The following is a 144,179-nucleotide window of genomic DNA, read 5'->3' on the forward strand; positions in this document are numbered from 1 at the left end:
AAAAAACAAAAAAAAAACAAACAAAAAAAAAACAAACAGGAAGAGAAAGAAAGTGCTCGCTTAATCAGAGCAAGAAACACATTTGCTTATGCTTTTATTTGATTCCAGGAAGCTGGACCAGATGTTAGTGAAGAATTTTAAACTATGTGGTGTTTTGCAAAGTACATAATCTATTTCAGCAAGTTCTTCGAGTCCCATAATCAAATCACTAACTTTAGGGTACATGGTGATTTATATCTCATTGAAAAATCTTGTGATGAAGGAAGCTCAGAAAACAGTTTTTGTCATCTTTGGAAGCATCACCTACCTTTGATAGGTTTCCTAAGTAAGATATGCAAGGCTCATGCTATTTTTACAGTCATCATTAATTAGATAGAGAAGAAAGGTCTCACAGTTTAGGCTGCAAGTGATAATTCCAAAAAAAAAAAAAAAAACAACCCCTCACCATTAATTTATAGCCTTCCAATATTACCTATTACACTTGCTAATGATTCAGTAGCTAGGGAAGTTGCATGATTCAGACCACTACTGTTTGTAAACATGTGTAGTAGAAGTCTTAATATAGGAAATCTGTGTGTAGATTTATTTTAGCCCATTTTCACAGCTAGAATGACTCAAGGTAGAAAAATACGTCTATCAGTTTCTCTCATGAGCTTTTTGCTGTGGTTACTAGATCACATCATCACTCATGGCTATTATTTTTTCTCCATACAATTAAGAGAAGAAACCTGTGTTTTAGACTAAACATGTTGGAAGGAACTTCAAGTGGCATATGCCTGTTAGGTTCCACTAGCCGAGTTTCTCTCTGTAAGGGTGTATCTACACAAGCGTTATTTCAGAATAACTGATGTTATTCTGAAATAACAAAGAGTGTGTCTACACAGCAAGCCATTATTTTGAAATAATGGCAAGCTGCAGGACTTCTTACTCCAACTCCTATAACCCTCCTTTCAGAAGGAGGAAGTGAAGTCAAAGGAAGAGTGTTCTTCCTTCAACTTCCTGCTGTGTAGACAGCACCAAAATCCAAATTAAGCTATTTTGACTTTTGCTATGCAATTGACATAACTGAACTTGCATAGCTTAAGTTATGACTTTTCCCCTACTGTGTAGATGCTCGCTAAGTAAAAAGACAAAAACCCAGGCCAAAGGCATTGGCACAATGTAATAACAATTTTCACAAAGTGCTGTGTGGCTGATTTTTTTATGAGTTCTTTGCAATGTTATATTAACAGAATGGGGCTCACAAACAAATGCAGCTACTGTATATGTTTTTTTTTTTTTTCTTGTCAGCATGTTGGTCTTCTGACTTTTGGACTCTTAGAAAACTTGTACGCTGATTTTTTTTATCTTCTTCTAGACACAGGCAGATACCATGACAGTTACTCAGTCTATAAACCTACCTTCTTCTTGAAATGTTTTATATACTAAGCTGCTCTGCCTTATGGCCTTCCATTATGATGCAGCATTTGTGAAGGTTGCACTGAGATTGCCATTTATCTCTTACCTAAAAATATGTGGTTCCTGTAATCTAGGTGGATTTTAAGCATCCTCTCTTGGTCTCTAATGCTTTTAAATCAGCAGCTAAAACTTGTGCAACATACTGCAAATTATGAAGAGCAGTCTTCAGAAAGAGGGATGTGCAAGGGAGGAGGAAAAGTCTAAAAAAATCTAGGGTCTGATACATGGAAGTATTGTGCATCACCTGACAGGTGCAAAATACCCTGAAGTCCCACTATCCACAACAGGATTTGAAGGCACTCCGTACATTGCAGAATTAAAGTCCTAATGTACCCCAAGATGACTACACGTTCTTAGAATCATAGAATATTAGAATAGGAAGGGACTTTGAGAGAACATCAAGTCCAGTCCCCTGCCCTCATGGCAGGACCAAACTCGGTCTACATCTCCCTGATAGATGTCAGTCTAACCTGCTCTTAACTATCTCCAGTGATGGAGATTCCACAACATCCCTAGGAAATTTATTCCAGGGTATGTCTACACTACCGTCCTAGTTCGAACTAGGAGGGTAATGTAGGCATACCGCACTTGCAAATGAAGCCCGGGATTTGAATTTCCCGGGCTTCATTTGCATAAGCGGGGCTCCGCCATTTTTAAATCCCCGCTCATTCGAACCCTGTGCCGCGCGGCTACACGTGGCACGAACTAGGTAGTTCGAACTAGGCTTCCTAGTTCGAACTACCGTTACTCCTCATTCCATGTTAATGCATCCCAGAATCAAGTTTGGTTTTTTTTGCAACGGTCTCACACTATTGACTCATATTTTGCTTGTGGTCCACTATGACCTCTAAATTCCTTAATTACTTGCTCCACTCTCTTTCCTGGCACAGAGTTAAACTGACCGGTCTGTAGTTTCTTGGGTTGTTCTTATTTCCCTTTGTAGATGGGCATTATATTTGCCTTTTTCCAGTCTTCTGGAATCTCTCCTGACTTCCATGATTTTTCAAAGATGATAGCTAAAGGCTCAGATGCCGCCTCTATCATCTTGTTGATATTGGAATAGGTGGACATAAATTCTCCTGTCTGACTCTCCAATTGTTGTTGTTACATAAATTAGACTAGAAGATTTACCCAGTGTAGTTCAGGCCCTTAAATCCAATAGTTTTTGTTTTTCTTCACTTAAATCATTGCCTGGGGATGGGGAATTCAGTATGCAGCTTGCCCTGGGGAGAGAGGACAATCCCAGCCCTTTTAGTGCAGAAGCTTGGGGCCAGCTGAGAAATACCTGTCTATGGCTGCAGCAGGCACAGTCAGGGAGACAGTCATGTCCCCTGGCAGGGAGACAGACACACAGAGAAACAGATACACAAACAAATTCTCTGAAATATATAGTAGATAAGTGTCCCTTTCTCCACCCCTGCCGCCCCAATGGGGTTATAGCTGTCCCGGTCCCCATCTCTGCCCCCTTGCTGCCCCCCTGTGGTCATTATACAGTATAGCTGTCTCCACTAGCAGAACCTTCCCTTTCCATTTTATGTGAAACAATCACATTTCAGGATCCCATGGTTTTGGTACAACCAACTCCTTTCCTCACTTTAAGTTATGATAAGCGGAAGCTGCATAAAAAATTTGGTGGTTCTCTGCTGTTTAGGAGGAGTTCTTAAAGAAACAGACACACACTCATTCACTCACAAACTCTCTGAAATATATAGTAGTTTAGAAACATTCTCTAACAACATTGCTTACCATTCTTAGACCACAAAGAAAATTTAAGCAATCATTTGTGCATATATGTTGACTATTTACAAAATGTAAAAAGCTGCCATGTATTTTTAAAATTACAGTAGCAGTCTACTATGTACAGTGAATGCATCAGTTTGAGAGAGATTACCGGCTCTATCTTTGCCATTTAAATTATAGGGAAGATACAAGAAACTGGCAGAATCTTTTCAAAAGAGAATAAACTTTAGTAGCAACCATGGTAGCCTGAAGCTAAATATACTCGATCAACTATCCTCTTTGTATTCAGGACCATTTTACAAAGCTTCCATGAAGCTTTTCAAAGAATAAACAAAGCAGGGTATATACATTTGGGTCCATTTTTATATGTGTGAGTGCCACGACATTTTGTTCTGGTACTTATCTGAGCCTTTAGAACTTTGTGAATGTTATCTGTTTCTTTGGAGGAAGGACAGTGTTTCCTATGTATTGAACTGTGCTAAGCATTCTGTGAGTACTCAGTGAATAATAGCAGCATAATTGCAGAAAATATCAATAAAAGCACTTTTAGTTGGAAGTATAATTACGGTACGTATAATTATATTTTGTACTTTGATAGCATCATTCACCTACTGAAGCACCTTAAAGAGATTTACACATGCTAATTAAGCTCACAACGCTTTGTGAGGCAGGAAAAATCATCCCTGCAATTCGGCAAACAGAGTCACAGAGATTATAAGTGATTTACCCTAGGTTACTGAATAAGCTTCTGATCCTGCTGTCAAATTAGCGTGCATGGACCCCTAAACCCCATCCAAGTCAAACAGAGCTCCATATAGGCCACAAAGTCTGGCCACACAAATTCAGTTGCAAAAGAAGGATCCAAATTGGTGGAAATTTGGAAGAGAACCCAAGTGTTCTGACATACCAACCCATTGCAATGGCTGGTCTATGTTCCCCCTGTATTAATATGAAGCCCTTGAAAAATAATTAGATATTTGCTTTTATAATATGAACCACTGACATTCACTCTTTCATGCCAGAGTTTAACATGCGTGCGGTAAGCCTATGAGGAACATGTCTGATTTGAATGGAAAATACCCTGGTTTATGCCCACAAATCCAGTGGCTAACTGTCCAAGTGCTAAGAGCTGCTGCCATCATTCATTTGCCAGCAGTAAAATCCAGTGAGGCTGGGTCTCAACCACCATGAAACTTTGCCCTTTAAAATTGTGACAGAAATGACATGTCTATAATCTTTGACTCTAGGAGGCTCGTTCAGTGGCAGGGAAAAAAATCACAGTCAAGTACAAATCATCAAGATTTGGCACATTTAAATGTCACTAGCAAGATTTAGACATTGATTTCCAGTTGAGCAGAAATTAGATGCAGAGGATACAGATTCAGAAATATCATTTTCCATTGTAACTGCCCTGAACTGTAATATTATAAATGATTTGTATTGTTGCATTTTTTAAGTCTGTTGACTGCTCCAACTGCTGTACCTTATGATAACAGTGCTTTGTACTTCCATAGTATCCTTCATCCCAAAATCTCATAGCACTTTATCAATAATGAAGTAGGCCTTTCATGAAGTGTAGTCAAAATATGTATATTTACTTGCTAGGTAAACTGGAGCAGATAGCGGTTAAGTGAGGTGCCTAAAGAGACCCAATGAAGCAGAGAACAGAACCCAGGAATTCTAATTCTCAATCTCCTCCGTTATTATAGATCACCAAGTTGTAGTTTTGCAGAATGATTGACTATTGCTAAGGGAAAGTTGCCATTGCTGCACAACTGGAATTCAAGCTTGCAGTTTCTCTGAAGACCCCATACTTTTAAGCAAATAAAATCCAGGCCCAGATCTGCATGAACCTGAGACTAACAACTACGTTTGGTGAAAATAGAACTTCCAGCCTCAAACAGATGAGATAGTTGAACATGGGGCCACCAGAGTGCATTCAAGTGGTGGAGGGGAAGGCATGTACAGTGAAACAATCACCACTCAAGGTAGGTGGACCATAAACAACATAAAGTGAGGGAAGAAGTGCAGTTTCTCAGTACCTGAGCCATTGAGGAGAGGTGTACAGGACAGGTCTCTAGTAGCAGATGGTTAACAAGTGGCTGAGAGTCGAGTGCACATTCAAGAATTAGGGAGAAAAGTGCAAATTTGCAGAGATTTGGGGGTCTGAGTCTTTAAAAATCAAAATGTTCTTGCAGTGGGTTTTCCACATTTCCCCAGCATTATACTTCTGTTGCCAAAGTGATGCTCTTCAAAGTTTCCATATGTGGTTATCCAGGAGCAGCATGAGGACGAGGTATGGCTTAATATCCCAAGGAACCGGAGTTGGTCAGCAAGGCCATCTCATTTGGATAGTTAAGACTCACTACTGCTAATCTGGGGCACAGAATGCATTCATCACTGCATATCATAGCACTAGCCCGTCCTGTGAAACTACAGCCTTGACGATTGGGACATACTGGGTCAGACCAAAGGTCCATCTAGCCCAGTATCCTATCTTCCGATAGGGTGTGTCTAGACTGCAAGCTTCTTTCAAAAGAAACTTTTTCAGAAGATCTCTTCCAAAAACATCTTCTATCGAAAGAGAGTCTCCACACTTCAAAAGTGGATCGAAAAAGCAATCTGCTTTTTTGAAAGAGAGTGTCCACACTCATTGGACACGGTCGCACATAAAAGGCCACCCGGAAACACTTCAGCCAGGGCATTAGGTCTGCAGTTACTTCCAGGTGCTGTTGCTAAGGCTAGCTGAGACGCATGCTTAAAGGGACCAGGGCCGGCTTTAGGAAGTGCGGGGCCCAATTCAAACAATTTTGACAGGGCCCCACAGTAAATTTGGTTGAGCAAAAAGAAAAAAAAACACAGCACACAAAAAAATCCCCAGCTACCTCCCCCGCCAAGCCCCAGAGGTAGCTAACATCCTCCCCCTCCCGGGGCACAGGGAAACCCTGCGCTCAAATCACACCTCCTGCGGTGCAAGCAGCCGACGCACTCCCCCTCCAGGGATGTTGCCCCCCCCCCCGCAGCGCGCCCAGCACACTTCTGGGTTCAGGGCACGGGGCCCCTTTAGGCATGGGACCCGATTCAGAGGAATTGTGCGAATCGGCCTAAGGTCGGTCCTGAAAGGGACCCCCTGGGACAGCCATTTCTCAGGTTCTGTTGTGGGCTTGCCTACCTCTCTGAGGGACAGCAAAGATTTTGCAGTGTGTGCTCTGGTTGCTCAGCTTGGTTGGACGCCACAGCATTTTTTTCCTTTTGGCTATCGAGCTGGGGCTGCCACTGGGCATGCAATAGTCCCACACTGCCATGCTGCAAGTTTTGCAACAGACTATATTGACAGTCCTGCCCCAGCTCGACTCCCAGCTCAACTATGAGTCTTTCTGCCTGGATGCAGGAGCAATGCCCTTGCCCCCATGCCCCACGGTTGAGAGGTGAATTTGGAGGCTGGACACCAGTTCTGACTGGTGGGACCACCTAGTGATGGAGTGGTGGGACGACCAGCAGTGGTGCAACAACTTCTGCATGCAGAAGGCCACATTCTTGGAGCTGTGTGTCTGGCTTGCCCCTGCCCTCCAGAGACGCGACACCTACCTGTAGCCCGCCATCTGGTTGCAATTGCCATATGGAAGCTCACTACCCCTGACAGCTACCAGTTGGGGGGGCACCAATTCAGTGTAGGGAAGTCCCCCACTGGGGTCCTCTTTATGGAGGTAAGGCACTCTCGGGGGTGCACCCCCTGAGAGGGGGGGTGGATCCTGGAAAAGGGTAATCCACCTCAGAGACTTGAACCCGATCATGGCCGGATTTGCTGCCCTTGGCTTCCCGATCTGTGGAGGAGCAATCGATGGGACCTACATCGTGATCTGCACACCACAGCATCGAGCCACCCACTATGTAAACAGAAAGGGCTACTTCTCTATGGTGCTGCAGGCCCTGGTCAACCACCAGAGACAGTTTTCAGACATTTTTGTAGAGTGGTCGGGCCAGGCATATTTAGGAACTCTAGCCTGTACTGCAAGCTGCCACACTGTATCATTGGTGATGTGGCCTACCCACTCATGCCATGCCTCATGAAGCCCTACACTGGCCACCTGGACCCCAGCAGGAAATAATTCAACATGCACCTGAACTGGGCCCGCATGCAGGTAGAATGTGCTTTAGGGCACCTCAAAGCCAGCTTCATGTGCCTTCTGACAGGCCTCAACATGGAGGAGTGCAACATCCCCAAGGTGGTCTCTGCATGTCTCTTGCTTTGTTCAACTCAGGTGTGCAGCTATGAACTATATGTTTCAGATAAGGACAATATGGGGATAAATACTATACAGTTATGTAGCCAGCTTTAGCTTAAATTAATACCGGAAAAAAAGAGATTTTGACATAAAAGTCTTTGGAATGACTTCTGGTTATTGTCTTAGAAATATTATGTTATTAAAAGCACTTTTTAAGAGTCACTGAAGGTAATTTATTTGGGTTATTTCCTAATTCAAAGTTCAGTTTATAACGACTTGCTGCACACCTTAATAATCATATTTCTTACCACAAGATACTTTTCAGTTATAGAAATGCATTGCCCTCTTTGAAGCAATGTTAGTGTGCCCATATTCAGCCTTGCTATCATCAGTAACAAAGCCTATGGACATCAACGGGAAATCACACCCAATTTCTTCAAGGCTGAATTTTAAGTGCAGCATTGCCATCTGTTAAAAAATCAGATTCAAAACTCCAAATATTCATTTCCAATGTATATATCAGCCCTGTCACAAGCAGATTTCAGAAGTTCTCTTATTGCACCACTCAGAATCAAGAATAATTTACCTTTCTTTCTGCTCTGAAACAATTAACTAGTGAAATGTGACTGTACATTCTGATTCACTCCTACTACAGAAAAGACCAAATGAACATTTTTCATCACTTCCCAAACTCTATGCATTAAGCCTGACATTTATTGGCAATTCCCTACCTTGTTTCAAAACAAATGAAAGAAGTTATAAATAAAGGACAGTGAAATTTGTCCATTTCCATCGAGAGAGGAGGGAGGATGGATTTTCAACTACTGGATGATGATTTTTAAGTAAATACCAATGATGTGTTTGCTTCAATCTGTAGGAGGGGAAAACATCCCTAATGGGCTATATTGTGCGTCCCTTACTTATCCTGGCAAACTTTCAAATGAGTCAGAGTGTTTATCAAGGTAAGAGTGACACAATCAGATGCAAAAAATGAATACCTCTCATTATATTGTAGCAACTATTGATGAGCTGAATGAATCACAAAGACTAGCTCTGGATCTGAATTTCCCCAGAGTATGGACTGTTGACTCTGGCTTTGCATGTCAGCTAGTTAGTGAGATTGGAGCTGGCCAGGAAGTTTGAGTAGATTTGGATTCAGATTCCAGTTGTTTTATCTGTATGGGTTTGGGAAAATCTCTATCAAAAAGCAAACTGGGAGCTAAGGCAACAGCAAGGTTCTCCTTAAAAATCTTTATTTAGATAATGCAGTCTGAATTCTCAGGTAGGGCAAAAATTGGCAATGTTCATTTGGCTTTATTCATTCAGTCTGGAACAGAGAAGACTGAGAGGGAACATGATAACAATTTCCAAGTACCTAAAGGATTGTTTCAAGGAGGGAGAAAAATTATTTTCTTAAATCTCTGATGACAGGACAAGCAACAATAGGCTTAAATGGCTGCAAGGAAGGTTTAGGCTGGAGATTACAAAAACTTCCAGTCAGGGTAGTTAAACACTGGAATAAATTGCTTAGGGAGATTGTGGAATGTCTATCACTGGAGATTTTAAAGAGCTGGTTAGACAAACATCTGTCAGGGATGGTCTTGATGGTGCTTGGTCCTGCCATGCGGGCAGGGCACTGGACTTGATGACCTCTGGAAATCCCTTCCAATTCTGGTATTCTATGATTCCATGCTAAAGTACACTCTCTGATAATTTGGCCTTATAAATAAATAAAAAATATTTAAGTGAATGTCACTGCCTAGTGAAAGGTGCCAAAAATAATCTTTTGAGACTGCATTCTTCTTTTCATACAGAATGTGAACCTATCTGGCACAGACAGTATAAACATCCCTCCACCTCCCTGCCAATATGCTTCCATGTTGACCTAAGAGACCTGCTATATGCATGAAAGCACAGTTCATTATTTCTGTTCGTTGAGTCCTTAGCCTCTCCGCTGAGAATGGCAACATGTGGCATTTTGTGATGCAGACACATGTCTACTAGGAATGGGATGGAGACCAGCAACCCAATCTGCTACAGGCCACCAGGTATTTTTGTGGCAGACCAATAGGAAGAAAAAGGATTTTATTCAATCTGATTCGGTTCACCCCAACCCACTTTCAAATAATTCAGTAAACAATTTTCACTATAGGAACTCAAGATGAATACATATCTCCATATTGTATTCCATATTCTTGGCCTGCATTACATGAAGTATTATTAGCTATATCCATGTGGTAAGCAGAATGAAAGATGTCATTGTATTTTGAGGAACTATCCATTTGAATTAGCCCTTGGACTATCAGTTGGTGCAGGCGCATTTATGAAATCAACTTGAAATCTAGCCATGACTTGCTTTCCACTGATTCTCTGATAATCTTGGAGATTTTTGGCAGCCTCACCTTGTTACATCAGTAAATCTGAATGAATAGCTGCTTGATTTCTTATTGATTTCCCTGAGGATATATTTGAAGCAGCAATTTTAGTGACAGATCTTCAGAGTGGAAATTCAGAGCAAAGAAAAGCTTTGCCTATGAAGGTGGACTTAAGTGGGCACAATCTAATTGCACTGGAAGATTCACTGTCAGTAATAAAGTTGAACTTAGGTTTCTTTTTCAACAGACTGAGGCAAAAGGGGTAGGAAGGGAAATCAACCCTAGCATAACGTCTGCAGTTTAGGGGAAAAAATTGGAAATATGTTCCGTTATGTTTTTTGCTTTACTGGATATTTGAACTCATTCAAACCTCTGACACACGGCTGTTATCAGGCATGATAACTGGTATTTGATCCTACACTCAGTGTTTTTGTGACAACCATCATCTTGCCTGACACTCTGTGGATTGCATTGGGGACCTCCAAAGCTAAAAGTGTGAGCTTTTACAGTTGGAGCTAATGCTCTCTACAAGGGACTCACATCCTATGTGGATCGGGTTCCTGAGGGACCTCTTGACCAGTCTTGACACACTCTCCAGTGAGGTACACAGTGGCTCCGAGTTTCAGATATTTCCATATTACAGTGGTGTAAAACTTCTGATTCTTGTGGAACATGAAAATTAGGCAGCACGTATAGAATGGCAAAAATTGGTAAGTTAGGGTACGTCTAAACTACATGCCTCTGTCGGCAGAGGCATGTAGATTTGTTTGTTCAGCAAAGGTAAATGAAGCCGCAATTTAAATGATCGCGGCTTCAGTTACATTTACATGGCTGCCGCGCTGAGCCGACAAACAGCTGATCAGCTGTTTGTCGGCTCACCGCTAGTCTGGACGTTCCCCCTGTCGACATCAAAGCCCTTTGTTGGCAGCCCCAGTAAACCTCATTCCACGAAGAATAACGGGGCTGCCGACAAAGGGCTTTGATGTCGACAGGGGGAATGTCCAGACTAGCGGTGAGCCGACAAACAGCTGATCAGCTGTTTGTCGGCTCTGCGCGGCAGCCATGTAAATGTAACTGAAGCCGCGATCATTTAAATCGCGGCTTCATTTTCCTTTGCTGATCTGTCTAATCTACATGCCTCTGCCAACAGAGGCATGTAGTCTAGACACAGCCTTAGTGGGATAGGCACTTATGTGAGGATTTCAGGACTGAGCTCTTGATCTTGTGATCTGGTTGTGACCATTAATGGAGGGTAAATAAATTCCAGGAAACCTCATTTTCAGGGCAAACAAATGGTTATGATTGCAAATATGGCAGGGCAAGGGAAAGAGAATGCTATAAGAGCTGGTATTGGATCACCGTTTCTGAATCATACATCAATGAAGTTTTCTTTTTACATACGACTCACCTGCAGAGGTTTGATTAATTCTGATTTTCATACATCAGAAGTTCTGTCATCTTAGCTCTGTCTTAAGGGTATTGCTATCCCTTTTCATATGAATGAACAATGGCACAGTTCTTAAAATGGGTTCCTCATTTTTGCTGATATTAGTCTTGATAGAATTTGATTGTGGTACGATTTTGATGGATAATATCAGTTTTCTTTTAAGTAAATTTCTATTTTTATTAATTTAAATTTCCACAGTTGGCAGGGGGAGGGGAAGGAACAGTAATTCTAAAGTTTAATGACAGCAGATGCTGAGATTCAAAGAATTCGTTTTGTAATAATTAACACCACACTTGTCAACATTAAATGTCAAAATAAGCAAGTAAATATCCTGAAATCAAACTCCAATAAGTTCTCAAACTACATTTTTCTTTCTTTGTATTTCTGTTATTATCAATAGAAATATTCTTTTGCTAGCTTAGAAATGCTGGATCTGTAAACAAATTCGATGACTCTAGAAATATGGGAGACCTGTGTCTAGAAATCATTTTTTCTCCAATTACTAAAAATTGATGTTTACCTTTTGAGTGTCCAGTTCCCACATCTCAGTGAATCCTGAGAAATGTACTTCATAGGTACTTAAAGGAATGTGTCAGGATTAAAAATGTAAACACCCAGCCAAGCAATTTTAATGGATGATGGCTAATCCATTAGAATCATTTTCAATACAAGGACTGTATCAGCTGAAGAAATGGATAAACAAAACAAATCCTTCCTGATATACCATGCTCCAATATTTACCACACAATCAGCAACTCAGTCTTCTTCTTATACCAAGTTCAAACATCCTGACTTTTTCTTTTATATTTTGCATCATGAAAGATCCATGGGGTTTGCAGACTATACTTTTTCTTAAATTAATTCAAACATCTGATTTGCCATGGTTTCAGATGTCATTGTTTCCAAGTTGTATGAATAAGAAAGAAATAGGATTCAAAACCCAGTGGCATTCTCTCTCTTCAAAGGCTAACAAGAATATAACCTAAACCAAGCTAACACAGAGCTTATTTCTTGCCATTTCTACAGAAACAATGTTTTCCTTCAAAAATTCACCATTTGGGCAGTCTGATAAAAAAACAAATGAACCCTTCTCCCAAACAGCTGTATCAGCTATGTTTTCCCAAATGGTGAAATATTTCTTCTTCCTTTTTTACTGAGTAATAAGCGAGTACATCTTCCCATTTTGCAACAACATATACATATTTTTAACTACCAAAGCAGCAACCGATGGAAATATGTGCTGATATTGATTTGTCTCCAATTATCAAACTTACATGAGTAGAAAAAAGCCTGTTTCACTGGCTGAAGGATTGCAAGATTTTCCATAGACAAACAACAAACATTTATGACTGTGTCTACTCACGGAATTTTTTCCTTTCAAAATCAGACAACTGTCAGCCTCATTCAAAGTTCAATTAGGTTAATGAAAAGATTCCCATTGACTTCAGTGGCCTTTGCATCAGATCATGTTTGCTCAGAGATGCATTTGACCTACACAGCCTTTTTCCATGCACACATATAGGGACATCTGGATGCAAACATTTTAAACTCCTCTTCACTTTGAAATTTGGTCCTTCAGCTGGCAAATCAGAAGAGTGGTCTTTCGCTTCTGACATACAATTTGTCTTCAGAGAAAGACAAAACATATCTGAATTCACAAATCCCACTATGGTCAACTTCACAACACACACCATTTTTGGTTGGTGCTGGGTAACATGGTTCTGTGTGTTGATGAAATAATGTAGAACATATATCTTTATTATAAATGCAAGGGGGATTGCCACTTTCAAAGCTAGATGTTCAGTAATATTCATGATGAAATTTATAATGCAGGGCATTTTAATTCGATGTGAAATTCTGTTTTGCTCCATCATAACCACTTTAATAGTGTCCTACTGGCTAGACATTTTATCAATCTGCCTACTTTCTCTGATGTTCACATTGAAACCTATTTCGAAGTACAAAGAATATTACAGCACAGCTATTATAGAACAACTCGGTGAATAATTTCAGCTTCAGACACTTTAAGGAAATGCTTTAAGATTTCTGTAAAATTGAGTTAAAGTTGGTCTGAAATTGAGAGGTGAGGTTTTTTTCTCTTTTCTACCAAGAGCGTATTTTGACTGGTGAAAATCCATTCATTTGAATGGAGTTACTCTTGCTTTGCAACTGTGAAATCAGAATCAGTTCTCCAAAAAAAAGTTCAGGGACATGCAATGGCTAATGGCTTGTTTTCTCTCTCAGCAAGATGAGCTTTTCATACAATTCATTGAAAGCAGTTTTCCTCTTCAAGGAAAACCCAAGTTATAAGAATCTACTACTTGGAGAACAACAAATTAGCTCTAAATTTCAGATGAAGAATCACATTTTGGTTTGTGATGTCATGTTGCACCTCTCAAGTTTCATTATTATAATAATTCACCAGGGGTGATACTATGGGAAGTAACAATATATCTGCTAAAGGCATTGAGGCAAATTACTTTGATACTACTGTAGTTAAGACAAATGCATTTTAAAGAACAATAATTCACTGCCTGTAAAAAAAAAGTGTACAGTTAAAGTGTCTGCAAACCATACTCAGATATGGCAGAGACTGCTGGGGATTTCATTGCTGCACTCTGTAGCCTAACCAAACGCATAGTGTTGGGTACAAAACTTAGGCAGAGTAAATATATCTATACTCTACTAACCTACCACCTGCCTTTACACACATAAAAGTCAATAACAGTTTATTTCATAGAAATGTTGGATTGGAAGGGACTACAAAATAGGGGAACATTTTAACCTGCCTGGACACTCAGTCATGGATTTAAAAGTAACCATTCTTCTACAAAGGAATTTCACTGACCAGTTCCGGAAAGAGTTTGCACAACTGGAATGTAACTACAGATGTAACATGGTTACTCCAGGCTTGAACAAAGACGTTATCTGGTTGGCATATTACAAAGCCAGTCTCTTCTGCCTTTAACATCTGCATTTCCACATCAAAAGCTATATCCAGCCCACTTAATTAACCTTATTAACATAGTTCCTATAATTGATGGGTACTTCTTCTGTTTTATATATATATATATATAATGTGTGTTTTATCTATGAAAACTCATGATTCTATATATTTTGCCTAATCTCTAAGGTGCCACAGGACTATTCATCCTTTCTAGAGGTAGAAACTTTTTCCAGATTTCTCTCTTGCTGGGCTACGTCTAGACTACATTCCTCTTTCAACAGGAATTGCAAAGGAAGCACTGATTTGCAAATTTGAATAATGGATTCCGATAGCTTTGTCGAAAAAGGATTTTTCGGAAGAAAAAATGCAGTCTAGACGTGGTTTTTGAAAAAAAAAACATTTTCGAAAGAACTCGCCTGAAAAAATGAGGTTTATTAGTTCTTTTGAAAAAGGGTTTGTTTTTTTTAAAGAACCACATCAAGACTGAAGTTTTTTTTTAAAAAAAAAATCATTTTTTGAAAAAGCTATCGGAATCCATTATGCAAATGAAGCATGAAATTTGCAAATCAGTGCTTCATTTGCAATTTCTAAGTCCTTCATTTACATTCCTCTGTCGAAAGAGGAATGTAGTCTAGACATAGCCCTGCAGATTAAGTATTTTCAGGGGATGCAAAGAACATTTTATTATTGTCCTCTTTTTAACTACCTTCAACATACTTGACAGCTATTATGGGATCCCCCTTAGTTTTCTTTTCTCAAGATTAAACATGCCCAGGTCTTTTTTAAACTTTCCTCATAAATCATGTTTTTTAAACTTTATCATTTTTGTTTCTCTCCTCTGACTGTCCCCATCTTTTCTAAAGTGTGGCATCAGGAACTAGACACAAAATTCCAGGTGAAGCTTCACCAGTGCTGAGTAGAGATGGACAATTATCTCCCTCTCTTACAAATGACAGGCCTGTTAATACACTCCAGAATTATATTTGTCTTTCACACAACTGCTTCACACTGTTGACTCATATTCAGTTTGTGATTCACTGCAACACCCCAATTATTTTAGCAGTATTACAACCTAGTTCCTTATTTTGTTACTGCTCATTTGATTGTTTTCTTCCTAAACACACTGAATTCCAGTTTATTGCTGCAAATTCTCCAACATGCTAAGGTTGATTTAAATTCTAATCCTGTTCAATGAAGCTCTTCTAACCCTCCCAGGTTAGCATGCAGTTTTTTTAGGCATACTCTCCATGCCATTATCCAAGACATTTCCATTAGGAAGGATCAAACCTAACAGTTACTTCATTTCTACTCCAACTTGGAACCTACCTCAAACTACACAAAAAGAAATAAGATCCTGCAGGATTTAAAGTCAATTGAAGATCATTTCTCTCAGAGGGCAGATTCAGATGAAACGTCATCTTCAATACATTCTCCCAATGCAGGTTCAAAGTGCACTAGAGATGTTAAATATTGGTTAATTGAATAGTCCAGTAACTTCATAAATTCTTATTGGTTATTCAACTAATCTATAGTCTCTGGGGGTGGGAGCGGTAGCCAGTGTGCTCCAGCCTGGAGCCCCCACCACCATATCAGAGGCAGCAGTGCAGGGTGCTAGGTGGTCCGTGAGGGGAGCCAGTTTAAAAACCAGCTCCTCTTGTGGACCAACTGCCTGTCACCCTGCACTGCTGCCTCTGATAAAGGTACAGCAGCTCAGGGTGGCAACAGCCCCTGTCCAGGTGGGATTTGAGCTCCCGGACCTGGGGCGAGCCAGAACTGAGGTGAGCTGCCTGCCCACCTGGCTCCTAATACACCTTAAATGCAGAGGTAGGTCCCAGACCCAGAACAAGCCAGGACTGAGCCAGGCTGCTGGCCACTCTGCTAAAAAATTAACTGGCAGAGGGAAGGAGGGAATGTGTATAGTCTATAGCATTTACCTATAAGCTTTTGTTTTTCAGTTAACTAACTTTACTATTACATTCCTAATGTGCACCAATGTCTTTTCAGGGGTACCTGGAAATCCCAAGCACAGACGTAGCTTTTTCTAGCTCCCCTTGGAGCACCAGGATTCTCCCTGACTCCAGTTTTTAAAACAGGAAGTTTACATTCGTATTTTCATCACTTTCTGCTACTGAATCCTACTGTTACAAATTCAGTGAACAGCACTCGGACACAGGAGTATGTTTCACAACTGAATATCAATTCATGCATGGACAACTAGTTTAAGAATTGCATTATATGATAGCTGAAAATTTTCTCCCTCACTAAAAGATTCAGTGTCAAATTTCCTTTCATGCCCTCCAGCCGTCTCCCCCACAATCCACTCACACAGCTTCTCGAATACTAAGTATCAACTGTTGCGAAATTCAACGTGTGTTCATCGGCATGAGTTGTCATTCTGTTGCAAGCAGATGTAATGGGCATTAGGTCAATGTTGAGCTGAATTGTGTTTGACACTTCCCAGAGACTTTCTTGCACATCTGAATTGCAGAATGTGCTCTTGGCAGAGCTAATTCAATTGGTAATGGATGCTTAATGTGGATCATTGCAGATTCTACATGTACAATCATTTAAGCAATAGTGGGCTTTTCATTATATAGCTTAATGCAATTCTAATACCAGCTTTTTGGAAACACAGCTCATATAATATACCAAGAAAATGGTTTAAGGATAATATGTGAAGAACTTGTACCACCTGAAACCAGAGGTTCACATCCGGTCATTTATACTGTTCATCATTCTTTGAATACAAATTAAATTCAGAGTATTTTAGCAAGTAGGTCCTTCCTCAGAGCTCTTAAAACCATGTGCTGTATGAATGCTGAAGACCGTGTGAGACATTTTCTGTGAAAAAGTGGCATTTGCCCTGATGTACTTGGCTATCTGTGGTAGTTGGACACGTAGGAAGCTGTAATATTTTCTGTAAGCTAATTGGATTCAGGATAGTAAATGTCCTCACAGAGTATAGTATTTCTGGATACTAATTATAAACATGTGAGATGCCCTAGTCAGAATCTACACATGTATAATCACCCAATCTATACTTTAAAAAAAAAAGTGGGGGGAAAATTAGTTACTAGTTACATACCCTTCAGCAAAGAAACCTTTGAACTTACTGTTAATTCTTATAAAGAAATGTATATCTTTTAAACCACTACCCTCAACTTCTCTCCCACCTATAAATCAAAAAACTGGGAAATGTAGCAATATTTTATGCTGCACACAGTAAAAATTTAAAATCCGATTAGAAAACATGGTTGCCATGGCACCTGAGGACTATACTTTCATGCAAAGCAATGTAACAGATGTGAAAGAATTGAAGCTTGCAGCAGGCACAGTATAATTCTTAGATGAAATTATAAAACACTGCGAGAAAAATTGCTTATAGAGGTCAGTGTGGAATGGCCCCTGGGCTGGTTCCATGTTTCAGGGGGCTACCCCTCTCTTACCTAATGTTTGTAACAGGACCAGTCTGGCCCTGAAGGATGACATATTCCTGGAACGAGTTCCCTCTCCTGGGCTGCAATATTAGCCACATTAAAATCAATGGGAGCTTTCCCATTAACTTCAGTGAAGCCAGATTTTCCTCCCTGGCTCTATGACAGTAGATTACAAGAAGCAGCATTTAGGGAGATGAGCGCTCTTCGAAGAGAGAAGTCAGAACTGTAGTCTGATATGCCATCTAGGCTCTTAAGGACAGATCAAATAGATTCACCTGTTACAAATGCCATTACTGTGAGTTTCCTGCATTAAAATTAAAAGGAAAAAGCCGTATCTGTACATGCATGGGGCTATGTATGCTTTGTGTTTCCAGTGTGTGTGTTCTGCATACATTCCTTTCCTTTCCATTGAGTGGGAATATTGAACATCATTTGGAAGAGGAAAAAAAGTAACAGTTGGAATAGTAAGAATGCCGAATGGACAAATGGGAACCTGGGATAATTGGGAATAGCAAATGAGACAGTAGTTGTTTGTGGTATTGTTTGCAAATCTCCTAATTCTGCTTTGGGCTGCCTATATAGGCACATCACATTAGGAAGCAATGAGTTGGTGATCTGTGTGTGACACTGATGGACTTTCACCTACAGATATATCATGATGGTTTAGGAAAAATCCTCCTCTTTGCCAACCAAGGACAACCCAGATTCTGAGCTAAATAAACTAGTGACCTGTATTTAAAGATTCTGGGTTGGATTTCTAAAATTGGTCGATACCCAGCAGCTCCCATTTAGGCTGCTGAATAAGTGGCCAGTAGAGCTGGTTGGAAAATGCCCCTGTTTTTTAACCACAGAGCTTTTCAAAAAGAGGTAAATGCCCATTTACATCAATGGCAGCAGCTGGGCGAGGAGCTCTTGAAAATCTGACCATTTCATGTACGTAACTTAATGGTGGGAAGTTTTTCGAAATCTGTAGGTGATGGGCAGTTTTGAAAACTTCTCCCTATGTGTATATGCTAACAGAGTAGTAGTGCCAGATGCTAAATAACTAAACATGAAATATGCTCTGTTACCTTGAAACATCATTAATGGCACATAAACAATGAATTTTTCCAATGGCCCATACCATTCAATTTTTTCTGTGCCTGAGACATCACTCCAGAAAGATACCCCATGGTTAATTCACAGCTAGGAAAAAGATAAAAATGAGACAAATATATTTAGTGGCTGGGCAACCAAATTTCATCCCTCTTTAGAGACTGCACCTCGATGGAGAAAGGCTTCTTTATTCCAACAACCCTAAAAAGTTATGAAAATCTATGCTAGCAAGAGCTCCTGGTAGAGCTGTCCAAGCCATAAGGTCAATGGACAGGGACCAGCTGGACTTTCAAGTCCTCGAGATCGGGGGTTGACTGATAGACCAATAATCTATCCTTTCAGAAAAATTCTAGAAACAACAAGGTAACCATTCAAGCAAACATGATAGACAGAACCTTATCCATGTCCTAAGCTAGGAATGGGGAAACTTTTTTCTGTCAGAGACCACTGACCCACAGAAAAAAATCAGTCATGGGCTACATACAGCTGCATGGAGTGGGGTGTGGAGGCTTGGGGATTTTCCTAGGACAGTGGCTCTCAAAGTGCGGTCCATGGACCAGCAGTGGTCCATGACAGTCTTGCAGGTGGGCCATGGGCTTGGGACTCATGCCCTCTCTCAGGGAGGAGACTGGGCTGGTGCTCTAGCCCTGCTCCCCCACCCCCATGAGATTGAAGTGCTAGTTTCAGCCTCCCACTAAAGGAGTGGTGGGGAGCCTCGTAGGCCCTGTCTATCAGGGAAAGGAAACACCTCCATGCACTGCTGCTCACCCTCCCTCTGGCTGGAGAATGGCAGCATAGGAAACTGTTCACCTGCAGGCTATTCCCCTTCTACTCCCATTGGCTGGAATTCCGGGCAATGGGAGTGGTGGAGGTGTATGCCTAGAAGCAGCAGGTGGCATGGAGCCAAGTAAATGCCCTCCATCCCTCTCATGCCCATACTCTGTACCCCCATCATGTACCTCCTCCTGCAGAGACCCCACATTCCCACCCTGCTCCTGCACCCTCCCTTTCAGTCAGGCCCTCCTTACCCTCAGTCCATTCCTGCACCCTACTTCCCAGCCAGACTGCCCACCTTCAGCTCATTCCTGCACCCAACCTCTTACCCAGACCCCCCACCCAACCTCCTGGCTAGACTCTCCACGCTCAGCCCACTCCTGCACCCTATCTCCCAGCTAGGCCCTGCATACCCATGTCCTCCTGCACCCATCTGGTCATCATGTGTAGTTGGCTGGTGGTCTGTGGAAAGGTTTGCACTTAGTGGAGTGGGCCACAGGCCAAAAAGTTTGAGAACCACTGCCCTAGGATCTGGGGTGGATACAAAAATGATGAGTTCAGGGTGCAAAAAGGGTCACTGGACTGGGGCTGAGGAAACTGGAGTTCAGGAGTGGGCATAGGGGCTGGGTACAGGCTCTGGGAGGGAGGTGGTATGCAGGAGAGGGTTCTGACCTGGAGCGGGGGTTTAGCTCTGGGTTGGAGTTTGGCTGCAGGAGCAGGCTTAGGGCTCAGGCAGGGGGTTGGGATGCAGGAGGGAGTTGATGGCTGGGACAAAGGGTACAGGCAGTGTAGGGGTGTGGGAGGGATGGAGTGGTGTAGCCTCTGGACAGGTGCCACTTACCTCAGGTGGCTCCTTCTTAATAGCAGGGCTACACCAGGCTCCCCCCTGCCCTGATTCCACATGCCTTCCAGAAGCTACCACAATGTTGCAAGGCAGCTCTGCACAATGTACACTACCCATACCTGCAGGCACCATCCCTGCAGCTCCCATTGGTCTTGGTTCCTGGCCAATGGGAGCTGCAGGGCAGGTGCACCAAGATTCACAGCTTCCCTGATCATCTATCCCTGGGCTTGAGGGCTGCGGGGTCAGCTAACCAGCCTGGCATCCTAGCATCCCCCAGCAATAGAGTGAACTGTCATTTGCAGTTCCAGCCCCCTGGGGGGTGCTGAGGCTCAGAGCTTCTGGCTCATGGCATAGAGACTTGCTGCAAGCCTGATCAAATTGAACAGGGGACTGGATCTGGCCTGTCAGCTAGAGGTTTCCCTATTCCTGCCCTAAGCAACATATGATGGCTTGGATTCAGATTCAGAATCAGATTTGATAGCCAGCCTATCTATGTGAAAGTTTGTTCGTTCCTAGGTGCACTTCTACTTATATTAGTACCATAGTGGGATTCACAAATGGAAGGAACTCAAAGAAAAGGAACAAAAAGTATGATTCTTGTATGGACTGGGATGTGCAGAAGATATGATTCCCATGACTCTGATTATAACAGGGATTTCTGGACACAGGGAAAGTTGATGGAACAGTGTGAAGATACTTCTAGGGGCAGGACACAGATGTCTGTGGAAGCTTTCCATGACAGCTAACTCTGGGGTATTTTCTCTTTAAGTTACTTGGCAATCATTTTGGTTTAGAGGTAAGACTCTCATCTAGCTTTAATTGCCATTGAAAATAGCTTTGTAACACACAATGGAGAAAAAACAGATTTATGAGGCAGTCCCTCTCTCTCCATAAATTAAATGTTTAATTTTGCAGTGAAAAGTTAGACACTGTATTGGGATGGCAGGATAATATGTTGTATCAAGTCTGTCAATACATGAGCTCCTGGAACAATAACTTGATATAAAACTTGATGAATTGCATTGTCCTTCCCTGCCTATAAAACTGAAACACCTTGTCGCAAGTTATGCTGCCAGCAAGAGCGTAATTCCCACAGAACCACTTTCTGCTCAAAGTTTGACGCTCCCTGAAAGAAGGAGCATCTCGAGGAAAACAGAAAACAATTAGTAACAGACAGCAAATGGAATATGTTCCAGGACAGGAGAACATATGGGAAATCACCATGGAAGTACTTTTAACAAAACACTATTTTGTATGCCTAAATCATTTATTCTTCAAGGAAAATGAAAAATGTTAAAGAAAACACTGATAAATTACTTTAATGCCACATCTGCTATGGCAGTAACAGCTCACATATTCTCCTAACTAAATCAGGAGATACTTTCCCCCCTTATTTTAAATGTTTTACACTGGGTTTTTTTAAGTGTACAATGGAAAGTGTAGTTCTAGCTACAAGAGAAATGTTGCTCTCTGATCCGATATGGAGAATTATTAAATGGCCCTGATCCACCAAAGCTCTTGAGCACACTCTTAGTTTTAGGCTTTGTCTGCACTGGCACATTTTGTTGCCAAAAATAGCCTTTTTGGCCAAAAAACAGTAAGAGTATTTACACTGAGATGCAACTTTTATTGAGAAAAACACCCAGTTTTGGCAAGAAAAATCTTGCACTCCTGGGAGAGATTTTTATCTTTTCCCCTCCCTTTATTGTCACCAAAGAGCTAGTGTGGACTCTGCTATTTATTTTTTCAAGAAAACTGAAGACAGTACCCCACAATACCTGCCTTGATACCTGTGCTCATTGTTTTGTGACCTCTGCTGTCCTGAGCTTCAGGAAGTATCTGGCAGCTGAGTGAGCTGCTCTGTTTGGGGAACAAAGAACAAATTATTAAAATGCTCCTGTACTGCCCTGCTAGGAACACAGAGGCAGGCAGGCTGCTGCTATAGAGAGAGGGCCAGAGAGACTGCTCTGCTGCGTTGACATCCCTCAGCACGGAGAACTCACAGAGCTACGAGGAATCCCCAAAAGCACAGGGGTCAGCTCTACCTTTTCACAATACTGCACTGTGAGAAACAAACCCACGTTACTTTGCTCTGTTGACAGGGTGCTAGCAATGTGGCCATGAAATGTCAACAATGGAAGGCAGAAAAATCAGTTTGACGTGGTTTTCATTTTTGGTGATGGTACTTTCTTTGCCAAACATTCCCAGTATAGACATTGCTTTAGTTACATAAGTGGTCAGACTGAAGTCATATGATTGAGTATCTCCCATATGTTCTCTTTCCCAAAGGCCCTGATCTACTAAAGACTTCAGGCAAGGGGTGGACATTAAAAAAATGGCAGTCCACAAGGTTACTAGTAGGTCTCAGTGGGCTACTATCACCATATTTATTTGCACCTCCACAGGCATCAGAGGATCCCAGCTCTAGTTGGCCTGAAATCACTGTTCATGGCCATTGCAAGCCTTGGGAAGTGTCATGGACTGGGACGCTTCTTCCCAATGCTTGCATTGGCCTCAAATGGCAATTTGTGGCCAACAAGAGCTGTGATCCTCCAAAACCTGCAGAGGCGCAGGTAAACATGGAGGTGGGGGACCACCAGGTACTAACCCTGTGGATCAGATCTGGCCTGTAGGCCAGAATTTGCCCACCCCGACTTAGGCATAAGCTTAACTTTAAATATGCAAGTAAATCCCATTGAACTGAAGGGAAAGGTTCCTATGGTTTCATATGAAATACCAACGTAAGTGCTATGGTAGCTCAGGGCAATTGGTTTCAGGCTCATTTTCACCATCTTCATGGTGGGACAGTTAAGAGCTCATTTCTGAGATGTAGAGAACTCTTCTGAAATGATCTGGCATAAATACTGAATAGTGAAAAAATGTCAATGGGTTTTGCCTACAGGAAAGAAAATAGTGTCCTTTAAAACCACTGTGTTAGTATGCCACGTAAATACTAATAAACAGTTTGCAATACGGAAAACCACCACCATTGAACTCACTTTGTCTAATTTTGAACCTAATAGAAAATCACATATATCTGGGTTCAGCTATAACTCAGAAGTCATTCGGTTATTATTCAGACCACAAGAGACTGAGAAAAAGACTAGGAGAAGTAGGGAGAAAAACAGCACCTGGTGTAAATCAATGCAACTCCATTAAAGTCAATGGAGCGATGCCAGTTTACGCTAGCTGAAGATCTGGACCTATATATTGAAAACAAGCTACTCCGTTGTGCCAGCTTAATTCTCGGGAGTTCTGTCCTTCTAGCAGTGTGAGGTCTCATTTCTTTTTAACACAATAAACATTCAGTTAAGATAGAAACAAGTTTGATATTAAAAACAAAATCCAAATTACAGGAAACTAGAAGTTTGCGATCTTGAACTTGTTTTACATATGTAAGTTTCCCTCAAATTCCCCCCTCCACCTTCCCCCATGGTTTACATTCTCTTTACAGAAAGTTTCAAATTAAAGGCAAAGGGTTAAAATGTGAATGGTATTTAGGCACCTAAAGACTCAAATAAAACACCTGGTGGGATTTTCAAAAGTCCAATGAGAGTTAGGTTTTGAAAATCCTATGAGGTGCAAACCTTCATTTTTAAGTTCCTAAATGCCTTAAAATCCCAAAGAACTTCATAAATAATCTTGGCAGAATTCAATTTGGATTTCTGTATAATTTTGATAGATATTGATGTTTATTTTTAAGAACCATCTTTGATTATTATGAATTTCTGTTTTCATAGTTTTACAAAATTATGGGCTTTAAGCATTTCTTTAGATTTTTATCCATTTAAATTTTCATAATTCGTGGAAACTGAGTGGGGGCATCAGACTACGGAGGGAGTCAGACAATAATTATTCAGGGATAGCAGACAGTCAAATCTTAATCATTATCAAAGATGCAGTCTACATGACATGTCAATATACACTAACTAAATACCGTTAAATTGACCTCTAAAAAGATCTCAAGCCGCCTTTCTTACTTAGCTTTACTATTCATTTCAATTATCATTAGAGATATTTTTTATTAGTGTAATGGATAGAAGGAGTGATGACCAGTACCCCCGACTAAAGTGTTAAACACAGGTAGCTAGCAAAGGGGTTGGCAGGGAATCAGAGAACCAATGAGTATACAGTGTTGAAATGTGAATTGTATATGATTCCTTGCCTGCTTTCTTTGTGTGGGAGAGAAAAAACAGGAGGTGAGAGAGACAGAATTATTTAAACCAGGGCAGGACCACCATGTCTCCAAGGAATTCGGGGCATGGAAGTGGACTGAAAAAAGAGAAGATTGGAAGTAAATAGAGGGAAAAGTGAATCTAGTAATGTTCAGGGTATTTTTTATTTTGTGGTTTAGTTTGAACTGCTCTCTGTGAATCTATGCCTCCCCTCCCCATTTACTATCTAAGCATTGTGCCCAGGGACTTTTCTCTGTGTTTTAATTTGTTTTCCTTAGATGCTCGGCAACATTGAGCAACCAAGTATACTTTATCAAGTTTATCTTTTGTTTTCTAATAAAAATAACTTTTTTAAAGTGATGATTTTATTCTTGTGTCCTGGAAGGTCTGTCTGTCTGCCTGTATTTGCATGCCTCAGACACAGAGTTCAGCTACTAGAGACTACAGCTTGTTTTCCTCTTTTCTTTTTTCAAGCTCTTTTAGGGTAAAAGAGCTTGAGGTACCCCGGAGAGTGAGTCCAAGTATTCACCCCTGGGTTTTAGAGATAAAAATCACTTGATGTTGGCAGCAATTCTCCAAAATCTGTGTATTATGATTCTGGGGGGGGGGGGGGGGGGCGGAGGAGGGGGGAAGTTTTTTTTAACCAGTGACTGTAGAGGCAAGGGTTTTTTTTTTTCTTTTTGAGCTTTGCAGGTCTCCATCTTCTGCACTCGGAGTGTTAGAGTAGAGAACAGCCCTGACAATCAGTTTGTTTATGTACAGTGAAATAAGCATTAACTGACATTTACCAATAAAAGAAAAATCACATCTTTCTAAGCCTATTTATAAATGATGAGCCAAAAAACCAATTGATCAATTGGTCCTCTGTGATGTAGACATTAATTTGGAATGAATAAAAATAAGCCATTACAAATGATAAAGTAAATTACTTTTAAAAACAATTTTCTATAACGTATATTATAGAAAGAATTGTTTGGGAGAAGAGCAGGTTACAATATTGGAGAGAGAATTTTGTACAATAGCCTATGATAATGCTGAGTTGTGACAGGATATATTTTCTATTTATAGTAAGAAGGCACAGTAAAGGTTTGAGTAATGAATAGCTTTCATTAAGTGAGACTGAAATCCATAAATGCTTTGTACTAAAGCCTCTGTATTTCATCCTGATCGCTCCTATTTTTACGGATGAAGGTACGTCTGAGCCCTGTGAAACTGACCTGGATCAATAAGGTTTCATGCGGTGAAACTCTCAGTTTTAGGGGGATGCAAGAATCATTTCAATATGTTTTGCATCCTTTCTTGTGCACAGAAAAATTTGATGGCTGTGATCCCATTCCTGTTCAGTGTGTCACCCTGTCCCCCTCTCATGGCATCTAGTCCAGCCAGCAATTGATGAGTCTGCAAGATCGTCATTTAGAAACACCACATGTTTTAGCTCATGCAGTAGAGGCTTATGCCTTAAGCTCCAGAGGTCCTAGGTTTGATCCTGCTAACCAGGGTCTTTCGACATTACACAAGGTTCTGGTAATTTAATTCTATTTCTAAGATTGCATTCAACATCACTTAAAGAGTCATACCGTTAGCTGATCATTTTATCCAATGCATTTCTTATTAACAACAATCTATCATGCTGCACGACGATTATTAAAATCTGAGCAATAAGAGCTTTAGAAGAAATGAACTGGCATACTTGACTAACCTTGAAACCTGCTTTATAAATTGAAAATGCTTTCCCACCATGAACACTTGAGTCACTTCACTATCCTTAAGTTCTTCAAATCTGAATTGTACTTCTTTTTATTTTTTTTAACTCATGTGGAACAGGTTTTTTAAATAAACCATTATGTGAAACTGAAAACATCACTTTTCCCCATTAATTTAGTCATCAAAACTGGGTCTTTACTTGCCCCAACATCCAAATCAAGATGACAGTAAAGATACATTTATTGTGTCTCTGAAACATGAATGTTGTTTAAAGCTGAGATCTTGGATTTTCCCCTACTTCACTCCCACATAATAATATTTCACAAATTGTGTAAAATGAATAAAATCACAAATAAAAATAACATCTTGGAAGGGATAGAGGCCAATAATGTCAATGATTATTCCACCAGAAGTGTGCAATGAGAGAACAGAATGAAAAACAAGGGAAAAGCAGCACAACTGGTAAGAGAGGATAGTTGCGTGGTTAAGGCACTAGACAAAGATGCAAGAATCTGGTGCTCAGCTCCACTGGACATTTCCTGAGTGACCTTGGGCAAGTCTCCAGGCCTTTGCTGCTCATGTTGCATACTTTTATCTAGCTTGTTCAGAGCATAAAGTATTCTGCAAGGACTGTCTCTTACTCTCTGTATGTAAAACGCCTGCCCAACAGGGTATGTTCTACACAGCTCATGGAAGCAACTCTTCTAGCATGGGTTGACCAACTTGGGTTAGCACTAAACTATATCCACCAGTCAGTGCTTTAAAGCAACTACTCAAAATGGAGCTTGAATTCTGACGAGTAAGGGTGAGCTTTAGAGCCGAAGCTCCAGCCCACACTGCAACTTCAAAGTGCTGTCTATACAACTGTTTTTAGTGCTCTAGAGTGAACCTTACTACCCCGAGTCTGTTGGGCCAGGAGTTTGGCTACCAATAGCTGTGTGGACATATCTACAAAGACTTAATGTAGGTTGCAGCCTTCAAGTGCTACCGTCATGTAAATAGAGCTTCTGGTTTTTCAGCCACTGTTAATTTTATCTTATAGGGTTCATATTTAGCAGTTTGAGTTTTATGCAGATGCCCAAAAACTAAGGGGTTCTAAGCTCTCTTTGTACATATGGTAGTGAGTAATGTATGCTATAATCATTATTAATTACAGTAATATACACTGTAATGATTAATCTCTTTGTAGTTTTTCCCACTGTGCTTTAATTCAACTTTAACTCAGTATTGTTTCCGGCAATACCATGTTAAAGTGCACTACAGAATGTGCAGTAAACACCAGAAGAGTCTATGAGGACCAATTAATGCTCAACATGTTAATGCCCTTTAGACATCACAATCCTATAGTCTGGTCTGGTGCTTCATGTAGATAAGCCCTCAGTTACAACTAACCATTTTTGGTGCTTTTCTGGTGTTTCTTGGAGAAACACTGATTTCATTTTTATTGTTATTGTACTCCGGAGGGCGGGGATGAGTTATCAGCTTTTCTTGCTTGAAACTGAAAATCAGTCTTGAATATAAATAAGAAGGTTCACAGAGCACCCTCAGAAATATAGAAAATTCCCCTAAACACACGCATTTTGAAAAGTTTCACTCAGGGTATGTCTACACTACCCTCCTAATTCGAAGTAGGAGGGTAATGTAGGCATACCGCACTTGCAAATGAAGCCCGGGATTTGAATTTCCCAGGCTTCATTTGCATGAAGCCGGCCGGCGCCATTCTTAAATGCCGGCAGTTCGAACCCCGTGCCGCGCGGCTACACGCGGCACGGAGTAGCTAGCTCGGATTAGGCTTCCTAATCTGAACTAGCTGTACTCCTCGTGGAATGAGGAGTACAGCTAGTTCGGATTAGGAAGCCTAATCCGAACTAGCTACTCTGTGCCGCGTGTAGCCGCGCGGCACGGGGTTCGAACTGCCGGCATTTAAAAATGGCGCCGGCCAGATTCATGCAAATGAAGCCTGGGAAATTCAAATCCCAGGCTTCATTTGCAAGTGCGGTATGCCTACATTACCCTCCTAGTTCGAATTAGGAGGGTAGTGTAGACATACCCTCAGTTATTTAGATGACAAATTTTAAGATTCTCTCTAAGGAAAGTTTACAATTCAGAGCATTAAACCCCTAATTCTAATGCACACCAGCTCTATTACTAAAAGCAATTTGATGTACATATAGGATATCTTATAAGGCCTGGTCTAGGTTAGTTGAGTTGACTACCCCCCCCTCCCCTCCCCACACACACACTTGCTGCCTCTGCTCACGCTGGGTCTGGGACTAAATCCCACTACGGCTCTGTGATTAAAAGGCAGTAGGAGCCAGGAAGCCTGCCCCCTGGCTCCTACTGCATTTTAAATTGCTGAGCCTCAGTGGGGTTTGGTCCTGGACCTGGCACGAACTGGGCCTGAACCAGGTTGCCTTCCCCTATCAACTAATTGAGTAGTCAATAAAAATTCTATCAACTACTCAGTTAGTAAACTAACAGCATTTTAACATTCCTAGTCTACACTATGCCACTCTCCCTTTCCCCCCGCAAGTTGATCTACGATACACAACTTCAGCTGAAGTTGATACACTTAGACTTACTTAGTATGGTGTCTTCCTTGCGGTAAGGTCAGTGACTGCTGCTCTCCCATCGACTCCACCTACTCTTCTCGTCCTGGTGGAGTATGGAATCAATGGGAGAGTGCTTGGAGGTTGATTTATCGCATCTAAGCAGATACGATAAATGGATTGCCAGTGTATAAATCACTGCAGTGTTTATCCATTGTGCAGTGGAAACAAGCCCTAAATAGCTACAATGTAGAATGACTTGCAATAACAGTGAGTTTGTTCAATACACTATTTTTTCTTTCTAAAAAGTATTGCTATAAAGAATAAACAAGAGTTAATAGTAAAATATATTCCAAAGTGAACATTTTCATGCTAATAAAGTGAACACTTTCCACCAGGCATAGGACAAATTGGAATATCAGGATTTAATTATTGAAATCAATGTCACTGTTGAAATCAATGTCAGTGTGTGCAATTATTACAATTGCATCTATCATTCTGAAAACTGATAGTCCAAATGGCTAATTAGGCACAAGTGTGCATGTAGCTCACCAATTAGACTGCTGATGCCTCACATTTTTGAAAGTCTCATCCTTAATTGTGTGTATATTTCTGAATTTCTAATTCTGTGAAGGAGAAAAAAACTGAACTGACAAATGTTCTAAAATGAGATTAATTAAAGGAAAAAAATCCCAAGGACAAGAACATCATGAAAAGAACCAGAAACTAGCTGTCAAAAGTCAGCGAACAAGTTGTTGTGAAAGAGCCATAATGTACAATCGGGCATAGGTGAGAGACAGGAAGACGAAAGTAACATGAAGAGGATATAATAATAAACAGAGTGATGGCATCAGAAATAAAACTGGAAGAAGAAAAGAAAAAAGTGAAAATACATTCAGGCTGTGTACTTCATACACACAACAAGTGGAATATAACCAACCAAAATGACACAAAAATCAGAATAAACGTAGGGGCAATTGAAACTGGATGACAAGCAAGATCAAAGTTAAGTCATTTCAAACCACAAATCTAAATGGAGAAGAATGAAACAAAACCAATGAGTACTCCAAAGAACTCAAAACAAAAGAGACATGCAGATAACCAGATGTCTGCATGGTAACATTTCTGATCAATTTCTTTGCAGATTTGTTCATTTCTCTCATTACTAAAGCAAACAATTTTATTAGGGCTGGACAAAAAGGCTTTGGCATTGTGAATGAGGAACAAAGCTATGGGATTTAGTGTCCAATATACAGATTTAAGTAGCCAGAAAAGAGAGCACTTTAGTGACATAGAGGCTCCTTGAGATTCACCCCCACCATAGGCCATAAAATACCCTGGTGGCAGTAGCTGTATTCTGGAGGAGAGGGATGCTGTAAATCTTTCTGTCCAAGGGGTGAAAAGGCCTGTGGATCCAGATAACAATACATCCTTTGCTCCTTTTCTGCTTTTGTTCCCACCCCATCTTGGTACCCACTCCACCTATCAATATGTGAGCAGAAGCACAGAGTTTACAAAAAACATCCATGCAGGGCATACCTGGTGTTCTTGTTCTACACATTTTCCCACCCTCTTTCTTCATGCAGCAGAAGTGCACCAGTTCCACTAGACAGACACAGAGGGAGGAGGAAATGTATTGAAAGCAAAGAACCAAAGTTGGTTTGCTTAATTCATAAATAAAATGCTGTAGAGTCTCTCTGGCCACAGGCCTGGCCTTTGGACAAGACAAGCGAGGCAATTGCCCTGGGCCCTGCACATTCAGGGCCCCATGCTACCCAGCTCCCAGCCCCACCCAGCCGGCTGGGAGCCACGCGGCAATGTGGCTCAGTGTGCTGCCTTGGGCTCCTCGCACTCTTTGGCCGAGCCTGTCTGGTCAGAAATATTCTCCCATGTTTGGAAGCCCACATTCCATTCTAGAACAAAATTTCCCTTGTTTTACTCTAAGCCATAGCTTATTTGCAAGTCTGCTTCAACATTTGATCTCTGGCATTGTCTGGCTAAACAATGTCTAATTGTTACTGTCTTCCTAAATAGTCACTAAGTACCAATAGAAGGGAAACCAAGCCAGCAATCAGGTCTCATTTAGTTTAAGTCAGTTAAACAGCTGCCTTTTTCTTTCTTATACTCTTATGAAGAGCTTTGCGTTGTTCCTGAGCATGCAGCAAGTAGAGTTTCAATGAGCTGGATAGTTCTTCTTCAGATGATGTTTTAGTAGATTGTCTCTATTCTTCTCCTCCTTCCATTTTGCTGTGTGTGTGTCCACTATAGTCACATAGGGTATGTCTACACTACAAAGTTAATTCGAACTAACGGACGTTAGTTCGAATTAACTTTGATAGGTGCTACACTAGCGCTCCGCTAGTTCGAACTAGGTAAACCTCATTGTATGAGGACTAAGCCTAATTCAAACTTACTAGTTCGAATTAAGGGCTGTGTAGCCCCTTAATTCGAACTAGTGGGAGGCTAGCCCTCCCCAGCTTTCCCTGGTGGCCACTCTGGCCAACACCAGGGAAACTCTATTGCCCCCCTCCCGGCCCCGGACCCCTTAAAGGGGCACGGGCTGGCTATGATGCCTGTGCCAGGTGCAAGCCTGCCAGCACCCAGCTAGCAGACCCTGCACCTTGCACAACTCAAGCCAGCCACCCGATGCCCCCCAGCCCTCCCCCTCTCCCCGGGACCAGGCTGGCGGCTCCGGGGATCCTGCCCGGTACCGCAAGAGAAGGGCCCCTGCCTGGTCTAGTGCAGACATCGTGGACCTCGTCCACGACCTCTGCACTAGGCACAGGAAAGTGGCCGTCTAGGGCAGGAGAGCTTCCAGCCTGGCCACCCAGGAGCAGGTGTGCATGAAAATCAAGGTGGTCCACTGAGCCCCCCGACCCTGAGCCCTGAGCTTACAATGGCCGTACTGGGTCAGACCAAAGGTCCATCTAGCCCAGTAGCCTGTCTGCCGACAGTGGCCAACCCTAGGGACCCTGGAGGGGATGGACTGAAGACAGTGACCAAGCCATTTGTCTCGTGCCATCCCTCTCCAGCCTTCCACAAACTTTGGGCAGGGACACCACTCCTACCCCCTGGCTAATACCACTCCATGGACCCAACCTCCATCACTTTATCTCACTTCTCTTTAAACTCTGTTCTAGTTCTAGCCTTCACAGTTCCACAGGTTGACTCTTTGCTTTGTGAAGAACAACTTTCTGTTACTAGTTTGAAGCCTGCTACCCATTCCTTTCCTTTGGTGTCCTCTAGTCCTTCTATTATGGGAACTAATGAAAAACTTTTCTTGATGCACCCTCTCCACCCCACTCATGCTTTTATAGACCTCTATCCTATCCCCCCTCAGTCTCCTCTTTTCTAAGCTGAAAAATCCCAGTCTCTTTAGCCTCTCTTCATATGGGACCTGTTCCAAACCTCTGATCATTTTAGTTGCCCTCCCCTCTCCCACCCTCTCTCTTCCCCTCTCCCATCTCCTTTTCCCAGTCTCCCCCAGTTTTGTTCAATAAAGAGAGATTCTATTTTTGACCACACGTTTTCTTTATTTTGTATATCAGGAAGGGGTGCTAGTAAAGGGTAAGTGGAAGGAGGTGAGGGAGGAATGGGGTACGAGCTCCCAATGGGGAGGACTGGGCTTGCTCTGCGGGCTTCTGGGGATGGAAGCTCTCCTGCAGCCACCCAATTGCCCCCTCTCCCCAGATGGCAGCCTGCGGCAAGTGCAGCAGGTCTGATGGATGAGTGCTGTGATGTGCCCAGTGTGGGCACTCCGGGCACTCCAAGCCAGGACTGCTTTGCAAGCGGGGCACCTCTGAGAACTGTCTGTCCGGGGTGGGGGTCGGGTCCCTTTAAGCACAGCCCTCGGCTAGCCTGAGGCAGCAACTCCATGCTCTAAGTCCTCATCTGATGCCCTGCGGGCACCGCTTCTGGCCATCCTTAACCCTGGTTCAGGGTCCATTTAATGTGGACATGCTAGTTCAAATTAGCAAAACGCTAATTCAAACTAGTTTTTTAGTCTGGATGCATTAGTTCGAATTAGCTTAGTTCGAATTAACTAATTCGAACTAAGTTAGTTCGAATTAGCGCTGTAGTGTAGACATACCCATACTAAACTTTAAACTAGGAGAAAGTGGTTGATTTCTATGTTCCCATCAGCCTAGATCAGTGGTCTCCAACCTTTTTACACCCAAGATCACTTTTTAAATCTCAGAACAGGAGAAAATCTACCGCCCGCCCCTTCCCTTAATCTCTGCTCTTTCCTTGAAGCCCCACCCTTTCTTGAAGCCCCACCCTCTCTATTCTCCTCCTGTCCATCACTTGCTATCCCCAACCCTTACTTACACACTCTGGTAAACAATTTATTTTTAAATTATGTGATACAATTAAAATCACATGTTTATAGTTATGAAATAAATGGTCTGTTTTTTATTCATGCGATTTAAATCTAAAATGAAGTGTTTATAATTATACATTTTGTGGGGACAGAGTACTGTGGCTGGGGGCAGGGTGCTGGGAGGGCAGAGGACAAAGTGCCAGTGGGGACAGAGTTCGGGGAGTGGGGACAGGAATGGAGACAGAGTTCGGGGAGTGGGAATGGGGACAGAGTTCTGTAGCTGGGGACAGGAGAGTGGGCACAGAGTTCGGGGAGAGGGGACAGGAGTGGGGACTGAATTCTGTAGCTGGGGTCAGGGGCGTGGGGACAGCGTTCTGTGACTCGGGAGCGGGGGCTGGGGAGTGAGGTGCCAGTGGAGGCATAGAGTCCCCTGCATCTCCCTCCTCCCAGCATTCTTCCCCCCCCCCAGGGAAACCAGCGCACGCCTGCCCCCTCTTTACCCCCCCATGCAGGGAAGCCCCGCGCGCACGCGCCTGCCCAAAGGCCGCCTCCCCCCCTCCCCTGAAGGGAAGCCCCACACGCACGCGCTGCCCAAGGAGCCGACAATTCCACCCGCCCAGGGAAACCAGCGCACAACTGCCCCGGGGCCAGCACCCCCCCATGCAGGGAAGCCCCGCGCGCGCGTGCCTGCCCAGGGAGCCGACCCCCCCCCCCGCAAAGGGAAGCCCTACGCACGCTTGTCCCCGCACTAACCCCCCCCGTGCCGGGAAGCCCCGCGCGAACACCTGCCCCGGGGCCAACCCCCCGCGCCCACTGGAAACCCTCTGCGCGCCTCCCGCAGGGCTGACTCACCCCTCCTGTGTGGTGCAGGGGGCCGGCAGAGCAGCTAGCACACTTCTGGCATTGCTCAACACTTCCTCAACACTTCATCCCCCTACCAGACAAATATCCTTTTAGAGTAGCCTCGTACCTTCCTTTACAAAGATTTTGTGATTTTCTTATCTTACCACATATTTTAGAAACATTGTGCATTTCTCTATCTGACTGTCCTGTGAGGCCGTTTGTTCAAAAACTCCACCTAAACAGTAACAGCATCTTCCTCTTATCATAACTTAAAGCAAGGTCAGGGTTTGGTTGTGCCTGGACAATAGGATGTGATTGGAATTTGACTGATTCTTATTAAATGAAAAGGGAGGGGCGTGATAGAAGGGACAGTTATACTCATGAATGACCACAGGGGGACAGCAAAGCACACGGGACAGGTCTTATGATGATTGGCCATGCCCTAAGCAGCAGGCACTGACTATGCCGTTCGGCCTATTCCACTCCTGGCTGGCCCCAGGGAGAAGCTGGCAGGTGCCTTGCCCTCCTTTCCCCTTGCCCTCGGCCAGGGAGAATGCCAGCCATTATGCACTTCACTAAAATGTCTGTCTGCAAGCTGGTTTTGATTAGTAATTTTCAGTGTATGAGTTCTTTACAGGCTGGTTGTGTCAAATATCTGTCCATTATGTATTAGTCATGGTGTGTGATTGGGGAAACCAAGACAAGTGGATGAATAAGGCACTTATAGCTATAAACTTTTGGGGAAATAACCTGATCAAAATTTTATGAAACTTTTGGGATTCACAAAAGTTTTTTTTTACACGTATCCAGTGATTATCCAAATAATTGTGAATAGTAACCAGGATGCACCCAACTCGGCACAAAAACATTTATAGATCAGTGTTTTTACCATTTGACTAGTTGTATATACTACAACATTTAGCTTGCATCTGGTTTTAGGACTGAATACAAAGCTCCTTGGGCTGGATTTGTACTGTCCTGCATGCTTGCATGAGAACTACATTTTGATCATGACCAGGGATTAAAGCAGGGACCTCCACAGTTAAAGCACAAGATTCTATAGTTTGAGGCAAAGAATAAAATCAGAAACAAAGTAGCCATAATGGACTTATATGCTCTATAAACTGAACACAGAAAGCAGACACAAAACACACTGACCAATGGGTTATATCTGCATGGTATCAGGCAGGCTGTCAATGCCCAATAAATATTTATTTACACAAAATGTTTCCGAGTAGGAGCCTGACTCCAGATGAACTTAGCTGGATCTCAATATGAGCATAACCTAGTAAAGTGTTTTGATTTTTAAATTATACACTGCGTTCAGGATTTTAGACTACATCAAAAATTCCCTTTGTTAACTTGGATTAATATTTTAAAGCAGAAAAAATGACATGGAGACAAAGGGAGTATTGCAACAGATTAAACTAAAAACACCCCTGCCACATTAGAATAGCTTTAGAAACAAAAGGACAGCTGTTCACAGGATGAAAAGGAATCGGAATAAATGAAACAACTACATGATATACTTATAGTCTTACACGCACTCTTTTAATGCAACACATCTCTCTTTGTGCAGTATTTATATTTGTTTCTCAGTAAGCTTAACTAAGTCTCTATTATTCAGCTGCGTTTATGAGTCAGTTACAAAAACCAGCTAAAAGAAATCCTTAACAAAAATCATCTTTCTGAGTTTAGCCTCCAAGCATGATACATGAAGAAAAACAACACCTGTGCCCTGCCAAAGAACACAATGTTCTTTTAGAAAACACACTAATGAGAGGTCAGGTCAAATTCTTTAGTGAATACTATATGAGTACTGGGCATGTTCTCTAATTCTTTTGCTACAACAGAAAGAGAGTTGTGGCTAGTGTTGACTGAAAAATAAGAATTTAGTATCACAAAAACCTGAGATTTCAAAATTCATTTTTATTCCACATCAGAATAAAAATCAAACCTTTCCAAATGTGTGAGAAAAAAACCCAACAGCCACCATTCTAATAGTTCTAGCATTCACATGGGAAATAGAAGACCTATATCAGGAAGACCAAGGATTTGAGGCTGGGTCTTCTATATACTGGGGAAGGGAGGGTCCGTTAACATCTGAGCTATTCTGAACTGTCTCTGTGTCTCACATGGACATTGTAACTAATCTTTCTGCCAAAAGTTTAGTTGAAACTAAATCATTTCGGTTTCATGTGTACAATTATGGATTGAGAAATTGATATTTTCCAACGAAAACTGTCAAATGTTTCTGACCTTCCTCTAGTTGTGGTGATTTTCTGAGAGTCAAGTGAAAAAAACAGGAAATACCATAATTAGCAATTGGGCTTGAATGACTAGGGGACCCTCACAGAGGCACTTCATAAGGTATTGACAGTTTGTGTCATGACAACTGCAACTTTATTAAAACACACAACCAACAAGAATGAAAATAAATGCAATAGAGAAAAGAAAGTGGGCTCTGCAACATGGCACTTGCCTCGAGCATGACCCATCATTTGTTCTGATTGGCTGGACAGCCATTTTGACTTAAGGGTCTGCCAGAGATATTCGATTCAATTGCTTCTGCTCCAGAAAGATCCCATCCCTGGGATAGATGCCAGAAGTGGGCTTGCCAGTTGTTTGGTTTTTAACTGGAAAGTCAGTCAATAGGGAAGCTGTCCAATGCCTGGGCAGATGACACTGCTCTGCCAAACCACCTTGTAACCCCCCATGCTTAATGAAACTTGGCTTATGAACATGAATATGTACAACTCAAAGATGCGTGGTGCAAAATACATCATGTGACCTGTCATTTTAAAAGTTGTAATCCACTGAATTTTGGTTTGGGCTCTGTTCTTGGGTACGGTCAGAGGCCTTAGAGCTGAGCCCTCCCCGAGCTGAGATGGTTCAATGTTTGTGTTGCACTGCTGCAGGATGGTCCAGATTATTGGATATGCCGGAGTACTAGGAGGTACTATAAGGGGGCATACTCCCAACCCAATCCCCCTTCCCGCCCCCACACCTTATGCTCGGGTCCCGGAACTGCCGGTACAGCCGCATGTCTCACTCCAGGCACTGGGGCACATGCACTGAGCGGCCAGCTTTTCAATGAGCTGGCCAGGATGCCGTGTGTGACCCAATCTCCCTTCCCTCCCCTCCCCTTTCAGCAGAGCCAAACACCTCCCCTCCCTTCTGTAACCCAGTCTCCCTTTTCCCCCAATCTTATGTCCGGGTCCTGAAGCAGCTGCCTGTGCTCAGTGGCCGGCTGCTAGCACGTGCAGGCTGGACACCGTGTGTGCTGGAGACTACAAGCAGGATGGCGCCAGCCGTGAGCGTGCATGAGGCTCACAGGTCCTGGCCATGAGAGTGGCTGACCTGAGCAGTTCCAGGTTCCAGTTGATGCCGGACTATCAGGAGTGCCGGACAACTGGATGCCGGACTATTGGAGTTTTACTGTTGTACAGCTTAAACACTGAACTTGATTAGATTAAAAATAAAACAAGTTTATCTCACTACAAAGAGATAGATAAAGTAAATACATATGTGAGGCATTAAAGTCAGAAATAATTACAAGAGAAATAAACATAAAGTGCTTTCCAATAACTAAAATTTAACAAACCAGGACTTGAATCAAAGTAAAATCCTTACCACATGTCCCAGAAACCAGGATGACCAATCTCTCATAAATCAGGTGCCTTCATCTCTTTAGGTGAAAGAGAGAACAAGTGAGAAGTTGTGAAAAAGAGTAAGGGTACGTCTAGACTGAAAAAGCTCTGCCACATCCAAGGAACTCATCCGCTTTTTCAAAAAAAATGTCGTAAAAGTGGACACTTTTTTTTTGGCATCCCAAAACTTCATTTTATGTAAACCTCGTTTTACGAGGAAGAAGGGATGTTCCGAAAAAGGGGATTTTTCCAAAATTTGGCTCCGTGTAGATGGACCAAATTTTGAAAATGCCTTTTTTGGAAGTAAAACGAAAAAAGATAGGCAGTTTGCATACTGAAAATTGCACTTCTTTTTCCGATATATCTTTGTAGTGTAGACATAGCCAAAGAGAGAGAAAAAGAAAGATCCGACATAATATTGTCCCATACTGTTATAGTCATGCCCCTCCCTCTGAAATACATTTTCCTGAGGGTTACTCCTAGTTCCTTCCTACTGTGAGATGGAGCCATGAAAGTGCATGTTGTTTTTTACTAAAAGCAGTTTGATCTATTTTTGCCCCCCCACTCCATTGCTGAAGAATGACCACTTTACCAGAGTTCACCAATCAAAACTGTTGTTAACAGGCTACAGGCATAAGCTGGTCCTTTGTCTTTGAGACATAGGTTTGCCTTTCAGTCATAATTTCAGTGTATGTTCATAACTTTATATATAATGTTGCTACACACATTTCACCATGCAAGTTACTAGTTTTCATATGATACCTCACAAAACATATTGTGTACAAAGATTATTAGAGTGGTGTGTGAGGTGTGAATATGAGAGACAGTCACACACACAGACATATGCAAACCATACATTGATTGTTCTCCAACCCCCCTTCTAGGGATGTATATCTCCACACTGCTTTCTATACAGGGCTATTCACAATATAGTTCAGACAAATGCTCCAGGAAGGAAAAGTGTTGAAATTGCAAGAATAATTTTAACTTTTGAGTACAGTTCTGGGCCTCAGTTCCATGTCTTTATCTGTACAATAAGAAGCGGCTGTATGTCAAATGCTTCAGGCCTTTATCTATTCGTACCGATCTATATTTCATTAAAGTAGTACAGTATTTTGGGCCATATCCTTTAATTCACAGTAAATGGAATTCCTTTCTGTGTATATCTCTAACTAGCATTTCATCGGTTCATCCTTCAGAAACCTACCATTTTGTTTGCTTACAAAATTGCTACTTAGAATATTGATCTACCCAGGCAGTGTTTTACTTTGCACTCACTTATTAGAAAGGATAAAAGAGTAGCACATAAAGGTGGATAGTAGCATGCTAGAAATTAAACACCAACAAAGTGAGTCAGAGGGCAGAATGGATCGATGGTAAAATTCAGATGAAGGCACTTGCAGCCAACAATGATCCAGGGATGCCCATTCTCACTGCAGGGCAAGTGATGGGTTATAAGGAAAATAAAACAAAAATGAATTTATCCTACAATTCTTCACTTGAGGCACAGTGTGAATACTTGATAAGAAAAATGTGCAAGGTTGATTAATATATAGCAATTCTGCCTCTCTTTTTGTCCTCCTGCTCACTGTGAAGCAATGCACTAGAAATTATTAGCTCTATATCAAAGAAGAAAAGTTTTAACTCTCTAGAGAGGACTTGGAGTCAGTAAGTTGGAAAAATATACTCAACTGATTTTCTGCTTTATATCTTGCTGGCCCCTGTCTGTTTATATCTAGTATCAGACACTGGTTGGCTGGGGATGTGGCCCATTATTGCTTTCATTAGTGGGAATTATCATTAGATGTTAAGAGATTATGTCTATGGTCCTACCAATTTCATGTATATAGGACTTGAAAAATCAGTAAATTTCATGTTTCTCGGCTGTTTATATCTGAAATTTCACAGTATTGTAACAGTGGGGTCCTGACCCAAAAGGAGAGGTTAGGGGGAAAGTCCTGAGACTCCCACCCTCACTTCTGTGCTGCCTTCAGGGCTGGTCTCTGAACATAGCAACCACAAAGCTTCTAGTAACCGAAGGAGGTTCTAGGAGGTAGAAGTGGACCTGATCTCCCGGAAGCTTCTGGGAGCACCCCAGCTAGGGCCTCTTCGTGGCTAGTTCTGAGCGGCCTGGTAGGGCACCTCCTGCCCCATAGTCAGCTGCTGGAACCTCAGGCTGCTGCACAGTGTCCTGTAGCACAGGGAGGCACCCAGCGGTGGATTTGTTTGGTCTCTCTTCACCCCCAGCAGCTATGCCGGAAATGGACAAGTCCTGTCCCTCCACTGCCCAGTTAGAAATAAGAAGCCCCCTTTGATGGGGTGCTCCCAGCAGCACAGGGAAGATAAGATCCAACTCCTCAAGTCTCTTTTAGCTGCAGGAACTTCAGGTGCTGCCCAGTCTCAGAGAGTGCCCTGTAGCAGGGGGAGGCACATGGAGGTGGGTCTGGTCTGGTTCCCAATCCCACCACCAGCACAGTTTGCAGGGAAGGGACAATCCCATTCTTCTCCTGCCTTTGATGGGGGTGCTCCTAGGAACCAGGAGACATCAGATTTCACATAAGGTTCATTTCATGGTCTATAATGCATTTTTCACATAGGTATGGCTCTAATTATGTCCACTGTTACCTGGAGCTCCTTAAATCATGCCAGTGAGACTGTATAGTGAGATATTTAAATTACGAGCCTTAGGAATGTGAATGTATATGATTGACATTCACTACGAGTAAATGCTCAGAATTCCAATCCCAGCATGTGCTGGGCTGAAAGGAAATCCTAGAGGCTCCTCTTCCTAGATAGTTCCAAATTCTGGTGAGGAATCTGGAGGGGCATCTCCGGGACATTGCAAACACTGCAGCAGGAAAAGCACTTTTCTTGGGAGTGGGGCATTTTGTATTGTAATAATTATGTTGAAATACATTCAGCCACAGCACTGGGAGCCTGAAAATCAGAAAATTCTCATCTTGGTTCCCCCTTCTCCAGGTGATAGGCCATCTTGGGCTCTATTCTGAACCCCACTATCTCCCATTTGCACCACCAAAACTGAGGAGTCTCCTATCATGGAGGATGTTTCTGGGTAATGTGGAACCAGTAAAGCCCGTTCTATGCCAATCTCTCACATGACCTCACTTTGGTCATGGAAGCTGTCACCATTTAAAGTATCTCTAACTTGCACCAGGGGCTGAGCCTGCATTGGCCAAGTCACCAGGGCTATCGAGAGTCACTGTTTCTCACCCCACTTCTGAAACAGCCTTTTCTTTTGTTAAAAGCAGTAAGCAAATCTCATTATCCTCATTTACAGATAGTGAAACTGAAGCTCAGATAAGTGTCTTGCCCAAGGTCTTTCTGAGACCATGCCAAAAAAAGAGATTATTAAACAACAGACTAATTAGGGTGATTTGCACGCAGAATCACTCCATTGGTTCTCACTGCTTTTCTTTTTTTCCTGAAAACATAACAATAGTTTTAAAGGACTGTGTGATTTTTAGGGCAGAACGACATGTGCATAAGGGTTGAGGTATAAATAAGATTTTACTGTATTTTCCCCAGAGATGTTCACTTGTAACATTCAACACCTGTTGCAACAATCATAGGCACTAACACACCACAGAGGGTTATCATTTGTCTTCACAATGCTCACTTGGCTAAATGGGACTCTAGTGGGGACATGTATGACACCACTTCACCCTCCTGATTTGGGAGCAAGACTAGAAGAGGAGGGAAACGTAGCCTCCTTTGGTCCCCTTTCCTCCTGACGACCTGCAATCTTGGGGGAAGGGGTGAAAGAGTGAGAGACACTGCTTTCATCTTATCTCATCTCATTCTCATCTCTCCTCCCACTTTTCCCCAGCTGAGAAGGGCGGGCAGCCTAGCTCCAACAGCTCACAGCACTGGGGCCTCGTCTACACTACCAGAAGTATCGATGCTGCAGCGATTGATCCATTGGCCGCTGATTTATTGTGTCTGCTTATAGATAACAAATCAATGTCCAAGTGCTCTCCTATCAAGGCCAGTACTCCAGCAAGACAAGAAGAGTAGCTGGTCGCTGGAAGAGCAGCCCCCACTGACCTTACCACATGCAAGACACCACGGTGAGTATATTGACTTCAGCTACGCTATTTGTGTAAGTGTTGACAAGTCCTGGATCTGTCTTGTCCATTCCAGCTGCCATGGGATAGCTCAGCCATGACAGGCAAGCTACTTGGCTCTTGCCTGTTGGGGGAATCTAGGAGAAGTTGGGTCAGCTTGCTGCTGGCTTGTAGCCATTTTTGCTTCACTTGCTAAATTTTATTTGGGGTCTTGAAAGTTTTTTTCACATCTGGAAAAACTAGCAAATATCTATGTGGATTATTTCACCCTCCCTCCAACATATAACTCAAGTTGCCATGGGAGAGGTTGGATATTAGGGAAAACTATTTTACTAGGAGGGTGGGGAAGCACTGGAATGGGTTACCTAGGGAGGTGGTGGAATCCGCATCTCTAGAGATTATTAATTCACATCTTGACAAAGCCCTGGCTGGGATGATTTAGTTGGGGTTGGTCTTGCTTTGGGGAGGAGCTGGACTCCATGACCTCCTGAGGTCTCTTCCAGCCCTATGAGTCTATGCTGGAAGTCCAGACAGGCAGCTTCTATTACGTTTGTCTCAATTTTGGTGGGGTCTGTAGTATGGTTGATAGGTTAAAAAGGGTTCAATGTGAGGTCCTGGTAACCCATTAGGATTAGAACATAACATTGGATTCTGAAGGGGTATTCCTCCATGTTGCCGGCTTCATGGGGCTTCCTCTCAGCTCATCACTCCTACTTCTGGGAAATGAATTGGGAGAGCTTCGGGCCAAGGTTTCTAGGCAGGCCTGATGTATAGAGGGAGCATCGTCCCTCGTATCCATGCTCAGGTTTGTAGAACCCAGCACCATTGGTGCCCAGGTGAATTCTGCATTGGACCAGCCCTGCCATGTAGTCTGAAGAGGGGTTCCTTAATGGTTGATAGATTAACAAAGTGGCAGCCTCTGCATTTACCTGTAATCTGGTGTGTGTTTTTTATTGTGTTCATGTCAGCAACATTAAGGAACGTTATGAACAGCACACCTTTTCAGATCTATTTTCTCAGTAGGATTGACAGTGGTTCTTTTCTATTTTCAGATTAAGTTCTTTTGCTTCAGATATGCTAGAGATGAATAGCAGACACCAAAAATGAATCCCAGACTGTTCCGACTGTATGAAGTTTTCCCTTCTGTCTAATAACAGTGCATTGTTTCTTCAGCCAATCATCCTAGCTTGATAGTTTCCAGTAATTTCCCTCAGATCACTTTTGGCATGTGTCAGAAAATTGTATGATCAGTCAAGCTCAATGGAACTTTCAAAACAAAATTTAAAAACAAGATGAACTATCACTAAGCTTCTTTGGCACAAACCTGACCAAAGCAGAAATCATACCAAACACTGTGGTTTGAAGAAATTATGTGTAATTATTCCATGAGTGCACAAATCAGGTACAATTGCATAGCCAAGCACAAGTGTACATAGAAACAATTTACAAACAAAAGGTACAAATATAAAATGCCAACTTACAGTAATAGATTTAAGACCGAAGGAAACTGTTTGAATAATTTAATCTTTTCTTCTCAGTAACACAGGCAATATAATTTCATCAAGTGAGTCCTGTAGCAAGGCCATATTTTCTGACTGACCTACCATGTACCTTTTTCAAAGACGCCCAAGTCCTAGTTCAAGGAATCCACATGATGGAGAAAGAAAAACATCTCTAGGTAAATTGTTTCAAATGTTAATTACCCTCACTATTAAAAATGTGCACCTTATTTCTAATCTGAGTTTGACTACTTTAAGCTTCCAGTCACTGGACAATGATATGTTCATGTTTGTTGAATTAAAGCTATCTACAATCAGAAATTATCCCTGTGTGGAGTTTGCCTATTTTTAATCCTGTATTTCTTAAATGGGTCAATCACAAATATTTTAACATATTAATTTGCACTATTGAATGGCCAAAAAAATCATTTCACAGTTGTCATGTCAAAAATAGTGTCAATCTTACTTTGAATCAAATCCTGTTATACAAATATGGCCAAACTCTGGCAGTGGGTGGGAAGCATGGGAAAAAATGTTGATCTAAGGAGTCAATAGAAGAGCCTGGAGGAATCACATAAATACATTGTTTATTATTGTTTTTCTCGTTTCCCCCCTTTCAGCATGATATCTTAATCATTATTGTTGAGTGAGAGAGATTTGTGAAAGACACAGGATAAGAAACTAAATGAATGGATGTGGTCAATAAGTACCACATATTTTACAGAAATATTCCGAATAAAACAGAAAAGAAGCCATAATGAAGTCACTACATGGTATTTGAGATCTGGTAATTTTCTGCATGGCTGGATTGTCCTGGAATGTTATCGCACTGATTGTGTTTCATTTTTGGGTGTTTATCCATGGAGTGGCATGAAAAAAAGTCCACAGAAGCCAAAAAGTTTTCAACAACTCAGGGGTTTGTCCACATTACAATTCTTAAGCCTCTGTATGTGTCTGAAAGCCAAAAATAATTCACCAAATATATTTTAAAATTATCTAATTCTCATGGGCATCAAGCTGCAAACACACTTGTTCTACATTATAAATATTAACATTCAAACAATATCAGGTCTTTGAAAAATCTTGGAAAAAGTTTCTTTCAGAACTGTGAGATCACATGGTGGGTTGCAGCTTAAAAGCTTTCATAAGTGTGTTCATGCTAAGTTTTCATGGCATCAATATTGTTTTAGATTTTTTTTTAATTTCTCTTTCAGCAGAGAGGGTTTTTTTTAAAATATAGTCCAATTGTGTGAATTTGAAACACAGACAATACGATTATTACATGAAAACTTGGAAATTTAGAGATGTTGCTGGCTATGGATAAAGCTGTTTTGATATTTTTGCTACTATTCATCCAAGATCAGGAAAACTTCCTCAATGATGCCAGAATATCATTTGCCAGAGGTATTACTTGTGTATTACATGATCACAGAACCTTCTGCCTTCTAGAACACGGGAATCAGATCATAGTCTTAAAAAGGTAATTTTATTAACAAAACATAGAAGACATACTTGATAAAGCATACTTGATTGCTAGGTGTTCTAGAGCAACTTGAAAAAAAGGCAGATTAAAAGCACAGATAATTGCTTCCCTGGGATTCAGTTTAAAAGTTACAGTGTATGAGGGGGTGTGTCTAGACTACAGGGTTTTTTCAAAAAAAGTAGCCTTTTTTCGAAACAATTTCCCCTGTGTCTAGACTGCTGCCGCGTTCTTTCGAAAGTAAATCTAAAGAACACGGCAGTTTTTTTGACGGTGGAAAACTTTGTTTTACGAGGAAGATTGCCTTTTTTTGAAAGTGCTCTTTCGAAAAAAGGTGCTATGTAATGCAAATTGTGCTTTTTCGAAAGAGAGCATCCAGACTGCCTGGGTGCTCTCTGTCGAAAAAGCGGCTTGCTAGATGCTCTTTTTTGAAAGAGGCTTGCAGTCTAGACATAGTCACGGAGAGATACATGGACTCACCACAGGGAAGTTCAACAACCCCCAAAATAAAGAAAATAGCCTGTTCACATCTGACTAAACATTCCCTGTTCTATTTACATAACTGTTGTTTCAAGGTCTGGTTCTTCCCTAGACATGGCTGTTGCTGGAAATTCCATGCCTTGTTCCTGGCTCAGTCCATCTCCCCCAACTGTCCTCTGTTCACTCAAAGACTTCAGCAGGAGGGCCCAGCTTCAATTTAAAAACTTAGGGTGCATCTACACTGCAGTGTTTTCCAGAAAAACAGCTGTTTTCCCAGAAAAACATACTACCATTGAGTTCTTTTGACAGAAAGTCAAAAGAATGGAGGGGGCTTTCTGATGGTAGTAACCCCATTCTGCGAGGAAGACGCCTATTTCTGAAAAAGCTTTTTTAGAAAAAGGCATGTGCGGATGCAGAAGAGGCCTCCAGGAAATAACACAGGTGCCCTGGTGCCACTCCATCCAGACTAATCACAACTTAAATGAGAGAAAGTGTCTAATCAACGTGGATGCTATCTTTTGAAAAAGCACATCGCTTTTTCATTGCGCTTTTGCTGTGTGAATGCTTTCTTTAGAAATAAGCTTGTCTAGAAGATCTCTTCTGGAAAAGCTTCTTCCAAAAGAAGCTTGCAGTCTAGACAAAGCCTCACACTCTGTTCATTGGCTCTTCCCGGAGATTCTCAAGGATCCGCTGTCTCTGGGTTTAACCCTTACAGGCAATGTAGTTAACTGAATGGCTGGGATGTCCAGAAAAGGGTAGTACCTCTCCCATTCATCATAGTGGGTAGGAATTATACATACATTTTGACAGATGCCAGTAAGAAAACATACACTGAATTTTCAGACAGGCTTGCTTGTTTTATTCTGAGAGATTATTAGTCCTGATTTTCCACTGCCTCACACCTTGCTTCATCGTTTGCACATGTACAAAGTAGGTATAAATGTTATCAAATCAGCAGTGAAGGTCTTTAGAACCCAGCAAGATATGTGGTACAGTAATTGATATGAACACCATGATGCAGACAAAAGCAGACTTACTCTCATCTATAATAACTGAACCATTATTTTTTACTTTTAATATTTTACTTTTTCCCACCTAAAGATCCTTCATTGTGCTGGCTACTGCTCCTGCAGATCTGGGCTTTGAGATAACCCCCCCAAGGACTGAGTAGGCTGCACTTCCATTTGCTCTCAAACCTCTCTAGCCACAGCTCCAAAGATACTATGAGTAGTCACATTTTGACTTAAGTGCTCATGAGTGTACTCATCTCTTATTGACTTCAGTGGGAATTGCACATTCTTATTTGAGGGCAGAATTTAGTTCTGTGAGATTGCTGCAATTTCCCATTTCACTCCCATTATATTGCCTTTAAAAATCATTGACCAATTTTGAGAGTTCTTTCCCTGACACACAGGGGGAAATACATATTGGAAATAAAAATAATCCCATGGGCACATTAGAAATGCATAGAAAGACAGATAACATTTAACACTTATGTACCATCTTCCATTTGGTGAGCTCAAAGTGTTTCACGCAGATTAATTCTGAATGGAAATGTCATTATACAAACTTCAAGGGCCTTGTATGAAAATTTATTCAAATAGTTAAAATATGTGTTCAACCCACTGTAGAATACTTCTGTATTCCATTCAGAAGCTATGGAAAGACCATGTCTACATACTAAGTGGAAATACATGTTTCATTTAGGTACTATATGTTTTTATCAGAAGGGTAGCCGTGTTAGTCTGAATCTGCAAAAGTGACGAGGTGCCACAGGACTCTTCGGCGCTATATGTTTTTAAATATTGTTATGTTGCTATGATACTTTTTCCCCCAAATTGGAAAGCTTCTTTCAAAAAAACAAAACAAAAGAAAAGAAAACAAAAAACCAAACAACAAAAAACTGATCAGTTGTAGCACTGGTTGATTATATCAAAAAATAATTCCATTTTTGTGACAAGGAAAGAAAATCTTTAAAACATCGTATCTGTGTATGTGTCGATTTAAGTGGTTCATGAGGTAAGAGCATATACCCAAAATTGGCATCTGTTTAAGCAACCCAATCCTTTCCACCATTGGAATGGCCCACTAACACCAAAACCACCCTTCTAACCTCTAAACCAATGTTTCCCAACCAGGGTTCCGCTGAACTCTGGGGTTCCGAAGACCATCATCAGGGATTCCGCGAGAAATCGTGGAATAAATAAATATTTTTTTCTTACAATGTAAGCTGACATATATATATATATAAAACAGCTCTTTACAAATACATTTTCTTGACAATAATTTAGCAGTAATTGAATTGCGCTCCCTGCTGTCAACTTTTTCTGGCCAAGCAAACATTTTCATAGGTAGGGGTTCCTCGAGATATGAAAAATTATTTTAGGGGTTCCTCCATGGGAAAAAGGTTGGGAATCACTGCTCTAAACCCTAGATCAAAAGGAAATTAATACTTTTAACACCAAGCAAACAAAAACACATAAAACCTCCCAAATCCTGTCACAAGCCTAGTTTTAATTTCATATGGGTAGATATACTGTACCACAGACCCAAGTAAGTCTACTGTAGACTGTGCTTTACTATCAATTGCACATGGAAGGTGCTCAGAAATTGTGGTGATAGGGATTTCTATAAACCATATGGAACCTTATACCAGATAGGTAGATATTTATTTAGTCCCATTTTTCCCAAGGGCTCACTCACCTGTCATAGAAATGGCAGTCACCGTTGCAGTAGAGCAAAGACCACCTCTTTTGCCACAAAATAAGTTCTATGGGGATGTTAATGGACACAGGCAGTCAAGCCTTTGACTTTACACATCCTTATTCGAAAGCCACCATTTCCAGTCTCATTGTGCCCCCATAATAAAGTTGTGACTCAGAGAAACCCTGAGACTGAACTTTAGGACCTGATACTACTTACATAGGACAAGTCGTGGCTACAAAAGCATATGTCCTTGTTACATAGATCCACCAACCCTGAGGCTACTTTTAAACCCCAGCACCATACAGTGGAATTTGTTCAGAAACAACTGATCACAAGGCAGTACTGCTTCCTGCAATGTCTGAGCTGCTCTTAGCTACCTCCTATCAAAATAGTAACCAAGGGGAATCATAATCATAGGAGCTTGTCAGGCCTGTGAAGACCACAGCCTCTGAATGTGATTTGGCTAGCCTTGCTGCATCTGAATGAATGTATAGATTAACTGGTGTATTTATGTACAAATCTGCTTCAATTACCTATGAACCAATAAGGTAGAGCCAGTTCATTCCAATAAATCACATGAATAAAACAAACACTCACTCTGATGTAGATCTAGATTAGCAACAACATAACTATGCTGACAAATGGTTATACTAACATGCATTCTACACTGAAAACCTCAATATAGGTCACAATTATATTCCAATTGTGCAGTAATAACCATCGAATAATCAATACTTAGTTAAATCATCTTGCTTTAGATATTGTAGCACAGGGATCCCAAACAATTATATGTATCTAATTTAAAGAACTATTTATTGGTGGAACAATCAATAAGTAAGGTTAGAAACTGAAATTCTTGCTTCCAGCCAGCATTATGTATGTTTGCCTTTTTCTGCTCTCCTTTGTTTGCTTTTGTAATCAAAATCTCCATTACTCTTACATGTCAGCACTTTGTAGAAGAGGTATGGTCAGCTTTTGATTATTGTAAAGGCTTTTTCACTTGCTGAAGCATGGCCGATAAGTACTATAAACGACTTCATTTTAAAAACTTTATTTGAAATGGGGAATGGACTACTTAGTTTCCCAAAAGATCCTAGACAACACCCCAAGCATTTTAATCATTTTATCATGAGTCCCATGCTGGTATATTTTGAAAATTAATCAAGATGACCACTCCTCACCTGTTTCGGATAATCACTCAAGACTCTGGTGACATATCTGAATTATCCAAATCATTAGAGTCCCCATCCTGAACCCATCCTTTTAGTCTGCTGTTTTGTTAGGGTGAATTCCATCCATTTTTTGCAATGTTCTTTCTCACGCTTTAGGGTAAGGCTAGATAACCCAGTTCCTCCAGCCTTGTCCACTTTCTAGTTCTGGTGTAGTAGGATCCAGTAATCACCACGGACATTCAAATTTAGCAGCACTTCAGACAGTGGCATAGATGCTGTTGAACTGAATCCAATACTATCTGATTATGGGTTGTGACAAAGTGGGGATTGTATTCATTCTGTTTGCTTGTTATGTTGCATGTGATTTCTACTGTCCTGTAGTAACCCTGTATGTGTGCCACAGTTTCCCTGGATACTACACTAATACCTAGATGAAGATGGGAATTTTGGTGTGATAACCTTCCCCACATACACAATGGCTGATGCTTTCTGTAATGTGAACTTGGGAGGGAGATGTAACCAGGTAACACCTTTTTGCCTGGAAAGCTGGACAAAGGCTGGAAGTCGGGCTGGCTGCAGGGCAGAAGTGGGCTTCTGAGTGTGTGATTTGGTCTCATGGGCTTGGGGTGCAGAGATGGGGGGCTGGGCCCTTGCCTTTAGCCCCCCTCTTCCCAAGTTGGATTGTACTGACAGCTTCTGGTTACTGTGCTGACTATTCTACGCTGTATTCCCGTGGGCGAATAAACCTTCTGTTCTACCTGCTGTCTGAGAGTCACATCTGACTGAGGATGGGGGCTACAGGGCCCAATGATTCTCCACACCTCAGTTATAGAGGTACAATTCAGTTTATATGGAACAAAAGTACTCAGATTTATGCCCAGAAAAAAGGAAAATCTTTCTCAATCTGGGTGAAAATAGGCCCTTAAATGTAATTACCCCAATAGAAAGCCTATGAGAATCCTTTAGAAATTATATACATTTCATAGATTAAAAAGCCATCTGTCTATTCATTTCCTACAGGACAGTGCTTGGGCTCCTGTGATGAATCCTGGAAATATCTAATATTATATCACTGTTGACAAAAGTCTTTACAAACATTCTAAATTATGTTGCCATATCACAGAAATGCACAGAATAAGATTATGACAAAGGACCTAATTCACCAGAGAGCTCGCAGGTGTAGAACTTTTGTTTGTTTCCCCTTTTTTTCCTTTCTTGTTTTAGAATAACAGGATAAAGAATGCACACTCGCTATTACCACTCGTCATGTCTTACATTGCCCTCTATTTGTTCTTTGTTCCTTTGTTTTTGTCTTTTCTTTGGATACATTAAATTCCTTCTGGCTTCTATAGCATGAGCTGTTTTTGTAAGAGAGACTTCAAAATGAAGGCAAGTGTATTTACAGATTAGTCTCCACCCCCAGCAGGGCTCATGCTAAAGAGAGAGAAACCCCAAAGACCTTGACACTGAGCTTTGGCCCTTTGGCAAAACTTGCTTTTCGGAAGAAAGAGGATTTGGGTTTATTATGGTGATTTGTACTTCTCTCAGAGTGGTTGAAGCAACTGGGTCTATTATGCCTAGGAGCACATATGTTAACACAGAATGTTATTATTGTGCTTAATAGCAAAAATTTCGGATACAATTCCACACACATGTAAAGTTAAAAGAAATCCGGATGTAGCATTGTTATTGACCTCTGCTTGACTGTGTAACGAATAAGGTGCCTTTAAAAATGTTTGCTGTATGGTTCTGAATCCTGGACATTTTATACATTCCTCTGTCATAGCACGTTCTGGCTGCTTTGAGACCAGATGGGTGCTGCTTTGATCCAGGATAGTAATTATTTTGGGACCCTTGCATTAAACATAAGATTGGTATAGAAATCAGACTGTATAGTTTAGCCACAGCTAAATTGCTTCATGGACACTTTCACCTATCTAAAGGAGTACACTATCAACAGAAAAAATTGAACCTGCAGCCTCTTGCTTTAAAGCCATGTATTGCTATATGGTTAGTAGCAAGACCCAGCTATGAAAATCATGGCTTTAGCAGGCTCATCAAGCTCTATGTGTAGTAGAGACATCATTGAGTTCTGCAATGAATGGGTTACAACCCATACACCATCCTGTAGAACCATTAAGACACTCTCTAGGGCACCTCTTCTTCACCATAGTGGGTGGCAAGGCCCTGACTTCACCCTACTGCAGTGTTAGCTTGCACCTCAATCGGTTCCAGAAAGAGGCAGCATTTCTCAATAGCCCAAAGTCTGCAATTCTGTGTGTCCTTGTCCAGAGGGGCAGAAGGGTAAAGATGTGGGAAAGACTTCCTCTCTCTCACTCGGCATGTGAGGTAGCACAAAACAATGGAAAGCGATCACAATTTTCATTCAACTGTATTGTAAAATGTGCAAGAAACAAAATAACTATTCAAAAGCCAAGTTTGCAACTGAAACCGTAATTCATCGATAATCCCTGATGTTTGTGGTCACCTTCAGTGTTTCCAGGACACATTGTTAAGGTTACTATTGAGTCATGGGCATTGTTAGTAGAAACCATGGACGCATCATGGTCAATAAAAATATACATGGCCTGTGACCTGCCCATGACTTCTACTATAAACCCCCCTGACTATATCTTAGCGGGGGCTGTTGTTCTGGGGGACCTGTTGAGGTGTGGTACTCTGGAGGAGACAGGGCTGACAACCTGCCACTGATCCAACTGTCCCCAGAACTGTTGCTGGGGATTGACAAAGCTAGAAGAACCAGCTATTGGAGGCCACCTGGGCAGCCCACCCGCCACTGCTCCAGCTGCCCCAAAGATCACTGCTCAGATAGTCCTTGGGGTCAGCTATACCAGCTGCTGCTTAGGCGGCCCTGGAGACAGCTAGCTTCAGGGCCACCCAAGTGATTGGCTGTGGAGTGATTCCAGTAGTGGCCTTAGTCATAAATCCAGTGTCTTTATTAAGTCCATCATTTGTGGTGTCCTGCAATGTTAAGAATTTAAGCTCCAAGGCTTATATTCTGGAGGTGTCGTATAGGTTTCCTGGGAAGAGGGGGACTCTGAGCTGGAGTAATCACTTTGTGAAAAGTGTTTCCCCAAGTGTGATATGGTGTCTTCACTTTTTATCATTTTTCTGTGCAAGTTCATTCATGAGCACATTCCTGCTTTACCCACATAATTGTTCTTGGGACATTTAGTGCACTGGATGAGGCACATCACGTGTTGTGATTGTCATGTGTAGGACCCATGTATCTGGAAAGGTGTGTTATGGAGGATATTGATCCTTGTTAGAGTGGAGCTATGTCTCTAGGTTTTGAGCTTGTTGTTATAGCAGAGTGTGGTGACCACTTTGAGCTTGGGGCTCCTGTGAGGAGCTTGCTTCTGATAATGAGCTTGAAGATGTGGAGGGTAACTGGAAGGCCAGAAGAGGGGTTTCAGGAAAGATTTATTTCAGGATGGGGGTCCCTATTGACTATGAGTGGTAATTGCTCAATAATACTTCATATGGGTTCCTTTATGGAGTGGTTATGGTGAGATTTTCCCCCTCATATTGAAACAAGCTCTCTTGAGTTATTTGGGTAGTCCGCTCTATGATCGACTTCTCTGGTGGAATGTCCTTGTTTGGTGAAGGTGTTTTTAAGTGAGTCAAGCTGTGTATCTGAGGCACTATCCATGTGTCTCAAGTACATCATTGGTTTTGTGGTGCACTGCAGGAAATTGCTGTTTGTTTTAGTTTAATTTCCTTCCACCCGCACCCCTAGCTGCTGATGTGCTTCGTCACTGATGGAGGATTATTTTTCTTATTTGCTTGGGCCTCTGAGAGGTAAGCAATTTTGTTACAAACCAAATATCAGGAGACAATGTAATTCCCTTTCAATTGTAACACTTTCTTTTAGTGTTTTCATCCAACAATATTTCGCAACATGTAATTCCTTTGAAAGAGGCAGATGGTTCATTGAGTTATTAACTCACAGCAGTGGTGTTGCTAGTGTTTAGATCTTGGTTAAATTCCAACTGATAGATAGGAGAATTAATTCTCAGGGGATGTATTATAGTGTTCTGGATGCAATGAGTTTGGGGGACTCAGCACATTCTTTTATGGCTATAACTACTCACAATTTATGGAATAAGATAAGATTCATACTTTGTAATGCCACTTGGGACCATTAACACTATTTGCTCTGTCCATGCATATGGGAGAAGACCTCTCAGTAAACTCAAAAGCTTGTCTTTCTGACCAAAATAAGTTGGTATAATAAACTATATTACCTCTTTAGTGGCAAGAGAGCCTGAGACATAAGCCCTTGTATCAGAGGTCTAATATGAGCCCTGAGCTTACGTAGTTGTCAAAGCTTTGCTAATATAAAGCAAGGTTAGTTTGTGAACTAGAGGCTGGACCTGCTAATAGAATCTGGAAAGAATAGGGCTGATACCAAGAAGCACATACATTTCTAGAAAGTGCTAGGCACAAGAACACTCTTATGAACACATTCAGAAGAACAGTATCAGAAAACCCTGATACCAAGCTGGAACAATACATTCCCCAAACGATAACAGATGCTGACCCATCTTAAAGATAAGGTCAAGGAGACAGCATGCTGGGTAGAGCATAATGGGTCTTCATGAAACCAACAGGTACCCAAGCAATGCTACATCAGATGGTGGTACCTAGCTGCATCAGAGAGTGACATCAGGGACAATATGTAATTTGTTTGCATCAGAGTCTAAAGAGGTAGGAAGTGTTTTTGGCTAGCATGGGGGAAAGTCGAATAGCACACAGAGTGAAGGCAACCAAACACCTTGTATCTATAATATTCTGGGACCAACAACAGCGCTTACTCCTATGTCAGAAAACATCATCAAGTAGCCTCTCCATCAAACCCATAATAGAAAATAAATTTTCATCACTTTCTGAGACAAATTAAGCAGGATTTGAACATGTCACCACATGTACATGCGGAGCCATTCTCCACCAAGACCCTCCACGAGACAGATATAGAATGTTGGTTCAGCCAGATACCAGTGCAGTTTAAGGGACAGCTATTCAACAAGTTCAGCTCCTATGCAGGCATCTTAAATAAAAGTTGGATTTTTAGATGATTTAAGCACCCCAACATTTCATTATCCTTACTGTGCTAAATTCTTTGTGAATCCATGGCTGTGACTGCAGAGAGCTTAGTAAAAAGATCAGCACCTAAGGTGCTGATCCTGTAAGCAGATCAGGATTTTGGCTGGGGCTCCGGCTTGCAGGATCAGAGCACAAATGCTATCCATTTTACAAAGGCTTACCGAAGCTCAGTTTCTTAGAACAAGGCAAATTTACGAGGACAGCTAGTATTCAGTATTTAGCATCTTTCCCCAAATTTACATTTATTTTGCACCAATACTTCAAATAAAATATTAATGTGCATAGTGTCAGAGTAATCTGCTCAGAGGGGAATAGTAGAAAATAAAAATATTGAGATGTTGAGCCTTAAACACATCATTATCCTTTGTTGGCTTCTTTTATGTCTCAAGTTTATGTTCTATTAGGCACCCATAGGCTGTAGCCTTTTTGTTAATTATCCTACTTTTTTCCTACTTGTTTTCAGGTTCTTCAGTTGATATGGGGAAAAAGCAAGTTGTTAAAGATTTTTTTCCTGCCCTAAAGACAATCATTTTTCTTTATATATTCAATTAACTGTTTTCAGGTTCTAATCTGACTCTCATATGTGCCTGTTCTTATTTATTTTCCCCAGTTCGTTTCGTGGTGGGGTTAAGATTAGCTGAATCTTTCCTGGTCTCTTCCTCATCCATTAATCCATAAAACCCAGAAAAATGAATTAAATGGTAGAATTTGTCGACTCTAAGGCCATGTCTCCATTACAAGGGAAGGTGGAATTAAGATACGCAACTCCAGCTACATTAATTACGTAGCTGGAGTCGACGTACCTTAATTCAAGTTTCTGTATGATCACCACAGTGGGAGGTCAATGGGAGCAAACACTCCCTTTAGCTTCCCTTACTCCTTGTGAGGAGCAGGAGTACCAGTACCAACAGGGATACCCTCTGACTTCAATTTAGTGGGTCTTTATTAGACCTGATAAATCAAACTCCAGAAGATTGATTGTGGTAACATCAATCTTCTCTGAAGTGAAGACATGTCCTAAAATAAGCATTAGAGGAGAGTTTATTTTCCTCATTGGAAAAACTATTTGAACACAGCACCTGACAGAACTATAAAGATAGACTGAGACATAAGGCCTTGTGTCAGACAAGTTGTGAGCAAGAGGCAGGCCCTGCTCACAAAATCTGGCAAGAACAGAGCTAACATTTCAGGAACACACATTCCCAAGTATTTCTAGGCACAAGAACACACATGCAAACACATAGCAGACGGATCCTACTCAGAACACCTTGATACCAACATGTTGCCCAAAGATAATTAGAACACCCGGATCCATAAGGTCAGAATGGTATCATGATGGAGAGAGATGTTTTGATTGAAACAACAGGTACAAGGCACCCAGATACATTAGCGGGTGGCACCTGGCCATGTTAGAGTTGAACTGGAGTATAAAGCGGTCTCTCAGAGTCAATGTCTTTGGCCAGCTAAGGAGAAAGTGGAATGTCATGCCACTAACTGAGCTTTGTCCACTGTCATGAGCACACATGCACTAGTTGCAGTTGTGGCAAGCACAAGGCAACAGTACTGTGCTTCATTGACAACGTACCTAATCAAATGCCTTTGTACCATAACATCTTGTGGTCCTTCAGTGGTTCGCTTGAGGTCTGCTGTGCCAGTTACCTGCATAGAGCTGGGATGGCACACAGAGAGAGAAAATACACACACATACACACACACAGCAAACATCTGATGACACTGACCAAAGAAAACTTACTGTGGATTGTCAAATGTTCTGCAGAAAAAACAAAACAAAAACACTTTTCCTTCACAAATGGTATTTTCACATATGTACAAGATGAATGACTGCATTTCATTGTGGAAAATATTGAAGAAGGGGTCAGTCAGAGGATGCAGTCACACCTAGGCCCGCCGATAGAAGAGGGGGGAAATGGGACAGTTGCCCTGGGGCCCAGCAACACATAAGAGCCTGGAGATCCCAGCTATCACTGCTACTGTGGTGCCCAGGACCCAGGGCTCTTTAAATAGCTGCCAGAGCTGCTTCTGGAAGGAGCAGCGCTCTCTGGGATGCACTGAAGGCCACCTAGCCCCAGCCCTGTCGCTTCCACCTGAGGCTCTGCACCTTTCAGGAATGTACAGCAGCGCTCTCCCCTCTCCCAGGAGCCCAATCAGGCTGTTGGCCCCACTGATCTTACCCATCATGCATTTCTCACAGCTCACTTAATTCATTCCGGTGAAGAGGAAAAAGTAAAATGGGGCTGGTGCGGTGTGAGAGTCTAACAAATAAAACCATTTTGATGTAGGCTTTACTGTATGAGTGGGCCCCAGAGTTACTCCACATTTGCACCAACATAACTGAGGTCAGAATCTGGTGCTTAAGTCTAGGATATTAGGGGGAGGGAGAACAACAGTATGCAGCCTGTGTAATATTCTAGTGTGTCCAGAAAAACACGCAAGCTGGGTAATACACCAGTGTGTCCAGAAAAATGAAAAGTGGCTATGTTTTCTAAACCAAGATGAAAGATTAGAATAATTGGAAATATTTAGTCTTGAGAAAAGAAGACTGAAGGGGAAAAGATTACAATCTTCAACTATGTTAAGCAGTGTTATAAAAATGATGATCAATTGTTCCCCATGTCTACTGAAGGTAGGACAGGAAATAATGGGCTTAATCAGCAGCAAGGGAGATTTAGGTTAAAGATTAAACTTTCTAACTATATGTAAGTGGGGGGAAGGGGGAGCATGGTTCCACTTCTGCTGTTGTAAGGAACTTTTTTGGTTTATAAATTACCCTGGTGAAATGGTCCAGTGAAAAGATCTGTGTTCTCATTCACAATTCCTATACCCAGAGACCTGCCTCACCTCAAGGGCTCCCCTTACACTCTCCTGTGTAGCAGAGGCCTCATAACAGTGACAAAGCTGGGCCCAGGATTCTTGGGGGGCTCGACCCACAACCTTGTTGTGGTGACTTAGGACAGGGACTAGGATGTCCCCACTGCAGGGTGCTCTCTACACTGGACACCTGCCAGGTCCACTGATCATTCCATATAGTCCAAGCACTTACACTTTAGTAAACAGACATCCATTTAAAAAATAAGGAAAATGTGGGAAAGGTTAAACACCTAACCCCTCTCTGGGGCATGAGGGCATCGCAAACAGCAACGTCTAGAATGCAAGGGCGGTTCACAGTCTTTTCTTCACACCTCCTACGCCTCCTTTTCTGGCCCTGGCTGTGCTGCAGGGATGATGCATGTTGGACTCTTGCTCTGGCAGTAGACACGCACCTGCAGGCTCTAGGTGGCAGGGCCCTTCTTCCCAACATCAGAGCCCCACACGCATTGGGGGTGCAATCCGCCTGAACGTCTGGCCTGCAAGGCCTTTTGGCTGGGGGCCTCTCCCAGCTCTGGGCGTTCTGCCCAGGATCCATTCCCATTCTTCCCAGCTGCTCGCCTTACATGGCTCCAGCCTGCTCCAGCTCCACTCTGCCTCAGCACTGATGCTGCTCTGCCTCAGGCTCAGCTCCCTGCCCTCCTTTCCTGGCCCTAATTGCTACAGCTCTTCTCCCAGCACAGATTTCCTGTCAGGGTTGCTCTGCTCCCTGGGATGCTTCTCTGGCTTTTGTTGCTACGGCCCTGCTCCCAGCATGGATCGGCTCCATGGGTTCCTTCCCTGGTTCTCTCTGGCTAGCAGGACTTTTTTCCTAGCTCAGCTCAAATCCCTGTTCTCGCCTTAGTTTGGTTCCGCTCCATGCCAGGCAGTTCCAGCTCACATGGTGGATGGGAACCTCTGGTCTCCTGATTCCCTCATTAGCCTGCCCATCCTGTCAATCATGCTAATCTAGAGTGCTGGCTTCTCCCCATTGCTCCTGGGGACTGTAAGTCTGAGGGCAAGTCTACACTTGGGGACAATGTCAACCTAAGGTATGCAACTCTAGCTACATGAATAGCATAACTGGAGTTGACGTATCTTAGATTGAGTTGCTGAAGGGTCTTCATTGCAGGGGGTCAACGGGAGTAACTCTTCCATTTGCTTCTCTTATGTTTCTCATTCCAGTGGAATACCAGAGACAACAGGAGAACAATCAGTAGTTGATTTAGAGAGTCTTAACTAGACCTGCTAAATCCATTCCGGGGGGGGGGGGAGGGGGGGGTCAATCACGGCAGTACTGATTTCCTGGTAAGTGTAGATCTGCCCTCAGGATCCTGATTTCTCATCAACTCTTTCCTTTCCTTTTGGAACTAGAAGCTAGCCAACCACAAATCAGCCCAACAGCTCCCTTACATATAAGGATAGATAAAATTTGGAGTAGGCTTTTAAGGGAGGCTGTGGAATCTCCATCACATAGATTTTAAAGATCAGGTTGGATAAATGTGCATCAGAATTTACTTGGTCCTGACTCAGCACTTGAGGGCCTTTCAACACTATATTTTTATATTCGCTAATGTGTTTTGATGTGAGCCTCGCCCCTACCCCCATCTGTTTCTGACTTCTCTGCTATCAGCCATCCCCTTTTGCTGCCATTCTTGGCTATCAGTGCAACACTGGAATGACCATGTCTCCCTACTGCATGGCAGAATTATCTAGACAAATCAAACCCACAGCAGCTTCACCAGATGGGGGAAAACAGGTCAAAGGGAGTCAGGAGCTTTAAAATGGTCATAGATTTCAAGTTCTGGTTAGTGGCACCCCACAAGGCATAACAGTGCCGTACCAGAGTAAGATTTTCAAAAAAGCCTGTGTGATTTAGGAGCTTAATTCCGATCCTCTTTCAATGGGATTTGGGTGCTTTTGAAAACACTTCCCACAATCTCTGGAGCACTGAAAGTAAGGCAAAGCAAGGTCCCAGTTCTACAAACACCTTCACAGGGATTTAAGTGAAACATCTGCATATTTGGTTGCAGGATTGGAGTTTAATAGTCTAAATCTTCAGTAAATTGTGTAACGGGAGCATAGGAAACGTTTTAATTCATGAAGAATGAGTTTCCATATCCTACTGTATCTGTGTTTATAGTTTCCCATCCTGAAAGTATAAGATCATCCCTATCTTGCAAACCCTCCCCTCCCTTTCACATTTTCCAGTACCTACAGTTGCCCAGACAGAACCCATAACATTAAGAGAATTAAATGTGCAAGCTGACAAAGAGAAAATACATTGGTTTAGCAATATTCAAATGATCACAAATTTAAGTTTAATATAAAACCATATCAGAACAATTGAGAATCATGAGAGCTGATTTATTATTTATATAGAATACTAAAAGTTAGCTGTAAAGGAAATTGTGTAATATGCAGTAAATTAGACAAAACTGCACTATAAATCGGGATTAAATCTTAAACTGATTTTAATATTTAATATGCCATCATGACTCACATTTTCATGTATGGTTGTTCAGACTTCAGAAAGAGATGAAAGAAAATTCAAGAGGAGGTTGAGTTCCTCAACCTTGCCTCTGGACAATTTTAGCACAGCTTTGCTCTTAATTGAAAAAAACAAATAATCAAACCAGACTACGATAGATCTTTAGACTGGGCATGACCCAAAAACTGCCATTAATTTGAACATGCTTATGCTCAAAGTCCCACAAGAATGATATTGCTGCTTGAAATAAAACTACTGTCCAGGATAACTGTGCTGAAGATGCATTCAACCCAGAACTGGCCCAGAGCTGCAAAGATTCTGCTTTGGCCAAGTTCAGAGTTAAGGGCCATCCGAAAATTTTTATCTGGACTCAAACTACCCCCAATGTAGAGTGTTCTATATTGTGTGCTGGTCCACTACTTTTCTAAATGTAGAGGGTGCTAAATGAATAACTCTTTGTGTATTACAAGTCATTTTACTAAGTGGAGACCAATTTGAGGCTTTTTACATTAAGATTCCCATAAGGAACCTACATTTCAAAGTTTCTAATTTGACTATATTAGTGTAACCCTAGACATGGCTCCAGATACATCATTATATCTATATCAGTTTCCACTATAATATAAAAGTTTGTTGACAATACTGTTTGATGCTTAAACACCTCTACATGTGGAATAACTCCCTATCAAAGATACCAGTACTGTAGTTAGATGGATCAAAATTAAGCTAGTTTTTTTAAACTTTAGGCCATGTCTCTACTTACACACTGGAGATCCATCTCCCATCCTTCTGCTGAGTCTTGTTTTATATTTAGATTTTGTGTTTTTAGTACCTAACACAATGGAGTCCATGCCCTGATTAGGGTTACTATGCACTACAATAATACACACAATAAAAATGTGTTCTTTATAGCACTTTTTATCCATAAATATCAAAATACCAAAGCATACAGGTGCATAGGGCACCCACAGATTTGGGGCACCACTGGGCCTTAAAGTCCACCCATCTACCTCTTTCTATCCCCGTTCTGTGGCTGTTTCCTCTGGAGAAGAGCTAGTAAACCTAAAAGTGAAAAAGCCTGCCAGAGCTATTAACAGGGCATTGAACCTGTGAAAGAGCCATTCGGGTGGTAATGAAGCCATTTAACAGGCATTTACCAACTTCAGTTATAGCCTGTCTGTTTCTGAATTTACTATGTTAGTCAGCAGGACCTTAGTTTAAAATATTTCATAGTGTGTTGCTGATGATTATAAAAACACATCTCTAAAAGAATCATAACTCCCTCCTCCCACATCCTGGGTTTCCATTGGGCACAGGGGCGCCAGTTTAATAGTACTGTATAGAGCCCCATAAAACCCAAAGATGGCCCTGCAAAACACTTAACAGAAGATGGTCAATTGCATATCCCCATTTTACAGATGGAAAAAACAAGGCATGGAGAAGTGACATGATTTGTCCATGGTCACCAGCAGAGCTGGAAATAGAATACAGGTTTCTAATTGGAGGCCAGGGCTCAAGTCACTTGACCACATTTTCAAAACGTTTAATGCTACCTATACATGTCATCTTCAGCTGTTCTCCAGTAGCGGTCATATGCAAATATCTAGCAGGTGATGAAGTGGCTTAAAATGCGTACCTGTCATTTTGATTGATCTAAACCAGATGCAAGGATGATAAATTTGGCCCTCAGTGAATTGACATTACAAATAATGGTTCTTTCCACGGCTAGAGCTGCTAGCAATCGGCTCAGAAATGCCAATTTTAATTAAAAACTTAATTTTAAAATATATTGTTTTGCACACAGTGAATTGCAAAAAAGGTCTCTCATTCAATGAGAGCTTTCAGACCACTGTGCTAAGCAACAGGATTTGTGCTCTCTTAAAAGTGCATATCCATATTGTCCTCTTATCTACAGACTCTTGTTTCCAGGATGGAGATATTCCAATGAAAGGTGTTTCTATTGAACAAGACAGCTGCCTTCTTGAATCACCTTAGCTGCTGATGTTTATTCCTTAACTGCAGAGATAAATCTCAGGTTTGTCCAGAACTAGTTCTGACCCCAATCCAAGTCTGAAATAAATCCCAAGGTTTAATGTATGAATTAAATATATTATTATTTGTAATGACTGATAAATTCATGCAAAAATAGTACAGGTTGAACATTTCTGGTCCAGGACTCTCTGATTTGGTAACATCTGCAGTCCAGCAGGATCACAAATGTTGCTGGATCAGAGAGTCCCAGGACTAGCAGGGACTAGCTAGAATCTGGCGGCAGAAGAGCCAGAGGCTTGGAGTGGAGCTAGGCTGGGGAGCAGTGGCCAGGAGTGAAGCCTGACTGTGGGACCAGCAGCTCCCCTGAGAGAGTCCTGAGGCCAGCAGCAAAGGAACCAGAATTGACCTCCCCAGTATGATGAACACCCTTGTTTGGGACTGGTTAAGACCCAAGAGTGGAGAGGTCCAACCTGTACTTCATAAAAGTCAAATGCATAGAGCAAGAGATGGGCCTGATACTTCTTACACAGAAGCCAGTGGGAGTATTTAATGCTGACTCCAGTCTTCAAATGAGTATCGTGTTATTATTATGTATAACCAAGATTCTCCAAGGGAAAAAGTGCAATTAGGCACCCATCTACTATTGCAAATCTTTAGGAATTTGGCTCCTAACTGACATTTGCACTTTTAAACCTCTCTGCAATGTGCTCACACTTGCCTCTTATGAGTGCCCACCCTGGATAAGCATGTATGCCGGGAGTGGAGCCAGGTTGGGGTGCATGCTCGCAAAGAGAAACCCACTCTTTTTCTCAAAGTCCTAACAGCACCATAACCCGGGTTCTGCAGCTCTTCCTAACAACTAAGCCCCCGCCTAAAGTAGCCACCCTCAGCTATAGTCTGGTCTGCTCTAAGCTCTCCACAGTGAAGCGACTGTGGATACTGATACTCCCTTAATCAGTCAGAGACCCTGTCTGCAAATCTTTAGATCCAAAGAACAACTGACTGGCTCCGGCCCAGCAGCTTTCTTTATATAGATCTGTTGGGCTCAGACCGCTGCTCCAGGAACCTTGGAGGACTTCCCTAACTGCTCTCTTAGGCTATGTCTACACTACCAGCTGATTTTAAAATAACAACTCCCAAAATAACTATTTAGAACTAAGTTTATTCCTCTTCACAAGCAGGAGTTATTTTTTCAAAATAACAAGCCTATTACTTTGAAATAATTGGCTTGGTAGGATGGATACTCATCTTTTTATTTCAAAATAACAGGAGTTCTTTTGATATAACTCCCCAGTGTAGATTTGCCCTTACTGGGGTGGAGTGTGGCAATGCCTCAAACTTTTAGCAGGAGGCTTCAGGATCTAGTCCACTCCGTCACAATCTCACTTTATACATTTTATTATTATGCCATGTCTGAAGTGCAGAAGTTAGAAGCACCACTCCTGGCAATGAGAGGTTTGGCTGGTTCACCTTTCATTTTGCAGGGAAGCTAGTAACAGATACAAGGATAGCTTGATTCCTGACAATGTCAAATCACTTTTGAAAGAAACTGCTACAAAGCCTTGGTTCTCAAGGGAAAGACAGATTAGAAAGTCAAGGATTCCATGAAAAGTGTGTTTCTGTCCTTATTAAAACAGAAACTGATAGACTTCGCAACTTGTTTTACGTATTTTTTCCATAACAATGTAAGTAAAGGGGTATTGATTTCTTGAATATATGGGCTATACTGGAGACTATGAAAGAAGCTGCTGTAATGCTATTTTTTTTTACATTCTTTGCACCTGCCAACATTAAAATATACCCTGATTTAGACCAAGAGACATCAGTTAGCTGAAATGGAATATTTCCAAATAAGTGGGTGTTTGTCATTAAGAACAGAAAAGAATAGATAAAGATGATAATGGTCACTCAAAGGTCACCATTTCATAATAAGGAATTTTTTCTCTCATCATTCCCCAATCCCGGATGCCAGTTAGATGTAATCAATATACCTGATTCTCAGGCTGGTACAAATCAAAATAGCTTTGCTCATTTCAAAATTGAATAGGTTGATTTTCACTAGCTGGGGATCTGGCAGTGACCACACCTCTATGAAGGGACAACGTTGGTAGCCAAATAATTTTATAGCCTCTTTCTCTGAGGGGGAAGCCTCTCCATGAAATTGGAAGAGGTTAGAGTTGGTTAGGAATTTTTGACAAAATGGATGGCAGGGGGAGGTGGGCCGGACATGCCCAGAAGAGCCTGATTCAGGGCACGGACTTGTTGAACCTGCATCTCCCACATCCCAGGTGATGTATTAGATCACTGGCTAGTCTGTGCTGGATCCTTCTCCATGGCTCCTGTTGGAGCTATCCCACTTTGTAATATCTATTGGACCAGAGAGCAAAAGACTAGTTCTTCATGGTGATCATGGCACTCATCTGAGAGAATCAGGTTTCCTCTCTGAATCAGACTTGAACACCTTTATCCCAGCACCCTAACCGTTAGGGAAACTGTTTTGGAGCAGTTTGAGAAGAGAATTCTGATTTGGTTTGTTTCCCAGGCCAGTATCTATAAACTCTGGATGAAGCCTGTAGATTACAGACCTATCCTATACTTCATCAAACTATTTCCAGTTCTACAGAAATTTTTATATTATTTTTACTTTATTATTGACAAAGAGGTCTCACATACAAATGTGGCCCAGCTTCCTTACTGAAGAGCACAAATTATTTCCAATGCTGCATATAAATGTCTCTAAACATAATTCCTTTCAAAAATTGTTTTGGTTACTTAAAGCAAATCCCACCTTTTTCATGGTGTAAAAAAATAATATTGTCCTAGTCTAGTGTTATTTTTATTATCATGTTCCTTTTTTAAATGAAATCCAGATTTATCTAGCCAAACCTCACTATTTTATTTCTTTTTATTGTAACCATTAAGTCAGTTTTCATATCATTACTCTAATGTGCCTCAGAGCAGCAACTGGTACCTTAAAGCACATAACCTCATTTAAAATGTTCAAAGCTCATTCTACCTTAAAATATATAGCACCAGTTAGGATCAACACAGCAGGTCAAACCATACAACAGAAATGTTCTGATCAGAGGGCATTCTGGCAGTTAAATCAACAAAAAGACAGAGACTGAGGCAATGTAAAAAGTAACATTTCTCTTGCTTAAAAGATACATAGAAGTTGACATAACCATTTTTTATTTGTATCTTAGTGTCTCCAGAGCACTTCTATTTAGGTAGAGATTTCTTACATGACATACACTTCTCAGCACAGCACACAAACAATCCACTAGGGTGATTTTTACCATGGTGATTATGTAAAGGAAGAACTAGATAACTTACCTGTGAGAGAAAAATATCACTACGATGCATATGTCTATCTGTGGTATTTACATAGCTCTCCCACTACTGGAGTATCTGAGCACCTTGCACTCTAATTTATTTCTCCTTACAACATCTCTGTGAGATCTAGTTTACCTCCATTTTATACCTGGGATATAATAGGATGGACCAGCCCCTGAAGCCCCCTGCTAGAGCAAACCATAGAAAAGTCCTCCAGGAAAGATAGAGCGGCACAAAGAACACAATCAATCAGGGCCCAGCAAGCCAGTTAAAAGGAAGCTGTTGGGCCAGAGTGAGGCAGTTCCTCCTTGAAGCTCAAAAGGCTCAGACAGGGCTAGCAGAGCTGGGTGACAGGAGGGCTGACACAGCAGGGAGTGCAGACACTTGGCCAAGAGGGGGAGGGACGCTTGCAGTGGTGAGTGACAACTCCCCATTACATGGGAGTAATGAAGCTCCAAGGAGCTAAATGAGTTGCTCAAAGTCACATCACCACTGCACCATTCATCCTCTCTGTATGGCTGACAGTACTGTTTAAAAATGGATTCAGCCATTCAGCTGAAGGGATACTGGACCATTTCAGATGCATTTTGCTCAGACAAAAGCAGGAAAGATTTTTCATTTGCTTACAGGGCAGTTGCAAGTCTGGCTCTCACTGAAAGATAAAGTCAAAGATAGAAGTGTAAGTTTGGCTCCCTAGCTCTCATTGAAGGGTAGTGGGATTGTAGGCATTTAACTTCCATGTGTGCCTCTGAGTCTCTCTCTCTAAATTGTTAGAGAGAGTCAGACAAATTGAGTAGAATGGTAACACTAACTAATACCCACTAAATAATAAGATATAACCCATAACATTTATATAGGGTTTTTCAACTGTAGGATTCAAAGCATTATACAATGATGAAAAATCATTCATCATTTAAAAGTCTGGAAAATTAAGGCATAGAACTTTTATAGAAAAATGTCTTACTTTGGAGCTCAATGTAAAAATTTGTATCGGTTTTCTAGTAAACAGTAATACTGTATTAGCCCCAGTAAAATCAAAGTATGCATTTGGAAATTACAAGGTCTGATTCAGCCCAGTTCAATGGCACAGTACAGATTATAAGACTGGACAACATGACTCATTACCCAGACAGTCTACAAACAATGCAATGCTAATATATATTCATACTATTAAGGGTTGATTTATGCCCTCATTGAAACTGGTGGCAGTACCCACTGCCCGGTAATATTTATAGGTTTGGAAACAATTACAATCTTTCATGGAACCAACTACCTGAAACAATAGCAGCCTCCACCCAAAACACATGTTGCTGCTCAAAACAAAGGCACAGGTAAAGTGCGCTTGGGCAGAAGGATTTTACTTAGTGTCCATTTCAGAGAAAGAAATAGGAGGAAAAAAGAAGCAGAAATTCAAACCCCAGGCCAGCAAAAGCACTGGGAAAGTGGTCCTGAGAAAAGCCTAAGGAGAAAGCTTTGGGCTTAATGCTGGCTAGAAAGGGCCTTGAAATTGTGAGCAAAGAGTCTGCCTAATGCTATGTTGAGGGAAACAGGGCATTGTATTCTCTCGGCAAGTAAACAGGATTCCCTGAAAGAAATACTTGACTCCATTGTCAATTTCTTCTCTTAAGGAAACAGCCCATTAGTCCTTGAATTTTGGCTAACTGCTCAGATCCCAAAAGGTTACCTTGGCTAACTATGTTGGATGGTGATATTTTGATACATATGATAGAATCATTTTTCCCATGAAAGTCCCATGTAGGAAGAGACAAACCTACCCTTCATGAGATTATGTAAGAAACAGGCACAAAATAAAATTCCAAACTTTTAGCAGTTTGATTTAAGGAGGAAAGAAGATTTTTCTAAAGCTCCAGCCCCCCCGCCCCCTTTTAAAAAATCATTTTTAAAAATAAATTCTCCAGTTTAACGTGTCATTGATGTAATATTCCAGGCTTGGTAACTTCTGTATGTTCCACAAATGATTTAGCTAAGAGTTTTGACTTTTCAAAATGACAGTTTAGAAAAACAAACAAACCCCAATGCTGCTTTTATAATATAATTAAATGATTGAGTGGCATATGGATATCCTATTCTTATGACATACTGTATTTTTTCCAAGTCGATAAAACAAGAATTTGAAAAAGGCAGCTTTATATATAAGTCTGATCCCTATTACATCCTACACATCTTTAAACTGCTTGGAGTGTAAAGGGGTGATTACTTTGGTGATGCAGGGTGTTCCTATTAGTGAAACTGCGGAATGCCCTGCATGATACAGAGGACTGTGCAGCCTTCTTAGGAATTGCCTTTCCGAATGCTCAAACAGTTCAGTGAATTCATGGAAATTCATGAAAATTAGGGACCTGATTCTTCATTGCTCTGTACTGTGCATAGTAATTTATATCAGCTCAAAGTTAGTAGAAAATGTGATCGAAACCACTTTTCTTTCCCCTACCAACACAGAATTGTTAAGCATTTATTTGCTTGCCCTGTGCAATTTTCCAGGAGTAGCATCTTTTTCATTGTGTAACAATAAAGCTAATGTAAAATATCATGTGATTTTATAAGTCTCGTGACTACTTCTTTGATGGCTATGTACCTACTGCAGGCTAGCTCTGTTGAGGCAGGAGCATGAGGAGGAGGCTGATACTATCAGGCAGTGTCCCAACAGCAGTCATTTGTACATTTCCGCTGATAGTGACTTGGAACAGCTCTATTCTACGTTTTTTTACCTATTATGGAAGCTCATATTTTCATCCACATTCTCTTTGCTTTGTTGTAATAAATTTGACACTGTCACTCCCAAATTTTAATATCACTAAATCCCAAGTTTGAATCAGAATTTCACCATGATTTGAAGGTGAAATTCTGTTTTTATAATACATGACCTAAAAAAGACCAGATTTTCAAATTAGCCCCTCTGTTTGTGCCCACTGTTTTTATGTAAAACTGATAGAAATTCAGATCTTTAGCTGACCTATAACTGATGTAGCTCTGTTGATTATACCAGTGAAGCATCTGGCCTGACAATTTTACTTGGTGTGTGGGTCCAAACTTGTGCTCTGATCCTTCAAATATAATTAAATAGAGGGCTTACTGTTGTGGGTAATTCCATGTGCTATGCAGTTTGCTCATTCATTAAGCAGCCGATGATGCCCTGTAAGGCTACATCTACACTGTAGAATTTTGCGGAAGAGGAAATGCAAATGAAGTGCTCATTAGCATTTCTCACGCTCTCATTTGCATAGTGTCTTCCAATCCATTTTGCGGAAGAGGTTTTTGAGGAAAAAAACACAATGTAAACGGGGCCATTTTGCGCGAAAAAACCCTTTTGTGCAAGATCCTGTATACCTCCTTTTTTGAGGAATAATGTATCTTGTGCAAAAGGGTTTTTTGCATCTAGGGACCAAGTTGTCTCCTAACGAGGTGTTTTGTTACCATCCCTCTGGACTGCATTATGGCCTGTGCCTAATACCTCTTAGGTACGAGTGTTTGGACACCATCGGCCTTGTTTGTGCCATGTTCTGTGAGCAGGGCCTGCCTCTTGCTCACAGCTTCACTTTGATTTATATTAGCAAAATCTTGACCATTGCTGCCTCAGGCTTTCCACCAGGCCTGTGATATACAGGCTTATAGTTTATGCCCTCATTTTACTACACATGCTTCCACTTATGTCAGTGTAATTTAGGTCACTCAGACTACGTCTACACAGCCCACTTATTTCAAAATAAGCTATTTTGGATTTTTTCCCCCAAAATAGCTTATTTCAAAATAGCACAACTACACTACAGTGAAAACTCAAAATTAGTCCAAGGCTAATGTGGACGTGCTACCTCAATTTAGAGCCCCAGGAGGCACTGGGGAGTAATTACTTTGAATGGCCTGGGGAGGAGCTATTTTGAAATAACAGCAGTGGAGCATCCACATGACTGTTTTTCTGAAATAGCTATTCCGGAATAAGCGTTACTCCTTGTGGAATGCAGTTTACAGATTTCGAAATAAGCCTTCCATGATTTTGAAATTATTTTCAAATAACAGAATTGCTGTGTAAATGCATGCATTGTTATTTCAAAATAACAACCGTTATTTCTAAATAGCCGTGCTGTGTAAATGCACCCTGAGAGATGTAAATAACTCACCTCCCAAGTGATGTAAGTTACACCAACCTAAGAGCTAATCTGGACAGTGCTATGTCAGTGGGAAAACTTCACTCCTGTCACCATAGAGACTTTCACCAGACATGCTGCAATAGAACACCTACACCAGCGTAGCACTTCTAATGCAAACCAGCCATGTGCCTGAAGAAAGAGTTGACTGAATAGTATATATGGGGAAATACATTCTCTGGAATATTGACAGTAGACGCGCTGAATAATAATCATGCCCTAGTGGATCTGAGAATATTATCTGTATATCGTAAGCTTCTCTTCTTCTTCATTTGTAAATTCCTTGGGGCAAGGGATCATTTTTTGCAATATGGTGTGTAAAGTGTCAAGCGCAATGTAGGCCTGGCCCCTGATTGCAGCCTGCGGGATGCTACTACAATATAAATAATACATAAACACCGTTCAGTGCAGTGATTGCTGTAAAACTCTGTAACATTTCTTAAGATATTATTCGTGATAAATCTCCAGAGTGACATTAGTTCCATGGCAAGATTTCCTAATACAGCATGGACTATGCTCAGTGTTACTATTATAGGCCATAGTTTTGAAGTGACACGATGGAGAATGACAAAAACTTTAGGCTGATTCTAGTAGAGGGGTGAGCAACAGCTTGTGGTGGTCTTGCAGTTCTGAGCTACTCAATACGCTCCAAGCATCACCACAATAATTCTTCCTGACACCCAATGAAAGTTCCTAGACATTCATGAAAAATTATAAGTATTTAAATGCCTTACAACAGGAAGATGTTCCTCATGGGAAGGAAGAACCTCTTAATTCCCAGCTTCTTCACTTCTGTACCTTTATTAGACACTTGGCCTAGCACCGGGAACCTCATTGGTCATGCCCTCGGAAACCACACCCATCTATACTTGCCTATGGCTACATCTATAGCACAGCAGGGATTGACACACTGAGATTGATTCACCAGCAGTCGATTTAGCAGGTCTAGTGAAGACCTGCCATATCAACCACAGATCACTCTCCAGTCAACCCTGTTACTGTATCCCCACTGAGAAGAGTAAGGTAAGTCAGTGGGAGAGTTTCTCCTGTTGATAATCAGGGGTAGGCAAATACTGGCCAATGGGCCAGATCCGATCCACCAGGATTAGCTCCTGCCAGGTCCCCACACTGCCATATTTACTTGCATCTCTGTGGGTAAAGGTGACTGCAGCTCTGTTGGACACACTTAGCCATTCCCGGCCAATGAAAGCTATGATCCCACATACCTGCAGAGGCACAGATAAAAATAGGAGCAGTGGCCCACCAGGGGCTAACTCTGGTGAACTGCCACTGTTTTTTGCATGCCCTTGGTGTAGACTGTGAAGTAACTCAAGCTAAGATATGTCAACTCCAGCCATGTTTTTCACATAGCTGAAGTTGCAAAGCTTAAGTCACCTTTCTGTGGCAGTGTAGACATAGGCTTAGAAAAGGACATTGGAGTACTTCCATCAGTTTTTCTACTCTGGTTAGCACAGATCATTGCCCATCACTGTTCAATGAGACATTCTGCTACAGAGGCTGCTTCTGTTCAATGGTATGATTTTTTTTTTTGCAGTGAACAAAAATACAAAGCAATCTCACCGAGAGCCATCAGTCATTAGTCTTGTAATGGAAGTTAACATATGTTTAAAGTTGTTATTCATCACTCTTCGTAGTAACATAGAGGCCCCCAAAGAACTTGAGTCCCTAGTCATGTCAAGGGCTGTACAGATATATAAAAAAAGTTTCAGAGGGGTAGCCGAGTTAGTCTGTAACAGGAAAAACTTAAAACACAACTAAAAGTCTAGTAGCACCTTAAAGACTAACAAAACATGGAGATGGTATCGTGAGCTTTCGTGGGCACAATCCACTTCTTCAGATGACTGGAGTATTATAAGTCCATATCCAGTCATCAGAAGAAGTGGGTTGTGCCCATGAAAGCTCATGATACCATCTCCATGTTTTATTAGTCTTTAAGGTGCTACTAGACTATTTGTTATTTTTTAAGTTTTTACAGAGATAGAATTACAAAACTTATATACTTTGCAAAACATAAATGACTTAAACAACCATGTGAGGTAGAAGAGGATGCTGTTGGTTTTTTGAAATCTGTGTTTCATAGCCAACTAGAAAGACTACGATGTGCTAGTGAAATGCTCAGATTTTTTCCTGCTTCTTACATCCCTCTTCTTCCCGTACATTTTTCCTCCATTGCATTATCAGACACACACTCGTTCATAGCCTCTGATTCACCCTTTATAGAAAATAAGAAGGCTAACACTGAAATATGCATTCATTTTCCTTCCATTTTCTGATCAAAGGTAGCGTAAGAAGAGAAATAGCTGCGGCAGAAAGAGGGACATTTTACCAATTATCAGGCACTTCTCCTGATGTTTTCCTCCAGCCCTGGTCAAGCTGCCTCCATATCCACGCTACCCCCAGGTTGAGGCTGAGTGGTAATGCATGCAGATTTAGCTTGTGAAAATGTCACAGTAAATAGAATTTACCCTTTGAACATCAGTCCTCCTCCCCCTCCCTGCTGTGCTGCATGTTTCATTATCACGAGGCGCAAAAAACATACTGAATATAGTGTCCTTCTGCTGCTCCTGAAAAGAATAAATGTCTTAAAATCACTTTAGCAAAATATCTCCCAGCTTCATATCCAACAAGAAAAAATGTAAATTCACAGAGTTGTGCTTTAAGGGGCAGACAAGCATTTCTACATAAGAAAAAAAAAATCTTGGTTGTTAATGTTGAAACTTTCCTTCTGGGTGCTGTCCAGTCTATGAACTATAAGTCACTTCTAGAAGGGTTATGTATGGTGGAACAGAATTGGCTGAAAAACACAACTGAAGATTTGTACAAGCTTCCTATTTTAAAATAATTTTCATTCTGAAGTGGGATGTTTTCATTTTTTTATAATACATTTTTTATTTAAAAAACAACTTGTCCCCCTCCTTTTGGGACCAAATACCATAAAACATATTGGCTGTGTCTACACTGGGCCACTTACTCCGGAAAAGCAGCCGCTTTTCCGGAATAACTTGCCAGCAGTCTACACTAGCCGCTTGCTTTTCCGGAAAAGCAATGATGATCTACTGTAAAATTGTCAGTGTTTTTCCAGAAAAACTATGCTGCTCCCGTTCGGGCAAAAGTCCTTTTCCGGAAAAACTGTTCCAGAAAAGGGCCAGTGTAGACAGCACAGTATTCTTTTCCGCAAAAAAGCCCTGATCGCGAAAATGACGATCAGGGCTTTTTTCCAGAAAAGCGTGTCTACATTGGCCATGGACGCTTTTCCGGAAAAAGTGCTTTTCCAGAAAAGCATCCTGCCAATGTAGACGCGCTTTTTCCGGAAATACTTATAATGGAAAACTGTTCCGTTGTAAGCATTTCCGGAAAATCATGCCAGTATAGACGTAGCCATTATGTTCAGATTCCTTTTCTAGCACCTTTGTATTTCATTTCCTGCCCTCCTCCCTCACCCATATATTATTTCAAAACTTCCTCAACTTTGGAAAAATTGCAGAATGGTGAAAGGAATGATGAAGAAAAAGAAAAGCTGAAAGGTTGAAGGGGAGGGACCTCCAAAATCTGGATATCATGTACTCTCTTGCATTCAGTAGCACATAGGAGCTAGGGGGAGGGCGGTTGGGGCAGAGAAGAAGAAAAAACCCTAAATTCCAAACGAGGTGTACCGGTAGTTCGGAATAGGCACCCTAGTCCGAACTACCTAGTTCGAGCCCCGTGTAGCCGCGCTACATGGGGTTCGAAGCAGCGGGGATTTAAAAATGGCGGCTCCCCGCTTATGCTAATGAAGCCCGGGAAATTCAAATCCCGGGCTTCATTAGCAAGTGCGGTATGCATACATTACCCTCCTAGTTCGAACTAGGAGGGTAGTGTAGACATACCCTCTGTTCCAGTCCCATATAGGCCAGTATAGTGGGCAGCAGTGGTTGGAGGGTCTGCTGTGGCCAGAGGAGGTACCATGAGGAAGTCCGGGATTATGTTGATCCAGTAACCATTACTTTATAAGCTAGTACTGTGGGAGGGCGATGCTAGCCCATAGGCAAGAGCAGAAGTTGTGGGCATATGTGCAGAAGTAGTGGAAGAAAGATTTCCCCTCCGTCCCCGCTTCAGGCCATATTCTGTTGTGGGCATATTCCACTGATGATTTGAGCTGCATGAAATGACCTTCATTTTATTAGAACAAATGGCCATGAGAGTAAAATGTCTTTCATTTGATTAAAATATATACCAAAGGTCAACATTAACAACTCAGCTGTCACCAGCTTTTATCACACTGTCATATCCATTATGCCATGGTCATTTCCTTTTTCTTTTTTAATAATACAGGACCGCTATTATGGGGTTTACTCTTCAGCTATGTCTCCACTGCAATTACACACCCACAGGTCAGCTGACCAAAGTTTGTGAGGCTTGGGCCATGAGCCTGTTTACTGCCATGTAGCTGTTTGGGCTAGAGTCCAAGCTCTGGAACTTGCAAGCTCCGCTCTCTATTCTGCAATTAAGTGGCCCCGTAGCCCAAGTGAATTGACCGTGGCCAGCCACAGGTATTTAACTGCAGTGCTGACATACCCTTCAAATCCTTCTCCATTCCAGTCTGTCTTGAAGCAGCTCCTCAGATACACCTCAGCTAATCAAATATTTTTGTAGGACTTCTCTCCATTTAGTTTTGGGTTTTCCTCTCCTTCTCTTACCTTCCATTTCTAAGTTAAACACCCTGTTTCCTAGATAGTCTGCCATTCTTATACAGTCTTCTGTCCTTTTCACATGCTCAAGCTACCTAAGCCTGGAATCCCCCAGCTTTTCTACAATTCGTACCACCTCCACACCTCCCTATTTCATGGTCCGCCCTTATAGCTTGCAAGCACTCGTTTTAAATTTTCATTATGTTAATTATCTGTTCCTACTACTTCTTCAGTGCCCAGTGTTCAGGCTTTGTATACGCTATGATTTTTTTTGGCAGAAAATGTTCTAATGAGGGACTCGTTAGCATAAGTTGCAACATCATTAGCATATTTTCTGCCATTTCTTTTTGCAAAAGGGGTTTTTGCGCAAAAAGAAGCAGTGTGAATGGGGTTTTTTTGCACAAAACCCCCATTTTGCGCAAAAAGAAATGGCAGAAAATATGCTAATGATGTCACAACTTATTCTAATGAGTCCCTCATTAGTATATTTTCTGCTGAAAAAACTCGTTGTATAGACATAGCCTGAGACCTCTTAGACTATACCCTGCTGGCTAATATTCTGAATCTCCTGTAGGATCCTGCAACGTCCAGAGAATGTGCTCACAAATGCGCGGCACTATAATAGAGATCTCATAGAGCTCTCTAGAGAGGTGTGGCTCTTGAGCAAGGGGAGAACATTAACCTAAACACTTTTAGAAAAAAAAGAATTAATGGTGACAAAGTGGTAAAGGGACTAAGTTGGATAGAACCAATTATTCATGTTAGGGGATGTGAGCAAGGGCTTACTTCAGCAATAAATGCAGTTACTGAAAGCAAGGAAAAGTAATAAGCCCAAATATGTGCTTGCTTAGGGGAAAGATTTTCTAAATTCAATGTATGGAAGTAATTGGAGTGAGGGAGAATTTGAGCCAGAAGAAAATTTATGGCAATAAGTTGTTTGAGAAACAATATAAAAAAATGAGCCTAGAATCTTCTTTAACCCATGATACACACTGTGGATTAAACCTCTTCCTTTCTAATAAAGGATGCAGGGACTATAGAGATGCTGTTAATGTTTATGAATAAATTATTGAGTTCCATTAAAAAAAATAGCAGACCACAAACCTTGACAAACTGATACAACTCAGATGCAAAATTATGTTGCTCTTCAGGGATGTTTTGATAGAGACCCCTCCCCATTTCCCACTCCAGGCCCAAACTCCTCAAGTTTTTTCAGAATTGCTCAGCATGTGTCATTTCAAATATTAAACGACACCACTTTAATGCTCAGATGGCCTCTATATATTAGCATATATATTTGATTACTGGGATTAATACAAAATATGCTATGACTATTGCCCTACTGGGGTTAATTTAGGGGAAAAAAAGAGAAAAATGACAGTCCTTTCAGACCTCTTAGGATTTTTGCTTCTAGTAGCCCATATTACAATAGCAGCAGAATGGAAAGACTCGGGAGTATCATCAATTATCGGGTGACTTAATAAGGCAATTGGACATACCATCCACAGACAAGAATGTACAAGTAAAATGTGAGATTCCTTGCTTAAGCTCTCCTTTCATTTAGTGCATTGGTATAGCCCCAGCCGCCCGCTGAAATGGGCATAGCAACTTAATCTAACTCATTTAAATCAATGACTAGTCCTGTGGCACCTTAGAGACTAAGAAATATATAGACTCATGAGCTTTCGTGGTTAAAACCACTTCATCATAGAAGTTGGAGTGGAAATAACTGAAGTGGAAATCCATCAACTTCATGAAGAAACACACAGATACAAACAGACATCATCTTCCTCTCCACAGTTATTCCACCCCAAATCATCTGCAGAAGCTGATGACCCACAAAAGCTCATTACCCATATACTTGTTAATCTCTAAACCCTGGTCTACACTAGGAAGTTATTTTGAAATAATCCCCCTTATTTGAAAATAAGAAGTGGAGCATCCACACTACCAAGCTCGTTACTTCAAAATAATGGGCTGGTTATTTTGAACTCTGTACTCATGCTTTCCTTGGGGAATAAGCTTATTTTGAAAAAGTTATTTTGGGAGGCATTATTTCAAATGTAGTTATTTCAAAATAATTTCCTAGTGTAGACATGCCATAAGGTACCACAGAACTACTCATTGTTTCTAAAGTTACAAACTAATACGGTATCCCTCTGAGTCATTTAAATCATTTTTTGTTAAATTTTAAATGATTTCTAGTCTTTGGTGCATATTTCCTTGTGTAAGGCATATTATAATAATCAAGCTTAGAATTAATATCCACCAATGTAGATGTTATAATCACAATACATTGTTTCCCTTTTGAACATAAATGCACATGCCTAACATCAATTGTTAGCAGGTACATTTGGAACATTGTCTGAGGTTGAACATTTTTTTTAAACATGAAACCAAACCAATGCCACTTCAGTTTGCCCTATTTCTCCATCTCCTTCTCCCATTCCCCCATTATTCTTGGGTATTTGATGGAATTGTTCTTTATTATATTCATTTGCCAAAAAGAAAAAGAAAACAAGAGGAAAACTGACAAGGAGGCTGTATTTGTCCCAGCTCCTCTGTCATTTGTTTCATGGGTAAGTGAGTAGAAATGAAGACAGCATGTTCCATGTCGAATCCTGAGAGCACAGAACATGGCCTCCAGCTAGAGTACAAATAATTTCTATGCATGATGAATCCTTTCAATAACAAGAGCCCTGCAAATGTGGGATCAAATCACAGTCATTAGCTCTTGGCACTGTTCTTAAACAGATGATATAGAAATCCTAATAGCATCCAGCCTTAGTCAAGTGTCACACAAACTAGCCAGTATTTAAGCTAGTAATTTACTCTGCTCATGAATGTACTAGTGTAATTAGAAAAAAAAAGCAATCTGATAAAAATGCAATCTTCCAAAATCCACAATTATTTTAAGAAAATGGTGGAGCATATTAAAATAAGAAATTATGATAGGACCCCATTGATGGCTAAATTTGCCCATTGAGTATGATAAGGAAATCTCAGTTTTTGTTATGTGATGAATGCTTTTGCAATTGCAGGTAGAACGGGCTTGAAAAACTTTGTCTGTTTCTCGCTCTCCCTTTTTTTTTTCATTTGATAGAGTGTGGGGGGAGAGGGTATCACCAAACCTAGGAATGAATCAGGCGCATGGAGTGCACAAAATATTTAAGGTGTGTGAAAGGCTGACTCGCCACGAGAGCCTCCTTGAGGTTGGGCAGAGTGTAGCATCTCCCCATCAGGTACATCCTGCTGACAGTCACTCTGGCACTTTGGTGGCCTCTCTCTTCCTGTGACTTGGACCTCTGACTTTAAAGGCTCTTCCTTTCCAGGGTAGTTAATGAACAGAAGCCAGGGGAATTAACACAAATGAATCTTAAAGCAGTGTTAACACTCTCTTCCTTCAAAGGGAGCTCATCAGGCTCTGGGCCCAATCTTTTTTTCACAGTTTATAGAGGGGAATGGTTCCTGGTCAATATGAGTCAGCAGCTGGTGCTCATAGAATCAGAGTTGGAAGAGGCCTCAACCATTCCAATCCCCTGCCCAAAGCAACTAAATTATCCCAGCCAGGGCTTTTTCAAGCTGGGACTCAAAAACCTCTAGGGATGGAGATTCCACCACCTGCCAAGGTAACTCATTCCAATTCTTCACCACCCTCCTACTGAAATAGTTTTTCCTAATATCCAACCTAGACCTCCCGCACTGTAACTTGAGACCATTGCTCCTTGTTATGTCATCTGTCACTACTAAGAACAGCCTCTCTCCATCCTCTTTGGTACCCCCCTACAGGTAATTAAAGACTGGTATTACATTCCCCTTCATTCCTCTCTTCTGTACATTAAATAAGGTCCTCCTTGACCATCAGGCAACTGTTATCTGGAGAGCTTTTGCGTTCACTCAGCCCTCTCTCCTGAAGCGGAAGATTGAAGGCCTATTCTCCTCCCTAGTCTGCCATCAATTGAGCTGAGCTTCTCCCTGTTAAAATCCCCCCTCCCCCATTCTAGTATTTCTCAAAGGTCTCATGAGCTGGAGCCACCTGAGTCCACATTAGCTCACTAACCTTAACTCTCTTAGTTTGCTTCTGGGGGTTTGTATATCCCCAAACAGGGGATATTTCTCCTTTGAAGGGACGGTGAAAGTTTTAACATTGCTGGGATTTTGAACAGGTTGTTTTCTTTAAATTGTGACAGCAGATAAGGATATAGTTAGTAAAGGGCAGGATGGATTGGATACCTGAATTTTAATGTGGCAAGTAAGATGCAAGAAACTGCAACATATTTTTAAACATCTGTGGGCAAGGATAATTGAGAGATGACTGAGATTACGGTTTATGGATATGATTCTGCAAAGTTTCACTTCCTGGGTGAAGGGGTGTCCTTGATTGCCCAGACCTTGCAGTGAATGGAAAGCAACTTTGGTCATGATAGTATGCTTCCCATCTCATGCAGATCAGCACTGAGTTGGAAAGCAAAGGCAAAGCCCCACCCAGCTCAAGCTCGGCTGATATGGGAAAGGGCATAAGCTGCTCCAGAACAACGGGTGCATAGCTGACTTTCCCAGTGGAGCAGGGAAGCAGGGACCTAATTATTACTCTCTGAATCAGAACCACAATTGGTTCCTTCCATGCTATCTTAGGCTATGTCTACATAGCAGCATTATTTCGGAATAACTAACGTTATTCCAAAATAACAAAGAGCGTGTCTACACAGAAAGCCATTATTTTGAAATAATGGTGAGCTGGAGGACTTCTTACTCTGACTCCTTTAACCCTTGTTTCACAAGGAGTCAGGGAAGTCAAAGGAAAAGTGTTGTTCCTTCAACTTCCTGCTGTGTCGGCAGCACCAAAAGCTCAATTAAGCTATTTCGATTGCAGCTACTCAACTGATGTAGCTGAAGTTGCACAGCTTAATTCAACTTTTGCCCTGCTGTGTAGATGTGCCTTTACTCAAGCTCAACTGTCTACAACCACGTTATTCCTGTTGTGCCCCCTTTGGCTGTAATTGACATAGTCAATGGAAACAAAATACATCTTAGTTTGTGACTGAAGGAAAACCAGACCCTGACTCTACTGTATCATCTTGTACTCTGCGTTAGAAATTAGAACTCTCTCTGGTGCAGCACATTATTTAGGAGCCCAGCAGCAGTAGAACTAGTGACCGATCCACAAGAGCAAGAGGGCCAGCCACCTTATACAGGAGACCTTGATGTGAACCAAATCTACAAAATGGTCATATCGCCACCACTTCCTCTGAAGTCCCTGCAGAATTGAAACGCCCTGTGCCATCTATTCTAGTGCTTCTTGTTTTCAATCAGCAGGATCATCTGATAGCATGACCACACTTCCAGAAGCAAAATGCCTTAGAGCAGATTTCAGCCTCTTTGACCAAACCCCAGAGTTTTATCCTAGACCTTAACAGTGGCATAGCCATGGGTAGGCCTGATTGGGGCGTGGCCCACCTACTTATGAACCAGGCCCACCCACCCGTCTCCCCACCGCCCCCTGCTCTGTTCGTCTGGTGCTCTTGATGGGAAGCCGGGCCAGGCCACAGAGGCTTAACTACCTTTTCCCTTCCAGTGTCCAGCCATTGAACCCGGTCAGGGATAGAACCCTGTTCCCTGACCCCGCTCTCTGGAAGGAGCACTGGGCAGGTGGAATGGGGCAAGTCTATGCTGACCTGACCCTGCTGTCTCCTGCCCTACTTTCCTGCCCTTGCCCACCCACCCTCAATCGGGGCCTACCCAAGTGTTCTCATCTGCTTATACCACTGGCCCTTAGGGAATCATTAAGAAAAAGCTTATCTGCGCTCCAAACTATCAGTTTTGTCTTTTGACCCGATGATTTTTGATAGGAGTTATTTTCCCATTTTAATTCTCTGTTCTATATTTCAATCTCTAACCTATTGGTCATTATAGTTGCTAAGAGCTTTTCTCAACACAGCAAGCCAGCCATGCCCTTTAAAAATGCTTTCTTTCTGTTTCTTTTGCCTTAAACCATTCACATTCCATCTCATAATGGCATGTGTCTGCAAAGATACTTCATAAATGTATTATTAACAAATATTTCTATGGAACGGAAAACTGGCGAAAGATTACATTTGGCAGGTTGCTTCCGCGTCCTCATGGTATTGCTCCTGTGGGAACACTGTGCCACAAAGTAGCTATTACTATTTTAGTAAATGAGGGCCCATGTAAAATTTAATTGCCGTCTGTATCCCCATTTCTTCAGCTCAGACAAGGGATGATTCCCCTTGTCCATAATTTCCGCCTGTAAATACACTGTGCTGGCAAGGTGTTCCCATACATTTCCATTTTGATTTGTTAATTGAATGCAATGGTACCATCCTACATTCTGCTCTGGTGATGTTAATCAGTAAAAAAAACCTTCACGTTATTACCAGATAAGGTTGGGACATGGCCACTAATTAATATTTTAACACAGATCTTTTTGGCCAATAATCATACTTTGCTGACTCAAGCAGGTTTCAGGACCCTTCTGACAGTAAATCAAATTTCTGGACTCTGAGTATTTCACTCAGCATCTCACAGTCCATTCGACTCACAGGCAGCTTGACAACACAACTGACACCTTAGAGTGGTGACAGCAAACCACATGACAAATAACTCCAAAAACGTTAATGCTTTTCCAGCTCCAAAATTGGCAATATTAACAAAAATCAACTATTTTAACGTGGAGAAAAACTTCTGTTGAACCAATATATTTTGTTGTTTATGGAAACGAAAGCAGTGCATGTACCTCATTATCTCTGGGAAGGAGAAGAGGTGTTATAGCTAGTAGTCAATGTAGGAAAGCATAGAGCCATTTCTCTGGCACAAAACAGGACATAAGTATTGCCTTACTGAAATCACACTTCATTTATATAATGGGAGAGAGAAAGAGAGAAGAGGTCATTACTAGGCCAGGTGCTCTACTAGCTCAAAATAAACCAATCTAATTGAAATTAACATATCCTCATGTGGTTTGTAGTACAAATAGGGTAAAATGGAATTATATATTGAATTAATACACTTTTATCATGACTAGCAGACCTTTATGATGCAGCATAATCTAAAGAATTGGAGGATGAAAAGATATTTATTCCCAGTTCTGTCACTGACTTCCTGTGTGGCTGTGGGTAATAGTGTAGATGGAAAGTCAACATCCACTGACTTGAACATTTTTGAAATTTTTGGCTTCACACTTTCCAGGTCTCAACTTCTTCCTCATCTATAAAATGTCTGCTCAGTTCACAACTCATTATAAGATCTGTTGTGAAAGGTGCTATGTAAGTGCTCAATAGAAAAACAAATATATTATGGTTACATATGATATTTCTTGCTTCAAATTTTCTCTCACAGATCGCATACCATATTGGGGACCACGTTCTGGTCTCATTTACACTAAATTAACACAGTTTGAGCCATTTTTCATCTGTGAAGTTAATTATCATCTGTGAAACTAAGAACAGATTTTGACCCTATGCACAATATTAAAATAATCTTTAAAAAATGGATCCGTCTCTCTGCTACAATTGAAAGAAATACTGCATATCAACTATGAAGATAAAAGGCTTTGTACTTTTTCCTTCTGTACTTTTGTTACATAAAATACATGAATCAAATGGGATTCTAAAAAAGAAAGTAGAAAAACATTCTCTTTCAGCAGTTGATCCATGGTTGATTTATAACATCAGCATTTAGGGAAACATAACTGGTGTCATATTTATTTGTTATAGTGTAATTGGGAGATCAAAGTATGAGCAATAGTTAGTTAATGCCAGATTGTCTTGTCTAATAAAAAAACTTCAGCTTGATCTATGATATCTCAGTGAATGGTGAATAAACCTGAAAATGATCAGGTTTATTATGTAGTGAGACTTGCTGGTAACTTGCTTGGCTGAAGTAAACTCAGAAACACACCTCTCCTTTTTTGGTAACAATATATGTCATGACATTAAAAGGCATAGCCCTTCCTTTCTGTTATTTCAGAACCCTGAAATGATGTGATAGAGAATTTAGTAAGAGCTACAGAATTGCTGGAAGCCACCTTAGGTGACTGTTTTTCATACATCCCTGCCGTTCCATTTATGATTTCAATGACTTCAGCTAATATTTTGCATCCTTAAAAGGAAGAACAGGTGGCTTGACTATAATAGGGAGTAAGTTGAGGATGCAGGTCTTGGGAGTAGTATAATTTAAATTCTAGTCACACCATTCTTACAATCATAGCAACAACACCATACATGCATTCATTAAGGAAACATTCAGTTACTTTCTTTGCAATCAGGTTTAAAATGATTTAGCTCAACATTCTATCCACAAAAGCATACATCTGTGGTAAAATCAGAAATAAATAATTTAAAAAAATAAATGTTTGTTGAAAACATTCGGATCTGACTCAATCATGTACTTCCTGGTGTACTCTTCAATGACTACTTTCCTTTCTGCTTTTTTTATTTTTAAAATGAGAAATAAAGTTTCATTTTTCAAACAAAGCACCTCTCTCTTTTCCCTACCTTCTGGCAGGTAGTTCGAAAGTAGTTGTTAGAAAATGACTTGGAGTCCCCCACTGGAAACATGAATTGAAGGTATAATGTAACTTGTAAACATACCATTTATCTTAATAGCTACAAAGAACCAACCTGGAGAATGAACTGCCAAACAGTAACATATCATGTGTGCTTCCCAGTTCTGATAAAGCCATGAGTGCTCCAGGAGAAGGAAATAAAAGAATCTTTGTTTGTTTGTTTTCTATGTGATTCATGGTTATGAAATGGTTTTCTCCTGCAGGTTTAATTATTACAGTGCCTAAAGGGCTAATTTTATAATTTCTCTTCATTAATTTGAGTCAGATTTATAAATTTAGGTAAAAATCCTTCCCACCGCCTCCCCCAAACTGTACCCAGTGTAAATGCCCCAGGCAGCAAAATCAGTGTGGATCAACGGAGTAGTGCGGCATGCTGAAAACTCATCTCCCATTCAGCACACTGCACCCACTGCTTGAGGTGAAGGGGCATAGGTGGACTAGCTGTAGAATGTATCCTCCCAGCCAGCCTCCCCACTGTAAAGCATACAAAGATAGACACTTAGACCACTGGCCTGGAGTAGCCTCTGCTGAGAGCTGTGGAGTTCATTTCTATGCTATGACACATGGTTACCCGCTGCCTGCATAACTATCCATGGCAAGGCCCAGCCCTGAGATTTTAGTCTCAATGGGGATAAGAGGAAATGCTTCTTGGGGTGTTAAAATTAGTAAGTGATGGTGTGAAGACTAGAAAAGAGATGCCACATTTCTGAGTCATCTCTGGGCTTGGATACATGACGAGTTTGTGTCTGGCAAGCGGGGGTGTGAATCTGCAGCACACCAGCCTACCATACACTACGGGGCCCCGTGGACACCAGCACTAACAGTTCCATAGTGTATTTTCATAGCCTCCCATTTGAAATGATAGTACTTTTATTGCTGCTACCAGGCAATATGCAGCCAGTGACTATATGGCAAGCTCATGGGTAGTAGATTCATTCACTGGCTCCCCACTTACTCATTCTCTATGTGGGAGAAGCCCTCTGAGTTGTGTCCTCCTGGATGTCAGCCACATAAAACCGCACTGGAATTAGCTATCCTGCAACGATCCCTCTTCAGAACAATTCATGCAACTTCCACCCAAAGGGGTGATGTCGAAGAGTGTGATTTATGACTTACATGACTGGCCACAGTTTCCATTATCCAGTAAGAGGATCAGAGACTGCAACAGTCAGATTGGTCCAGTCCTGTTAGCCTGTTACAACAGGGCCATAACAGGCCTGAGCAGCACCAGGACCCCAGTTGAGCCCCAACCAATGAGAGATGGCTCAAAACCAAAATCACCCAGCCAGTTCTTGCCTCATCTAAACAACTGGGTTTAAACAAAGGGCATCTCTACACTGTGTTGTGGACAAGAAGTCCTACCTCTATTCTACCATGCCCTGCATCCTGTGACTTACCCATGGCCAGCACTGTCCACAGATTTGAGACAAACTCCAGCTGCACCACGGCCCATCAGCGCAGAAGACTCCTCTCATTCTGACAAACACTTCAGCACTGCCTATAAACCCTGAACAATGCAACAGCAATAGATGCATTCATGCTGGACAACTCTGGTTTACCCCCTAATTGCATCCACCAGATGCTAGAGAAAGGTAAAATTCTTGTCTGCCAGACCAGATCAGCAGTGAAGGAAAAAACTTCCTGACCACAAGTGGCAGTGGTGAGTGGTGGCTTGGATCTTGCAAAAAACCTGATCCCACATCAGCAAGTAACCTTAACTCATCCAGATCTCAATAGAACTGAATCAAAACCTTTGCTATGAAGAGAGGTACTGAGGGGAGAGCTGTCAGATTCTGTCAATGACAGCATCCTGCCCCTGTTTACACTTGTCACTATGTACCCTTCCAAAAGTGGAAAAGGGAGGAAAGGGAATGCCAATTGGCAGGGAATAAGCTTCCTGCTCAGGAATTAGATCCAGGGCCCGATAACTGCCCCCAGCAAGTTAGGAGCTTGCATATCTAACCATAATTTCTATTATGACCTTTTCCTAACCATTTCAAGTGACAGATGGAATGTTCAGCTTGGCTTTCCTTTGTGCATTCAATATTTAGGCTGTCAACTCAATCTTCTGGTTTTCCTGCAGGGTAACAGGCAGCACCTCAGGTGAAACAGTTACATGCACCGAACACAGAAATAGATCATTCACGATATGACATCCTCAACTTCTATTTTTAATGGGTTGTAAATTTTAAAAATTTACCTTTTCTTTTCCTGTGGCATTCACCCAGCCATTCTCCCATAGATCATACACAGCCGCAGCCAGAATATTGTCTGTCTACAACGTGCAAGGAAAGCCCAGCTTTTCAATACAAAGATTAGTTATTTATTGTTGTTATAATAGTGTCCATTTTTATTTTGTTTGGGGTATTAGGTCAAGAACAAGCCCTGTTTTGCTAGGCAATGGGCAAACACAAAGTAAGATGAAGATGGGGGAGGGAAGGAGGAGGACTGAGGGAGAGAAAGACTGAGGCTGGCAGCAGAGAGATAAGGAAGGGAGGTATATGGGTGGAATTTAGAGCAAGCAATTAGACACAAAGAGAAAGCTCTGAACTCACTTTGTACAAGGCAAGCCACTGGCATCATTAACGGCCATGTGCTCTGTATATGATTCACCTCTGTCTGACTACTGCTTCTGACCAAACTGAACTTCTTGTTGCTGCTATTCCCAGAGAGGCCTCTTCATAGGACCTCCTGCTGCTGAGACTTTGGTACTGGGGACATCCTTGCTGATGCTGTGAACAGAGTCTACCCCGGGATCTCTCTCTTCCTATCCATGGGTCTCAGTATGAAGATAGGGAAGGAGGAACAAGAGGAGAGGGCTTAGGACTGCTTATCCCTAAAGAAGGGGTTCATACTCATGTCTGGATCCGTGGGGAGATGAGAGGAGATGAATGGCTCAGATGGGCCTCTCCCTGCCTTCAGGCTGCTTGTTGCTAGGGAACTCCTTAGCTCCTGGGGTTAGTCCCTTGTCCAAGGGCTTTTCCTTGACATACGCTGTTTGAATAGTTGTGGTTCAGACTGTGGACTCTGCAGCTGTTCCTTTGCCTGGGCAGGACACAGGCCCATATACTGGGTCTGCTATTGCATCCTTTACTTATTTCGACAAGCACTTATTCAGACCATCACGGGCAATGGAGTTATACATGTTTGCAGGTACTCAGCACAATCTAAGTAAAGGATGTTCAAACAGGCACTGGTGCTTTAGAAATCAAAGGGCCAGATTCAACACAATCCTCATCCCCATAAGACATTCTACACCTGGCCTCCTCTGCAAAGCCAGGAAGCTGACTATAAGCCAAGGCTTGAGTAGAGCATGAGGCAGAGATTTTGTTTAACTGACTCCTGATATGTGTAACCCACCCTCCTATCCCCCAACCACTGCTGCCTAGAGTTTCATTTTTAGATAAAGCCAGTAGAAGTTTAAAAACTGCCCAATGTGATTAAAAATGGAGTACTTAGTACCACGTATAACAATAATTGTCGAAGTCCATAAACTGCCAACTCTTATATTGTTCAGATCTTACTTTTTAAATGTGCCATAGAATGCATAGTTGCCACCTCTCAGATCATACCTCGCAGCCTGGAATACTGATATTTGAATCAGTTATCAAAAATCCCACCCAGGGACTGTGTAGCTATTAGCTTCATTGTTTTAATTCAAAACTGTATTGCTGAATATCTCAGAGTATCCAGCTTTGAATCTAATGGTTGTAACTACAAACTGAAGTAGCTATAAGAGGCTATATGTCTCATTAATCTTTTGTGTCTGAATTATTATTATTATTAAAGGGCTGGTTTTAATTTTTCTCCTGATTAAAAATAGGAGCTCTTTGCATTAAAAAAAAAATTTGGCCACATCCATTATAATACAGTGATATATATATATATATATATATATATATATATATGGTGGTAATCTGAGAAGCATGTATTAGAATCATTTTTAGTGCACTCAGTTGCTTCTAAAGTACATTAGGCAGAAAGGCAATCAGATTTTCTCTTACATTTATGTTTTCTCCTAGCTAGAAAACAATGGCTGTAAATACTGACCCATGTCTGGCTGCCTTCTGATCATAGGCCTTATCATTATGCTCTGGAAAGCAGAAAAAATTAGCATAAAGTACATTATCTTCACTGTTTTTATTATCAGACCTATTCTCCAAACCTAGATCCTCATCCTGCAAACTCTTCCTCACAGAAGCAGCTTTTACTCGCACAAGTAGTCCAGATATAATCAATACTACACATACAAACTAAACGAGATTACCTGCCAGTCTAAGCACTAATCACTTGTGTAAAGGTTTGCAGTACTGTGGCTCATAAGACTTGGATTAAAAAAAAGCATATTCCCCCCAAATTAATCTTAGATAAAAAGTTTCAATATGAGTTTGCACAGATGCAAAATTTCTCAGCAACTCAGGACCATCGAGTTGTGTCTTTTGCAAGCCTATGTTACAGCACATTGTCTTCTTAACACTGGCTCTGTTACGCTTGAGTTTGGGAGGGCTCGTCTGTTTATTGTTTGAGTAATGCAATCTCAGAATTAATTGCGTTTATACCAGTATCTTTTCTTTTATCAAAAACAGGCAGAGCCTTAGGGCACATGACACAACTATAGAGAAAGGATTGTATCTGGGATGAAACCCCGTGCTTTGGGTGTCCCTTAGCTTCTGAATGCCAGATGTTGGGACTGATTGTCAGCAGATGGTTCACTTGATAATTGCGCTGTTCTGCTCATTCCCTTTCAAGCATCTGGCATTGGCCACTGTTGAAAGACAGGATTCTGGACTAGATGGACTATTGGTCTAACCCAGAGGGCCATTCTTACATTCTTATCACTGTTAAAGGAATATTAAATATAAACCTGCATAAAGTTTTGGACCTCAAGAAAAATTCAAGAGCAGCTCAATGGATGGTTATACTCTGCAGGGAATCTTACACAACTGAAGAAGAGAAACTCTGAATAATTTACCTTAAAATCTGCTTGATTTACAGCCTTCTGTTCTCCCCTGTCACCAGAGGAGACAGTATATAGGAATGACTCCTCATGGTAAATCTGCTTTTCTTAACACATGAAAAGTTATAAAGCCCACAAGACTGACCAAGACAACTTAAAAACTACAACAACAAAGTACCTGGAATCCCACAACTTCTAAGTGGGAAAATAGAACTAGAATTTATCTGGTGGGCATTTTACATATCTTGTTCTAGTAATATTTACTATTTGTATTAGCATAGTGGATAAGAACCCCAAGTAAGAGACAGGATCCCACTGTACTAGGCACTTTACCAACACAAAACAAAAAGACTACAAGTTTTTGGGGCAGGAACTAAGTGTAAGACAAGAGACAAATATGTATGCAGACAGATGGTAGAGTAAAAGGAAATAAGATGACAAAATTGGTCAACATGATAGGCACGGGTCTTACTAGATGAGCAGTCTAGTGATTGCCAGTTTTTCTTGTAGATATCATAGCAAAAGAGAGATTTATTTAAGGATTTTAAGGAGAATTTCAAGGAGCTTTGTGAATGTTTTTTGGAGAGTTCCTTCTAAGTGTGAGGGGAAGTGGGGGAGGAACCACAAAAGTACAGACTGGACAGTTTATCAGCAGGGTGTTAGAAACTGGCATCCCTGGCCAATTGTAGAGGGCAACTTACTGGTTTACTCATGTCCATCCATTCTAGCGGCAAAACCCAAAGATTTTTATACAGGCAAAATTCTAAGCCCTGGTCTACACCAGTTATTTGAAAATAACTCCCTTATCAAGCCCGTTATTTTAAAATAATAATTCCTGCTAGTTATGAGGAATAACACTAATTCAAAATTGTTGTTTTGGGAGTTATTTCAAAATAACTCATTTTGAAATAATTTCCTAGAGTAGACGTGCCCTTATTGAGCAAGCAAAGCTTTGAATGGCAACAATAACTAGACAATCAACTATATGTTTTCTACAAATTTCCCTTTTACTGCCAGGATCTTACCAATTCTCCCTGTTCTCCCCCAGTTTTTATGGACCCAGGATCATCACTGACTGACTACAGGCTGAGAAATGCACAAAAACAGAGGCCTACTGAATTGTCCAAAATGATCTGTTTTACAGAATAGTTTTAGTCAAATGCATAAAGATGGTTCATCAGAAATCAGCAAAATCACTGAGTATGTAGTCATGTCTTGTTTGGAAACCATTCTGGGGCAGAGAAGAGCAGGGGCCAGATGGAGGAGGGAAAGTTGGAGGATTTTGATAGTGGGATAAGGCATGGCCAATGTTGTGGCTTCACCGCTAGAGTTCAAACAAACATATTCCCACAGAGCAACACATGAACCGTTACCAGGGAGGAGAATCAACACACATAACTACAAATGCAGCTGATCTTAAAATCCATGAATGTGCCACCAGCACAAAAAGGGTGATTAGTGGGAATGGGGGGAGGGTGCTTACCAGCCTTGGATTCTGGCACCCCCATCCTCCACACATCCAGTCAAGAAGACTTCCTCAACCAGCTCCTCTGGGTAAAGATGAAGACTCCTTGCCCTTAGGTTCTTCCACAGCATCCTCTGTGCTCCATGTTGCCTTCTCTCCACCCCTCATCAAATAGTGAGGCCAAAGGTGTTGGACATGGGATCACGAGCCACTTAAGGTCCAGGACGGAGAGCCCTGGATAGCACCTGGGCTCCTTGTAGAAGGGGCATGTAGACTTATGGGTTGCTGTTTGAATCTTTGGCCTTCCTGTACAGGATCTTCCAGTGCCTGACATACTCCTGACACTGGCCTAGCACCTGCTGAATGCCCACTGGCAATGGAATTTCCTGGCATGGGTGAAGGTGTGCGTATGTGTCAAGTAAAGACTTTGTTTTCATTAAGTGTTTGTGGATAATTATGGATTGTGTATATATAATTATCACAGCTTTAAAGTCAATAAAATATTTAGGAGCAAGAAAGAGAAGACTTTTCATTCTGTATTTCCGATGAAGTCAGTTATTTTATGGATGTTGATTACAAGTCCTCATCGTGGGATCTCATGGCCCCTTCCTCTTTCCGGAGTTCTAAGCACCTGTAAGGCCACTAATATTTGAGCTGTGTCCTGATTTTGCAGAAGCACCACCACAGCCTTCCCATTCAAAGCTTTTCCAGAATAATACATAAAGAAACATCAAATATTTCATAGCACTATTGCAGAAAACGAAAAAAATGTTTCATTTCATGGTTAATTTATTTTGTAATTATAAATCTGTTGGTAAACAGTGCCATGATATTCTTTTCTTGTTTATGCTTTTGAACAATTTAAGTTTTAATATGTTTGCACTACAAACATGATAATAACTGTTCCTGAAAATGGCTTACTAGATAGGTTCATTCAAATGTAATATTTTAGCATTTGTAGATATACACATTGCTCCTGCATATACCTGCTTGTAGAGGACATAGAAAAAAAAACTAGATAAAAAGAAAATGGATTCAGGCAATTTTTAAACTGCAGAATAGAAGTAATCATTTATAACCAGAATAATTTTAATACTATCTGTATCATAATGATACTCACTTTTCTCAGAAAGTCAAGACGACAGTTTTCAATTAAAAATACTTTGTGGGGAAACAAGATATGTTAAATTAACACATGTACATGAATTTCCTATTTTAAACCCTTATGTACATGTTCAGCATAGAGAATAGGCAGAACCAAAGCTATGGCCTCATATTTTACTATGTTTGCATTTCTAAACAGAGACGTAATTCCTCCCTTCCGCCGCTGAATTATGGGAAGGTAAATAGTACAGTATTTTAACTTTTGCATGGTTCTGCTCAGAATTTTGCAACAGTCAGAGAAAAACAGAGCTTTAAATTTAAACACCTGCATTACAAAAATGCAAGAGATTAGCCCTTTCAAAGTGTGGATTCATTAACACGCTTCTTGCATTATATTTTGCAAGAATACATTTTTTTTAGCTTAGCTGTGGCAGTAACTTTTATAGTAGGGTTAATTGCTGAGCATATAGCAACACTTGGGGTATGTCTAAACTACACCCCTCTTTCAAAAGAGGGATGTAAATTAGACCTATCGAAATTGCAAATGAAGCCAGGATATGAATTTTCCTTGCTTCATTTTCATAATCGCATGATGGAGTTTTTTCTGAAAAACTCTATTTCAAAAGTGAAACCGCAGTCTAGACGTGGTTATTTTGAAAATAAAAGCCTTTTTCAAAATAAATCCCTCTTTCAAAAATGAGGTTCATTTCGATATTTCTAATTTACATCCCTCTTTCGAAAGAGGGATGTAGTCTAGACATAGCTTTAGAGTCAGATCATCAAAGTAATCTCCTTAATTATTATGAAAAACACACAGATGGAGAGGCCTATATTTTGAAAGGCTGCTCTCCTTTCTATTTCCAATAGCATGTAATGAAATATGTTCATGTGGTATATTTGCACTTCAGCTTTGATGGTGCAACCACCGCCACCCCATGTTTTAACCTAATATCTAGTGTGCATACTTTACGTAAATTAAGATTGCACATGCACAAGTGTTAGAAACTGAATTTACAAGACCCACAGAGGACATTAGGTTTTGCAGATGTGAATTCTTACACACTGCAGATATTAAATTATGGAATGCATGGATGCAGGTATTTAAAAAACATACAAATACATTTGCCCACTGACCAAATCTTTTTCCGCCCTCCTAGCCATTCTTGGGTAACAAGAATAGCTGATTTGTGGCATCCGGGGAGCTCTGGGAGGGAGAGAGGAGGAGTGGGGACGGGGCACACTCAGAAGAGGAGGCAGGGCAAGGGGTGGGAAGGTTGAGCACTCACTGGTTAGAGAGGAAATTGGTTCCTATAGCTGCTCCCATAGTCTTATTACCTCCGTGTCAAACTGGCCCCCATGGAAAAGACTATATTCTACATCCTCTTCAAGAAGAGCACCATGGTGGGCACACTTTATTATCAACTGACCATAGTTACATTGCAATTATTGTGCATTTACTTGCAGTCTCTGGGTTTTATTGCTTAACCTAGACTTCAGGTGAATCAATTTTGCTATTCTTTTCAACTCTTCTAACAAATGTAACATAGGACATGGAAGCAGCATCTAGTGCTTAGATCATATAATAATTCTTTCACACTGAACGGTAACCCATTTTTAAGGAGTGAGAGCAGGGAAATATTATCACCATGATAATTCACACCACAACTCTATCTAGTTTAGCATTCTGCCTCTATTACTACTGCATAGAGTCACAGATTAGGGTCAGAAGGGGCTAGTAGATTTTCTAGTCTGACCTCCTGAATAGCACAGGCCATCGAATTTCATCCTGTTATCCTTGCATTGAGCCCAATAACTTGTGTCTGACAAAAGCATATCTTGACAAAAGGTATTCAGTCTTGTTTTCAAGACTTCAGGAGACAGACTCCACCATTTGCACTACCAGATGCTTTGGAGGAAGGTGTAAATGGACCCTTGCCAAATAAACTGGTCATAGGGGAATTCTTCCTAAAGCTAGAAGGAGGACTATAATTATGAAAATACATTTATGTAAAAGAGAAAACCAGTGTTACCAGATTAGTTTTATAGGAATTACATATATATATTTAAATGGCCACAACACAAGGTAACAGTGATACATCTGAGTAGATAGCTGAATTGTGGACTCCAGAAAATTCATGCAGTGAATGATCTAGATTCTTTTTGGGTTCAGTTTTTGAATAATCTCTGTGGGAAGAAGCATCTTTTGTTGTATGTAGGTAGCTTTCAACATATAAACAGCTGACTCTGTTCAGTTCTAATAATATATTCTCTATGCCTCTTACCTTTGTCAAGTTTTAAAATCAGTTAAGAGGGCTATAGCTCTCATTTTGTGTGTCAAAAAGTGTATACATTCTTTTGATGTCGTGACTATGGCAGGAGGTTGAATACCTACTTTTATGTAACAATGTTTTGTTATCTAGATGAAGAAAAAAAGCAGTACCTATTTATAAGATCAAAAATATGTTTCATGATATTATCTTTGTGGAATGTGGTAAAAGATTACAGTCTGAAAAAAGTTAATTGTTTTTCTATGGTATGATTCATACTTTTTATGGCCTATTGACACATTTTAAAATATTTATTAAAATGTTAATTCATTTTCTCCTCCAAGAAGTACAAATTTAAACCCAGATCTGTTTACATTATACAAAAAAGTGATTAACATATATGTTGATAAATATATTTGGCCAACTCAATCCAGTATTGTTCATGGGGCATATTAATCTTTCTTTGTAAGAATTCAATGGTAACACAACTGGAGAGATTTATCTCCTTGATGTTGTCAGTACAAATTTAGATGGTGTTTTGAAAAAATATGACCATAAACATTATCTTTTAGTAATGCATAAAAATGTTTGGGATCTGGCCCTAGGAAGGCAGTAGTCAAGTAACAACAAAAAGCAACAACAAACACTGAGGGATTTCCGATAGAAATGTAGCCGTGTTAGTCTGGGGTAGCTGAAGCAAAATGCAGGACAATGTAGCACTTTAAAGACTAACAAGATGGTTTATTAGATGATGAGCTTTCATGGGCCAGACCCACTTCCTCAGATCAAATAGTGGAAGAAAATAGTCACAACCATATATACCAAAGGATACAATTAAAAAAAATGAACACATATGAAAAGGACAAATCACATTTCAGAACAGGAGGGGGATGCAGGGGGGAGGAAACATCCCACAAACATCCCACTCTCCCCACCTCTAATATCATCAATTCACAGACACTTACCTTCCTTCCTCCCCCCCCCCCCCCCCCTGCATCCCCCTCCTGTTCTGAAATGTGATTTGTCCTTTTCATATGTGTTCATTTTTGTAATTGTATCCTTTGGTATATATGGTTGTGACTATTTTCTTCCACTATTTGATCTGAGGAAGTGGGTCTGGCCCACGAAAGCTCATCATCTAATAAACCATCTTGTTAGTCTTTAAAGTGCTACATTGTCCTGCATTTTGCTTGAGGGATTTCCCTATATTAGGGTGGTTGGTAAAGGCATTTAGGTTTATTTTCTTTGTATCTTCCAAGTAGAAAGTCATTTTAAAATCCTTCAAGCTGTCCATCTTGAATGATTTTGTCATGAGAAAATTTACAGGTTTATGCAGAGATGATGACTCAATGACCTCCTGAGGTCTTTTTCCAACCCTGCAATGCTGTGATAGAACCCTCAAGACCCTTTGGGCTGAGAATAATGATCTTTGGCTGCCTTCTGAGCACTCTGAATGATTTTCAGTTTAGCAAGTAACTGAGGCAGGTGGTGGTCTTATCTCATAACTGAGCACCAATAATTGCTACAGAAAGTAGGAAAAAAATCTTTGAATTGAACCATTTACGAGGAGCATCCAATTCACAACAGTAAAAGGACTTTGAGACCCTGCTACTTTCTATTTGCTTATGCATGTGGAGATACTGTCTGCAAAGGGGCTTATGTTAAAGGGGATAAGAACATGAGAACAGCCATTCTAGGTCAGACCAATGGTCCATCCAGCCCAGTATCCTGTCTGCCGACAGTGTCCAATACCAGATGCCCCAGAGGGAAGGAACACAACAGGTAATCCTCATGTGAACCCTTCCCTGTCACCTACCTCCAGAGAAAAGGGATACCATACCTACCCATCTGGCTAATAGCCATTGATGGACCTAACCTCCATGAATCTATCTAGCTCTTTTTTGAACCCTAGCCTTCACCACATCTTCTGGCAAGGAGTTCCAGAGATTGACTGTACACTGAGTAAAGAAAAACTTCCTTTTGTTTGTTTTAAACTGCTGCCTATTAATTTCATTTCATATTCTTATGGGAGTTTCACTAACAATTTTAAGAAACATGCCTGCTTCTCTTTAGTACTTCAAGGACCCTCATCTGGGGATATTTAACTGATGCAAACTGTCCATTCTGCATAGAAAGGAGATAATATCCAAATCTTTCACTGTGAGGTTCTCTGAACTTTATGCAAGTAGATGAGCAACATCAATTCCTATTAGTTTCATATGAGTCAGGTGAATTCTGACTACTTTCACTTTCACCTCTGAGTTACTCCCCTATACATTCATGCAGAAATAAAGCATAAAAATAAGGGCTCATAGGATCTCAAAAATTAAAAAAACAACACCTAATCTATCAGGTCATCTAGTCCTTCACCTGCCTGGTGAGAGCAGGATTATTCATAGAGTATACATACATATACATCATCATCTGAATGTTTTCTAAACTTTCTCCCAAATATTTTTATTTCTTCCTAGAGTTTCTTGCTATAACTCTTTGCTCCCTTGCAAAGTTATGTACTAGGTATAGGTAGGATTTACATTTCTGAACCAGAAGCTGAATTCCACCTGCCGTAGAACTTTGGGGGCACTTAAGGGTCATAATCACACTCAAATGTCATGCCATTTGTGTATCTCAGAGGCAAAATCTGAATAGACTTGGAAGTCTTCAGAGATTTGAATCTAAATCAGTATCTGATACTGACTTTGTGACTCAGGCTGATCTTTGCCACACACATATTTGTATTTCAGTCCAACACACATTTTCCTTTCTCCATTGTCGAGCTCTGAAGGGAACATATATGTTATTCTTAGTCCATGTTGCTCTACTATAAAATCCACGATTCTTTAAAATACGTGAATTTGTAGCTTTACTTTGGTCCCAGAATCAGCTAAGTTTTGATAAATGAGATCTCAGACTAGACAGGTAAACAGAAAAGGGGTGAAGTCTGTGAGCTTACAAATGTATAATTTATTATAAATGCCACAAATACTAATGCTGAGAGAAAACAAATTATTGGCCTCTCATGCAGTGACCATGAGAAGGTGATAAATATTTCATTATATGGTACTCATCAGACATTTGAATAGCTCATCTGTCCTATTTATGCCAGCTAAAATGAATTCAACCTATCAGTGGCAAATGTATTTTTAATGATTCTCTTTACCTTCTGTGGAAGATGCAGCTAAAAAGTCCATCTTCCACAGGAATTGCATTATTCATTTCATTACATACTGTAAACAGTTTATACTCAAATGGGCTTTTCCTACTGAAAACAAGCCTTAACATCTTAAGAATATTTCACCTGCATCACTCATTCTGGATCCTTTCCTTGGGCAGAAGCAGAAGTTACAACAGCTTTGAAAACCTGATATTTAAATGTAGAAAAAGCACATCTTCAATCCAAGCTTTAAAATATTCAAAGATATCAGTGGACACATTTTTCTTTTTGGACGATGTCTACCATTTTGGAAGCATGTCCTGAGTGCCTTCTTAACGTGAATATCATATTGCATTTCTACACTAAAGGATATTAGTAATGGTTCCTGTGGTGGATATTTCAAGCTGTTGCATTTATGTAATGTCAAAATTTACAACATGATTAAAATTGTAACCATTAAATATGTAGAGAATGTAACATAAAAAAATTATATAAGGCTAGAACATCATCTTGGTGCTTTAATGGCACCACACACAAAAAACCTTATGAGCTTCCTTTTCTTGCTCATTCAGTCTTAGTCCTGGGAGATACCCAACAATGCCAAAGCGACTTGGAGTCCTGGTCTACACTAGGGCTACGTCTACACTGGCCCCTTTTTCGGAAGGGGCATGCTAATTTTGAAAGTGGGAATAGGGAAATCCGCGGGGGATTTAAATATCCCCCGCGGATTTAAATAAACATGTCCGCCGCTTTTTTTCCGGCTTGGGGAAAAGCCAGAAAAAAAGCGTCTAGACTGGCCCAATAAGAAAAAACAGTTTCTTGCCATTTTAACCAGAAAGGACACTCTCTCAATGACTTAATCACCTGCATTCTGCTACAAAGACCTTTTACATCTGCACTTGAAAGGGAATCCTCTGAACTGTCATTCATGTTAAAATTCGACACTTTCCAAAAAGGACTCAACAAACACTTGAACTATCTCACCCATTACCAAGATAGTTTCCCCAATTATCACCTCTAATACCATTAACTCACAAACATCCCACTCTCCCTACCTCTAATATCATCAATTCACAGACACTTACCTTCCTTCCTCCCCCCCCCCCCCCCCGCATCCCCCTCCTGTTCTGCAATGTGATTTGTCCTTTTCATATTTGTTCATTTTTTTTAATTGTATCCTTTGGTATATATGGTTGTGACTACTTTCTTCCACTATTTGATCTGAGGAAGTGGGTCTGGCCCACGAAAGCTCATCATCTAATAAACCATCTTGTTACTCTTTAAAGTGCTACATTGTCCTGCATTTTGCTTCTGCTTCCCAGAGTAATTTGAACTCATTACTCCCCAGTGCTTTTACTAAGTTGAGGTAGTGCAATAACTATTGGCTGTTGTTTTTTAAGTTGAGGTAGTGCATCCTCATTAACTGAGCCTGCCTTGGGCTAATTTCGAGCTCTTCCCATAGTGGGGACATGCTATTTCAATTCTGTAAAATCAGGAGTTACATCAAATTTAATTATTTCAAAATAGTTTCCCAGTGTAGACATGCTCTGAATATCCTCAACTCAGTAGGAGTTGAGAGCATTTTGTACATCATGGGATTGTATCCTGTGATAACAGAAATTCTGGGAGATATTTCTCCCTATTGGAGCAATATCTGATTTACCAGAAGCATCTTCTCAAAGGCACCTTGGAGGATTGGGCCAACATTTATCAATATCTAAAGGAAGTATCACTTATTGTCCAACCATGTACTTCTCTTTGATACAATTTACTACAGATTAATATGTAGTTAGCATTACTTTCATGATAACATTCAATTTTTAAGCAGACACACTGCTTGCCAATATTCATGCTCACAGGTCTACAGTATACTACTGTGGACTTACAAGTAAGGTCAAGAGCTTATATGCAAAACTTTAGACATAAAAATTATCACCTGAGCTAAAAGTATGTAGTGAAAGATACTTGCTTATTTAGACATTCATAGCTAAGAAGGGGCTTTTAATTTTTTTGCCTACACAGTGTAGGGAATGAGAGGTTTGCAGTTCATTTCATCATCTAAAAAGCGTCCATTTCTTACTGCTTCAAGGGATGGTATCAATAAGAAAATAATTTAGTGGTTAATATTTTTAAATAGATGCATATCTACCTAATGTTGGATAATATCTCAGAATCTTCATCACATATCACCAGAAGGCAGGTGTCAAGGCTGTTCCCCACTCTGAGTGCAGAAGGTGGAGCCCCACCAGAGACCTTAAAAATGTCTTGCCTCTGTAGACTTCTGCTTAAAATCTCCCCAAAGTCACAGATTCCCTGACCTTGGGCAGTAGCAGCCACCACCAAGTGAAAAATGCCTGTCTTCTTGAACCCAGAAAGAAGCACTTGGCCTTCTTCCGGATGGGTAGCCCCAAGCTCTTTTACCACAAGAGAGCTTGGAAAAAAAGAGAAAAAGTGCAATAACTGTTAGCTGGCCTCTCAGTCTTAAGCAATCATACATAGACCTCCTATTACCTTCCAGGACACAAGAATCAAATCATTACCTTAAAAAAGGTGATTTTATTAACAAAACAAAGAGATATAGTTGATAAAAACACACTTGGTTGCTAGGAATTTTAAAGCAACTGAGAAAAGAACAATTTTAAAAACTCAGAGAAAATGCCATCCCAGGGACACTGCTTAAAGTACAGTGTATGGGACAGGGCACAGAGAAGTTTAACCTAACTTCAAAACAAAGAAAATGACCCGATCACATCTAAATAGACATTTTCCTATCTACTCATGATCCATGCTTCAGGGTCCAGTCCATTTCCATGCCCATTATTCTTTGTAGGCATGACAGGTTCAATTCATCTTGTTCCCCCAAACTCTGGCTTAAAACTCACACAAAGAAGAATAGCAGGCAGGTATATCTTCCAATTAAAATCTCAACACCTTCTCCCATTGGCTCTCCTGGCTCCCTGCCAACATCCCCTAGCTACCTGTGTTTAATCCATTAGTCACTGAATGCTGGGATGCTCCTCCTATCCATCGCAGCAGGTATTTGGAGTGAAAGTGGATTAAACACCAACAAAAAACAAAGTATTTTCTTTCACCGTGCCAACTGCTGTTTCAGACCAAATTTAAAGGCCACTGTAGAATTTTTAGTGTGCAACACCAGGGTTCATGTGACTAGTTAGCGTATGACTCACTAGAGCACTGTAAATGTACAGCCCAACTTGCTACATGCTAACTCACCATCTAGACAAGCCCTAAATGACTTGCCCAAGATCACACAGGAAGTCTTTCCAAAAGCAGAGACTTGACTGCCGGTCTTCCATGTCCTGAGGTAATGCCCTACCCATGGACCATCCTCTGATGGACAAGAAGTCTTTAGTAGTATATGCCTGTATAGTGCATAGGACAATGGGACCTGTAACTTAGCTGGGGTTTACACACTCCATTGCTACAAAACATACTAATAAATGAACTATTTCACTGTACCACAGTATTTTATATACTTGGCTCTCCTAAGCTACATATTTGAGACTAATTCATGCTTAAACAATACAGCTGCAGCTGGCCATTTGCCAGAAACAGAAACTTTAGAAACTAAACCCGACTGTTGACCTTAAAAAAGGGTCTGACCTCCATTCAGACAACAAGCTTATGTGAACTCACCAGTAGAACATCTCCCCTTTTATTTATTTTGATCCATTTTTCTTTTCTAAAAATGGAACTGCCACCCATTTGCCAAGGGAAGTTAGCAGGAAGCATTCAAGAACCACTACATCTCAACTTATTATGAACATTTTGATGTGATAATGATTTTGTAGAGATGAGAGATAAAAGGTGTGACATCCACTTGATACTGAGGGAAAGATGCAGCACATTACTTTTTCTTGGAGGTTATGCTGAACACCACTTTGAATGCTGGAATAGAAAGGTCTGGATTTTCAGTGCAAAGTTTTTTCCCACCATCCTCTCTTTTGTTTTAGAGGAGGCAAGGAACAGCCAGCTTGCATTGCAGTGTTGCTACAGATTCAACATGTAGCTCATGCAGGGTAGATGTCACAATTCACAAGAGGCCTTAAATAAAAAATAAAGATTTGAAAAGCCACACTTTATTGAACAGGAAAGTCAATGATAACAGGACCAGTCCCTTCCCCAGCCCCATGTGAGTGTCTCTGATAACAAGTAGAACTCTGTAGGAGTAACTATGTGATTTCCAGCTTACTGGCTGGAATGCTGAATCTCTTATGAATCAGTAACTGGCTAAAAAATAGGAAATAAAGGATAGGGAAAATGGTCAATTTTCAGAATGGAGAGAAGTAAACTGTGGTGTCCCTCAGGAGTCTGTACCAGTTCAATATAGTCATACATGATCTGGGAAAAGGGGCAAACAGTGAGGTGGCAAAGTGCGCAGATTATACAAAGCTATTCAAGACAGTTAAATCCAGAACAGACCATGAAGAGTTACAAAGGGATCCCAGGAAATATGTTGACCAGGCAACAAAATGACAGATGAAATTCAAAGTTGATCAATGCAAAGTAATGCATATTGACAGGCCCACTGACAGTAATTCCGGGCCCCTGGGCAGAACAGACAATGGGCCCTCTAGGACATGGTCTGCCTAATATTTGCACTGCTGGCATGTTCCTGCTTACCTTTTTCTTCCATTTGAATATATTTTGTTAAGTGCATTGAGAGACATGTGCTAGTAATGCACACCACTAGCAGAAACAAAAAACCTGGATTTAATATATTTAAAAAAAATACCATAGGAGTAATTACTACAAGCAGGACAAGTCAAGCAGTTTGGAACTCACTACTCAAAGAATTAAGTTAAAATATAAAAGAAATAAAATATACAAAATGCATAGTCCAGTCAAAACATTAAAATAGCACATGGTGAAAGAATACAATTACAGAAATATTTGTGCATTGCAGCCAGTACCAAGTAATAACAATCATACCAGTATGTGATGGGAGGTGAATTTGATACAGACAGAACTATGGATGTGTGTAAGAGAGAGACACAGAGACAAGACCATGTGTATGTTTCTGGGGTGGGAGAGAGAGAACGCTAGCTGCTGAGGTAACATGAGAGATGCATGAGCTGTACCTATAAGATATTCCCTTGCTTTTCAGAGATGGGGTACATGGGCAGGAAGAGACAGACAGACAGTGTGAGCTGGCTGCTGGGGAAATATCTGACTAGTGCATTGACTCTAAGAGCTAGGGCACTCATATATGCGCCAGAGTAGAGTGAAATAGCTAAAACCAGAGTTCTCCCAAGTCAGAGCTCTCTGTGTCCCCTGCTCTGTAGAAATGGGCTACAGGGGTAGAGGGACAGCCTGACAGTGACATCAGCATCACCTACCTCCTGGCTCTGCACAGATAGCAAGAGGGTCCCAGGAGCACTGAGCTGCAGCAAAATTGAGCAATGCTGGGGGGAGGGACACCTGCTTCCTCTCCTCTAGGAGGTGTTTGAATCTTTCCTGTGCTGGATGGTGTTCCCAGCCCGCTGAAATCACCCAGGCCACTGGACAATTGGCCCCTTTTGTCCCTAGGCCCTTCAGCAGGCCTGCACATTGGAAAACATAATCCCAACTATGCACGTGTAATGATGGGGTCTAAATTAACTGTTACCACTCAAGAAAGGTATTTTGGAGTCATTGTAGAAGTTCTCTGGAAAGTATGTTCAGTGGCAGTCCAAAAAGCTAACAAAATGTTAGGAATCATTAGGAAAGAGATAGATAAGAAGACAGGAAATATTATATTGCCTCTCTATACATTCATGGTACACCCACATCTTGAATATTGCATGAAGAACTGATCTCCCCATCTCAGAAAATATACACTGGAATTGGAAAAGGTACAGAAAAGGATAACAAAAATGATTAGGGGTGTAGAACAGCTTCTACAGGAGGAAAGATTAATAAGACTGGAAAAAAGATGACTCAGGGTATGTCTACACTACCCCGCTAGTTCGAACTAGCGGGGTAATGTATGCATACCGCACTTGCTAATGAAGCCCGGGATTTGAATTTCCCGGGCTTCATTAGCATAAAGCCGGCTCCGCCATTTTTAAAAGCCGGCTTGTTCGAACCCCGTGCCGCACGGCTACACGCGGCACGGGGTTCGAACAAGCTGGCTTTTAAAAATGGCGGAGCCGGCTTTATGCTAATGAAGCCCGGGAAATTCAAATCCCGGGCTTCATTAGCAAGTGCGGTATGCATACATTACCCCGCTAGTTCGAACTAGCGGGGTAGTGTAGACATACCCTCAGGGGGATGTGAAAGAGGTCTATAAAATCATGTCCGGTGAGCAGAAAGTAAATAAGGAAGTGTTATTTATTCATTCTCATAACACTACGAGGATCACCAAATGAAATTAATAAGCAGAAGGTTTAAAACAAGAGGAAGTTTTTTGGTTTTGTACACAATGCACAACCTGTGGAATTCCTTGCCAGAGAATGTTGTGAAGGTTAAGACCATAGCAGGATTGAAAAAAAAAAGAACTAAAGTACATCGAAATAGGACAATCGGTGACTATTAGCTAGCATTCACAGGAATGCTTATTCTGAAGCTGGGAATGGGCAACAAGCATGGATCACTTAATGATTAACTGCTTTGTTCATTCCACCTGGCATTGGCCACTGTCAGAAGGCAGGATCCTGGGCTGGATGGACCATTATTCTGACCCAGTATAGCCATTCTTATGAATTGCCAAAAAGCCTTCATAGCAGGGAACTGGTGTGTGCAGAGCTTTTTTGGTCATTTGACCTCAGTGTGGGGTCCTAAATGGCTACTCCACAAGCAGATTTAGGCTCAAGGGTCTGACATGGCAGACAGGGGAGATTCCAGAAGACTGGAAAAGGGCAAATATTGTGCCCATCTATAAAAAGGGGAATAAGAACAACTCAGGAAACCACAGACCGGTCAGTTTAACGTCTGTCCCAGGGAAGATAATGGAGCAGGTAATTAAGGAAATCATATGCAAACACTTGGAAGGTAATAAAGTGTTAGGGAATAGCCAGCATGGGTTTGTGAAGAACAAGTCATGCCAAACTAATCTGATAGCTTTCTTTGATAGGATAACGAGCCTTGTGGATAAGGGAGAAGAGGTGGATGTCATATACCTAGACTTTAGTAAGGCATTTGATACGGTCTTGCATGATATTCTTATTGATAAACTAGGCAAATATAACTTAGATAGGGCCACGATAAAGTGGGTGCATAATTGGCTGGATAACCGTAGTCAGAGAGTTTTTGTTAACGGTGCTAAATCCTGCTGGAAAGGGATAACAAGTGGAGTTCTGCAAGGGTCTGTTTTGGGACCCGTACTGTTCAATATCTTCACCAATGATGTAGATATTGGGATAGAGAGTACACTTATTAAGTTTGCAGATGATACCAAACTGGGTGGGGTTGCAACTTCTTTGGAGGATAGGGACATAATTCAAAATGACCTTAGCAAGTTAGAGAAATGGTCAGAGGTAAACAGGATGAGGTTTAATAAAGAGAAATGCAAAGTGCTCCACTTAGGAAGGAACAATCAGTCCCATACATACAAGATGGGAAGCGACTGTCTAGGAAGGAGCATGGCGGAAAGGGATCTAGGGGTCATAGTGGACCACAAGTTGAATATGAGTCAACAGTGTGATGCTGTTGCAAAAAAAGCAAATATGATTCTAGGTTGTATCAACAGGTGTGTTGTAAGCAAAACTCGTGAAGTCATTCTGCCGCTCTACTCTGCACTAGTTAGGCCTCAGCTGGAGTACTGTGTCCAGTTCTGGGCGCCACATTACAAGAAAGATGTGGAGAAATTGGAAAGGGTCCAGAGAAGAGTGACAAGAATGATTAAAGGTCTAGAGAACATGACCTATGAAGCCAGGCTTCATGAACTGGGCTTGTTTAGTTTGGAAAAAAGAAGATTAAGGGGGGACATGATAGCGATTTTCAAATATCTAAAAGGGTGTCACAAGGAGGAAGGAGAAAATTTGTTCCTCTTGGTTACTGAGGACAGGACAAGGAGTAATGGGCTTAAAGTGCAGCAGGGGAGGTTTAGATTGGACATTAGGAAAAAATTCCTAACTGTCAGGGTGGTCAAATATTGGAATAAATTGCCAAGGGAGGTGGTGGAATCTCCCTCTCTGGAGATATTTAAGAACAGGTTAGACAGACATCTGTCAGGGATGGTGTAGACGGAGCTTGGTCCTGCCTTGAGGGTGGGGGGCTGGACCGATGACCTCTCGAGGTCCCTTCCAGTCCTATTATTCTATGATTCTATGATAAGAAGGCCTTCTAATTACCAGTCTTCACATATACCTTTTCCTTAAGGACCTGATCCTATGTCTCTTGAAGTCAATGATAAGTCACCCTTTTGGTCAGGCTCTTACTGACACAGTGAAAACCAAGGATGCACAGAGAGCAGATCAACTGTGTCCATATTATGCTATAAGTGGTTAACAATGCCACCAACACTACCAAATTATTGTATACATACTTAAACTTGATGTGCTGTGGAAAGACCTGCTCTGCATGATCCCAAGTTGAACCAGCCCTCAAGTGGTCATGTTCCAAAGGGGCTGAGGTAGTGGTGGCAATTCTGACCATAAGGAGTCTTATAGCTCTCTCTCTCGGTTATAAACATGTAGACATGTTTTCCAGTTATTAACAACCAAATGGAAAAACAACAAAGCTTGCAATAACTACCATGTGTAGTTTTTCTACCCACTATGTGTATGAAAGCAGGGTACAAACTGAGGCCTGCTTCTACTCCCACCATGGCAAAGTTTGTATTACTGACTTCAGCTGGCACAAACTCGGTAACTTAAATTTCACTTTGATGCCCTTTTAAAAAATTCTTTTCAAACTTTGCAAAAATCTCCCTCCTTTCACTTTCTGTGTAAATATGGCAATTTTGAAGCCAAGCCAATTTTCTAAGATTTTGCTTTAGTGGGGTTAAAACTGAGCTTTATCATGGGATATGCCTAAAACAGGCACAAATAGGCTGTGTCTAGACTGGCAAGTTTTTCCAGAAAATCAGCCGCTTTTACGGAAAAAACTTGCCTGCTGTCTACACTGTCCGATTGAATTTCCGGAAAAGCACTGACTATCTCACGTAAGATCATCAGTGCTTTTCTGGAAATAGTATGCTGCTCCCGTTCGGGCAAAAGTCTTTTTCTGAATGACTTTTGCGCAAAAGGGCCAGTGTAGACAGCACAGTACTGTTTTCTGCAAAAAAGCCCCGATTGCGAAAATGGCGATCGGGGCTTTTTTGCGGAAAAGCGTGTCTAGATTGGCCACAGATGCTTTATCACCAAAAGTGCTTTTGCGGAAAAGCATCCTGCCGATCTAGACGTGCTTTTCCGAAAATGCTTTTAACGGAAAACTTTTCTGTTAAAAGCATTTCCAGAAAATCATGCCAGTGTAGACGTAGCCATAGGGTACACCTACACAGCAGGCAGTTATTTCAAAATAGTGTCAAAATACTGTCAAGCTGGAGGACTTCTTACTCCAACTCCTGTTACCCTCATTGTATGAGGAATAAGGGAAATTGGAGGAAGAGTGCTCTATTTTGAAATAAGTGCTATGTAGACACTCCCTATTTCAAAATAAGATACACAATTGACGTAGAAAAATTTTCATATCTTATTTCTAGTTAAGCCCTGTAGAGTAGCTGCACATATAGGGATTTTTTCCATGCAGCACAAACATCACCCATTTTTCATCAGGTTTAAGATTTATTGGTGGACAAGGCTAGTGCATGACCCTTGCAATGCTCTATGGGAAAAACATAATATAGGTTGAACCTCTCTATCTGGCACTCTTTGGTCCAGCAACCTCTGTGGACGGACATGATTTTAATTAGCCAAATGTCCACTTACCATGGGTGTGGCCATGTTTACCATGATCCCATAAAGTTTGTTTACAGCCACTAGTCCTGAATCTCAGTGTTCTGTGCTATTATTTAGTTTTAATTTACCCCTAATGTCTTCTAAGTGCCCAGGAAGCAATGGAAGTATTGGTGATGCTGCTAGACAATATTGACCTCCTGTGGTTCAGCAAATTCTCTGATTTGGCATCTGTCAGGTCCCAAAGATGCCAGAGTAGAGAGGTTCAGCCTATAGTTCTGAGCTTGCAGCTCTAGCATATCCCAGTAGGGAGCACAACCCTTTGAGTTTGGGAATTAAAACGGGTGTCTGGTGAACTCAAAGAGGATTTTGCTATTAATATAAACAACAAGAGGATGAGCCCTGGAAATCTTTTCTTACTTGTATTTTAAAAATAAATATGTACATTTATCTAAATGAATCAATATAGATGACAAAGAATAACTGGTAGCACTGGCTGAAGAAAACCTTTGTAAAGTGACCTATAGAGTCCTCTAGTGGATTAGCACCAGTTGAAACCAAAGCCCTATACACAGAAGTGGTGCACTCAGGATTTTTTGATAGAGTAAAAATAGGAACATTATATCCCTCTTAGTGCAATAAAATTTATGAAAAATATCTTTTAAACCCTTATATTCTTTACAGCAACTCTTTTCCTGCTGACTCTCCATTGCTTTGCATTTATTGGCAAATGATTTATGAAAGAAAGCAGTTAAATATTACAGGTTCCAAATTTTTATAGCTTGGCTTTTCCCAGCAATTCCTTATATGCTTTCCTTTTATTATGAATCCCAGACTCTGCATTCAGTAATCATTCTTTATGACAACCTAAATATGTACTGCATTATTTGTGAATTAGAGAGCAATTTATTTAAGAATTGCAGAAAATGACTTTTCTTCTAGGTGCTGTTTTACAGTCTATCCATTTTCTCTTTTATCTGCTCTTGCCTCGTGTGTCACATGAGCCTTAAGAGATATTTCATTCAGATGTGAATTGCAGTGTTACAGAAATTGTTTCAAAGAAAAGTTCCTGCTTTGATTGTGGCTGGAAGAAAAATAAAAGCTAGGTGAACATAAAAGAATATGAAATTCGTAGGGAAGAAAATGGGACTCCTTAAAGGGGCACTGTCAGCATGGTGCCAGACTTCACTGGCAAGAGCAGTGGAACACAATGTCCTTTAGAGGCCAGTGTTACAGTTAGAGTGTACCAGTGGTGCACAGATGGAGCATATCCACTCTCATATCCTGTAAGGCAATGGTAGCTGGTTGGTATACATATTGGCACAGTATTGTTGTCTTCTGCTATCCTCCCACAACCTCTTTTGAGAGCTGTAGATAGCTACCAAAATGCAATCAGGAGCAAGTGGCCAGGAGAATGTCCTAAGGGATAAATTGGGATCATGCCCAATGGTTAGAGCCAATGGGTGCATTGAAGACATAGGACACAGAGTTGGGGTGTCAAGGATAGAGGAGGGCTGGGTCTAAAGAAGGCAGAGGAATATGCACCAAAAGTGGGACCAAGCTACATCACACTGTTGACTCATTTAATTTTAGATCTGCTATAATCCTGTTATTCCCCTTGTATTTGTGCATTTGATTTTTCCTTCCTAAGTGACTTGTCTTTACTGAATTTCCTTTTGTTGATTGCAGACCAAATCTCTAGTTTGTCAGGGTCATTTTGAAATCTAATCCTGTCCTTCAAAGACCTTGTAACCCCTCCCAGTCAGACCCAGTTTGCTGAAATAGGAAATGTGGGGTGGTGAGAAATTTTGAAAATCTGGCTCATAGCCATGGTGAGACATTTGTATGAATGATCTTCTGCAAAAGTAAACTATATAGCATCAGTGCTCACTCATTTTAGGAGTTCTCAAATTGATGTCTAACTTTTCCTTAATCCGAATTTATGCCCTTATTTATGTGTTCTCATTATTTTAAAAGGGTGTTTGCTGGTTGACTTTCAGTAAACATTAGAGGCCAAATTTTGCTGTCACTTTCGGTAAGAATGACCAGGATATAAATTTAAATTTAAATTGGCCACAAAAAAATGGACTACAAGGAACAAATGAAATGGTTCTGCCATACAAATTCTGCATCTTTTGTAGAAAACATGCAGGTGTTATTTAAAAGAGAAAAATCTATTTTCCTTCACATTTAATGTGTTAATGTAAAATAAAGTACATTTTCTTTATTGATTAACACCTACAATTGGAATAACAATTTAGCAGTGCTCTCATGAACAACTTAGGTGCCAACAGTCCACTTAGGTTTGCAGAATGATAGTATCACCTCTACCACCTCCCTCTAATGAGCACTAAATCCAATAAAAATGCATTCTGTTACAAAGGCCTTTGTCACCCTCATTATAAAATGTTGAGATGTTTTAATATATCACCAGTTTATATCACTATTTTAGCCCTAAGACTTTATTAACATAGCATTAAGGTTTTAAAAAATCCCTTACTTCATCCCAAAACAGCAGCTCTTTCAAAGAGCACAAACATTTTAACACCTCTGAGATTGCAAGGAATTATTCCACTATTAAGTAAAAAATCCCAAAATGTTTATAAATAATGCACACTTTTATTACAAGATCAATGGAACATTACAGCTCAGTGAAGCCACCATACTCGAATTACTGAAAAGGTTTGTGGAATCCTAAGCCACACTGGCAAAGCACAGTCGATTTTACTCTTGCATAGAGCTTGTAAAAATATTTCATCACAGCTTCTTTCTACAACACAAAATGATTGTTTTTGTATTGACCACACAAACTTTTCATTGTGATGATTTCTATTTTCACTAAAATGAGGTGGGTTAAATTTAAAAGCTCATGTAAAGCAAAACGAGTTTAACAATAACCCAACGGATTTCTAGAAAATTGGAAAATATGTTTTCATCAAATATTTTGCATGGAATAAATTATGTATTTGAGCCACTCTCACTCCTGAATCTGTGTGATGATGGGTACATTTGTCCCCAAACCTGGGTTTTTTGTGGGAGGATAGTAATTTAGGGTGTTTCTCTCAAGCTCTGATCCCAGGCTATATTCAATGAGGGCATCATGGAAAATAGCAAGGTGTGCGGGAAGAGCACAGATCTATGCCCATCCTGATCCTAAGAATGATCTGGCTTCCTGTGCATAATTGGAACCCTCCTGACTTATATTTCCTGCTACGCTACCACCACCCAAAAGCCATTACACAAGCTAGTGACTACCGGAGCACAGTGACACTTAGGACATGTCCCTGAAAATCACGTAGGCCTGGAATTGGCCCTATAAAATGTTGATATTCACCCACATTGGGGGAAATCACAAGTTGGACAATAAAGGCATCTTTCCATCCATTTTGTGCCACTATGGCAGCATGAAAGGCCAGAATGGAGCTTGGGATCTGGCCCTCTCTTTGATTTGACACAAGATCCAGGTCACAGAACTTCTACAGTTTCAGTTACATTCCAAGAGTCATGTTTCTCTCCTGCATAACCGCCTGGGACTAATTATGCCACAAACTTGCAAGTGGCTTCTTGTCTCATTTTCTCTATAGGAAAAGTTCAAATTATTTACTTTAATATTAAGTTTTAGGAGCAAATACAAGACCAGTGTAAGTAGGGTCATTTCCCATAAAAGTGTCAAGGAACTTAATTAAGCAATACCAGAAACAGTGATATAAATTCAATGATAACTGGGAGTAGGAAAACAAGTGCACTGAATTGGCATTGAGAGAGAAAACAAGTGATGGTGCAATTTACACATTTAAGACAGGGAAGAGCTAGCAAAGAGCAGCTCTTGTGAGCAAGGCTGGATTAGTTCTTCTGGGAGTCCAGGACTAGTATATTTTGTGAGGTTCCCTAGGCTCCAGGTTGAGGCCAAAAATGAGGGTTTCAGTGTGTGGGAGGGTGCTGCCAGAAAGCAGGTGTGGGGTCTGGATAAGTGGCATGGTGCAGGAGGGAGCTTGGGTCTGAGGAGGAGGAGGGCTGCTGGAGCAGCCTCGGAGTGGAAGATAGGTTCTGGGTAGGAGGCAGGGTGCAGGAGTGTGCTAGGTGGAGGTACAGTGTCAGGGAGAGACGCTATGAGAGGGGATTGGGGCACATACCTGGTGCAGCTCCTGGAAAGGGAGGGGAACAACTGCAGTCCTATGCTTGCAGGCACCACCCTCTGCCACTCCCATTGCCTGCAGTTCCCAGCCAATGGGAGTGGCCGTGGTGGAGCCTGCAGCCAAGCACTACTAGCAGTGGCACATGCAGCTCCAGCAGGGAGAGAGGGAGAACAGCAATGTTCAGAGCCACTCCTTCCTTTCCCTCCCTCCCCCCACCAGAGAGAGCCGCAGCATGCAGAGGCTTTCAGAGCTGCATTCCAGGGCCCTGAGCTAAGGTCCCTTAGTCCATGGACCTTGTAATCTGACCCTGACCATGAGGGTGCAAGAATCAAGAACTAGGGATGTTAAGGACTAGTCGACTATCCAATAAGCAAATACTTATTGTACAGTTGACAGGATAGTCTACTAATCGCTTCCTCCCCCGCTTTGCTGCCTCTATCTGATAGAGGCACCAAGGGAGGATTAGAAGGGAGTACTTCAAAGTGACAGCGCTGCACGGAGTCTGGGATCAGCTGCTCCATGTAGCATTTCCAAGGGGCAGCGCTACCCTATCGACTATTCAATTAGTCAATTACGCGATACTTAACATCCTTATCAAGAACTACTGAATTTGTCCGTTACTGTATTAAAACTCATAGGAATGAATGTTCTCCTGCGATTCACTTGGTAAGACTCCTTCCCACCCCGGAGTTCTGCTTGGGACAGACAGGAAAGAGGCAGACAGCAATGGCTCCCTGGTTTTGAGGGCTAGCTCCCTGACTCCTAAAGTCAGCTGAGCTGCCAGACAGGTGCTAATGAGTTCTTTGTCAATCCTCCACTAGGGGCTTGTCTACACTACAGAGAAATCATAGAATGATGAACTGGATGGGACCTTGAGAGGTCATCAAGTCCTGTCTTCTGGCCTCATGGCAGGACAAAACACCATCTAGACCATCCCTGATAGAGGTCTGTTTAACCTGCTCTTAAATATCTCCAGAGATGGAGATTCCACAACCTTCCTAGGCAATTTATTACAGTGTTTAATCACTCTGACAAGCAGGAAGTTTTTCCTAATGTCCAACCTAAATCTTCCTTGCTGTAGGTTAAGCCCATTGCTTCTTGTCCCATCCTCAGAGGCCAAGAAAACAGGTTTTCTCCCTCCTCCTATCATCTTCCCTCTCAGTCTTCTCTTTTCTAAACTTAACAGGCCCATTTCTTTCAGTCTAAGGTCTGAAGCTCAAAGCAGCCACAGTCGATCCTCTGGGGGTTCAAATTAGCAGGTCTGGCAAAGACACGCTAATTTGAACTGAAAGGACGCTCCTGTTGGCGATGATAATTCTGCTCCTCATGGGGAGGAAGGGAAGTCAAAAGGAGAGTGTGCTCCCGTTAACCTCTCGCTGTGTGGACAATGCTAAAATGTGATTTAAGATACATTAACTCCAGCTATAGAATTAACGTAGCTGGAGTTGTGTACGTCAAGTCGACTTTCTCCTTTAATATAGACGAGGTCTAGGGGAGTATTGGCACTCAGGATCTCCCTCCTCACCCCACCCTGCCCTTTCTGCTGGGCAGGCTGCAGAAGCACAAAGCAGCCTATTTGTGCAGAGCAAAAGGGTCCCCCTACACCGGAACCCACTGCTGTGCATTTGAGGTCAGTTTATGTCCCCTTCAAACCATTCACTAGAGAACCTGGTCCACTGACTCCCATGCCTATTATTAAAGTTGACTTCTCTAATGCGTTTCTCAGAGGGTCTCAACTGGGAACTTGCTAGGCACGTACCTCTCAGGACAAAAAGAAAAGACTTGAGTAAACAGCAGTAAGCTTGAAAAATTTTATGGGCTTATTGTCCCACCGTCAATAACCCAGGTGAACTATTTGTCATGAATCTAATGTTTATTCTGGTGGAAAACGTAGCCTGCACAATTTTATTTCTATTTTTTGTTTCTGTCTGTAAATTTTAAAAGTATCCAATGACAAATAGCAAAGATCAGAACCTTTCCCTGAAAATAAATAGTGCTCTACTGCTTTTGTATCAATATGTTATTAAGCATTACATTCATTGAAAGAAAAACAGAAGGTTCCGTCTTTCTCCCCCGCCCCTCTACTGCATCTCCTCTCTCTTAAATAAACAGCACTGCTCTTGAAGAGAGCTTGTACCACACTGAATTAGTGTATTTTCAATGAAATCCAGCAGTGTGCTGCTATAGTAACTGTCTTAACCATGATTAATGTAGGACACATTAAGAAAGCATGTTGCTATTATTCTAAATTACATTTTGCTTGAATTAATTTTTATGCATGGTTACTAAGATGTAAAGAGTTCTGAATTTCTAATTGTAACGTCTAGGCTTCTAAGATAAGAAGAGATTCAGAGCACAAGTGCACCCTGCTGAAAGATTTGTAGTTGAAAAATTTGCCAGAGGGCCAGCATATTAAAATAGGTAGTCTATAGGCCTCTAAACCAATGGACTTAATTAGAGACTTTTGTTAAAACCATCGACCTTAATGTAGTTCATGGTAATTCTGAAGTTAATGGTATAACAGAGTATATCATCATTCTGCAACGGCACAATAGTCTCCCACCCCAACCCCATTGTTAGCAGATTGCCTTTCTTTACTACTATATCCTCTTACTCAGGCTGGTGAATGTACTGTAAAGGAATGACAAATGCTCATTGCTAGCTGGATGCTGAAATTCCTAGTGCTCTTTTTAGTGATGGGGTAGATTAATCCATACAGGGGAGATGGGTGAATCTTCCATTCCCTTGCAGAAATATGGGCAGCAGATTTTTGAAGGCTGCAGATTTCTTCCATGCCACCTCTGGAACAATTTTGTCCCAACTCTGGTTCCAAAACAACATGAATTCATTGCAGCAGTAATGCCAGGGCTTCCCCCAGTACACACAGCCCCTACTTAGGAGTATTCTCCCAGCACAGAGAAGTACACAGTTGTTGTACTTAGAAGTTTGGGAGAAATCATGCAAAACCCATTTTCTTGGCCCTGCCTCTTTTGCCACTACTCTGTTCCCCCTACAGCTATATACAGTAAAATTTGTGTTATCCTGCACAGTCAAGTATTAGGGCATTCCAGTTATCTAAAAATTCCGGTTATCTGAGGGTCCTATCAACCTAGGAAAAACCAATTGATAATAATAGTAAAACTCAAGTTTTTAATATTGGTAGTTTTGTAGTGTGAGGCAGTTGGTCTCTCATTTCTATTTTGAATTAAAGATGATTAGTACTTCTTAAATAAAAAATTGTTAAGCCAATCGTGGTAAACCAAGCCAGGCCTGTGCGCCTGAAGGTATGACAGTATTGTGGTTGGCGGCAATGCCAGTTAACAAAGTTTTCTGGTTAAGAGAATGCCGGATAACAAAGCTTTCACTGTAGATTATCAACCTAGCAGGGGTTTTGCAGGGTCTAGGGATGGAGGGAAAAGGTGCATGGGAGGCTGCAAATGCCCAGTTCCTTCCTCCTACAGGAAAGGGATGGATACATGCATAAATGGGGATTTAACCACACACAAGTACCTGCCACCCCCATCCCCCTCCTCTACTTTACCCAGACCATCTGATTTATGTTAGATACACAGCAGGTCATATCCTGTTCTCGACTCCTCCCCCATACCAGCATGACCATTTTGTATGCCAGGCTTAACAACATCAATTATAGATGATCAACTTTAACAAGTGTCTTGAAGTTAGGCTGATGTTGCACTCAAGCTCAGCAATGGTGATTTGCACTCCTCGTTCTTTGAGAATAAGAATCTGCCTAATGACGAATGCATGCACTCAAAAATGAAAATATTGCAAAATAAATCACGTAAAAAACCCCCAACAAATCCCCAACCATTGCTTTACAAGAGATTTGCTAGTTCTATTTAATGGATATACCTATCAGTCGGTCATCTGGACAGCAGTAAGCAAAGATTGTTTTCTGGTCAATGGGCCAAATGGACATTTCTTTCATAGCTTTGCTTCTTCTCATCTGCATCTAAGTGAGGATCCAGTGTTTGCTGTCTTTACAATGACACAACCCAAAATGCCATTATGATTTGACGCAACAGAATTAAAAACACACTTTTCTCCTCCATGCTTTGCCTTCATTATAAATAGCAAATGCAGAAACACACCTGGAAAATCTGAGGATGCCTAACCATTCTATCTCCCTCATTTCTATTCTCCTATTTACTCTGCAGATGCCTCTCTTCATTCTTTGTTCCAAACCTCCCGCAATTCTCTCCTGAATGCAGTGGTATACCTTGACTCATCAACTTTTCACACTGGTAAATTATCCCAAAGCTATTTGTTATTCTTTCCCATGAGATAACAGTGCTTGGGATCACGTAAAATTCCAACGTTTTGTCAATTACAGGATACATTTTTTATATCCTGCCGTTGTACAGATCTAGAAACATGAGACCATACAGAAAGACTTTTCTGAAAGACATTTCATCAGGTAATTCACCATATCCAACTTCTAGCTTGCAATGGAACAAAGAGTGCAAACATTTACTGATAAACACTTATTCCATTTTTTCAATGTTTTTGATTCAGTTGCTTTTCTGCCCCTTCTGTGTTTGAAGTCCATGAATATTCTAATGAATGGCTAGAACCTCAACAAGTGGAAATCCGTGTAGTGCTGCTGACTTCAAGGCATCCATGTCATTTTGCATCAGCTGAGGATCCGGCTCAGTGACGTAACTGGTAGGAATGTTCACCCAAACACCACATGTTATGGAATATCTGTGGAAGGCCAGATTGTCAACTAGCATAAATTAGCATAGTTCCAGTGGAGCTCAAGACAAGCTCCATCAACGCAGCTGTACAATTTATACAATCTGCCAACCTAACCCACTATCTTCCTGGTTTCCCAGCTATTTATGCGAATCTATGAATTTTCCTCATCCCTTGAAGGATGTGGCAGCTTGAGTTTTAGATGGCCTAGATCAAAGCAATCCTGAGAGCCGGTACTTCATGAATAACCCACGGACTGAAATGTAATCACAGAAAACAGGCACTAAATAATTATGCATCATGAAACAGTTCACTGAAAAATATAGAATGTTCACTAACAATCAAGAACGAAAAATAAAGGGCCTGTGTTGTATGAATAAATTGCTTGTTGCAAGAAATTCACCCAGTTCTAGCCATGTTTCCACTTTCTGAGGCTTGTGCTCTGGTTATGGTGCATTACAACCCCCCAAAGGCCATTATATATATATTTTAAAAAAGCTGTTGGATACTTATCAGTGCTTTAAACAAGATTTCCAGACAAAGTCTACACAATGCCTTATTTATTAATAATGGCTTCTCTTTTGATTTATATTGCATGCACCCAGCAAAGCAACCTGGTGTCCCTTGTGAACAAAAGGCTCCCCTAATTTAGTGAATAGAGCAAGATGTTTTTACCTTCAACCTAGCTAGAGAGTCGACCACAAGGTCGGCATCAACCAAATTAAAATTGTAGCTGTAGCCCTTTGCAGAAAGACCGGAGTATTGCAAAAAGAATAAGCTGGCAAAAAAAATTCACATCTTGCAACAACATGCATGGTCAACAGCATATGGCAAACTAATAATCCTCTTAATGTTAGCTGATAGTGCCATAAATTAAAGAAAGTAAAGAAAAGGCTACTGAGGAGCTAATGCCACTACATAGCCAATGGCAAGTGCTATTTGTTGCTTGTCTATCTTCTTTCTATTGACTCTAGTGGGCAGTGGATCAAGTCCATAGTGGTTATCCTTTCAGAGAGATGATCCTCTGCCTAACTGTTCATCTTGTATATTCTTTCAAAGGCCAAAGTGAGCCATAATTAGTTCTTGAAATTGGTTATATCATTGCTAGCTAAGATCTTTTTACATTACTTGACCAGAAAGGAGTTTATATACTTTCTTGCCCATCTCTCATCAACATGGAGCTCACTCAGGCCAGGTCTACACTAGACCCAGGAGGTCAGCTTAAGGTGTGCAACTCAAGCTATGTAAAATGTATAGCTGAAGCCAGTTTATCTTAAGCCGAGTCTTGGCAGCATCCCTACTGCAGGAGGCTGATAGGAGCAAATACTCCCAGCTTCCCTAACTCCTCACAAAAGGAGTACCAGGAGTTGCCCTCAGCATTTGATTTAGCAGGTCTATACTATGCCTGCTAAATTGAATACCAGAAGAGTGCCCTCCAGAGAGTCAACCTTCCTTAAAGTATAGACGTGCCCTCAGAGATTATTTTTCCATTTACTCCAGTGGGAGTTTCCACTGAGAAAAAGTGGATTTAAGAACTGGCAAAGAGATTAGAATTTACCATAGAAATGTCCTCTGGATAGAAAACAGATTGATCAATTTGCTGCTTAAATAAAATCAGTCAAATACTGTGGATCATTATTTAAGTTAATCAGAGAAAACATTAAAATAATGTAAAGTGAAAAGAGAGCATGGAGGAAGAGATCAAGAGAAAAAATACATGTATGCATATCCTCTAGATGGATTCTAACTCCCTAATACATAGTGCAGACTTCCCATTAGCTGGAAATACACAGTGTTTCCTTCAATTTAACCTCTGTTTAAAGAATACAGGGATAAAAATCTACTAGAGGGAAAGGAGAAGGATTTGGACCTTAGAAGAGGTTTGCATGACTTCCTACTGAAAAGCAAAGACATTTAAAAGATGTGCAAAACCTCACACTGGTTTAGGGTTTTACACTGCAGAACATCACAGACACTCACCCAGGGTTGCTTGAATAATTTGCATAATGGGGACACTGACAGCCAACTGACTGACTGACTGCAGTGGAACCCAACTGCAAATCCCAGTTCCCTTAATTCCAGCACCAACAGTTTCACCCAGGCTACGTCTAGACTGGCATGATTTTCCGAAAATGCTTTTAAGGGAAAAGTTTTTCTGTTAAAAGCATTTGCGGAAAAGAGCGTCTAGATTGGCACATACGCTTTTCCACAAAAACACATTTTGTGGAAAAGCATCCATGCCAATCTAGATGCGGTTTTGCGCAAGAAAGCCCCGATCGCCATTTTCGCCATCGGGGCTTTTTTGTGCAAAACAATTTTTAGTTTTCTACACTGGCCCTCTTGCGCAAAAATATTTCCGGAAAAGGGCTTTTGCCCGAACGGGAACATCAAAGAATTTGCGCAAGAAGCACTGATTTCGAACAGTAGAACATCAGTGCTTTTGCACAAAATCAAGCAGCCAGTGTAGACAGCTGGCAAGTTTTTGCGCAAAAACTTGCCCGTCTAGATGCAGCCCCATTGTATTTCTCTTGTGGAAGAAAACGAGCCTTCACTCTCTGTTGTGTTAAGCAACAAGTAGCCAGAGGCAATTTATTCGAGCAATATTGCAAGGGAAGACAGCATAAGCGGATTTTCAAATACAAAACAATTAAAACCCAATATATATGCCTTTCCAGTACATATAACATCAAACAATTACTTCCCTGCCCACTCAATTCCCATCAGATACTGTCTTATCTTCAAAGTTCTCACTGAGGTCAGCATTCCTTTCTTATCTTGGAGAGCGAGGCAGAGAGGCGAGCGCAGCATCTCTCCTAACTCTCACGTTAGCAAGAGTTAGAGTGAACCAGACTCTTGCTATGCTATTGACAAACCCTGAAATCGCCACACAAATCTCCTCTCCCCTAGTCCTGCCTCCACACTCTACAGTCCTGCTAATGCAGCATCCTGTGCTGTTTTCCTTTGGCACGCTCAGATTCTGTTGAAATCAGTATGAGTGTTTAACATGGAAGGAACACAGAAATAGATCTTTTTAAATGAAAAACACTGAAAAAATCTATTTAAATTTCCAGTAAAATTTTCAAAGAAAAGTGTTGATTTGGGGGCGGGGAAGAAAAAAAAACAGGTTTTTTTCCAACAAGTTGAATGCTTGAATGCAAAAGTATATCAGTACTTGGTTCTCAACAAACTCCTGAAATTTGGGTGGTGGATATTTTGTGACAGAAATCCTACCAAAATTAGGTGAAAAGAGAAAGTTTTGCATGAAAAATTTCATTTAGCCAATTTTTATATATATATCTAAAATTACACAGAAAAAAAGTTGACAACATTTTATGACTGGTTCCATAAAATTTAACTTTAAAATAGCCCCAGATGTGCAACCTTTTGTCTCTTGCAGTACTGAGAACAGCATTAACTGGCTCTTTCTCAAACAAAATCTTATGCCTTTGAAATTAGAAGCTTCATGTTCCAATCTTGATTTTCTCTTTCATTAAACTTCAATATTTTCACTGTCAACATCTGTTTGGTCAGAAACTTAAAGAATAATAATTTTAATTATTCAATAAAAATAGGACATCATCAAACAAAACTAACACTGGTGATAGTTAATCAGGTTTTTGAGTGATTTACCAAAGCTAAACCTGGTAAACAGGGGTACCAAGAATTTAATGAAATGTTATCTGCTTAATAAAGCAGACTAATATGATTAACACTCTTATTCATTCTTTATTTGTACATGTGTATTTCAAGGGTGTGGAATGACTTGAATTTTTGCTAATACATTCACTTCCTTGTGGTTTTGTTGATTAAGAAAAGGTTGTAATATAAGCGTAGCTGAAAAATTCAAGGCCAGAATTTCAGCATTAAGAGCCAAATCTTTAGCTGGTGTTAAAAGGTATACCATTAACTTCAGTGGTGCCATGCTGAATTCCACCCTTATTATAGCCTGAAGACCTGGCCTTATTATAGCCCTTAATTTTGCAAAGCAACTTTGCATGCACAACTAATTCCAGGTATGAAAGATACGAAGCAGCCAATTTCTCTGCAAAACATGGCTTACTGAAATCAGATGTTGGCTGGAAAAAACAATATGCCCTTCCATATTTTAACCTGTGTCAATCACAACTGTATACAAAGGGAGAGAAAAGAAATGGACCATAAAAGGTCTTGCTGACTTCTTCACAGTGACAAAAAAGACAAAAAAAAAAAAAAAAAGGCCTAGAAGCAAAATCTATTGTCCTCATGAGGCATCTGTAAATGGGAAGTGAGTTCAACAAGAGTGGAACTTGAAGTCCACCAGCACCAGGATGTATTTATAATGCTGCTACTTTGCTCTGGAACATAACAGTGATGGAAAAACAGGGAGGTGGTAAAGCTATTTTGATCAAATAACAATAACAAGTAATAATCATCATTACTTTTAGTATGTTAAAATGTACTTTTAGAACAACATGGATTAGTAGCCAGCAGAATATTTCACTGTGCAGACATCTAGCTTAAATTGCTTTTCCACCACTCCCTCGAATTACCTACATTAGTAATTGGTATTTCAAAATGAGACTTTCCACAGAAAAGCTCTGTGGCACTCTGATTAGTTTAGCTTTTATTCTTTGAAAAGTCTGGGTTTTATCTGGAAAAAAAGCTAATATAACTTAACTGCTAATACCTGTAAGACAAGGCAATAAAGTAAATGGTAAGATATTAGTGTCTGGACAGATGCTGTTGTAGAGTTCATCTTAAATCACTCAAGGCCAATATCTTTTATACCTATAATTGCTGCTAAAAGTTCAGTGTGGCATTTTGCTGATGTGCCTAAAATAGTCTTCATGGGTGGGCTGCTATACTTGATTTGACAGTCCTTAAGGTATAAGGTGCAATGATCCAGCTGAATGCCTGTCTAAGTCATTTTGATAAGTGAACTGCCTGTGCAGGAACTCCTTAATTGTTCCAATATTTTTAAATTGTGCCTGTTATTAGGGTCTTTGAAAAAGGTCATTAATCAATCACAGACTGTGAAGGTTTTATGTTTTGTTTGCTTAATAAAACAAATCTTAGGGAAGCGTAGCTGCCTTAATTGTTTAGTAACTGCTTTCAGAGCTTCTTTTCCTAAAAAGAAATTGGGACTGTGAATCATTTAATGTCTCCAATAATAGGAAGGTGCATGGTTAGCACCCAACTGTGCTGCATGCTTCCTTGCTCAGATTCCAAAGGTAGGAGATACTACCAAACTTACATACAGCAGAAGATAATAGATGAGCCCATAGGGACATCTGTACTTCTCTAAAGGGACTGTAATTATCTTGTTAAGTCCCAGGCCTTCTACTGCATCACCTGGGTTTGGACAAGTTATTTAGCTAGTCTGTATCTCTATTTCTCTATCCATAGAATAAAGCTCATACTTATGCACAGTCGTGGATGTGTGGATTAGTAACAGACTGTTTTTATATGCACAGAGCTGTGAAGATGCAGAGTGCTTTATAGACTAAATACTGTTCTAACCTATGCCAGCTACCTCAGGGAACCATTGGCTGATATAATAGGCAGGGGGCGCCAAAGCACAGAGGCTAGGCTATGTGGTTCTTCTACGGACCATGGTCCAAATGCAAACATCCCATTATGATAGGGGAAGGCAAAGTGACTTCTCCCAAGTAGAAACTCTGATCCGGGTCTGAATTTGACCTTGGTCTGAAAAAAGCTACATCTTTCCTGTGATTTCAAGGTTATCATAGCAATGATGGACTTTTTTTTTTTATTGAAAGCAGAAACTATTCAATCAGTATGGTTGTATGAATTGCACATAATTTGTTAGCACTTAATGCAAGCCTAAGGCAGAGGGTTCTTATTTCAAAAATAAACTCTTCACTGAAAAAAAAAACCCTCTTGACAAAATATTTAAATTGTATAACATATTCAATTTTTGCACTTACTGCTTTTGGGAATGCACATTTTGTGCATTATCTATGGTTAAGGACATTTCCTTGGGTCTGCCACTGGGGGGTGGAGGTGGTTAAATAGGAAGCAATCCCTAGGGAGTTATCTAAGATCTGTGATGTTAACTCTCAACTTTCCATTTTTTCCTCTCGCCTTCTCTCCTTCCTGTCCAGACTTACTCATGTGAAGTACTTGTGCTAGGTTGCCCACAAGGTGTCCAGACTAAGGGTGTGTCTACACTGCACTGTTATTTCTGAATAACTAGTGTTATTCTGAAATAACAATGCGAGCTCTACACAGCAATTCTGTAATTTTGAAATAATATCAAAATAACAGGTGGCTTATTCTGACTTCTGTAAACCTAATTCCACAAGGAATACCTCCTCTTCCAAAATAGCTATTTCGAAATAGTGGCAGTGTGGGTGCCCCACCACTGCTATTTTGAAATAGCTCCTCACCAGGTCCATTCTAAGTTATTCCTCCCCAGTGCCTCCTGGGGCTGTAAATTGACATAGTGTGTCCACATTAGGGAAGCCTGCTTCAGACTAATTTTGAGGTTCCTCTGTAACTTGGAATATATCTTCTGAAATAGCTTATTCCAAAATAAGTGTGCAGTGTAGACCTACTTTAAAATGCAACCCCCTACAATTTTGATTATTTTCCATTTTGACTAAAATGTCATAGCCAGAGATGTGAAAAATATTTACAATCACAAGGCGTTTTCTTGGTAAAAATTATAACATAAAATGGAAGGGTAGCATTATTCAAAAATTAAATCTTGAATTCATTTAATTTATTAAGGACCTGATCCCAAACCAGATGAACTCAATGGCATTGACTTCAGTAGGCTTTCAAATTCAATCTTAATGTATCCATCACCAAGTCTCTGGACCACGTTCTCAATTGCTCTGAACCGTGAGTAGTTCTTAGTGTCACACATTGTAGGGCAATGAAGAACACAGTCATGTGCAAGGAGAGCAAAGGGGAATATACACATTATGACTGTGTCTAGACTGGCAAGTTTTTCCGGAAAATCAGCTGCTTTTCCTGGAAAAACTTGCCAGCTGTCTACACTGGCTGCTTGAATTTCCGGAAAAGCACTGACGATCTCATGTAAGATCGTCAGTGCTTTTCCGGAAATACTATGCTGCTCCCGTTCGGGCAAAAGTCTTTTTCCGAAAGACTTTTGCGCAAAAGGGCCAGTGTAGACAGCACAGTACTGTTTTCCACAAAAAAGCCCTGATCGCAAAAATGGCGATTGAGGCTTTTTTGCGGAAAAGCGCGTTTAGATTGGCCACGGATGCTTTTCCGCAAAAAGTGCTTTTGCGGAAAAGCATCCTGCCAATCTAGACGTGCTTTTCCGAAAATGCTTTTAATGGAAAACTTTTCCGTTAAAAGCATTTTCAGAAAATCATGCCAGTGTAGACGTAGCCTATAGGTTTTCCTGATGCCCAATGCAACTATGAAAATGCAGGTGACTTGAGTGGGCCCTATTCTGACCCCACATTAGTGTAATTCCATTGCATTCCATTGCCAGTACCAGTTCCAGTTCCATCACAGATCTTACATATCCTCCTTCCTATTTTTCTGACCGTTCACTATAATTGAAAGAAAGCACAAATGGTGCACACTGAATTTCCTGCAGTTCCTGGAAGTAAACCATTATTTGGGAGAGGAAATCCTTACCTTAAATATTAAAATCCCTGAAGAATTAGATACTGGTTTCAAGCAGAAACATGGAGAGACTAAGAATCCTTTAATTCCTTTATGTTTTTTGCATTTAAAAAAATCTTTTACCACGGTTTTATCTCCCTGCTCATCCAGCACAATCAGTTGTTCCCTTTAAGAAAGATTCAAATGTAGAATTGTCAAACAATATTGACATCAAAACATAATTACCAACATTTCTAAATTTAGGGACAGATTTACTATGCCTTATGTGACAGGGGAACATTTTAAAGCAATCATATCACAGGAAGGCAATGGAAATTATTCCCATGCAAGCAACACTACATATATTTCAGCCCTCCTTGCAATGCAGACTTGTCATGTTAAATTATTTAACTGATTAACTTTGGCAATTAGTTATGTAAAATTCATACAACAAATTCAGTATATATTTATTTGTTTGTTTTATTTTTTAGGACAGAATTTACCTTTTTTAAAAAAAAATACCTTTGTTGTATCTTTTGACACATCCTTTATCTTCTGTTAGACTTTCAAGCTCCTCCAGGGCATCGTGAAAGAAGGAGCAAGAAAGAGAGAGATTTTCACCCATAAGATGATTTATTGAATAAGAAAGCAATAGAATTTGATCACTTTGGTGCATTTTCACTCTTCTTCGGAATAAAGTTAAAAAAGAAATTCCATAAATGGAACATAACTGATTTTATGAACCTTTAAGATGCACATGCATGGTGTACACAGACCTTAAGGTAAAAGGAAAATAATCATATCTGAAACTCTGACACTAACCATCGTTTCAGTTATCAATGCTGTACTGTGCTGATGGTGTTTATTTAAATGAATTCTGGTGTAAAAATCTGGGGTCCAGAGTTGGGATGTTAAATATCGGTTAATTGAAGAGTCGAGTAACCTCAAGAATTCTTATCAATTAGTCGACTATTCTATAGTCCCTGGGCATGGGTCTGGCAGCCAGTGTGCTCCAGACTCACTCCTGAGGATCCCCCTGACATCCAGTGCATGGTGCCAGGTGGGAGCTGGTCCACAAGGGAAGCCAGTTTAAAAACCAGCTCCCCTTATGGGTTGGGTGCCTGTTGCCCTGTGCTGCTAGCTCTGATAAATAGGCAGAAGCACGGAGTGGCAGCAGCCCCTGTCTGGGGGGGGGGGGCAGGAAGAAGGGGGCAGGTTGAGCTCCCGGAACTGAGCCAGGCTTCCTGCCCACCTGGCTCCTAATACACTTTAAATGCAGAGCTGCAGCAGGGGTAGGTCCTGGACCCATCACAAGCCAGGACTGAGCTGGACTTCTGGCCAGCCTGCTAAAACATTTACTGATGATGGGGGGGGGGGGGGAGAAATGTGTGTAGTCTATAGTATTAACCTGTAATCTGCTGCTTATCAGTTAATTGACTACACTATTACATACCTAGTCCAGATCACTAGATGGTGTCAAATGATATACAGGTTCTACCTTCCTAAACTGGGACTGTCTAATTCCCCAACATCTGTTAGCCTGCCAGACCATAGATGTTCCTGGACCAGAGGCTACGGGCAGTCGGATGGCATGGTCAGGAACCCCACATTGCAACTGGGAGCCCAGCAGAAGGAGGAGATGGCAGCATAGCCAGAAGCCCCACAGTGCATCCATGAGCCCTATGGTAGGGTGTACAAGAGTCCCACAGCACACCTGAGAACTCCATAGTAGGGGGCATGGTGGTGCAGCTGAGAGTCCTGTGGCCAGGAACCCCACCTGTACTGCCAAGTGGAGGCAGGAGGCCAGGGGCCAGCAGGGGAGGAAGGGGCAGTGGGCAAGGTTGCCAGTTGCAGGGGAACTCCTTTGATATGGAAAATTCTCTCGTTCCAAACTGGACTGCTCCCAAGAATCCTGTATTATGGTGCTGGTTTGCACTGGCTGTGGATCTGACCCTCTCAGCGTCAACCATCAGGAATAATAAATTGAACTTCCTTAAATCCTTCCATCTGACTAACTCAGAGCCCTATATATATAGCCACTCTTTGAATCACCCAAAGGCATGTGGTGATGCAGCCTTCTATGCCTCCGTTGGTTTTCTGTTGAAGAGGGATACTTCCATCTTTGCCAAGGGTTAGAGGGGTTCTCTGCTTGACTGTGGGTTTGTAGCAGGGCCAGTCACCCTGCTTCAGGTGAAATAAGGGTTAAACCTAGTCCTGTGAGAGGGCTGGGGCTATGGAGCAAGCAGCCAATCAGTGCCTACCTTTGGGGTGGGCTAAATAGGGGCTGCTAAATTCAGGCACACGCTCTTCCTCCAGCTGCAGTGCAGGAAGGACCTGGATGCCTAGGTAAGCTACAGAGGGTATCTGAGAGAGAAAAAGCCGTGCTGGAGAAAGCAGGCAGAGCTGGGGAGCTCTGGCCTGACACAACATGCAGGCTGCAGACCTGATACAGGAGTCGGGGGGGGGGGGGGGGTCGTAGGGCTGCCGAGAGGCAGCCAGTGCAGAAGACAGAAGGTCCATACCCCCTTGCCAATGATGAGTGTTCCCTTGAGACTGCCCCTGAGGCAGTGGGTAGATGATGACTGGCAGTGGGTCACTGAGGCAAGGTGGATCTAGGGGGTTGAGGTTCCCTGGAAGGGGAGGGCCACAGGGCAATACCCTAAGGGAAAGGCTTGGTGGGCTAGAAGGGACACAGAACTTGAACCAGTGCAGAAGACGACAGGTAACTGAAGACAAGACCTTGGCCAGCAGGAGGACGCTTTGAATCCTAAAAGGAACTAATTCCTGAGGAGACCAGCAGGAGGTGTCACGTTAGTGAGCTGAACCCCTTCCAGGGGTCCCTTGGCAAAGAGGATGTCATGGTCAGCCTAAAGCATTATAATCATTCTCCAGATTAGCTTTCTATTGCTGGAATCCCATTAACTAATTAAGGCTCACAACAGATCTGTAGGGCAGATAAGGATTATTTAGCAAAAAAAGAGGAGCCCTGTAGATGTGAAGCAGCGGGAATTGAGGTTCAGCAAAACATCATTACTGGAACTGACATTTGAGCTGGATGCCGTGTGACCCCTTCATTCGGCTATGAAAAATGCCATGAGCAAATGGTCACTGCATTGGAAGCACTTTGTGACTGCGGCAGAAGAAAGAGTTCCACAAATTGAACAACGCCTCAGCTTTTCCAGAGATGCAACGAGCGCGATAACGTCTTTCTTGAAATGGCTGAAACGTTAATGCACCGAAGTCAGACAGTTTATGGAAATAAGATTGTTGGTTATCTGTGTATTTCACTTCTTTCCAAGCCTATAGCAGTAACACAAAGCTGATTAATTAGGTGACACTGATCCGCCAAGAGGCAAAGTGCAACCCATTTATATCTAGGATAACATTTTAAGCACTTAAAAGCCGTAATTGTTTGTTTGCGAAGTTAAAAATAAATAGAGCCTCCCACAAAGAGAAGGCACAGAGAGACTGATGTTCTGGAAAGACAGGGTTTTATTTATTTATATATAGAGATGGTGAAAAAGAAAATGCCACTTTAATAAAGCTCCTTGTAATATAGCCTCCTGTTTTCACATACAGCTCAGAGTGAAGAGCTCCAGTCTCAAGGATTAGGAAGCACAACAATATAGAAGAGAATATTGCTTAGTATTATTGAACAAAATCCTGGAGGTCTCAATTCTGCAACTTTAACTCACATTGAATAGCGCTCACAGAAGCACTCTCATTGGGTACAATGGGAATATTTATGTGCGCGCTGTTCTGCTTTTGGCATTCAGCGAGCAAGTACTCATGTGTGTCAATGCAACTCAGTATAAGTGGGGGAGGGGGGAATAGAATAAAACCTTAAGTCCTTCCACTAAACCCATGGAGAAATGAGTGAGTATCCCGAATCAAATCTACATATCTTTTGTGTTTGGCCACAAATACATCCAAGTCCCATTTCTCTCAATAGCTTAACTGTGCTTGGTGAGCAGACCGAAGCAGGAACATAACGATTATAAACATGAGGAACAATGGGGAGGGAAAAACCAATCATCCCTAAGGTTTAGGATAAGATACCGCTTTTGGTTATGCTAGTGGAGCCGAGTCAGATTTTTTCCAGGGTAACGGTGGAATTGAAAGCATAACTGGAGAGATATCTGGTATGATCAAGACACCGAGTTTATAGGACATATGGAGTAGATAAGCAGAGGTTCATTGCTGAAGCTAGTGTTGCAGGGGAGTGGTGCTGGTTACAGGGGATAGCTACAGTGAATATGAACAAAAGAACGGTCATACTGAGTTAGACCACAGGTCCATCTAGCTCATTTCTGACAGTGGCCAATGCCAGATGCCCCAGAGTGAATGAACAGGAAATCAGCAAGTGATCTATCCCATCACCCATTCCTAGCTTCTTGCATACAGAACCTAGGGACACCATCCCTGCTCAGCCTGGCTAACAGCCATTGACAGACCTCCCCTCTATGAATTAATCTAGTTCTTTTTTGAATCCTGTTCTAGTCTTGGCCTTCACAACATCCTCTGGCAAGGACTTCCACAAAATGACTGTGCCTTGTCAAAAAAGGTACTTCCTTTGGTTTGTTTTTAAACATGCCATTTGTTAATTTTATTTGGTGACCCCTAATCCTTGTGGTGCGGGACCGAGTAAACAACTCATCTTTATTCACTTTCTCCACTTCAGTCATGATTGTACAGGTCTCTATTTATGCTCTCCCCCTATATTCATCTTTATTCCAAGCTTAGAAGTCCCAGTGTGGTTCAAATATATGGCAGACTGGACAGGATCCAGTGTGCTGAGGCTATGTGAAGACCTCCCATGTGAAAAAAAAATCTATGGATAAAGGAGAAGAAATCTCATCCAATAGTCAGAGAAGGGGAGCGTGGGGGTGACTTCTTCAGTTGCTAAGGGGATGGATTTTCTCTTCTCCCAGAGCAAAACATTGGCTCTGCTCTCAAAATTCATAGATGGCCTGGCTCTGCTGGCATCTCTGGAGACCTATGGAACTCTCAGAGCATCCCTAGAAGGTGACACAACAATAGATCCAAACTCTCGGGCTGTGTAAAATGAGGAGTACAGGATCTGCCAAAAAAGCTCCCCGCTACACTTTACTTTCACTTTCGAAAGGGCGCGTGATCGGCACAGTGCCCGAACATGAGTATGCAAATGAAGCCCGGGATATTTAAATCCTGGGCTCATTTGCACTTCCGAAGTGCTTGATTTGCATCCCTCTGTCAGCAAAGGGATTCAGTCTAGACGTTGCCTCAGAGACTCCCTGGGCTGCAGCTTCTCCTGGAAATCTCTCTTACTGGAGAATCCCCAGAGTGGAAAGACGACAGCAGAGAAGGCTTCAGCCATGTTCCTTTTCTACCCTACTGGGCTTGCAGAATTGAGGATTGACCGTTTTGGTTGGACATGTTCCTGGAGGTTTCATAACATGACAATTTTTAATTAAAGATTCATGTTTAATTCCTGGAAACTCCAAGACAATCCTGGAGGGTTGGCACTTTCAAAGCCAACCTCATCTCCCCTTTGCACAATCTATTCTAGCCCACTTAGTTAGTGCTCACCCTCTTCTGTGAGTGTGGGAGCTAGAAGCCTGAGCAAAGGGGCAGGAACAGCGCAGCTAAGGTATATACTGGAAGGGATGCCAGGGGACACAAAATTAATAGAAATGGCGATAGCTTGCTATTTTCACAACACTCCGTATCTTAAATTCATTATCTTTTACGTTTGAAATAATGTTACCATGTATAATTATTATTATTAGCACTTTTAATTAATTCTCTGGTTACTCACTCTTCAGGCAGATAGAAATTTTACTTCATAATTAGAGTATTCTGTTCTGCCTCTTAACCTCTAGCTGCTGTAACACTGCTGAAAGTAGATAACGATGAATAATCTCACTTCTATCGTTTATTAATAATTAGGATCTATTTCAGTTTTAGGAATCTGTTATCACTAACCAAACATTTTGGATGTGAGCTTCCAGCATTTACAAAAGTAAGATTCCCCAACTTGAACAATAAGCACACACCCAGACAAAGTAGCAAAGCACAACATGTGATTTTTAAAATACTGTTGTGGAGTCAGTTGTGAGCATTTAGAGCCACTATTCAGAGTGGCCAGTAAGGTCATAGAACATTATGTGTGAGTCTGTATAAACACAAAATAAAGAGACATTTTTGTGCTTACACTACCCCCACAATGTTTTGAGTCTCTAATCTCTACAAATATTTCCTGATTTTTTTTTTAAAGTTACCATTTATGGACTAAATTCTGGCCTCACATCCATACACAACAGGCCAAATCTGACCATTTTCAAAGAAAACAAGACACAAATTTTAAAATGAATTATTATTGTTCTTCCTATGTTCTATACAACTGTGGTTATACACAGAAGTTGCTTCCTGTACCCAGGTCTTAACACAAATAATCTGTTTTTACTGACACAAAGCTTTGTTGGAAGTGAATTTTAGGCTTGCTTGCATATGTACAGAACTGGCATATTTTACAGGGGAACTGCCACTGGTTGACACAGCAAGTGAAGATGATTACTAGAGCTCCCTTGCCAGATCTTTGGGTATAGATAACTACTTGTCCAGTTAGAGAAAGAAAACAATATAATGTGGCTCATATGTGGTAGTTATGTGGTAAGTTCAGCATTGAATAAAAGTTGAACCTCTGTAATCTGGCACCCTCCAGACCTGACCAGTGTTGACACAGAGAATTTGCTGAATCATGGGAGGTCAGTGTGGTCTGGCAGCATTACCAACACTTCCACTGCTTACTGGGCTCTTAGAAGACATTTCAGGGTAAATTAGAGCTAAATAACAGCATAGAACACTGAGCGCCAAGACTCGTGGCTGTAAACAAACTTTTGGGGATCATGGGAAACTTGGCCACATCTCTAGTAAGTGGACATTGGGCTAACTAAAATCATGTCAGACCACAGATGTTGCCAGACCAGAGAGTGCCAAACTAGAGAGGATCAACCTGTACTATTCTATATAGGTTCTTATACCATGTTTATCACTGGAGTGTCTGTATTTCTAATTCCAAATATCAAATATTTCAGCCAATGGTTCACTTAACAAGATTAAAACAAAACAATCCCACAACTCTGCTGAGCAAATTCAAATCCCAAATAATATCATTTTGATTTTGTGTAGACTACAAGAATTTTTTGCCCTTAAGTCCATGCATTATGAATATGTGGGGGGGTTTCCAGATGGAATCAAAGTGTCATAGACTGAATGAATTTAAATGAATTTTGATGCTTATATTGGGTAACATTGTAAATGAATCTATCCTCTTTTCCATGGCTATTAATGCTAATACATGTGCATTGAAAAGAGAATATAATCCATAATATATGCACAAAACCTGTACTATTGTTGGTACAAGAGTCACTTTTGTCCTTGGGGCTTAGCGATATGCAGTGGTGGTACTCTTATTAAATAAAAGTCTTCATTATTTTTTCTTTTGATTGAATATTTTAGACTTTATAGTAGCATTAGTAAAACCATTTTTAGCTATATTTTCACTATAACCCAGCCATCCTGCCGTTTAGCACTTTGTAGGGATGTGTGAATTTACTTGTCAAAACCTGATCCGAGCCAACTTTTATCTCTTAGGAGATTCAAAAAAGTTCAATCTATTCTCATTTATTTGTGTATTTCTATACTTCCTTGATCTCATGTAGAAACACAAGTGTACAAACACAGTCATAAAGGCAGTCACCTCTGAAAGTATTTTTGGTTCATCTGAAATGCAGACGCATAAAGCCACAATCACAACAGTAGAAGAAATCCCATTCAGTAGGGCCAGAATTTCACCTGTATGCACTTTGCAGAAAGACCACTGCATTGAAAACTTCAAACAGAAGCAAGAACCTCCACCAGAAGCCAAACAAACATGTTGAAACAGGCCTACTGCCAGCCCCTGCAAACAGAATACAGTAATGCATCACTTAATGTTGTACAGGTTACACTTCTAGAAATTGGGAATCCACTGTCTGGCAGGACCACGGATGCTCCAGGATTAGTGTCTCCCAGTACACTGCGAGGGCTGGGGGCCCCGGTGGCCTGATGCAATGTAGTGGTGATGGAGAGCCCACGGGTCCAGCCCAATGCTTTTGGGGTGGGGAGAGAGGAGAATCTGTGGTCCAGCTGGGCTGCCCTGGGGGCCAGGAGCTGGTGCATGGCTTAGCTGAGCGGGAAGAGTGGAGGAGCCAGAAAGGCCAGCATGTGGCCCAGCTGAGCTACAGGGGTAGCGGGTAGAAGCCCAGTGTGCGTGACCCTGCTGGGTTGTGTAGAGCTGTGGAGGCTGGTGCACAGCTCAGCTGGGCTCAGCAGTGGGAGCCAGGAAGGCCGCCGGCATGGCAAAGCTGGACTTCCAGATGAGCTGGAAAGCCTGATGGGACAGTAGGGCAGCAGCAGGGACTGGCAACAGAGATGCAAAATCCCTCATCTAGGACCAGTCAGGTCCAAGGGAGGTCCAACCTGTAGTTATGTTCCTGAAATATGCTACTTTAATTGAAACAATACGGAGCTAATCCAATTTCCCCATAAGAATTAATGTAAATGGGGAGGGGTAGATTCTAGAGAATTTTTAGCAGAAAAAAGGCATTCTATACACAGAGTCTAGGTTTTAAGTAACGGAGTACTCTACACAGCAATGATGATTGTGAAGGTTGGTTGAGGTAGTGGAGTCAGAGGGTGGAGTATTTCCCAGGGAATGGTGAAGGAGCACTTGGCTGAGCACTCCAGGGTTAACATGTTAACGTAACCTCCCACTCAAGAGGCAGCATGGACTGAGATAAGAGGGAGGAAACAATAGATACATGTCAGTGGCTGCAATCACATCCCAGCAGAAACTGTGATGCTGCTTTGGGGAGATGAAGTGGGAGGTACGATGAAAAGGAGGGGGAACATCCTGACTTCAGCGCCCCTTCTTCCTCTCCCCTATGCACAGCAAGCAGGAGGCTCCCAGAAGCAGCTCCAAGGCAGCGGGCAGGAGCAGCACAGCAGTGGGAGGGTTCAATTCAATGGCAGCTGCCCAGCTGCATACCTTACAAGGAGCTGATGGGGGGGAGGGGGGGGCTGCCAGCAATGTTCCCTCTAAGCTGGACAGCAGCACAGCTTCACAGGTAGTTAATCAGCCCCACCCAGTCAGCTCAGTGCAAGGAGACCTGAGCCTCTGATTGGGTAGGGCCGATGAATCACCTGTGAAGAGGTGCTGCTGCACAGCTTAGAGAGAACACTGGCTGCCAATCAATCCTGGTTCCAAACCCCCACAATGACAGGCTGCTTTTCCAGAAAATCCTGCAAGTAGTGGACAAAGCAGGCAACCAAATGCTGTTATAAGGTGTCAACGTGCAACTTTAAACCAGAGATGTTAAATATTGGATAATTGAATATTTGATTAACCTCATGAATTATTCTTGGTTACTCGACTTTTCTATAGTCCCTGGGGCTGGCAGCTGGAGCACTCCAGCCTCACTCCCGAGAAGCCCCTGACACTCTACACTTCTGCCTCTGTATCGGAGGTAGCAGTGTGGTGCCAGGAGGGAGCAGGTCCACAAGCGGAGCCAGTTTAAATACCAGTTCTCCTTCTGGACCGGCTTCCCTGGCAGCACGGGGTGGTAGCAGCCCTTGTCCAGAGGGGCTGAGCTTCTGAACTTCATGTGCGGGGGACTGAGCTGGACTGCCAGCCCACTCAGCTCCTATTACACTTTAAATGCAGAGCCACAGCAGGGGTAGGTCCTGGGACTGAGCCAGCTGGTCAGCCTGCTGAAAAATTTACTGGCGGGGATAGGGGGGATGCATGTAGTCTATAGCATTAACCTGTATGCTTTTGCTTATTGGTTAATAAGTTAAGCAACCACACTATTACATCCCTACTTTAAACAAGTACTATAATAGACAAGCAACATAACATTAACTAGGTCAGCATTAAGGGAGGAATTACAATAAATTGAACTCTTCAGAATTAGTCAAGACTTAGTTTGTTAGATTTCCAGTCTAGTTTTCAGACTTAATAGTATGAAACAGGTATCTGATGTCACAAGAGGACTAGCTCATTGATCTCTCAGAAGCAGCTTTAATCCCTCTATGGGTGGTGAGCTTTCTCCTTCCCCCAGAATTAGGGTGAATTTGCAAAGGTTGGCCCTTGTGTGACAGATGCTATGTTCAGATGTGCTTAGGCTGCGAGACTAGAAATAGCATTGTAGATATTGGGGCTCAGGCTGGAGCCTGGCCCTGAAATCCCATTGAGACAGATTTCACAACCCAGGGTCCAGCAGAGCCCCAGCAGCTACACTGCTAATTTGGTCCTTCAGCCCATGCCCTGCAAGCCTGATTCAACTGACCTGGGCTCAGACACTCCCTGCTGTAGGCTTTGAGGGGGTGGGGGAGAGTGTTGTTGTGTTGTCAGAACCTTACTGTGTTTTAAATGAAAACTGTGCACCTCCCATCATCGTATGCCTGCAGGAGGTGGGGTGTTAAAACAACCACCCATTATCAGAAAACCTAGAATACAATTGAGAGAGTTGTTACCACTTGCACACACTGCTTAGCTTCCCTTAGGGCAATGTTTCTCAACACGTGCCATGGGCCCACTTTGAGAAAGCCACTAGCAGGCCGCTGTACTTTGTATCTAAAGGCTGCACGGCTATGGGGTCTTGCAGCTCCCATTGACTCTGGTTCACTATTCCCAGCCAAGGGGAGCTGCGTGAAGCGGCAAGGCTCGGAATGCCTCTTCCCATGACTCCCCTTGGCTGGAAATGGCAAACTGGAGCTAATGGGAGCCATATCTACAGAGCCTTTTTACATAAACAAAGTAGATTAAGCTAAAAGTGGGTTAAGCTAAAAGGGGTAAAAAACGAGGGTGATATCATGCTAGGAGTCTACTACAGGCCACCTAGCCAGGTGGAAGAGGTGGATGAGGCCTTTTTTAAACAATTAACAAAACTATCCAAAGCCCAAGATTTGGTGGTGATGGGGGACTTCAACTATCCAGACATATGTTGGGAAACTAACACAGCGAGGCACAGGCTATCCAATAAGTTTCTGGACTGCATTGGAGACAACTTTCTGTTTCAGAAGGTTGAAAAAGCTATCAGAGGAGAAGCTGTTCTGGATTTGGTTTTAACAAATAGGGAGGAACTAGTTGAGAACTTGAAAGTGGAAGACAGTATAGGGGACAGTGATCACGAAATAATAGAGTTCATGATCTTAAGGAAAGGTAGAAGGGAGACCAGCACAATTGAGGTTATGGATTTCAGGAAGGCAGATTTTGATAAGCTCAGAGAACTTGTAGGTAAGGTCCCATGGGAAGCAAGACTGAAGGGAAAAACAACTGAGGAGAGTTGGAAGTATTTCAAAGGGACGTTGTTAAGGGCCCAAAAGCAAACAATTCCGCTGTGTAGGAAAGATAGAAAATATGGCAAAAGACCAGCTTGGCTTAACAAGGAGATCTTGCATGATCTCAAAATAAAAAAGGAGTCATATAAAAAATGGAAACTAGGACAACTAACAAAGGATGAATATAGGCAAGCAACATGGGAATGCAGGGGCAAGATTAGAAAGGCAAAGGCATAAAATGAGATCAAACTAGCTACAGGCATAAAGGGAAACAAGAAGACCTTTTATAAATACATTAAAAGCAAGAGGAGGACCAAGGACAGGGTAGGCCCTCTGCTTAGTGAGGAGGGAGAAGCAGTAACAGGAAACTTGGAAATGGCGGAGATGCTCAATGACTTCTTTGTTTCGGTCTTCACCGAGAAGACTGGAGGTGTGCCTAACGTAGTGAATACAAGCAGAGAGAGGGTAAGTTTAGAAGATAGGATACACAAAGAACAAGTTAAAAATCACTTAGGAAAGTTAGATGTCAGCAAGTCACCAGGTCCTGATGAAATGCATCCCAGGATACTCAAGGAGCTGATAGAGGAGGCATCTGAGCCTTTAGCTATGATCTTTGAAAAATCATGGCAGACAGGGGAGATTCCAGAAGACTGGAAAAGGGCAAATATTGTGCCCATCTATAAAAAGGGGAATAAGAACAACCCAGGAAACTACAGACCGGTCAGTTTAACGTCTGTCCCAGGGAAGATAATGGAGCAGGTAATTAAGGAAATCATATGCAAACACTTGGAAGGTAATAAAGTGATAGGGAATAGCCAGCATGGGTTTGTGAAGAACAAGTCATGCCAAACTAATCTGATAGCTTTCTTTGATAAGATAACGAGCCTTGTGGATAAGGGAGAAGCGGTGGATGTCATATACCTAGACTTTAGTAAGGCATTTGATACGGTCTCGCATGATATTCTTATTGATAAACTAGGCAAATATAACTTAGATAGGGCCATGATAAGATAGGTGCATAATTGGCTGGATAACCATAGTCAGAGAGTTGTTGTTAACGGTTCTAAATCCTGCTGGAAAGGGATAACAAGTGGAGTTCCTCAAGGGTCTGTTTTGGGACCGGTACTGTTCAATATCTTCATCAATGATGTAGATATTGGGATAAAGAGTACGCTTATTAAGTTTGCAGATGATACCAAACTGGGTGGGGTTGCAACTTCTTTGGAGGATAGGGACATAATTCAAAATGACCTTAGCAAGTTAGAGAAATGGTCAGAGGTAAACAGGATGAGGTTTAATAAAGAGAAATGCAAAGTGCTCCACTTAGGAAGGAACAATCAGTTCCATACATACAAGATGGGAAGCGACTGTCTAGGAAGGAGCATGGCGGAAAGGGATCTAGGGGTCATAGTGGACCACAAGTTGAATATGAGTCAACAGTGTGATGCTGTTGCAAAAAAAGCAAATATGATTCTAGGTTGTATCAACAGGTGTGTTGTAAGCAAAACTCGTGAAGTCATTTTGCCACTCTACTCTGCACTAGTTAGGCCTCAGCTGGAGTACTGTGTCCAGTTCTGGGCGCCACATTTCAAGAAAGATGTGGAGAAATTGGAAAGGGTACAGAGAAGAGCGACAAGAATGATTAAAGGTTTAGAGAACATGACCTATGAAGCCAGGCTTCATGAACTGGGCTTGTTTAGTTTGGAAAAAAGAAGATTAAGGGGGGACATGATAGCGGTTTTCAAATATCTAAAAGGGTGTCACAAGGAGGAAGGAGAAAATTTGTTCCTCTTGGTTTCTGAGGACAGGACAAGGAGTAATGGGCTTAAAGTGCAGCAGGGGAGGTTTAGATTGGACATTAGGAAAAAATTCCTAACTGTCAGGGTGGTCAAATATTGGAATAAATTGCCAAGGGAGGTGGTGGAATCTCCCTCTCTGGAGATATTTAAGAACAGGTTAGATAGACATCTGTCAGGGATGGTGTAGACGGAGCTTGATCCTGCCTTGAGGGTGGGGGGCTGGACTCGATGGTCCCTTCCAGTCCTATTATTCTATGATTCTATGATTCTAGAGTGGTCTGCAGGTGGATGTATCACAGCGGGCCCGTGACCTGCTTTGAGAAGCACTGCCTTTGGGGGCTATAACACCCCCTGGTGTATGGAGGTGCACTGTTCATCTCCCTGCATCACTCTGCGCTTCCCACCCTGGTAGCCATTACCCTGGCCAAGGTCTTTGCCTCATTTGTTTTGTGAGGAAATAGCAAACTGCCATTTCCAGTGCTACAAATACAAGTCCTTCCTCTAGCACTAATTTAGAAATCACATGGCTTCTGGAGACTAGGCCCTTAGTAAATAAAAATTCACTGTCAAAGTATAGAAAGTAGATATTGGGAATACAGCTTGCAAATCAATTTATGCTTTGACCTTCCTATTTTGCCAAGTCTTATTCTGAATTGCTCTTCATATCCCAAAGCAACCAATTGCTTATTCTACCCTTGTTTTTAGTTTAGGGGGTAAAATGGGTTTGGTTGATTTATTTATTTATTTATTTTGGCCTGCTCTATTTTCTCTCTCTCTCTCGCTCTCTTTTAATTAAACAAGACTTTTGTTTCCCCGTAAAACGAAAGGGTAAAATGCCTCCCATTATAACAAAAAGTTCTGAAAATTCATATACATTTTAACAGCAATTCATGGACAGACAGCATATGCCCTGCGGGAAAACTGTTTGCACAGGCAAAAGATGTTGATATATTCATGTAAATTGCTACACAGTTCTCTAAATAAATTTATATGCTCCCCCTCTTTTTTCCCCAACTGAATGCTGTATTTGGTAACAAAATAAATATAATGAACAGCATTTTAGCCAAGTTCCCCTACAGAATTCCATTAAAAATATTTTAGCAGCCTTTAGTTAACTGGTCATGTAGATGACAGTCTTCTGAGACAGATAGCTCCTGCCTCTCATGCTCTTCCATCTTTCAGCTCACAGCTCTCATAAGAGGACACTTTATTTAAATGCCTTTCTGAAACACCTACACAATTAATAGGTTTCTTTTTCCCCTTGGTTGGATTTGACAAAAACAAAATAAAAACAAATCACCACACGCCGTCCAAATCACATTTTTCTCCAATAAATCTACAAGTTGAGATTCACATCGCATCTCAAAGGGAGAGAAAGAAAACTTTTTTTAAAATAGATTATTTTCAAACCACTTCTATTATTGCTTCCTGTTCAACCAGCCCGCCAGATACAGCCAAGACTCAGAACACCATAGTGTTTTGGGATATGAATTCAATTTTCCTTTAGGGTCTCATTTAGGTCTAATGGAAATGACCCTGGTTCAAAGTCCCTGGAGTAGGAGATGCCCCTTGTCATCAGTTCAGATTTAATTTAAGAGAACAAGAAGAAGAAAAAGTAGAAGAAATCTGGTCTATGTATTTGCTTTAGCCACAGCACTTGTATGAGCAAATGTGAAAGGAGTAAAGAACTAGGAAATGGAATGACTTGAATATTTGTGATGGCAAAATGCATTGGAAAAATCGTTTCCTTTTCCCCCCAGAATTATATACCTATGAGATGCAACTCTGTATCAGCAGGGGTAAGGTTAGAATGCAGATTGATGTGGACACAATGGGAAGCACAGATGGAATTAAATGGCAGGCTAGAACTTATTTCACTTTAACATCAGGGAGGGGTATACCATGCCAATTACCCAGACTCTCCTAATCCAGGGATTTAACAGGTGCTAGCATACAGGGTTTACTATCATATAACCCCTTAATTGGCACCAGGGTTACAAGGCTCCATTAGGCTTTCCTCAGCCTATCCCCTAGGAATGACCTCTCTCAGCATCATAGTACGCACAGACAATGAAAGATGCAGGACAGTGGGTCCTTGGCCCAAAAGGACCACAAGGTCTAACCTTGGATGTGAAAGCCACAAGGTCTCACTATAGCATGAGCTCCAGACCCTTCACCAAACTCCCAGGTATAATAACTCTGGGAACCATTTTATTGATTTTATTCTTTTAGTCACTCAGGAAACTGGCTAGAAGTTATGACGATATAACCGTCACATACTGTTACGAGTAATAGAAACAAATATAAGGGAGATGGCATCGTTGTCTACTTGTGACAAACAAACACATCAATATCTCATACTCCTCCCTTTTTTGCAACTTCCCGTTAAGTGTCACATAAATTAACCAGCCAAATATTTACCTCTATCTTTCAGAAAGAGGCTCTCTCTGTTAGTTTGCCCTAACTATATCTGCGGTGAGTTAAGTGCTTGAAAAGTTCTGGGAGGTTCCTTGACATCAGAAAAGAGAAACTTCAATTTAAATCATAATACTAATGGTTCCCAATTCAGCTGAGAAAATTTTGTCTGAACTGTGATATTCCTAGGGTATTTATGAGATAGGAGAGCACAGGGGCTATCTTGCCATGCTCACAAATCTAATCCAGCCAAGGAAGAACTGAAAAATGAGAAGGTAAATTAATTCAAGTATCTCAACGTGACAAAGAAACACCCGAAGACCATATGAATTCATTGTAGTGAAGTCCATAGATGTTCATTTCAGTAATGCAAGAAGAAAATCATGCAGAACAGAGATGAAAAAAGTGAACAAGGCACCAGTATAACCACCACATTGTTACAAGTAATCAAAACAGATATAGGGGAGATGGCATCTTTGTCCACTTGCTTCACATCACTGATGCAGCTTAGCAAATCAAAGGGGAAGTTTAATGGTTTGCAAAACTGCCAATCGCTAGGAAAGAGTTCTCATCTTGTTTCGTCATGTGGATTAGAATTCACCTCAGTGCTCAAAACCTGTGAAGGCCGCACACACCTATTAAGTCCTCATCTGAGTATTAAATGATAGATTGGATGCCTTGCAATGAAATCAATTGCATGTTCTGCTGCACAATCCCCAAAGTTACTTCTTGTGAAATGTACAAACATGCTTCTTTAAGGGCCAGAAGAGATTTGTTTTTCTTTTTAAGATCACTAAAAATAAAAAAGATATACATGCAGGAAATTGATCTTTTCACAGAAATCCATTACTTTAGCCAAGCACTTATGATAGTGCTACAAACAATGCAAGCATGCAGTTCTGTTCATTCCCAAGCCCCCTACATCACTAAGCAACTATGGACTCTGACGCACAAAACCACCACAAAACAACCACAAAATATTACATGAAAAAAAATCAGTTTTGAACATAATACAGACGTATCCAGCTGTGTCTCCTATATTATATCAGATGATTATATTGTATTTTCCCCATAGTTTAGCAGAGGAGTTGAAAAATTGTCAACTAAGTGCCAAAGAGCTCAGGATGCAGATTTGTAGATCAAGGTGTTCTTTCTCTCCTTAACAAGATCCCCTTCAACAAGAAAAAGAAACCAAAGCTAAGAAAATAGCTGTTGCTCTGTAGTTTTAATGTACTTTCTTTAAAAAACTGCCCATGGAGCTCTTCAAAACACAGGACAAATGCAGACTTCCAAAGTCCAAAATTATATTTGGGGACAAAAAAACAGAAAGCAATTGTAAAACAGACAAAACGTGCAAAATATTCTTCAGCAATGAACATCTCTAAAGTAAGCTCACCTTTAATAGGCTTGATTATCCTCTTACACTGTAATGTATGTAAAGCTAGAATAACTAGTCAAATCTGAGTCTCAGAGGGGTCACCATGTTGGTCTGTAACTTTAAAAAAAACCAACAAGTAGTCCTGTAGCATCTTAGGGTGTGTCTGGACTACAGGGTTTTGTCAACAAAAGTGGCCTTTTGTTGACAAAACTATGCCTGCATCTACACTACCGCCGTGTTCTATCGACAGTATGTCGACAGAATGCAGCAGTTTTGTCAACAGTGGTAAACCTCCTGTTACAGTTTAATGCCTCAGGGACTGCTGAGGCCCCATTGCCCCATAAGTTCTTGCTTAGTCAAGTCTCAGGAGTCTTTTAGGTTCTGAGTAATTAAGGCTTCTCGGGGGGTAGGGAGGCCTGGGTCCACCCTCTCTCCAGGCCTCAGCCCAGGATGCTAAGGACAGGAAATCCACCTTCCTGCCGGCCGGTGGGAATGCCGCAACTCACCGGCCCGCGGGCGCCGTAGCTGCCCTGTCCTGGGCTTCTTCCTGCCATGTCCTGCAGTTGTCTCACTGCTCCGTCCGCCACCCGAGATGGCTCCTCTCCCGGCGGGCTCGTGGTGGCTGGGGTTTTCAGCTCCTCCGTGGCCCCCACGACACACTGCCTGTCTTTGCGGTACTCCCGGTTCTTCCCCCGTCCTTCCACTGGCCGGCATTTTTAAAAGTGGCGCCTCTGTCCCAGCACACTGGTGCCTGCACTCCCCTCCCCACTGAGGCAGGTGCAACCGCGCAGATGCCCACAGCAGCCGCCAAACACTCCAGGCACCATTGGGTGCTTCCTACGGCACCTGTACTACTGCGGTGCTCTGTGTGGGGTGTGGGACTCTCCCCTCTGGTCTCCACCACCCCGTCACACCTCCTTTTACGAGGAAGAACACCTTTGTCGACAGAGTTCTATGCACACCGGCATTTGCACGTGCCCGAGTGCAAGGTGCCTCTGGAGGGAAAATGTTCCTGCCTGCAACCTATGGTACAGGTAGGAGTTCTGCCCTGACCACCCAAAATAAATGTCCATAAAGTGTCCCCGGTGGTCAACCAGAGCCTGCAGCACCATCGAATAGTAGCCCTTCCTGTTTATAAATTGGGCTGCTCGATGGGTCGGTGTGCAGATTGCGATGTGTGTTCCATCAAGGACTCTGCAATTAGGGAATCCAAGGGCAGCAAACCCGGCAGTGACTCTTGGTTTTGTGTGTCCCTCTGCAGGTGGTCAAGGCCATCAATAGAGTGCTGCTCCGCAGTCATCCACCTCACAGATTTGGACACGGTCATTGAGGGGTTTGGCGCCCTGGGCTTCCCCAACTGCAGGGGGGCAATTTACAGGACGCACATCCCCATCCATGCCCCGGAACACCAGGCCTCCCTGTACATCAACCAGAAGGGATACTTCTCGGTCATCCTGCAGGCTGTGTCTGACCACCGGGTCCAGTTTGTAGACATCAACGTGGGCTGGTCCAGCAAAGCACATGACACGCGGGTTTACTGCAACTCCTCCATGTGCCAAAGATTGCACGCCGGGACCTTCATTCCCGACTGCCACATCAGGGTTGGGGACATGGACGTACCTGTGTGTCTGGTGGCGGATGCGGCCTACCCACTACAGCCCTGGCTCATGAAGCCCTACACAAGATGCCTAAACCCCTCCCGGCAGGCCTTTAATGCCAGGCTCACCAGGGCCTGCATCGTGGTCGAGGGGGCCTTCAGCTGGCTGAAGGCCCAATTTAGATGCCTTCTCACCTGCCTGGACCTCTCCGAGCGGAATATTCTGCATGTGGTGGCAGCATGCTGTGTGCTGCACATTGTGTGTGAGCAGAAGGGGGAGGCTTTCCTGCCAGCCTGGATGGCAGAGGCCAATGACTTGGCTGGCCTGTACACGCAGCCTTGTATGGCTGCCAGCCAGGAGGCCCATACGGGGGCTGTCAGTATCCAGGAGTCCCTGCAGGAGAGCTTCCTGATGGAGGAGGAGTGAAGTCTTCTTGGTATGCCCCACTGGGGCCTTGTGCCTTATTCCACCCTCATGTCCTTCCATTTTCCCCTCCCTAGCCCCCCTTCCTGATGTCAAATAAAAACATGTGTTGCCAAAAAAACCCTCTCTTTATTGACCATAACTGGGGTGGGGCGGGAATGAGCGTGGGAGAGAGGAATGGAAAACCTGGGAGGAGGGAGCTGGAACAGGGAGGCAAGGGGAAGAAGGGGGAGGAGAAGCTCAGGGTTGGGGAGGTTTTGCCAGCCCACCTGTCTCCCAGCACTTCAGGTGCGGGGGCCTCAGTGTCCCCAGGGGGGAGCGGGTATGGAGGGTTGGATGGGTGGGGTGGGGAGGGCAAGGAAGAAGCAGGAGGGGGAGCAATAGCTGAGGCAGCCACAGGGGCTGGAGCAGCAGCAGGCGCCAATCTCTGCACCAGAGTCTGCAGGTGGTCGCGAATAGCACAGCCCTGGTCAAGCAACTCCCGCAAGTTCTCCCGCCACAGCTGGAGGTCCTCCTGCACCCAGGGCTCCTGGCCACGGACCTGCCTTCTCAGTAACCCCAGGTGCTGCCGCTGGTACTGCTCCTAGTTCCAGGGGAGCCTACCGGGTGGGTGCAGGAGGATGTCCTGGGTGGGGCGGCATGCCCTGTACTCGCAGATGGTGTGGCTATGGAGAAACAAGAGAAGTGGTCAGTTATCCCTGGGGACACAGTGGGTAAAGCCCAACCCCCCTCTGCAAGGCGAGGATGGCAGGTCCCCGCACCATCATGTCCTGCTATCCCCGGGAGTGTGAGCTGGCCCGGGACTGCACCCATGCCCATGCTGTATATAGTTTGGGTGTGGGGCAGGGAGGGGAAGGGGAGATGTGCCCTGTCTCTGCATAGAGGGGGCTTCCAGAGGGCAGGCATTGTGCAGTGTCCCTCCCCGGGATCAGGACACGTCATGTGCTTTCATACATACATGTGTGTGGGTAACAGGCCAGGGTCCCTATGTGGCAGCCAGCTGGGGCTACATGCCCTGGCTGGCACAGCACATGCACAGGTTGCTGCATGATCCGTGGTCAGCAAGGCCCACACGCGCGGTCCCTGGGTTGCCTCTCCCCCGCTCTGCATAAAGGAACAGTGATGGCACTCACATGTCGAGGCCTCCCCGGCCTCGGAAGACAGCGGTGACATAGATGCTGTGACAGCTCGGGGGTCCTGGGTGAGTGGCACGCTCCCTCCAGGCTCTTGTGACTCCTGGCCGCCGTCGTCCTCTTCGTCCTCCTCCGTGCCCTGGTCAGGGCCCTCTGCCCCAGGGTCGATGACCACCTGCGGGGCCGGACCGTCCAGCCCCCCAGGATGCAGTCCAGGGCATCGAGATAGGGCCAGGGGTCTGGGTCTGCCCCTGGTTGGGAGCTGCCTCCTGTGGCCCTGGCATAGGCCTGCCTAGCTCCTTTAGATTCATGTGCACCTGCTCCTGGGTGCGCATGTGGCCTTCAGTGGCCAGGCTGTCAGCCATCTGTCTGTAGATGGCCGCATTCCTGCATCTAGTGCAGAGATCATGGACATTGGGGGATTTCCCTCAAACCTCATTGAGGTCCATGATCTCTGCACTGGACCACGAAGGCTCCCATCTTTTCCAGCCCCTGGCAGGCTCCTGGAAGCTACCAGACTGCTCCTGGGGAGCGGTGGAGGGCTGGATGGCACTGGATGGCTGGCTCATGCTGGCAACTGGGCCAGGGGCAGCGCCTGGGGGCTCTAGGCTGGCAGACCTGAAGCTGGCACAGGCCCTGTGGCCAAACAGAAGGGCTCCAGAGCTGGAGTGGGGAGCAGAAGCTTTTTCCTGGTTTGGCCCAAAGTGGCCACCAGGGCACCCTGGGAAGGGCTGGAGGCCCCTATTTTGAAATAAGCGTGTACACCGCGCTTATTTCGATTTAGCTATTTCGAATTTGGCATTATTCCTTGTAGAATGAGGTTATCAAATTTGAAATAAGCGCTCTGCTATTTTGAATTAATGGCTGTATAGATGCTGGGAAATAATGGCTGTTATTTCAAAATAACTTTGCTGTGTAGACATACCCTAAGGTGCTACAGGAGTACCCCATTTTTTACTCAGCTATGACAACAATGAGGTGTCCTGAGCACCTTAAAGACTAAGGGCTTGCATACATGACAGAGAAGATTGATCCTCTGGAGGGCAATCCTCTAGTGTTCAACTTAGCAGGTGTAATGTAGACCCATAAACCAAACACTGAGGAACGCCCCCACCAGTGTCTGGTACTTCTTCTGCGAGGAGTAAGGGAAGCTGGTGGGAGCATGAGCCTCCTGCAATATGGACACCGCAGTGGCTCAGCTTAAGATAAACTGAATCCAGCTACACATTTTGCATAACTGGATGGTGTACCTTAAGTTGACCTGACTAGTCTAATAGGGTGTGTCTACATTACAGGGTTTTGTCGACAAAAGTGGACTTTTGTAGACAAAACTATACCTGCCTCTACACTACCGCCGATTCCTATTGACATAACATCGACAGAACGTGGCAGTTTTGTCAACAGTGGTAAACCTCATTCTACAAGGAATAACACCTTTTGTCAACAGAGTTCTGTCGACAGAAGGCATTATTGCATCTACACTGTGCTTTGCATCTACACTCTCATGTTGACAAAGCAGCTTGCTTTGTTGACATAACAGGATATAGTCTAGATGCTCTTTGTTGACAGAAGCTTTGTTGACAGTATCTGTCGACAAAGCCTCTGTTGACAAAAGCCTGTAGTCTAGACGTACCCATATAGACCAGGCCTAACAGATTTATTTGGGCATAAGCTTTTGTGGGTAAAAACCATTTCATGTATCTGATGAAGTGGTTTTTATCCATGAAAGCTTATGCCTGAATAAATGTTAGTCTTTGAAAGGACTCCTTGTTGTCTTTACAGAGACAGACTAACACGGCTACTCCTCTGGGACTATTCAGATATGGTCTAGCCTGAGGTAATTTTTCCAATGATCCTGTAGAGATACTTTGGCTATGTCCGCTGTTCCTACTCCATGGCACCTATGCTGGTGGGGATGAAGGGGGTTGCAAAGGAGCTGTGATGACCCACACTATAGTCCTTATGTTGGTGGAGATCCTTCTGCTTTAGGTCTCTGCATTTCAGGAACTGGAGGATTGGAGCTAGTGGAGTTTCACTGCTGTAGAATCAGGGACTTGCTAGGCCACCAATTTTGCACATTCTTTGGCGCACACAGTGGGAATGGATTAAGATTAACCCTTACATATAGATTTGCAGTATTCTTGTGTACTTGCCAAACAATTAACTTTTTGTGAAAGCCACTGGGATTTGTTTGAGTGTTTGGTTTAATAAGGAAATATTAAACCAGCTTGAGCTGTTTCTTATGCATCCAATGCTTTTATCCACCAAGAGGAAATTGAAGATTCAGCTATATTTATTACAAATTGCTGTGATAGAAATAGAATGCAGAATGCAGATACATTTATACCATCTGATTTAGTGAAACACTAAAAGGAATAATTTGGGATTCAAAAATACACTAGCGCAGAGCGATAGTTAAATTTTAGAATGAGTTGAAGTATAAAATTTAAATAATTCATTTCAGGGTCCAATCTAAGGCTGAATGATGTGAACAGGAAGTGAGTGGGAAGTTTCAACAGCTAATGCACCAGGTCTTTAAAAGAGATGGTCTATAGAAAAATAAACTGTGTACATACTTAACTTACAAATGGATT

This window comes from Pelodiscus sinensis, chromosome 17 (genome assembly GCF_052426305.1).
Source record: "Pelodiscus sinensis isolate ZL-2025 chromosome 17, ASM5242630v1, whole genome shotgun sequence".
Lineage (NCBI taxonomy): Eukaryota > Metazoa > Chordata > Testudines > Trionychidae > Pelodiscus > Pelodiscus sinensis.